At 31.9% G+C, this 137903-nt stretch overlaps 14 protein-coding genes, 2 long non-coding RNA genes and 2 pseudogenes across 18 annotated transcripts; 11 read left to right on the forward strand and 7 right to left on the reverse strand.

Moving 5' to 3' along the window:
• Positions 1-1695: 1695 nt before the first annotated feature.
• Positions 1696-5929, forward strand: LOC125820610 (linoleate 13S-lipoxygenase 3-1, chloroplastic-like). Its single transcript, XM_049500021.1, is given in 9 exon segments — positions 1696-2089; positions 2163-2443; positions 3038-3278; positions 3373-3699; positions 3819-4012; positions 4126-4234; positions 4237-4426; positions 4522-4785; positions 4999-5929. Coding segments are annotated over 9 exon segments (2742 nt in total). The 5' UTR covers positions 1696-1710; the 3' UTR covers positions 5756-5929.
• Positions 5930-11622: 5693 nt separating this feature from the next.
• Positions 11623-15058, reverse strand: LOC125820632 (uncharacterized). Its single transcript, XR_007442541.1, has 2 exons — positions 14955-15058; positions 11623-11810 (listed from the first exon to the last, which is right to left on the reverse strand). It is a non-coding gene; the product is annotated as an uncharacterized LOC125820632 (long non-coding RNA).
• LOC125820621 (trimethyltridecatetraene synthase-like) lies at positions 11670-13744 on the forward strand. Its single transcript, XM_049500035.1, has 2 exons — positions 11670-12569; positions 13112-13744. Exons 1-2 carry the CDS (start codon positions 11670-11672, stop codon positions 13739-13741), a joined length of 1530 nt encoding a protein of 509 aa, XP_049355992.1. The 3' UTR covers positions 13742-13744.
• Positions 14814-16850, forward strand: LOC125820622 (trimethyltridecatetraene synthase-like; annotated as a pseudogene).
• Positions 16851-17502: 652 nt separating this feature from the next.
• On the reverse strand, positions 17503-26645 carry LOC125820608 (exportin-T). 2 transcript variants are annotated; one of them, XM_049500019.1, is made up of 16 exons: positions 26430-26645; positions 24544-26285; positions 24334-24423; positions 24151-24240; positions 23861-23965; positions 22899-22958; positions 22385-22447; positions 22202-22297; positions 20622-20786; positions 19544-19717; positions 19373-19438; positions 19194-19292; positions 18603-18749; positions 18184-18366; positions 18041-18086; positions 17503-17952 (listed from the first exon to the last, which is right to left on the reverse strand). In XM_049500019.1, exons 2-14 carry the CDS (start codon positions 26266-26268, stop codon positions 18274-18276), a joined length of 2973 nt encoding a protein of 990 aa, XP_049355976.1. In that variant the 5' UTR covers positions 26269-26285; positions 26430-26645; the 3' UTR covers positions 17503-17952; positions 18041-18086; positions 18184-18273. The 2 variants fall into 2 exon arrangements, with proteins under 2 accessions (XP_049355976.1, XP_049355977.1); XM_049500020.1 differs by having other exon boundaries at positions 18184-18363; positions 24544-26645.
• An 8797-nt stretch (positions 26646-35442) lies between these two features.
• On the forward strand, positions 35443-39255 carry LOC125820615 (probable GTP diphosphokinase RSH2, chloroplastic). The gene is made up of 6 exons (XM_049500029.1): positions 35443-36531; positions 36620-36805; positions 37361-37821; positions 38116-38274; positions 38355-38706; positions 38800-39255. The coding sequence occupies exons 1-6, from the start codon at positions 35827-35829 to the stop codon at positions 39100-39102; spliced, it is 2166 nt and encodes a 721-aa protein (XP_049355986.1). The 5' UTR covers positions 35443-35826; the 3' UTR covers positions 39103-39255.
• A 3112-nt stretch (positions 39256-42367) lies between these two features.
• Positions 42368-44865, forward strand: LOC125820624 (uncharacterized). Its single transcript, XM_049500039.1, has 4 exons — positions 42368-43092; positions 44200-44292; positions 44426-44493; positions 44580-44865. Exons 1-4 carry the CDS (start codon positions 42373-42375, stop codon positions 44710-44712), a joined length of 1014 nt encoding a protein of 337 aa, XP_049355996.1. The 5' UTR covers positions 42368-42372; the 3' UTR covers positions 44713-44865.
• A 53-nt stretch (positions 44866-44918) lies between these two features.
• Positions 44919-46774, reverse strand: LOC125820617 (protein NODULATION SIGNALING PATHWAY 1). The gene has a single exon (XM_049500031.1). It carries the CDS (start codon positions 46662-46664, stop codon positions 44988-44990), a length of 1677 nt encoding a protein of 558 aa, XP_049355988.1. The 5' UTR covers positions 46665-46774; the 3' UTR covers positions 44919-44987.
• Positions 46775-50697: 3923 nt separating this feature from the next.
• On the reverse strand, positions 50698-51402 carry LOC125820625 (auxin-binding protein ABP19a-like). Its single transcript, XM_049500040.1, has one exon. It carries the CDS (start codon positions 51342-51344, stop codon positions 50718-50720), a length of 627 nt encoding a protein of 208 aa, XP_049355997.1. The 5' UTR covers positions 51345-51402; the 3' UTR covers positions 50698-50717.
• A 4394-nt stretch (positions 51403-55796) lies between these two features.
• On the reverse strand, positions 55797-57035 carry LOC125820630 (mulatexin-like). The gene has a single exon (XM_049500043.1). It carries the CDS (start codon positions 56643-56645, stop codon positions 56172-56174), a length of 474 nt encoding a protein of 157 aa, XP_049356000.1. The 5' UTR covers positions 56646-57035; the 3' UTR covers positions 55797-56171.
• Positions 57036-64830: 7795 nt separating this feature from the next.
• LOC125820619 (AP2-like ethylene-responsive transcription factor AIL1) lies at positions 64831-69265 on the reverse strand. Its single transcript, XM_049500033.1, has 9 exons — positions 68997-69265; positions 68353-68902; positions 68174-68256; positions 67963-67971; positions 67729-67817; positions 67012-67085; positions 66805-66855; positions 66480-66556; positions 64831-65578 (listed from the first exon to the last, which is right to left on the reverse strand). The coding sequence occupies exons 1-9, from the start codon at positions 69178-69180 to the stop codon at positions 65031-65033; spliced, it is 1665 nt and encodes a 554-aa protein (XP_049355990.1). The 5' UTR covers positions 69181-69265; the 3' UTR covers positions 64831-65030.
• A 2889-nt stretch (positions 69266-72154) lies between these two features.
• Positions 72155-81943, reverse strand: LOC125820841 (uncharacterized). The gene is made up of 20 exons (XM_049500278.1): positions 81805-81943; positions 81414-81551; positions 79775-80509; positions 78562-79644; positions 78122-78478; positions 77948-78038; positions 77375-77870; positions 76262-76341; positions 76080-76164; positions 75892-75983; positions 75744-75812; positions 75596-75632; positions 75429-75511; positions 74748-75236; positions 74579-74615; positions 74413-74503; positions 74267-74328; positions 74116-74181; positions 73905-74019; positions 72155-72261 (listed from the first exon to the last, which is right to left on the reverse strand). Exons 2-20 carry the CDS (start codon positions 81547-81549, stop codon positions 72155-72157), a joined length of 4311 nt encoding a protein of 1436 aa, XP_049356235.1. The 5' UTR covers positions 81550-81551; positions 81805-81943.
• A 7402-nt stretch (positions 81944-89345) lies between these two features.
• On the forward strand, positions 89346-90639 carry LOC125820628 (FCS-Like Zinc finger 17-like). Its single transcript, XM_049500042.1, has 2 exons — positions 89346-89651; positions 90322-90639. The coding sequence occupies exons 1-2, from the start codon at positions 89407-89409 to the stop codon at positions 90551-90553; spliced, it is 477 nt and encodes a 158-aa protein (XP_049355999.1). The 5' UTR covers positions 89346-89406; the 3' UTR covers positions 90554-90639.
• A 3124-nt stretch (positions 90640-93763) lies between these two features.
• On the forward strand, positions 93764-95074 carry LOC125820633 (uncharacterized). The gene is made up of 2 exons (XR_007442542.1): positions 93764-93924; positions 94599-95074. It is a non-coding gene; the product is annotated as an uncharacterized LOC125820633 (long non-coding RNA).
• Positions 95075-96410: 1336 nt separating this feature from the next.
• Positions 96411-97337, forward strand: LOC125820842 (E3 ubiquitin-protein ligase RSL1-like). The gene is made up of 2 exons (XM_049500279.1): positions 96411-97144; positions 97310-97337. The coding sequence occupies exons 1-2, from the start codon at positions 96411-96413 to the stop codon at positions 97335-97337; spliced, it is 762 nt and encodes a 253-aa protein (XP_049356236.1).
• A 4346-nt stretch (positions 97338-101683) lies between these two features.
• On the forward strand, positions 101684-104346 carry LOC125820612 (subtilisin-like protease SBT1.5). The gene has a single exon (XM_049500023.1). The coding sequence runs from the start codon at positions 101743-101745 to the stop codon at positions 104098-104100; it is 2358 nt and encodes a 785-aa protein (XP_049355980.1). The 5' UTR covers positions 101684-101742; the 3' UTR covers positions 104101-104346.
• An 18186-nt stretch (positions 104347-122532) lies between these two features.
• LOC125820623 (ethylene-responsive transcription factor RAP2-12-like) lies at positions 122533-125576 on the forward strand. Of its 2 annotated transcripts, none has more exons than XM_049500038.1 (3): positions 122533-122881; positions 124000-124924; positions 125008-125576. In XM_049500038.1, the coding sequence occupies exons 1-2, from the start codon at positions 122623-122625 to the stop codon at positions 124887-124889; spliced, it is 1149 nt and encodes a 382-aa protein (XP_049355995.1). In that variant the 5' UTR covers positions 122533-122622; the 3' UTR covers positions 124890-124924; positions 125008-125576. The 2 variants fall into 2 exon arrangements, with proteins under 2 accessions (XP_049355995.1, XP_049355994.1); XM_049500037.1 differs by having other exon boundaries at positions 124000-124878.
• Positions 125577-129949: 4373 nt separating this feature from the next.
• LOC125820843 (GDSL esterase/lipase 5-like) lies at positions 129950-132173 on the forward strand (annotated as a pseudogene).
• Positions 132174-137903: the final 5730 nt, after the last annotated feature.

A 137903-nucleotide genomic window follows, 5' to 3' on the forward strand; every position in this document is an offset into this window, starting at 1 on the left:
TTCAAAGAAAAAAATAATTATATTATCTAATATTTCTTCTAATAGGTTTACATTCCTAGTAAATACACACGTACAAATTATTTTTATCCTATTGCTACAAAATATAATTTAATAATCATTATTTTTATTCTATTGCCACAAATTATAACTTCCGAATTTATATGTGCAAGACTAGAATAATGGAAATTGTTCATCCACAATCTAAAAGACTAAAATACCCCTCTAATCACGTGGACAACTTTTCACCCTTGGAATCAATTTTTTTTTAGTAATCTTATTATGTCCTTCTCGATAAGATAGCAGATCTATTAGCTTTTTTGAATACTATAATTATACTACTCTATTATATAGTGGATGGACCCGAAATACAATAAAGTAATAGACTATTCAAAATCTCAATGAATGACTAACAGACAACCATGTCATAAAAACCACATTCACCAAGATAAAAATCTTTGGGACAAACGTTGGTGCAGCATTTTTTTAATCACCAATACTTGACTGTCATTTTGAAGAAAGAAATATACTGAGAAATAGTCCCCCAAAAAGAAAAATAATTAATTTTTTAATTAAATAAAAAGGATCAAATTTGTTCATGTTTTACAGAAATGGAGCTACTTTTCTCTTAGTTGACTTTTTGATGTAGAATTATTCCAATCTTTAGAAGAAGAAAAAGGAAAAATTCTTTTGGTCAAAATGATATTTTACTTATGTTTTTTTTTTTTTTTGAACATTTTATCATTTTAATTTTAATATGTTTTAACTAAAAAATGGAAAAAAAAATCAGTTTATTTTAAAATAAAAAAAATATTATAATTTTTTTAAATTTCTGGCCATTTAGCACTATCCAAAATTTTTTTTTTTTTTTTTTTGCATTTGACTCTTAACAAATCTTCAACATGGATTTTATCGATTCATGTATTGCAATCTGAAGTTAATATATAATAATAATTGATGAATGGACAGTCATATTGATATACAACAATAATTGAGTAGACAATTAAATATTGATAAATATTTAATAAAATTCTCAACAAATTTTCAAAGTTTGTGAAAAAATATTTAATATATGTAAATCTAAAATTGAAATAGAAGTATTAATTGACAAAGAATATACAAAGGGAGACAAAATAAAATACTGTACTTAATTTACAAACTCATAAATTTTGGATATTTTCAAAAACAATAGTGGAGGAAAGAGAAATTATGTTTCTTCCCGCTTTCTCATTGGCTTCAAGTAGCGGCGAGCGCGTCTTTTCCTGTGAAACTCACAACTCGGTCTGACTAAATTCCACCATGTGTAAAGTTTGCACTAAAATGAAACCCACTTTACATTATTATTGTTAAGACCGGACCCCAGCGAAAAAATAAATAAATGAAGAAGGTGACATCAAGGATTAAATCCGAAACAGCTAATTATATAAAAATAACTGACTGGATCATATTTTTCGATGGTCAAGCACTTACTATTCATGTGAAGGAAATCAAAAACGTGTGGACGGTGAATCATAAATTTTTAATCAACTTATACCTCTTTCTATATATACCATCTCATTCATTTCACTATGCTCAAAAAATAAACATATTCATTTCTAACTAATAAATCCTTCATTTTTTTCCTCTCTCCCAATTCATTTGTAAGAGAAAGGGAAAAAAAACCCAGAAGAAGCACCATATATTGCAACGTAAATTAAAGAAAGAAAATTATTAATGGCACTTGCTAAAGAAATTATGGGTATTTCCCTGCTGGAGAAATCATCATCATTTATGAACTCATCATCAATGGCACTTTTTAATCCCAATAATTATCACAAAGAAAATCATCTTTGGTTCAACCAGCAGTTTCAAGGAAGGAGGAATTTAAGTAGAAGAAAAGCGTTCAGACAGAGTACTATGGCAGCTATAAGTGAAAATTTGATCAAAGTTGTGCCTGAAAAAGCAGTGAAATTCAAAGTGAGAGCTGTAGTTACAGTGAGGAACAAGAACAAGGAAGATCTGAAGGAGACAATTGTGAAGCATCTTGATGCTTTCACCGACAAAATCGGGAGGAATGTCACGTTAGAGCTCATTAGCACTGACATGGATCCAAGTAAGTCAAGGTCTTAACTAATGATCCGAAAGGCCTCTTATTAAAATTTAATTTCTGACTCTATTTTCTTCAGATACAAAAGGACCGAAGAAGAGCAACCAAGCAGTGTTAAAGGACTGGTCTAAGAAATCGAACTTGAAAACAGAGCGAGTAAATTACACAGCAGAATTCATTGTGGACTCGAATTTCGGAAATCCAGGCGCGATCACAGTGACGAACAAGCACCAGCAAGAGTTCTTTCTGGAGAGTATTACTATTGAGGGCTTTGCATGTGGTCCAGTTCATTTCCCCTGTAATTCATGGGTTCAACCCAAAAAAGATCATCCTGGAAAAAGAATATTCTTCTCTAATCAGGTATACTTCCTTATTTTCTTTTACTACTTTAATTTTTAAATAAAATTATCATCATATTAATCATCTGATATGACTTGTCCAGTTGTAATTAATTTATTCATTTTATTCAATTCAATGTTTGAATTTTTAGTTTCGTTGACATAATACTTTCCGTGTGGAAAATAGGAAAGTAGTCTTAGTTTGAATTACTACCGTATTTGAAATTTGAATTGATCAAAAAGAATTTTTTAAATATTAGATTTTACCAACATAATACGGTAACTAACAACTTTATGACTATTTTAGTAAAATAAATTTGATTATTCTAAACTGGTTATATAGTTTAATTAATAAAAGGAGCAAAGAGAATATTTAGAAAAAAAAAAAGAAAAAAAAAAGCAACACCATCACGAGTTAAATGCATTATGCACGTAATGTCTTTTTATATGGCCCCCAATGTTGATGTTGCTTATCTTCATGTTTCTATAGATTTAAAGTTTATGAATTATATAACGACTTTAACTTAATATTATACGTAATAATAATTGAATTCATAATTAAATATATATGATGTGAACGAAAACAAACTAAAATTAATATAAATTATTTTTGCAGCCATATCTACCGGATGAAACACCAGCAGGACTCAAATCATTAAGAGAGAGGGAGCTAAGAGATTTAAGAGGCGATGGAAAAGGCGTCAGAAAATTATCTGATAGAATATATGATTATGACATCTATAATGATCTTGGAAATCCAGATAAAGGCATTGATTTTGCTCGTCCTAAACTTGGAGGAGACGACAATGTTCCTTACCCGAGACGTTGTCGTACTGGTCGTGTTCCTACAGACACAGGTTAGCTAATTAGTTACACTGTGAGTGTAGATAATTAGTTAAATTTGTGATTCAGTTAGCTTACGATTGTTGTCTTATGATTAATATTTTGTAGATATAAGTGCGGAGAGTCGTGTGGAGAAGCCAAATCCAACGTATGTTCCGAGAGATGAACAATTTGAGGAGTCTAAAATGAATACATTCTCAACTTCCAGGCTTAAAGCAGTGCTCCATAACTTAATTCCATCTCTAATGGCCAGCATTTCTTCTAACAATCACGATTTCAAAGGATTTTCAGATATCGATAGCCTTTATAGCAAAGGGCTACTTTTGAAGCTTGGTCTTCAGGACGAAGTCTTAAAAAAGCTTCCATTGCCTAAGGTTGTTAGCAGTATCAAAGAAGGAGATCTGCTCAAATACGACACGCCAAAGATACTATCAAGTAATTAGTCCCTAACCTGTTGCTAAATAGGATTAATGACTGATTAAAACCTATTGTGCAATTCTTTTAACTAGTGATGAATGCTTAATTAACAAATGTCAATATTGTGTACATTGCAGAAGACAAATTTGCCTGGTTACGAGATGATGAATTTGCTCGACAAGCAATAGCAGGAGTGAACCCGGTATCCATCGAAAAACTTCAGGTTTTTCCACCAGTAAGCAAGCTTGATCCTGAAATCTATGGCCCTCAAGAATCCGCCCTCAAGGAGGAGCACATTCTTGGTCATCTCAATGGCATGACTGTTCAAGAGGTAATTAAACACAATTGGATTTCACTTATACGAACGATAAATTATTTTACATTATCAGTGTATTTTAACTTACTGTCTTACTAATTAAAAATGTTCATCTCCTAATGTGACAGGCTTTGGATGCAAATAAGCTTTTCATTGTGGATCATCATGATGTATACCTTCCATTTCTCGATCGGATTAATGCACTTGATGGCCGCAAAGCATATGCAACACGCACCATTTTTTCTTGTCTGATGTTGGCACACTTAAGCCCATTGCCATTGAACTTAGCCTCCCCCAAACTGGTCCAAGTTCGCGATCCAAACGTGTTGTCACACCACCTGTTTGTGCCACTGGTAACTGGACGTGGCAGATCGCTAAAGCACACGTCTGTGCTAATGATGCTGGAGTTCACCAACTCGTCAACCACTGGTAAGTAATTAACCTGAAAAATGAGTTGATGCAGAAAAACAGAATTTTACCTTTATTTAATACTTATAGTTTTGTGGATGATTTTGGTCATGTAGGTTGCGTACACATGCAAGCTTGGAACCATTTATATTGGCAGCACACAGGCAATTAAGCGCGATGCATCCAATTTATAAGCTTTTGGATCCACATATGAGATACACTCTAGAAATTAACGGTTTGGCTCGCCAGAGCTTGATCAATGCTGATGGTGTCATCGAGGCTTGCTTTACTCCTGGTCGCTACTGCATGGAGATCAGTGCTGCTGCCTACAAGAATTGGCGCTTTGATTTAGAAGGCCTTCCAGCTGACCTTATCCGAAGGTACAATTTCTTCTATAGTCAATTAGGAGTTAAGTTATATACACTGACATTGGAAAAAATTATATCGTCACTGTGTCACTGTAATTTAACGGATTCCAGCATATTAATTACCTATTAACCTTCAAATTATAATATTTTTTTGTATGTAGTCTTTATTATTGTGGGTAAAAAGTGGAAAATCTAAATAAATTTTGGTCTTATTTCAAAATGCAGAGGGATGGCAGTACCGGACTCAACACAACCTCATGGGCTGAAACTTCTAATTGAGGACTATCCCTATGCTGCAGATGGGCTTATGATATGGGGCGCAATCGAGAGCTGGGTTCGCGATTACGTAAACCACTACTACCCATCCTCGGCCCAAGTTTGCAGTGACAGGGAGCTGCAAGCTTGGTATGCCGAGACTATTAATGTGGGCCACGTTGACCTTCGCAATGAGGAATGGTGGCCCACGTTAGCTACTCCAGAGGACCTCATTTCCATCCTCACCACCCTCATCTGGCTGGCTTCAGCGCAACACGCTGCACTGAATTTTGGGCAGTACCCTTACGGTGGCTACGTCCCAAACCGGCCACCACTCATGCGTCGATTAATCCCTGACGAGAACGATCCCGAGTACGCGGTGTTCCTAGCTGATCCACAAAAATATTTCTTCTCAGCTTTACCAAGTTTGTTACAAGCAACAAAGTTCATGGCCGTGGTTGACACATTATCGACACATTCTCCGGACGAAGAATACTTGGGGGAAAGACATCAACCGTCTACTTGGACCGGAGATGCAGAGATTGTTGAAGCGTTCTACAAATTTTCCGCGGAAATAGGGAGAATTGAGAAGGAGATAGATGAAAGAAATGCCGATACGAAACTAAAAAATAGGTGTGGTGCTGGTGTGTTACCATATGAACTATTGGCACCAAGTTCAGGCCCTGGAGTAACATGTAGAGGTGTTCCAAATAGTGTATCAATATGAGTAATTATAAGTACATATATATAACCAATGTTTATGAAGTCCATAAATAGGGTGGACTAGTGAGTCTTCTCTGCATATATGTAATATCAAGATGTATGTTTGTATCTACAGCTAGATTTTTGTAAGAACATTAATTAAATTAAATAATTAGCTACTAATACTAGCTTAAGTCCATCTACCACATACTCAAAAATTTTTTTAAGACCGTACCTTTCGTGCCCACTAGTGCAGTAAATGCAACATCCAACTGTGTTCACGGTCCAGATGTGCGGTTCAAAGCGTGTGGGAATGTTACAATATCTCACATTCACCTTTTATGATATTGAACTATACGCATCTCATGAGTTAACTTTTGAAGTCGAGTTAGTTTCATGATCTAATTTACGTAATAAATAATGGTGTCTTACTGATCTGTGATCGTAGTGACGTTAATCTAGAAGTCATCATTATAGCACTTGGACTAAAACCAATACTACTACAATCTATCATGACTTCCCACAATAATGTTTGTCAGCATCATCTACTTTTTTTGCCACTACATTTCCCATTAAAACAATTTTTACTTTTTAGAAATTGCAGTTGATTTTACAGAGCTATAGTCCCCTTCAATTTTCTTTTAATAATTCTGAAGTCCTAGAAGCATACTCAATAATTCCACCAGATATAAGTTAATTAGCTCCCACCAGTAAAGGTACCAAATAACGTATGCCTCCCATCAACTCAAATTTTGGATAATATAATCTATCAAGGCTTAGATCGATAAGAAGAAAGCTTTTCTCCCAAATTAAGATTGTGATCTTCAAGTTTATACCTACTTCTTTAGCCACTAGATTACGCTTTTAGATGCTTGGACAGCTTGGCCCCAAATTGTCTTGTTATTAATTAACGTGTACTGGTTGTTTGAAATTCACATATAAGAATAGAACGTAAGGTAGCCTAACTTGTGAAATTGAACCATCAATAAGAAGTATATATGTATTTGTGTTGTGCCCACATTAGTTGTTTAAAGAATTAGAGTTTGTTTGACATTATTGTTGGAAGTCCAAAAACACTTATTTTGATTTTAAAAAATTATATTTTTTTTCAAAAAATTAGGTATTTGTCAAATCTATAAAATTATTTTTAAATGGAAATAATCGTTTTTCTGTTGTTGCAAAGAAGCTAAAAATTTCTGCTTCTTAAAAAAAAAAATATTATTTTTTTCAAGACTAAAATATCACTTTCATATATGTATATTTACCAATATATCTTTTATTAATTAATTAACATATCTCATATTTTGGAATAAGTATCATTTAGTAAAAAAAAAATTATTTTTATATAATAATTATTTTTTTATTTTACATTTATGTATTATTATTTTACTTATTATTTTTAGAATTATACAAAAAAATAACAACAATATTTTTGCAAGATTAGAAACAAGAAAAAAAATAATTAAAGATTTTAACCCTCCAAAAAAATGTATAATATTGATTGAAAATTTGAATATGAATATTTTAATTTAATAAAAATAAAAATTTAATTTAATTTTTGTAATAGATGTTTAAACTAGTTTCTCTCTATAAAATAATCTTAATACTAAAAATACATTAATACTTGCCCTCGTAATTTGACTCTCAAAAGCATTTTTAAAAAAAGATTAGTGAAACACAATTTGCTTATAAAAAACACTTTTCAAATGAATTAGCCAAACACAAATTGTATTTTTTTTTCCAAAGCACTGAAAAGCTATTTTTAAAAAAGTACTTATGAAAATAAGCAATTTTCAACGGCAATGCCAAACAAGCTCTTAATCAGAATCAATTGCGAAATTAAGTTATATTAATTTAATTAATATTTTGAAAGCACTGTATTATTATTTTTTTCCTTTTTCTTTTTTTTTCACAGTTGGATGGTTGTTAGAGCAGTCCCACTATATTGAGAGTGGTTAAGGCTCAAATTGCAAGGAACTTTCTTTGTTTATTAAAGGAAAAATGAATATTAAAGTGGTACGGTCTGAAATGAAGATTAAAAAAAAGGCCTTTATTATTAGATTCATTTTTATATTTCATTATTGGGTTGTTACAGTCTGAAATGGAACATGTTGCAAAACAGACAAAAATAGTGTGATCTTATCAAAAACTGTTGGTCTTTAATTTTTACAATTTTTTATTTTTTTTAGAGCTTTAAATGATTAAAAATTAGCTGAAAATTCCCCTAACGAAAAATTGCAAGACGAAACAAAATTTGCAAGGAATAAGTTTAGTTAAAAACATGTCCCAGACATAAGTTTTGTAACAAAAATTATGCCGAAAACAGAGGAATTTAATTATGCTCAAGTTAATATATCAAAAACTCATTCAATTTAGATCTTTATATCAATAAAATTACTTAATCAAATTTATCACAAAAAAATTAATATATCAAAATAAATTATATTTTATGCTAGGTAAATATAAAATTCATAAATAAATAAAATTAAAGAAAACTCAACAAAAGAATTTTAGGGGTAAATTATAAAATTTTCACAGTCATCGAAAATATTTATATATTTGAAAAATTAGAATTGATATTCATGTGTAAGAAATTAAAATGTGAAAAAGAATTTAGGAGAATTCATAAATAAATGCACATGTTTTTTAGCATCAATACTTTGTTTGGGCAATATTCAATCGAAAAAAACACTTGGTACTCTAAAAGATATTGTTACAATATTGAATTTGATATATACTCATTAAGGTACGGTTCAAATTTCATAATTTCGCCAGTTTTCTTTACTCCACTTTCTTGGCTATCTGAATTTTAGACCATAATATAGTTTTCACTAAGCGAAAATTTTATAATTGACATATATAAGATTAATTATTACTAGTTATGACATATTTTTCGATTCCAAATTTTCAAATATACTGAAAAATTGATTGAGGAGATGAAATGAATGGTGTTAGGGTTTTTTTAATAATAAATTAAGTTGAGTGTTTTAATGATATAAAAATCTAAATTGAGTGATTTTATTGATATAAAAATAAAATTTAATGAATTTCGTAGACAAAATTTCATAATTGACTGACATTTTGATACCCAAAACATAAAGTGTAGTGCGTACAATAACTTGAATCAGAAATATATAACTCGATTATAGTGCTATTATTTTCTTTTTCTGAAAAAAAAAAAGGGTCTGGTTGTTAGAAATAGGGGTGCGCATCGGTCGGTTCGGTTCGGTTTTAGGTGTTATTGGTTCGGTTTATCGGTTTTCGGTTTGTAAATACTTCAAACCGATAACCAAACCAATAACATATTTCTTATCGATTTTTGGTTAATCGGTTTATGGTACTTAACGGTTCGGTTTTCGGTTTAATCAATAAGAAAATACCATATGATTTTTCCAACATTTGGCAGGAAAGTAATAATCATAAAAGTAACAATCATTTTTCTTGTAAGTTTAGACACTAGACACATTCAAAGGAAAAAGTGTGAAAGTAGCAATCGTTTAACCATTAACAAAAAGTGTGAAAGTAACAATAGTTTAACCATTAACAATAAGACTAGTAAATTTAGTATAGTCTTATTGGGTTATCAGTTTAACCATTAACAAAAATTATAAAACCGGAAATCGAACCAATAACCCAATAAAAAATTTTGCAAAACCGTTTAAAAACCGTTAGCCCAATAACCCAATATCAATAAACCAATAGTGTTTTTTTTGGTTTGATTTATTGGTTAAATCGGTTTTTTCACACCCCTAATTAGAAACAGAAACAATTGTTAATTTTAAAATCACCGTTCCTATTTTGTGTATTATTTAGAACTAAGATTCACGTCAATAATTATATTTAAAGAATGAAGGGTCACTAGTCAAAGTCAAGTTAAATTTCATTCCAAGTCTCATAGAATTTAGCAGAAGGTGCATCACGTACAAAACTTTGCAAACTAGTGACCTTCCGTTACACATTTCTATTCCAAGTCAAAATATAGAAATTTACAACTCATTACTTATTCATTTCCTGGTTCATTACTCTTTTCGATTTATTTTATGTGATTATGCTTGATTAAGCGATAAAATAGAAAGAAAAAAAAAGACTTAAAATTTACTTCCTCCTCAATTTATGAGATATTTTTTGGATTTTGAGATTCAAACAAGTTTATCTTTGATCGTAATTTTTTTTTTATATATTTTGAATTGTCAATTATTGTAACTTATAATAACTTTTACGTAATTTACAAATATATAATTTTCATTTCAAAAAATTAAAGATTACATGCGCATATTTTCGGTCAAACTTAAATGGTTTAACTCTCAAAAAACGTAAAGTGACACATAAATTGAAATAAAGAGGGAATATGATTTTTTTAAAATATGACATAACATTTATGTTATCACTTCACAAATTTATTTTCTTAAACATTTATAAAATATAACATTTATGTGATTATTTCACTCAGAGTGCCTCATAAAGCAACTATCACAACTAAAAAAAATTGCCTTTATTTGAATAGATTTGTCCAACATCCATCTATACTTTTTTCCAATGAATTTCAAATTAGTGGACTGTGGGGTACCTTTTGTTTTGTTTTGTATTTTTGGAAAAAGGGGCCATTCACACAAATATTCTCTATTTCAGGTGGTGTTTAGTTTTCCTCTTTGAAATATCTGATCTTTAATTCTTATTTTTCTATATTTTAAATAACAAATAAATTGAATAACAAATAAATTTTTGCGGAGCATGAGGTTATATTTTCATTATATGATATCGTACATCATATTCTCATTCCACAAAAAGCTTAGTTTGAGAACCTACAAACTATATCATAAATGTATAACTTAATTACTATAAAACTTATTCCGAACAAATTAGGTTATATAATTCTATGCAACTTATGCCACATAACTTAAGTCCTATAAAACTTATGTAGAGTGAGATAAAAATTTTCTAAATGTATGTCGAGTAAATAAGGTTATATAGAAGAATATTTTGATCTATAAATTTTCATCAAAAGAGGTCAAAATCTGAAAACCATCATAATTGAAAGTAAAAATAAAAAATCACCATATTCAAAAGTAAAAATTAAAAATTATACCAAAATAAGAAAGCCAAAACATTTTTTTTGTTTTTTTTTTTAAAAAAAATTGGAAATAGGAAAAGGGATTACAATATGAAGAATTGAACCCTCAGTAGCTATTAAATATTCCGCCCAAAAAAATATTTAGTCCTATCTCTTTTTTTATTTTGTGGGCTAACTTATGTTATTATTCCAAGTTGTTTCACATCCTGTTGGAAGGTAGTAAGGAAGAAATAAGAAATTTGTTGGAAGACCAAAGGCAACTGAAACATAGTTTCCAGGAAATTATTAGACATTTTTTCAACTACAGAAGTCCACTCTCCCCATTAATAAATTGGGCAAATTACAGAAATTACATACTTTTAAGGCAAAATTACAATATATTCCTAAAAGTTTATAATTACAGAAATCCCTCAAACGGATACAATAATATAAGCGCTGATACATTAATTGTTAAGTAAGATACATTACATTTTATACATGATATACTAATCTGATGTACACTCTATACATGACACACTAATCTGATGCGCGAGATACACTAATCTGATGCGCGAAAATGAGAAATTTTGGAGATTTGTAAAATTTATAGGGGATAATAGTAATAAGTAAACTAAAATGTGAAATTTCTGTAATTTTTTCCTAATAAGTAACAGGAAATGATCGATCACAGATAATAAAGTACATAAAATGACTACTAAATTTATATTGACTCGCTAAATTATTCACGTAGTAACGACCATCTCTCTCGCAATTGCTATAAATACAGCTTTCGTTAAGCCATAAACTCCACAATAAAAAACAATTAACCTTACAATCACTATCACTCTTCTTCCAACCAAAATCAACTACCAAAAGTACAATCAACACAATGGAAGGTACTACCTGGACTGCATATGCTGCAATATTTCTTGCTACTCTGTTTCTTTTGCTTCTCTCCAAATTTCTTCGGCAGAGGAAACTCAACTTACCTCCAGGCCCAAAACCATGGCCGATCATCGGAAATTTAAACCTTATTGGCAGCCTTGCTCACCGATCCATCCACGATCTCTCCGTCAAGTACGGACCCATTATGCAACTACAATTCGGGTCTTTTCCCGTCGTAGTTGGCTCCTCTGTAGAAATGGCCAAAATTTTCCTCAAAACCATGGATATCAACTTTGTCGGCAGGCCTAAAACCGCTGCCGGAAAGTACACTACTTATAACTATTCAGATATTACATGGTCCCCGTACGGATCCTATTGGCGTCAGGCACGTAGAATGTGCCTGATGGAATTGTTCAGTGCAAAACGGCTCGATTCATACGAGTATATTCGGGATCAGGAACTTCATTCTATTCTTCATCATTTGAACAAATTATCGGGGAAACCGATTCTGCTGAAAGATTATTTGACGACTCTGAGTTTAAATGTTATTAGCAGAATGGTATTGGGGAAAAGTTATTTGAACGAATCCGAAAACTCGATTGTGACTCCTGATGAATTTAAAAAGATGTTGGATGAATTGTTCTTACTTAATGGAGTCCTCAATATTGGAGATTCAATTCCATGGCTTGATTTCATGGACTTGCAAGGTTATGTTAAGAGGATGAAAGTTGTAAGCAAGAAATTCGACAAATTTCTCGAGCATGTACTTGATGAGCATAACGTGAGAAGGAACGCAGTGGAAAACTACGTTGCTAAGGACATGGTGGATGTTCTATTGCAGCTTGCTGATGATCCAACTCTGGATGTTAAGCTGGAGAGACATGGAGTCAAAGCATTCACTCAGGTATTCACTTTATTTTTATATAAAACTCAAAAAAATAATTGGAGTAACGTTTGTATAAGATAAAAGGGTACAATGGGTAATTTTCTCATTAACCTTGCACTGAATGAATCCCTACTGCTCTGCTCTGCTCCACTTGGGGTGAATTCCTTCACTCTATTGATATGGATGGAGACAAGATATTGTGGAAATTTTTGATGGACCCAAAATTTGGTTATCACTTTTCAACAAGAAAATGAATATACTCGTAATATTTGAACTGTATCAATGATAGTGTTATATAAATGATATCACACCAAACGCATAATTTAAGATGGTCCATTTGTAGCTATTTTAGAAATAGAAAGTGACTACTAAAAGAATATAAATAAATTTTGTAGCTAAATAACAAAATACGGCTGTAATTCTATTTAGCACCACATTATAAGAAAAATTGTAAGCTATTAACTATGTAGCAATAGATTAGCGCATAGCTAGTTAGGTTATTTGTTTCTTATGCATGATTAAAGTTGATGACACGAGCAAAATGTGTATTGTACAATCAGGACTTGTTGGCTGGTGGAACTGAGAGTTCAGCAGTGACAGTAGAATGGGCAATTTCAGAGTTGTTGAAGAAGCCAGAGATTTTCAAAAAAGCTACAGAGGAATTGGATCGAGTAATAGGCCAAAACAGATGGGTACAAGAAAAAGACATCCCGAATCTTCCTTACATAGAGGCCATTGCGAAAGAGACTATGCGTCTGCACCCAGTGGCACCAATGTTGGTGCCACGTGAGTGCCGGGAAGACTGCAAGGTAGCTGGCTACGATGTTCAAAAAGGAACCAGGGTCCTCGTGAGCGTGTGGACTATCGGAAGGGATCCAACATTGTGGGACGAGCCTGACGCTTTCAAACCCGAGAGGTTCCTCGAGAAGTCCATCGATGTCAAAGGACATGATTTTGAGCTTTTGCCATTTGGAGCTGGGAGAAGGATGTGCCCTGGATACAGCTTGGGTCTTAAGGTGATTCAAGCTAGTTTAGCTAATCTTCTTCATGGATTTAATTGGTCATTGCCTGATAATATGACTCCTGAGGAACTCAACATGGAGGAAATTTTTGGGCTCTCAACACCCAAAAAGTTCCCACTTTCTGCTGTGATTGAGCCAAGACTTTCATCAAAACTTTACTCTGTTTGATTCAGCACTGTTTGTTTGTTTGAATTGATGCTCTGTTTTAAGTCTTTTTTTAATTTTGTATCCTTTTCTTTGCTTGGAAGTGGTTTGTAGTGAACTTCACTCAAAAGTATGTATGTCATAATAATGCAGATAATATTTCAGAATTATTTATGTTAGAGCAGAGCTTATGTTGTAAGTTGGAACAATTTCAGATCTCCTTAGGGAAACTTTTTATTCATGAATGTTCATCACGTCAGGTCATTAAAAATTATTTAAGGATTAAAACAAAGAGTCATTAGGCAAAGTCGAGGTAAACGTCAGGTCAATTCTTTACAAAATTAGGTGGAAGGTGCATCACGTACCAAATTGGAAGACTTGACCTTTTTGAACACGTGATTTCTAATTTAAAGTGAAATGTACAAACTTACAACTTGTCATTCTCTTATTACTATGATCGCTTCGCTATTTTGATAGATTTATTTCTGTGCAAATATAAATTAATTGGGTAACTAAATTTTGAATAACAAATGTTAACTAAACCATTCGTCACGTTTTTCCCTTCTGATTCATTTGTGATTTTTCGCACACAATATATAAACAGTAGATTTATATGAGTAAAACCAACATAAAGTAAGTACTTATTAAATTCTAGTTGTTTAACACACTGTTGTTGAAGGCAAGAAGGAAATAAGAAAAAGTTTGTTGGAAGACCAAAGGCAACTGAAACAAAGGTTCCTATTAGACTTTTTTTCTCTACAGTCCACTCCCATCCGGGTGTCCGATATTTACATTTGAAGCCGTACTAAATTCGGATTAGTGCGAAGTTCCACATTAGGGTAAAACGCTTCCTAAGGCGATTTTGTACTAGGAAGACTTAAACTTACGATCTCTCCTTAAGGATGAAGGAATAGTTATCACTCCACCAATATATGTGTTATTGACTATTATTCATATAAGTAACAGTATTAGACCATCTCTCAATTACTGCTATAAATACAGCTTTGGTGAAGCCATAAACTACATACTCCAAACAATTAACACTTACAATCACTATCAGTCCTCTTCCACTACCAAAAGTAGTACAAACAACTCAATGGAAGCTACTTCCTGGACTGCATATGCTGCAGTATTTCTTGCTACTTTGTTTCTTTTGCTTCTCTCCAAATATCTTCTGCAGAGGAAACTCAACTTACCTCCAGGACCAAAACCATGGCCGATCATCGGAAATTTAAACCTTATTGGCAGCCTTCCTCACCGATCCATCCACGATCTCTCCGTCAAGTATGGACCCATTATGCAACTACAATTCGGGTCTTTTCCCGTCGTAGTTGGCTCCTCCGTCGAAATGGCCAAAGTATTCCTTAAAACCATGGATATCATCTTTGTCGGCAGGCCTAAAACCGCAGCCGGAAAGTACACTACCTATAACTATTCCGATATCACTTGGTCCCCGTACGGATCTTATTGGCGTCAGGCACGTAGAATGTGCCTGATGGAATTGTTCAGCGCGAAACGGGTCGATTCATATGAGTATATTCGGGCTGAGGAACTTCATTCTATTCTTCATAATTTGACCAAAATATCAGGAAAACCGATTCTGCTGAAAGATTATTTGACTACTCTGAGTTTAACTGTTATTAGCAGAATGGTAATGGGAAAAAGGTACTTGGACGAATCCGAAAACTCCATTGTAACACCTGACGAATTTTAAAAGATGTTGGATGAATTGTTCTTACTTAATGGTGTCCTTAATATTGGAGATTCAATTCCCTGGATTGATTTCATGGACTTGCAAGGTTATGTTAAGAGGATGAAAGCTGTGAGCAAGAAATTCGACAAGTTTTTGGAACATGTACTTCATGAGTGTAACGCAAAGAGGAACGCAGTGGAAAATTACGTTGCTAAGGACATGGTGGATGTTCTATTGCAGCTTGCTGATGATCCAACTCTCGAGATCAAGCTGGAGAGACATGGAGTCAAAGCATTCACTCAGGTATTCACTTTATTTTTATAATGACCATATATATAACTTAAAACTCAAGAAAATACTAATTAGATTATGAGTAATTTTCATTAATCAATCACTGAATTCTTAGTGCTCTGCTCCACTCGAGGTGATGGTATACTATTCCTCCACTCTGTTGATATTGTGTTGACCCAAAACTCAGCTATCATTTTCCAACAAGAAAAATAATAGTATACTCGTAATAATTGAACTGTATCAATGATTATGTTCATAGAAATGATATCCCTTCCACTTTCTGTCTTGGTAAAACGGACAAAGAAACTATTAAAAGAACAGAAATAATATTTTTAGCTAAATAACAAAATCTGTCTCTAATTCTATTTAGCCACACATTATTAATAAAAAGTGTAAGCTACAAACTATTTAGCAATAGTCAGGTTATTTGTATTTGTTTCTTGTGTTTGGTTATAGTTGATGACATGAGTAAAATGTGTATTGTGCTATCAGGACATGTTGGCTGGTGGAACTGAGAGTTCAGCAGTAACAGTGGAATGGGCAATTTCGGAGCTGTTAAAGAAGCCAAAGATTTTCAAAAAAGCTACAGAGGAATTGGATCGAGTAATAAGCCAAAACAGATGGGTACAAGAAAAAGACATCCCGAGTCTTCCTTACGTAGAGGCAATTGCGAAAGAGACTATGCGTCTGCACCCCGTGGCACCGATGTTGGTGCCACGTTTGTGTCTGGAAGACTGCAAGGTAGCCGGCTATGACATTCCAAAAGGAACCAGGGTGCTGGTGAGCGTATGGACTATCGGAAGGGACCCTACATTGTGGGACGAGCTTGAGGCTTTCAAGCCCGAGAGGTTCCTCGAGAAGTCCATCGATGTCAAAGGACATGATTTCGAGCTTTGGCCATTTAGAGCTGGGAGAAGGATGTGTCCAGGCTACAGCTTGGGGCTTAAGGTGATTCAAGCTAGTTTAGCTAATCTTCTACATGGATTTAAATGGTCATTGCCTGATAATATGACTCCTGAGGAACTCAACATGGAGGAAATTTTTGGGCTTTCAACACCCAAAAAGTTTCCACTTTCTACTGTGGTTGAGCCAAGGCTTCCATCTAAACTTTACTCTGTTTAATTCAGCACTGGTTGTTTGTTTGAATTGATGCTCTGTTTAAGTCTTTTGTAATCTTGTATCCTTCTCTTTGCTTGGAGGTGGTTTGTAGTGAACTTCACTCAAAAGTATGTATGTCATAATGATGCAGATAATATTTCAGAATTATTCATGTTAGAGCAGAGCTTATGTGGTAAGTTGGAACAAGTGCAGATCTCCTTATGGAAACTTTTATCCATGAATGATATATTTCTCCTCAGGTATTTTTGAGAGTCAAACAAGGTATATGATATTTGTAGATCTACAACTTGAACCGGGGAGAAGCACATTAGAGGTTAAAAATGACCACAATTACCAGATGAAACAAGTAGCACATACTGAGAAATGTGACATGAGATCAACCTATGGATGCACTAGTTTGTAGGTGTGAAACCATGCTAACTGAAGGTGTCAAAAGAGAATACATTAAACTTATGGAGTAGCAATGGGTTGATATAAAAAATAAACTGGGTTAGCTAAAGGCACCTATATATATTCAACGTATTTTCTCTTTTAATGTTATTTATTATGACCGATGATATGATATGAGATTAACTGACAAAAGGAAAATTCGAATAACCAAACCCACCTTACATAAAATCGAACCATTCAACATTTCAATGAATGACTAACAGACAACCATGTCAAAACACACAGGACTTGGGAAAACCTGATCTTTATTTGACAATGTACAAAACAACAAAACTAACTTCCAAGTGCCTAATTCTTCCCCACTTTTGAACAAATAAAATTATAGCCAAAATACAATCAAAATGCACTACTTCATGCAAACACTACCACAGAAAAAACTGTATCTCAGTAGATCTAAACTCAAGATACTAAAACGATGACATTGGGAACCACCCACCCTCTGTAAAAGTCCCAACCCACTTGCATATTGAAGGCACATAGAATTAACTGAAAATCCTTTCAATGTTAAAAGAAGACGGGACCAGAAAGCAACTCAAAGGCGCTGTAAAAAAAATCCCTTAAGGCGTTGTAAAAATAAATACATTTACACAAAAACGCCTTCAGCAGCCTTCACCGTTGTGAGCAGCAAAATTGTGATAAATTAACATTTTCATATCAAGAAACTGCTTCCGCAAATTTACACCTACCAAACAAGAGCATAAAACAGATTACAACATAGAATATGAATAGGAGTTCCGAGTTCACCAATGTAAGCATTCTATTTGCCATACCTCGCTGTCCATGAGACTTGACGAATAATATGTACAGAAAAGAACCCTGTAAAATCAAAAATAACAATATTATAAAAGAGAGTCATGCAGAAGAAAAGTATGATGCTATTAAATAAGTATAGCATATACATTGGGACACGTACCTGTTGACAAAACTATTTAACCAGGACAACTGGTTACAACAAGAAGCAAATAGGCAACAATAAAGTGATTGATCTCATCGTAAGGAAATGCTATCTAAACACCAAGCTTCCATTCTGTTGACGTCTCAAATTTTCAATAAGTAACTGGTAAAATGATTTCAGCACTTTAATATCACTACCCTGCTAATAAAAGCCAAAACAATACAAGGAAAAGTCAGTAAAAGCAGATTATCCATTCTGTTTGCTTGTAGATACTAATGGAGGTTTTATTCATAACCCCGCCCTTCAAAAAACAGGAGGATTCCGACACTGTGTTCTCTACTTTCTCCAGTTCTTCAAACAGTGCTTTCTGAACAGATGGTTCTGTCACCATCCTTGCTAAAATTTAATTCAGCATGTCAAAAAAAAAAGTAGAATACCTGCAATTTCTGACAATACTGCTCAGCCAAATCTTGAGGACAATGAGCACTTTGCAAGCTTTTTGATACAAAATGAACAAGAAAATCATTCCCAAATTTCTCAAACATGACCTTCTGAACCAATACAATCTCGCCGAAAAGAACAAGCTGCCATGGTAATTATTAAAAAAATGAAAAGGGAGATCAGCTATGCAACCCAGGAATATCAGATTCTTGCAATCATATTACTATATAGCAAACATCAAGTATCATTTTGCAGATCTAGAACATGAGGCAATCAGAGAGAGCAAGTAAATTGCTGCAGCAGGAAGAAACAGGAGGACATATTCAATTTGTCCACCAAATGCTAGTTCCAGAAGGGAAAGGCCACAAATATGCCGAAATAATATCAGCCACATGAGAATGAACTAATTCACAGTAACAGCAACATATTCATATCAAAGCACTGTGTGCTGACATTGTTGTGCCACAACTGATAACAGACAGGGTTGATAAGTTAGTTAGACTAGTCAATGCACCAACTTAGTTGTGCCATAACTGATAACAGACAGGGTTGATAAGTTAGTTAGACTAGTTAATGCACCAACTTACCGTATTTGCATCACGGAACTCGAAGGATTTGTCAAGGACACTGTACAGACAACAGTTTGTTGCAAAGGCCTCCATCACAAAACTTCGGAAACCAGGCACCTGGAACAGAGTAGACATTTTACATGCTAATAGACACAATTGATCTTTATTGCTGCAGTGAAGCTCAAAGACAGTTTTACCTTTTCTTCACCATAAGGACTCACACACCAGTCTTTGATTAGTCTTATAAATATCTGTACACATGCCTGAATAAGAAGGGTAAGGAATGAAGTTCCAATAAGTGGGATATAACATATTTTTGTGAAGCTCCTGAACACTAAATAGCACAAGTAGACTAATGCTAAACTAACCTTACGAACAAGGATATCCTTGTGATTACAGGATGCATGTAAGATCAGCTGCATCATCGGATCCAAGTAAGCCCTACTTTTGGAGGAAAGAAAAACTGATGATAGATCATGCGTAGCAATCACGTGAAGGAAAGTGTAAAACGTCCTCTGAAGTTCCTGTAGCTCACGGATTTCCTGAGATGACATACAACTATCATGAAAGGACAGTAAAGAAAACTATAAAAAGAAGCATCCTCAGTTCCAAATGCAAATACAAAATCCAGGATATGCATTAGATGGTAATAACCCAACCAGGATTATGGTCTGCATAATTCAAGCCTTTAAGATATTTTCTATACACCAGTCTTATCCTTCTACAAAAATGAGTGCATATGCTGACCAATCTAATCTGAATGAAGGAACAATAACAATGCAACTGGCAAGATATCACAGATGAGGAATCCCAACGAATCTGATAATGCTCAATCGCACCAACAGTCATCCGTAGTAATAGAAATGGAAGCGAGACAAATAAGGAAGATTCCAGAGGATAACCATGAACGTAAGGTAGCAACGGATTGCTAGGAGTTGAAGATAGATGAGAGCCCGGAAAATAGGGACATGCAAGGGTAAAACAATCAGTACATAGGAAATAGGGACATAACGGCAGAACAATTGGTACTAACACTCGTGGAAAATCAGCATGAACCAAAATTTATGAATATCAAATGAGCTGGGAACTGGCTGGACTATGCATGTGGGAGTTCTCGGTTGACAGCCGGATATGTTAACTTTGGTCTTGGACATGGTCATGTAATGTTTGTAAAAATCATCTCTTAAGGTCCATCTGCTAGAAAATAACTGCAGCTTAGATGGTTCTCATGGATAGCAATTAACTAGCCTTAGTATCTTGGGAAAACAAAACTTGCTAATGGATATCACCCTCCCTCTCCCTCTTCTCCACTTGCAAGCCATAGAAAAGAGTGCAGTCCATATACAATAGGGCAAGGATGGGCTGAGCTACTAAAGAGTAGCCACAGCTTACTCTCTAGGTATTTATGATGGCAATTCTCTACATACAAAGGATGGGTTCACATACCTCTGTATTGCTTCCAGGACCTGTAGGGAAAGCATCTCTCGGGAGGATATTAAATACTCGGCTAGCAATAGCAGGGTAAACTTCCTCCAGAATGTCTTGAACTCCAGTGTTGAATTTGCAGATAAGCTGATTAAGCAATAGCAAAAAGCCTGCTAGTTCTTTCGGCTGCATTGAGAAACAAAAGAAAGTTATTCTCATGAAGACATCAATCATTGATGTGAAATGAACACCACTCATATGCTCTCTGAACAAAGTTACCTTTCCATTTTACAGTCTGTCGCAATCTCTTAAATACCACTATATCAAACATGTTAACATAGTTTAGTTTTACATCAATATATCAAAATCTTTTATATAACATCTGTAACAATACATTTGTTGGAACTTGGAAGTTTTTGCCAACATAGTTCTTCATTGTTTCCAAAATTAATACTGTTGATTTTTATCAATTTCATCTGTATGCATCTCAATAATGTTGTACTCGTTGATAAATACCATGCTAACCATTTATAAGATTTTACACTTCCCAACATTTCCTAAGTTTGCCTCTGATTTAGATTGAGAAATTCGGTAAAGAGTTGTTGACCATAACCAAGAAATTATGCAATTCTACCAAATAAAAACCTTGCATTATCTTAAAATGCTTGCAATCTATCTAGCTAGGAAATTAATGAAAACTTTATACATAAAATAATGAAGGATCTACACATGATGCACATTAACCTAGAAAAAGTGTGCAATGAAGTGCTACAAAAAGTCCTGTGCAGGAGAATGGAAACGTATTAAATATTTAAAAATCATTAAAGATAAATATAAATTAGCAGTTACTATGAGGGAACAGTATCAGGAGATACAAAGGATTTCAGTAAAAGTCTATAACAGTGAGTTTACACCGTGAATCTACCTCGGTCATGCTTTTTTTTTTTAAAAACCGACCTCAGGTGTACTTGTTTACACTAATCGTGAATGAGGTTTCATGGCGTATGCTATATGTAGATGATGGGTGTGTTTGTTAAGGAAAATGATTTCCTTGAAAGTGTTTTCTTGGAGATTAATTGATTTCTTACTTATTGAGGTAAAACTGAATGGGACTGTGATATATGCTCCCCACTGCTTTCCCATTAGTTGTCATGTTTTTCCTAAGTGCCATTTTTTCTTTCCATTACAACTTTGATTAGCTTCACTTGAGCCGATGGTCTTCCGGAAATAAGTCTTTCTACCTCCAAAAGGTAAGGTGAAGTCTTCGTACACACTACCCTCCCCAAACCACTTTTGTGGGATTCACTGGGTATGTTGTTGTTGTAATGTAGTTTAGAACATTCTACAACTTCGCCTAAAATACATACATCAGAAGAAAAATGCATTGCATTTGTCAACATTATTTTTTCTCAAAGGAAAATGCAAAGCATCGGCCAATGGTTTGCTTCTCAAACTATGAGCCACAAGACACAGAATTAAGATTGTTATGGCCGATATCAAAGTTAATCTTACAACACAGATCCAAATAGTGAGATATGATATTGCAGTACACTTTCCAAAATATGATTTGACTTTGGTTAAATGTATACTAATGACTTCACCTCACTTTCGGCTAGCAATTGCTCCAGTGCCTTTGGTAGATATGGAAATACAGATGATCCTAGTATGTCCACCATGCGGTGAATGAATGATGTGACCTAGAGGAGTTAACATCGTCAGGAAAGGAAATGCATCACCAAAGGTGCATCAAATAGAACAAAAATAACAAGAAATTAAACACATACCTTGCACCGCAGGGGTTCTATCTTTGGATATATGACAAGAATACGTAGAAGGACATCCAATGTCTGGATGAAAAGAAATCAACATGATAAGAATTGATGGAGAAAAGTAATACTTGGATTAGGGCATTATTTAACCACAAAAATTTAAAATCTGTCTCCCTACAACAGGTGCACCAGAAAAACAAATAGTGCAAAAAAAGAAAGGGGAATAACAACACACTTTGTCATTCACTTATTTCTGAGAACAAAGTCAACAACCAAAAATCCATTGAAGTATAAAGACAGCCAATCCAGATACCAACCTCCTTAAATAGTGACACTACTGAAAGGAGAATATTCAGGATTGCTTTGAATTGTAACAACATACGAAATAATTGACATGCATATTGATAATCAAGCGTGCCACAATGTATGGTTACCAGTAGTTGGTAAGCACAGACAGATTAAAACATGAGGTGGAGTTTAGAACTAATCTAGAAGAGCAAGAGAAAAACTCAAGCACCAATCAACCAACCTGTTTGAACATGAGACCAATTGCAGGACGACTGGCAGTTACAAGACGCTCGCTAAAACCCTGGCATGCAAAAACATTGTGGTGAGGTTAGGAGGAATAGGCAACAAATGCCGAATCAATCACCAGTGCTAGAAACATGAAATGGCAGTACGCTCAGCAAGAAGACAGAAATCCCAAGAAAAAAAATTGCTTAAAGACAGCTATCATATTGCTGAAAATATATTGAGACAATCCAGTACTTTTAATTTTTAATTTTATTTGGTATAATGTTGTGGATTCATATAGCCAATCCAAACTTATCAAGGACCGAGGTGTAGGTATTGCTCTGCATAATGTTCACTGAGATGAATTTAAATGTAGAAATATGTTAAGTGAGGAATCTGAGGCATAATTGTTGTTATCAGGTATGGTATTACTTAGATAATTCATAAAATGCTGGATTGGGAGGAGTGAAGAATTGCATCTTAACGGCATACATTATAAAGAGAGGTGAATTATTATGAGTTTGGAGAGGACATTAACCACATTTTGCATTGCAGCTTTAAATCAAATATAGAACTTGGATTTCTCTTTGTTCAACATTTCACTGGCTTTTCAAAATCTGATGGTGAAGCACTGTCGAGTAGCATGCTATATAAGATTGGCACAGAAAGAAGGTCAGCTTGAAACGCAACAATATGTATTTTTGTGGGTTATTTGGTATAAAAGAAATAGAGATGCCCATAGTAATGAAATATATGTAACCAGTACTAGAAGATCTTTTTGTTGTTGTTTTATGTCCATACTTTAAAGGATAATTCCAAATATTTGGGCTACCTTGAAAGACAATTGTGATTGAACTGCAAACCAACTTCTTACATACTTTTGACACCGCATTTTTGTGTTATTGATAAAATAATTTGATGTACAAGGATAAGAAAATTATAAGAAAATGTAGAGAGTTTGATAGCACTAGTACAAACCTTGCTCAGAGCATTAATGGCCATAATTATCTGCTGGATATTTGTGATCTTTGCTGGAGACTCTTCAGGATTCTGGGCTTTGGCATTTAAGAGCAAAGCCTCAACCTGTTAAAAGTATCTAAAGTCAGTTCATCTAATTAACGGAAGCAAGTGTCCAGAAATACTCGTATTCCACATTAAACATGCAACCATACAATGTAAGCACCATTTGAATGCATATATGCATCAATCAAGCTAATCAAAACATCCAAAGAAAATTCAATTTACAGTCCTTTGGCTAATGAAATGACCTGCTGACAAAGAGGAGTAAGCAAGGCAGTCAGGTACTCTGATTGCTTTTCAAGGGGTACATCTTCCATTCCAATTAATAAGCCAATCGCCTACAACATGACATGAATGTGAGTTAGGAAGTAGGCCAGCAAGTCGAAAAAATCTCTCATGCACATGTCCTAAGACCATGTCTGCAGATGTACCTCAAAAATGTGACTACCATCTTCACAACCTGAGAGCTCCTTGGAGACAGCATAAATTGTTGTGAATTGAGCAACTGTATCTTGCAAACTCTGAATGAACATATCAAGTGAGGAATTCAGAAATAGAATCCAAAGAAAAGAAAATGAGATCTTTCCCATATACAGAAACTTGGGAGATGAAATGGGGGCAATGGGGTGGGAAAATCATACCTGCAGAATAGTCTCTATGTAGGGTACAAGTTTTGCTTTGAGCAGCTTCACAATCCTCATGAAAAGATAACTTGCCCTTCGACTCACATTCCTATTTGGATGATGTATGCCTCTTTCATCGAGAAAGGCACTCAAAACCAAAGGTATGTATTGTGTATTCTCCTGAAAAAACTTCATATACCTCGTTACTGTTTCCAAGTAGATAAGTGCAACAAGCCTGTTGTTGTGGCAAGGAAACTTTGTCGACAAAAGCATTGGTATTAGTTCTCCCAAGAGACCATTTCCTGTTTTCATGGTTTCATCACTAAGTGATTCCCCAAAGGCATATAGGAGAGAGAGTGCAGCCTCTATCTCCTCGACATTCACATCCCCATTAGATGCAACAGCACTAGCTAAGGAGTTCCTGATGAAAAGCTGAGTTGCATCAGGTGCTACACGACCCACACTCCGAAGTAGAACAAACAAATCCTTCCTAAACTCAGCCATCCGATCTTCCTCTTCCTTTCCTGTTTTGTCCAACATATCGAGGTTATTGCGATATGCTGGGTCAAATCGGATCTGGGACCGAATAACATCCAGTATCTGACCTACATGAAGTGATTGTGTCTCGGTCAATGGAGCCAGACTCTTCAATGTGCCAACATACCCAGAGAGGAACTGCACAATACTGAAGGTTTCATCAATTTCACAATTTTGCATTACATAGAAAACAGAGGGCAAAACCTCATTCAATAGTTCAGTTGAGACAGCTTTCCCATCCTCAGAGTTCAAACGCTTTGAACACTCCAAAACCTCAGTTGAATATCCAGTAAGCAAAGAAGAAACACTTGATACCAACTCAGAGTCATTATCCTCTGCTACCAAACCAAAAACCTTTCTAATTTGAAGGCTCTGCAAAAGAGTGAGTTTTGCTTTCGGATCCATGCGCTTAGCAGCAACAGCGTGGATGCAACCAGCAGCAGCACCTCTGAGTTGATCAGGAAAACCACTCACCAACATCAACTCAAATAACAACCCGACAAATGCATCATTTGCTATCAAACCTATGTCGATCCACGAAACATACCTCCTCATAGAATCTAACACACTGCAACATAAATCCGGATCCGAATTCCTGTACATTAAAAGGATATCATACCAAGCCCTAACAACCTGAGAAATACACTGCTGCCTCATTGCATCCTTAATTTGCCCAGCGATAGCCACCTCCTCTTGGCTTCTCGGATAGTCCAAGCTAATAAATTCTTCATCCAATGCATTGAGAACCCGACAAAACATATCAATAACCACTACACCTTTACTAAGATTTGATAAAAAATCAACAAATACTGAAGGCCATATCATGGGATACTCGAAACAAATTAAAGTAACCATAACCTGAGCAAGCTTATTCTTTATGAAAGCTGGACCATCCAAAACTCTTACCAAATTCTTATCATCAATGCTCTCATAACAAGCCAATGAAAACACAGATTTCCGGATAAAGGACTTCTCCTCTGGACCCATTGATGAATACCGAACCCGAAGAACCTCGTGCAGACATTGTAAGCACCAGAACTGAACTTGAACCAGTTTAGAGAAACATAAACGCTCAATACATATACTACAAATTGATGGGGTTTCTTTAATTTGTTGGCAATAGCCAACTGCTTGTGCTTTAAGAGCAGAATCAACTGCCCCAGATTCATCAAAACTTATAAGTATTGCCTTTTCAAGATCATCCATAACTGTTCCTTAAACCCCTAAACCCTAATAAAACCTCAACAATGATCAGATTTTTGAATGAAAAATACCCAAAACTCTTCCTGATGAATCTGAATAAAAACTTAATAATGAATTTGATTAGATACTTAAGCGTTTATTAACATAGATCTTTTGGGGCTTACCTCAAAATGCTTGCGGAAAATTTAATGGTGGGCAATCACAAGATTAAAGAACTAGGGTTTTGTATTGAACAATGGAGTAAAACTTACGGCCCAGAATTAGGGTTTCTTAATCAAAATCACTGAAAGCTTTTTCTGATTTTTTAAAAAATTATATAAAAATAAAACTGCAAAGGAGCAGAGACTGTGTAGACTTGGTTAAAGAGGTCAAGGAAGAAGGAGAAGACGGAGGCTTTTGTGAGATCTCTCTTTATATACTTCCTTCACTTTGCCTATCAACTCTTTTTCTCTTACCTCTTCTATTTTTCCTAAACAATGTGCTTTTGGTTTTAAAATTTCACGTATGTTTTAAAATTATATTCCTTTTGTTTCTCAATCGAGGTTTGATTCTCTTATTAGGGAGCACTCAAATTTGAATTCGCGCGAAGAAAGTCTCAAGTTGATGTTTGACTAAATCTGAGGGCCAAATTTAAATTAAAGTCACGTAAAAGTATTTTGTGTTATCGTTTGACTAAGTTCAAATTTGCACCGAAAAAGTTTCATATTAGGGCTAGAGACTTCTTTACAAAATTGACTTCATAAACCGACTTGAATTTGAAGAATTTAAAATCTAAGGTTAAGAATTAGAGTACTTATCACTTCTTTACAACACTATTAGTTAATGAAAAAGTAGTTTTCGCCTTTGTTGTTGAAAACTTAGACCCATTAAAAATTTATTCTAGACTTGTCTATCGATCCTAAATCTACCTTATCAATTTCTTTGATTTGTTCTATGGATTGATGAACATGAAGTAGAATGAATGTAAAATTACTGATTCAACCTCCGAATAAAACGACATATCATATTTATATTTTATCTCTTCAACAAGATCTTAGTGATGCATATAACAACTTGATTTCTATATCCTACATGTAGGGGTGTATAAAATCAAATCGAAAACCGAATCAAATCACAAACCAAGTCAAACCGGAAAAAAAAAACCGACTAGTGGTTGATTTGACTTGGTTTGGTGTTGAAAAAGAAAAACCCGACTATATTTGGGTTGGTTTGATTTTAACTAAAAAAAACCAACCCGAGACCAAACCAATTCGACATTGTATATATAATTTTAAAATTTTATTTTATACATAAAAAAAATTACTTTGATAGAATTTTTAAATATTTCTTATACTTTTTCATAGTTTTTATCGTTTAATATATTATTTCAAGTTTGAAACTTATATTTTTGAATGGTTCCATAAAGATTATAGTTCATAGATGTTGGTAATTATAATAAAACTTAAATCAAAATCAAATTAATACTAATGCCAAAAGAAAATCAATTTAACATTAAAAATGACAATAATATTGAATATTTATTCTTTGGTTTTACATTGGTTTAGACAATTAAAGTACATAATCTAATTTTAATTTCCTTTAATATTTAGTCATGTAACTAATACTTATTAAACTTATTTTAGCATGATTTAGTACTTTTAAATTATGATCAATTTTATTATGACTTGTTAATTTGCAATATTTGTTTTACGTGATTTCATTATTATTATTATTATTATTGGATATTTTAGTGTCATTGATCATATCATTGTTTGTGTTGTATTTTTAAGAAACATCATAGATAGTTGTATTTTGGTAGGACTGAAGAAATATTTGAAGTACAAGTAAATTATATGTTTGTATGAATACTTTAACGGAAAACCCGAAAATCCGAAAAAATCCAAAAAAACCCAAGGTTGAAAAACCCGAGTTTTATTGATTTAGTTTGATTTATAAATTTAAAAATCCGACACAAAGGATTTGGTTTGATATTTGAAAAACTCGAACCAACCCGACCATGTACACCCCTACCTACATGTAAAAGAGGAATAATTCAATATTCCTTATACTTATCATTTATCTTATTTTATGAGCTTCCAAAAGTACATTGATAAATTACAACTATTACCCTTTCAATGAAATTTCTTCTTCACTCTTGTCTTAATAGGATCTTGACTATAAATGAAAAGAATATTAATATTACAAATTACGTGTTCTCCAAGCAAAATCTTATCGTGCAAAATGTTTCCTAAATACTTGCAAAAATGACAAATTTATATAGTACTTAATTTGATTTTTAAAAATGTCTCCTTTTTTTTCAGATCAAAGCATTTATATTAGAATAATGAAAAAATAAAAAAATAAAAAATATATATATTAAAATTAAGATTTTTTCATTTAAATATGCATTTAATTTTAAGATATTGTGTTAAAATTTAAATAAATAATAATTAATCTCAATATTATATTTATAAAATTTTAAATAAATTTACATAGTAGTTAAAGGTTGTAATGGCGAGCTAATATCAATGGTTGCGAGTGTTGATTATTGTTGTTGTTAAGTGATAGTTACAAATGGTAACTAATCGTGATAATGTCTGATAATAATGGTCAATCGTGATTGTTAGTGATGATATCTAATTGACAATATATAGAGGAGGTTGTTGGTTTATAGTGACTATGATGATAAAGATATGGCGAGTAGAGATGATAACTATTTCTAAAGGTGGTTTGTGGTAGTATAGTTGATAGTAGAGGCAAGGTAGCTTTAGCAATAAAAGTGGATGGAGTTGTTAAGCAAAATTTTCTTTTAAATGAGAAGTATCTTAAAAATAAGAATTTACTCTCTTAGTCATTTTCACAGGGAAATTTTAGATAATGGGCCTTGTTCATTTTGACTTTGGAAATTAACTGAAAGCCCAATTCAACACATGAATTATGATGGGCCGAACTTTGAGTTTAAAGCAGCAGAAATTCAGTACATGACTTAGGTGCTTGATGAGTATATTATATTTTGGAGATGCGATTTGAAATCAGATTTCATATTCTCCGTGTGATGAGATTTTTTTTTCACCCTCCCCTAGGAGCTCTCACCCCTTTTGCTCCCTTGGTCGGATTGGAAGTGAGGGGTACTTACCATCCAAACAATGTGTGATGAGATTATTAATACCCGTGAAAAGATTATATTAATGAATAACTAGCTATTATTATTATTATTATAGACTTGTGCCTGTGAATCTTTATTAAAATTATATGTATGTAAAAGTTTGTTATCACAAACATTTTATAAAGGAAACACAGAAATATGCAATTTATAAATGCAAAGCATTAGCATAGTTCGATAGCTTAAATAAACAATTGTTTGCTCATTTGTTAAGATTGTACAAGAATTGAAGAAATTTTGATGGTTTTCACAAGTTGCGGATTTTTCATGTTTAGGAGAAAAATAAAACTTTAAATATTTAAATTGTATGTTCAAATAAAACGTCAGCTTCATATCAATCTAATTACAGATTACATGCATGTCCAAGCAAGCTTTTAATTAAACTCTATTAATTTAATCCATGAATAATATGAACATTAATGATATTTATAATCTATCTCGTAGTAAGTCAATATTGTGGTACATCGTTCTATCTCTCTCTCTAAAACTAGAAGTAACCGTCCTACCATTTCATTGCCATTCTTGGTCACCATTACTAGGATGTGAAAATGACCCCTCCCCCCCCCCCCCGCCCTCCCCCTCCCACCCATATCTAATAGTAGTAGTTAACTAATTAATATATATATTTAACAATATATAAGATGTAATTTTATGAGTAAAACTTTTTCAAACTCTTACATAGAAAATATATTATCAATTAGTTATACTTCTGGTTTCAATTAAATCTGATTTTGATTCCCATGATATATGATCAAAGCTTATATAACATTAAATATTAGACGTGTTTTGCCAATTATCACAATGATAAAATTACGATTTTATCAATATACATGGAAAAACAAAAATACTATTATTTTTATATTATATTTAAATTAAAATTATTTTTAAATTATATATATTTTTCCTTCAAATATGAGATACCAATATAATCTTTTCGTTTGTGCTAAATCAATAAAAATTATTAATAATTCTGAAAATTTATGAATATTATTTATTTGAGGAATCATATGCTTAGCTTGCACGTTTAACACAAGAGAGTTCCTACGCCACTACTATTCACACAGAGTTACTATTATAATTCCACACGCAAACCCATTCCATCCACTTTCCTTGTGTGCAAATTGTCTTCTGCCTCTTCCCATTTTCATACTTCTATAATATACTTTTTTTCAATAAATAATTAATGGACGCAACAATTGACAATCGTTGATTGCTTTTCCTAATTGTTAGTCCGTATTTGAATTAACTTATTTTAAATAGGTTTTTTGTTTAATATTTTTTATTTATTTTTAAAAGTGTTTCTGTAACAACTTCAATTTAAAACATTCAATTATTATAATCACTAAACTCGAAGTTACAACGGAAAATAGAACTAACAAAGAAAACTATTGTAGAAGATAACCAGAAGGGAGATGAGAAACATAGACTCAAAGAAATGGGATGAGAGGACTAGACATTTTTCTCAATAATTTGCATAATCTCTAAATCACATATCACTACCCTTTTTGAAGGAACGTTTCAAACCCACTCCTCAATTCGGATCCCAAATTAACCTGACCTTATTGCTTGTTCTCGGCCCAATAACTCTTGTCAGCCCAATAACAATTTGTATGACATTAGTATCTACATTGGGTTGAACTTGATTCATAACAATTTCAGAGATGCAAAAGTGATTGAGCGTTGGTTTTGATTGACTTATTTCAATAAGCGTTGGTTTTGATTGACTTATTTCAAGTGCTTTTAGTCAAATAGTTTTAAAATACTTTTGGAGTGTTTGAGTAAATTAAAAAAAGTGTTTATAAACACTTAATTTTAAACTAGAATGATAAAATAAGTTAAAATTAAAAGTTTATGCAAACAAATCTAAAAAAGTACTAAAAAAATAAAAAAAAAAATCTAAATTGTGTCTAGCCAAGAATTTAAAAGTGTTGTTGAAAAAAAAAAACTTTGCTACGACGTAACAATAATTAGTTTTCATCCTAAAAACTTAGCCAAGTACCTCAACTTTAAAAAATAAATATAATATATTTTTTCATAAAAAATAAATAATATAATTATTATTTTCATAGAAAACAATATATATATATATATATATATATATTATTTTTTTTAAAATTATTTTATTTATTTATATATATATTTTTTAAAAGCACTTTCGAATTTCTAAAAAACTGGCCAGACATATTAGGATACTTTGTGTATGTTCCATCTAATAAGTTGTTGTAAACTCAAGCATATGATGCTACTTTCTTACCGCACATTTGGAATTTTGGATATTTTGTGAAACTAATTGTCTCAATTTCTTCAGCATCATCATCAGAATATCCCTTCTATCGTCGGCAAGGATAGAAGTATTTTAATTGTACGAGTTGAATTAAACTTATAATACTTTATGCAAAGCATACATTATATATAATAGTTTATTTAATGCTAAAAATCGTAAAAGTTTAGATTTTCAATTTGTTTCTAAATAATTGAATCTCTTATTTTAGTTGAGTTTGATAATATAATTACTACAATTAAAGTAAGATATATTTAAAGTATGACATTTATGTGCTAGCTATAATAATTGATATACTTGCTTAAGCTTCTTTACTTTCAGTACTCAATTATTTTTCGTCATTGATAGTACTTAAATATTATACCTAACAGCATCTTTTTCTCACCGCTGAATGGGTATAAAACGTACATACGAAGGCAAACTTTTGGATTATTTTCTTTTTAAAAAAAGTTTCCAATATATACTTGGAAGACCACTTTGGTAACAAATATGACAAACGGATCATAAATAACAATACATAAAGAATTAATATCGATAGACTTTATGAATAAAATAAGAACCATTAACATAATAGGATCATAAATCTTAGATAATAACTTGAATGATATGCTCAACAAGCAGCATAGTCATACAGTATAAAACCCAAGCTGACATAATTTTTATCAAATATCAAAATAAAAATGTCAGTCAATAGCTGTCAAATATAAAACCAAACTAATATATATCACTTGTTAGTTTAGAAAAATAAAGAAAAAAGCTAAGTGGATGGCAGCCAAACTTATATGATTTAAACGTATAATTACAAATAAATCATAGCATAACAAAAAAAAAGTACTTCAATTACAGAGGCATATTCTATATTTAAATTTTTATGAATTTGGTATTAAATCAATATATTTTAAAGTTAATATTTAATATTTTAATAATTTTAATAAATTTGTATATATAAATTTATAGAAATTTGATAGAATGCCATTTTACTGATGTATCTGAATTTGACTATAATTAATTTCATGCGTGCTTTATTGCATTGTTATAACGTGTCATCAAATTAGGTGAAGTTGTCGTACTTTGCAAATAATTGTCATGTATAACAGACCAATAAAGTTTTTAGTCACATCAATAGCAAAGTTTAATTTGATCGAGTTTAAATAACCGAGTTAACATAAATTCTTATTAAATTTTGATTCATTTATACATTTTCTTATGATTCATTTAAATTATTGAACAAAATTGATAAATCAAAATTAACTGAATTTATAAATAAACAAGTTATTAATTTACCTAAACTCGAATGAGTCGAACTAATCATGTTTTTAGATACTGATTTTTCTCGTAAATATGCATGTCCACTATTTTCAGCTTGGTTTAATTGGCTGTGGCAATTGACAAATTAAATAGATGTATTAGCTTAAAAAATAATAACGTATCTAGTGTAATTTTATAAGTAAAATCTATCAAAGGTAGTATAGACACAAACACCGCCACTTCCGGTGGGTTAGGAAAAGTCCGATATTTAGCAGAGTTGACTAGTTAATTGTTTATCACGTGTAGAAACTAGAAAGAAGTAATTCCCTGGAGATTGGAACTAAAGTCCAAGAAAAGAAAAAAGTTGATGACCCGTATTTTGACCCGTTGCAGCCGAACAACTTGGTGCTGTTACAATCCAAGAAAATACTAGCTACTGCCTGTGTCCCTATTTATTTGTTTCTTTTGCTTTTTATAGTTATCCCTAATTATTTGTTCATTTTGATAAATTAAAAAAGAATAATTTTTTTTACCTATTATATCCTCAATTAAATGATTAGTTACTTTAAAAAATGTAAAACTTTTCATCAATTTCATAATTAATAGGGGTAAAATATAAACTCATCATGTCATTAATTGTTTTCTTAATAAGTGTATCAATTCAAAAGTGAACAAGTAATTAGAGACAGAGGGAGTAACTAATGAGATAATAATTGTTCAAGGGCCATACTTATTACATAAGCATACAATAATTCATTGAGATATTTAGCCAAAGTGGAAAAGAGAAAGGCAAACGAATAACTATTAAATATTTGATTTTAGTTTTTGCAATTTACCTAATGTTTTCACGAACAATTTAATGAACCACTGTATATGGGTGTTTTAATTATTTGCGTTTTTATGGATTCCCTATTTTTATGAACAATCAATCTAAACATATTATTCAATCAACATGACTTAGCCACAACAATCACTACGTACTACTTATTTGAATTTGAACGTATTTAGCAAGTTGACTACTTATGCAAAATCATCAAAATAATGTAATCTTTTTCAACTAGTACTATATTATTGAATTATACTGATTATATTACTATCATAGAGGAAGTTGGACACGTGGAGTGTTGATGGAGTTGAGAATCCACCATTGGCATTCAATAGTCATTGGCCGCCAAAGTATCGTCCAAGTGTTACGCTGCCACTGCTGACCACGTGTTTGTCCGTGCCACTTCTTCACACGACACGTTACTATTCTCTCAATAAAACCGGTTTTATTTTCCGGGTCGGGTAAATTAACCCGTCCTTATCGCCTTCCTACACCTAACACTCGTTCTAGAAGCAAAACTGAGATAGGGACTGAGAGACGAGCCGGATTCGTTGAATCGTTATTTTTGCAAAACCATATTTACGTATGTACCCTTGCATTTTCCTTCAAATTACATACTTTTGCGCGGGACCCGCTATTCTTTCCCGCATCTAATGGGTGGAAATTGACGGTCAGGATTTCTCGTGATATGTCCCCACTAAAGATCATATCCTCTAAAATTAGGATTTAGAGATTCATCAGTGGAATCCTGTATACCGGCCCCATTCAGAATTAGGAAAAAAATAAATATCTAAACACACTTATCTAAAACACAAGCAGGTCAAGAAGAAAACAAACAAATAAAAAGTAAATAGAACAAATTAGCATTTTGCAAGAAATGAGAAATAAAAACTACATAAATCCCCAATTTTAAGAGATACAGAGTGCAATAACCTTTTTTTTTATATAAAAAGAGAGAGGTAAATAACCATAAATAAACAAGGGAATCACAGTACATATATAAAGTATAATAATAATTGAAAAGAAAAGAAAGAAGGAAAAGGGTTTTTCCTTAAATGTATTGGATGAAGTCATTCCATCACAATTATTGAGTTAAATATTTCACTTATTAGAGCCACAGAAGATGGATTAAAATAATAACATATCTGGTTCCTTTTTTTTTTTTTTAATTAGGTAAATGATTAATTGTCAAAGAAAAAAATATTATAATTGTACATTAAAAAAAATTAGGTTTAATACTCCTAATCTAGTCAGTGTTGACATTGACCTTGTCTTCCGAGTGATTAAATTAGCAGAAGAAGGAACTAGATACAAGGTTCTAATTTTCATATTAATGCATCATTAAATTAAATTAAAAAGGAGAAATGAGGCACTGACACACTAAATACAGTTCCAATCTTATCTCAACACTAATTTTCATTAATTTAATGTTATCTTATTGTTGTAATCCATTAGTACAATCCTTGGCATTAAAATAATAGGGTATTTTATAGTTTTAAAAATACATTGAAAAAGATGTTACCAATAATTTAATTAAAAAACTGTAAACCGGAGAAACAAAAGGAGGAAATTTCCCGTTATTTGAGAGACATCTCGAGGCTATTCCGGTCATTATACTTTGCGTATTCCTGGCCCCTAAGCAACCATAAAGAGGAGCATGAATGTATAGAATATCAACGCAAATAGTATTTTGATATTCAGATTGAAGAAAGAGTAATTGGAGAAGAAACAAGAACAATTCCAGTAAAAATATCAGCCCACTCTCTCTTCCAACAATTTTTACGAGTTTCTTTTTTTGTTTAAATTCTTGTTCAAGTTTCATTTTTTTCTCATTTTCCCCATTTTTTTGGGAAAAAAATCACTCAGATCTTCTCATATTTGTTGTAAATACCCAACTTATCTTGAAAAATCTGTGAATTTATAGGTTTCCACACATTTATTCAGGTTGAGGTTGATTATTTCTGAATTGATTGTAAACAATTTAGGAATTAGGGTTTCGAATTGCTGTAAAATTTGGATCTTTGGTGGTAATATTCAGAATTTCAGCTTCTAGATTGGTGGGTTATGGCGGTTCCGACGATAGCACTGTACGCAAGTCCGCCGAGTAGTGTGTGTTCTACACCATATCAATGCCACTCTCACGCGTCTTATGATTTCGATTTGAACGGCAGATCATCGTCGTCTTCCTCATCGACATCCTCTTCGTCCCAGAAATCCATTGTCGGTGGCCTGTCGTCTCTGTTCTCTTCGCCAACCGTGAAGGCCAGCTATTCAACTGGAACCGAGGATTTGGGGTCTCTGTGGCATGATAGAGGCGACGAATTGAGCAGCTCTTTTCGTTGTTCATCCCTCAGCTCGTCATTGAAAAGGGATCATCAGAGTCCAGTTTCTGTGTTTCAAGGGCCTGTTTCATGTAGCACTAGTAGTAGTGGAATTGGATCATATTCCAGAAGTCCTCCGAAGAGAATTGCTGGGGATGTCTGTTCCATTCGTTCTGGGACTGGTGGATTGTTCAATGGTTTTGTTAGGCACGCCTTGGGATCCTGTGTTGATCACGATCCGGTGGCTTTTCAGGTCCTGGATGTTGATTCCCGTTCATCAGGGCTATTGGATGAACTCACCTTTAACATGGAAGAGGGTTTCTTAGAGTCCAATTCAGAACCTTATGCTAAAACTTTACTGTTGGGTGCACAGGCAAGGCATAAAATCTTTTATGATGATTTTGTGGTGAAGGCATTTTATGAAGCTGAGAAAGCCCATAGAGGACAGGTGATTGTTTCTGCCTAACTTTTACTAATTCCCACTGCTATTAGCAAAAGTTTTAGTTTTGACTTATTGTATTGTATTGGTTTTTTAGGTGCGAGCTACTGGTGATCCTTATCTACAGCATTGCGTTGAGACTGCAGTTTTACTCGCAACGATTGGGGCTAACTCGACTGTTGTTGCTGCTGGACTTTTGCACGACACACTTGATGACACATTCATGACTTATGACTATATATTCCGGACGCTAGGAGCTGGTGTTGCTGATCTGGTTGAAGGGGTATGGAGATTGACTTGTTTTCTTATCTGAAGCTCCCTGTTGTTAACACTCTCTTTCATAACTTTGGGCATTTAAACATTTTGTTAATGGTCTTTTTTCCATATGCAAAGGGTGTTGCATTTAATTTTCAAATGTAGATTAAATTTGGTTTTTGTTTAGGATTTGTTTTAGTAGGCATTTGGACAATGCATAGGTTAAAGTTAAAACAAGAGTATTGTGTTGAAGTTGAGAAAGAACCTTTTGAAACTTAAGTTATTTTTGGGTAGTCATTTCACTCTGAAAAAAAGTTGTAGATTTGTCATTGCAATACATTGTTCATTTGAAGTATTATGCACACCAAGTTTTGAATGTTTAAACAGTATCCAAAATGTGTTTGCAATCACTCATGGCCAAATCACTATTTGCCAAAAACTGACTTTAATATTGGGTATGAGTATGTCTTTGATTAGTGAAGGTTAAAGAAATCATGCAAGCATCTGCTGTCTTCTATGTTTAATAATGATAATCCCAACTCCCAAGTGTTAAACTTGTTTTAACTTCAATCATTTTGTCTAGGTGTCAAAGCTTAGTCAATTGAGCAAGCTTGCACGAGACTTCGATACAGCCAGTAAAACTGTTGAGGCAGATCGATTACACATCATGTTCCTTGCTATGACAGATGCAAGGGCTGTTCTCATAAAACTAGCTGATCGTTTGCATAATATGACTACTTTGGATGCATTACCATCTACAAAGCAGCAAAGATTTGCAAAGGAAACTTTGGAAATTTTTGCTCCTCTTGCTAATCGCCTAGGCATCTCAACCTGGAAAGAGCAGCTGGAGAACCAATGCTTTAAACATCTTAACCCGGATCAGCACAATGAACTCTCATCAAAACTCATGGATTCTTTTGACGAGGCTATGATTACCTCTGCCGTGGAGAAATTGGAGCAAGCGTTAAGTGATGGATCTGTTTCTTATCACGTACTTTCAGGGCGTCACAAAAGCTTGTACAGCATTTACTGCAAGATGCTAAAGTAATTTCTCTGCCCATTTAATACACTTTTAAAAGTTGCACCAGTGGATTTGGCTGATCAGCCAATTATTTAGTGCCTGTAGTTTATAGACAAGACATACATGTTATGTAGGGCTGTACTGTGTAGGAATCGTTTTTCTGCAGATTATTCAATATGATGATAATTACTTGCCATTGTCATTACACAGTTAGAAACTTTTGGATGCCTTGTGCATTCTGTGCAATGCTACTTTCTTACTAATGTTGCCTTTGTGAATTGTGACAGTTGAGCTAACAGTATTTTCATATTCTACAGGAAGAAGCTTAATATGGATGAAGTCCATGACATTCATGGGTTGAGGTTGATTGTTGAAAATGAAGAGGACTGCTATAAAGCACTTCAAGTTGTTCACCAGCTATGGCGTGAGGTACCTGGGAGGTACAAGGACTACATAGAAAAACCCAAATGCAATGGGTAAGCAGCATGAAAGTTTTGATTCTGCCGCTCTCTTTTCTTTCAAGTTTTTGCCCCTAATATGGATGTGTAATTTTTAGGTACCAATCTCTTCACACAGTTGTTCTCGGGGAAGGCATGGCGCCTCTTGAAGTTCAGATCCGAACAAAAGAGATGCACTTGCAAGCTGAATATGGCTTTGCAGCTCATTGGAGATACAAAGAAAATGACTGCAAGCACTCCTCTTTTGTTCTTCAGATGGTAGAGTGGGCTCGTTGGGTTGTAACCTGGCAGTGCGAGACAATGAGCAGAGACCAGTCATCTGTTGGCAACACTGAATCGATTCAGCCACCTTGCAAATTCCCAGCTCATTCTGAAGATTGTCCCTTTTCTTGCAAACCTGATTGTGGAACTGATGGGCCTGTCTTTATCATTATGATTGAGAACGATAAGGTCTCTATCTACCTGTGAATCCTGAAAGTTACAGAATTGATAATCATGGTGTCAACTATCAGGAATGTGTTTTGACACTGTTTTTCTTTGCAGATGTCTGTGCAAGAATTCGCAGCAAACTCAACTGTGAAGGATCTGTTGGAGAGAGCTGGCCGTGGCAGCTCTAGATGGACACCCTATGGATTTCCTCTGAAGGAAGAGCTAAGGCCAAGGTTGAACCATGAACCAGTTAGTGATCCCAACTGCAAGCTAAGAATGGGAGATGTTATAGAATTAACTCCAGCCATACCACATAAATCATTGACAGAGTACAGGGAGGAGATTCAGCGAATGTATGATCGAGGTGTAAGCCCTCTTCCTGCCGCTGCCAATACAGTAGTTGGTCTGAGGAGTTGACAGTTGATGTTTTTCCTTCTCCTAGATTAGGGTCCTCCTTTAATCTTGTACATAATTACAAATGATAAGCATTTGTACAGAACAGCCATGGTTCTGTTTATAAAAAGATAAATTAGGTGACTGATTTATTCAAGTCTTGACTTGCATTTGTTACTTTTGGAAATGCAGACTGCTTTTCCATTTTCCCTTATATTTATACCATGGTGTATCTCTCTTTCACCTTTTTTGATTTTTCTTTTAAAGCTGGATTGCAACATGAAGGTTTTACTTGTCCTGTGCTCGGTAGCAAGGATAATTTCCTTGTATGTTAATGTATCTGCTTTGATACCTGATTTCTCTTTTGGATCACCAGTTAGATTGTATTCGAACGAGTGAAGGGAAGATTCGTGTTTATTGTCTACTTATATACTGTTCAATTCTGCAATTAAATAAGTAGTTGAAACATAACAATCATCACATTATAAAGAAGCTATACATGAAAAAACAGGAGAGTTTCAAATATAGCAATACAATATTATTGGTTTTAGAGGAGAGAGAATACATTAAGATTAAGGCCAAGTGAACACTGAACCATGAGAGAGGAGTAGTTAATTTCCTTTGTATCCGATTCCAGTGATAATTCTTGACTCCAAATTTCGTTTCTCTGATTAATAATACTGATGACGAAATTAAATTCTGAGGTAACTAACATCTATTTCCACAAATATTGTCTCTGCCAGGAAAGCACACATAAGAGCATAACCAAAACACCAGCAAGACCCCAAGAGGAACTCCCAATTCTAAGCACAGCCGAAGGTTCTGGAGAAGCGAAAATGGAAGATGTACTTGCTCTTCCTCGTACTGATGATGAAGAAGTGCTTTTAATTGCAACAATTAATCCAGCCAGTAGAACAGGCAATACCATTCCCCCACAACTCCATCTCGTCTCGTAATAACTGCTCTCTTTCTTTCCTCGATCCACATATAATGGCGATAGAACAACAGCGGAAACAAGGGCTAGAACCATTGCTACTCCTCTATGCGAAGAATATTGGTATGAACTTGATGCATAATTCTCCATATTGATCAAAAGGTCGTTTGAATCAAACCTTCAATTGTATCGATGATAGTGGAGCATTATATAATATATATAGAGAGAGAGAGAGAGGGACAAGATGAGCTATCAAAGGAATGTAGGTGTAAAGTGATGATAAAAGTGACCGAAAAATTAAAGCCGTCCAAAAAGCAGCAAAAGAAGAAGATTAATTATTTAAAAATAAGACTTGGGCAAGAAGAAAAGGCAAAATGTGAAGGAAAATGGTGAAGTAAGGTATATAGAAGTGGATCTTTTTTTACTTTTTTCTTGAAAAAGATGTTCACAATTGACAGCAAAAGTTGAATTTCTGGTTTACTTAAACAGTGTAATGGAGAAACATCTGGCACTGAATATTCATTTTTTTTGCTATTATTATGAACTGGGGACTACATTGGGGAGGAAAATAAATGAAGCTCTTTTCACTTTCTTTCTGAATTTTGATTACTTCATTCAAACAGACAGGCATGGTTCGTCAAATATATTTTTCTTTATATCAATGATTGAAGAAAATGTGTTATATTTGATTGTGAATCATATCTCTCTTTATTACATGATGGGTTTGCACATTGTTGCCACTTGCCCCCTTACAGGTGAAACAGAAGGTGCTGGATCAACACCAACCACATGAAATTTTATTGAAAATGTAATTCATTTGATTAATTTAAATTCGTATTATGGGATCACATTTTGAAAGTAAAGACGACTTCATATAATTTGAAATTTCTACTTATGAATACTCGTAAATATTTGAGGGTCCACGATAATTGCATAAATTGATTATGAAGAGGAAGGAAAACCTACCAAAAGCTCATAACTCAAAGTCCTAAGAGGCCCTACTCCAACCCGTTTAATGTGCCTTTGTCGTCTCATATATATTCACTTCACTTAATTAATCTACTCATATTATTCACGCAAGGACAAAGGAGTCATGGTCCTATTTTTATGATTTTCTTTTATTATCACCTTGTTTTTTTACTACTCATTTGGAATATCTGATATAAGTTCACAGTTTAGCCAAATTCTGATGTCTTATATTGCAAATTGCAATTTATTTTTTATTTCTTCCATAAGGTTCCTAAGTCACAATTCACTCATAATGGGCCGCTGGATCGTACACCCGTCACTCCATGAAGTATAAACTACTCTCCCGCTTTAATTTTATTAAATTCGGTTTAAAAAAAAAAGACTATATCTTTCTTTTTATGGCAATGTAACTTTATAGTTTCAACTTTCTACATGACTTATACATTTAAATACATACTATATATTGAACAGTACAAAATCAAAATCGTTTTTACTATCTTAAACTTCATGTAAAATAAAAATCAATTAAAACGGAGAGAACAAGAGATTCTCCAGTGATCTTTGATCAAAATGGCTACAATTGTTACACGTCTGGATCGCTCTGAGAACAAAAACTACCCATTAATTTCAGTGTCCAAAAGGAATCTTGTTTACTCATACAGTGTCTAACAACACAGATATCAATCTGATGAAATAGTGCCATGTCACCATGTCCACAAGAATCAATAGACTTTGCCGAGTTAAAAAACTTTTTTGGAGTATTTATATTGACTTAATAGTGATGCAGTCCATTTATAGGAAAAAGTACGAACTTGTTCTAGATTAAGTTAATCCCAAAGTGTAAAATTTTAATTGTGATACAAATATCGTAAAATCTAATTACGATAAGAAAAATGTTGTGCATACAACTCTATTATAAATTGGCAGATACAATATGTAACTCTATAATTAAAAAGAAAGTTAAATGTCACATTGTCGAGGTCGATCTACAGCCATATAAGAAATCAGTAATTGGGGGTGCTATAGCACCAAGTTATTTTCAAAAAATGAATTAAACGTGATGAAAAAAAATTCTCTTATTTAATGTTAGCACCACACGAGAAAATAAGTCTCATATTAGTCAACTCCAAAAAAAGGTCTATTTTTATATTTCAAAATTTAGCTTCAGACCATAAAATTTGAAGTATACCTTTAATTTAAGATTATGAAATTAAAAAAAAAGTTCTTTTATTTTTACTATATATATATATATATATATATATATATATATATATATATAATTAAATTATAACGAGAGGATCAAAATTTAATGGGGAAAAGAAATAGTATAGAAGTCCTATATATTATATTAGTAAGAGGTAGGCTAGGTAGATCAAATCCGTTAGGCAGTGATGGAGAGTCTGCGCCTCTGCTTCCATAATTTCTTATCCTACCATCTCTCCATCATTGTTAAAATTTTCCGGTGGTTATTCTCCCCTTTACCTACCATCAAACGCTTCCCTCTCTTCGTCCCTTTCATCGACGCATATATATCCCTCTTATTCCGATTTTCCAACTTATCACCATGCACCCTCGATCTAGACGACCAAACCACCATCCATTTCTGGGCTCCCAATCACCGCCGTTACGACAAACCAAATCTCGTCCTCATCCACGGTTACGGTGGTGATGCCAAATGGCAATTTATGTACCAAGTCAAATCACTGGCTCAATCGTTCAACCTCTACATTCCGGATCTATTATTCTTCGGTAAATCGTATACGACTCGGAAGGAACGGACGGAGGAGTTTCAGGCGAAATGCGTGGTGCAAGGGTTAAAGGAATTGGGAGTGAGAAATTGTTCGATGTTTGCGATTAGTTATGGGGGATTTGTTGGGTATCGAATGGCGGAGATGAATCCGGAAATGGTGGAGAAAGTAGTGATTTTGAGTAGTGGAGTGGGATGCTCGAAAGATCAGAAGGAAGAGCAGTTGAAAAAAATTGGAAGAGATCCGGTTGAATTGCTAATACCGGCGAAACCAGAGGATCTGCATGTGCTCGTAAACTTGTCAATTTACAAGTATAATCCTTTCAAGTGGGCCCCTGATTACTTTCTCCAAGAATTCATTGATGTGAGTACCTGGCCTCCTCATCATTCTTCACTAAAATTTACATTTGGTTCCACACAATTTAAGAAAGTGCCAAAGATTTATAAACCGCATTTCAAAATATTCAATTCACAAGCAAATTGACAAGAGTGGAAATACTAATTAATTGACATTATTGAGTGATATACTACTATTTTAAGATAAATTACGTGCTTCAATGATTGGTTTTGACTTTTGCTACCATACTTCTGGTAATGGAAGTGTATTTTTGTTATTTTGTTGTTGCATGCAAACGGAGATATATATTTATATGTATTTGATGTTTAAATTAAATAATTTCCACTCATCATAATTAACCTATTAGTATTAATTAAGTTTATGATAATTAATTATGATTGAAATTTATACTCAAGGTGTGGGTATATACTTACATACCTGGAATATTCCTTATTTTTAAAGGACTGTTTTTTAAGCACAGAGTTTTGTAAGGTAGGTTTAAAATGAAAGAAAATGTTTTCACTAAAAGTGCTTTTCTGAAAATAAGTGACTATTTTGCTTGTTTTTTGGTGTTTGCTAGAGTAATAAGTACTAGTATAAACCGAGGCGGATTCACGTGCACCCGTTAATTTCGAAAAAAATAATTGATAGAAATTAAGATATAATTAACAGTGCACCCATGAAAAGCACATGAGTGTCATTGTCCTACTAGTACAAGCTAAAGGATTCACCCGTGAGACTGGGTTCAAATCCAGCCATAGCGTTTATTTCACTGTTTTTATTTTAAGTTTATCTTAGTGCTCATGTTTGAGCTAAGGTAATATAAGTGCACCCAAAGTTTTCAAATCTTGGATCCGCCTATGAGTATAAAAGATATTGCTCCAGGGAATTTATATACTCCACATACCTTTATGTATATAATTAAGCAAATACTATCAGAGTGGGGTTGGATGGGATGTTGAGAGGTAATGAGTGAAGTACAATTATTAATTATACTTTTTGTACTTCGGAATCATTTTCTTTATTTTCAAGGAATTTACAAACACACTCCGAGTTCACTGATAATTATAACAAATAAAGATTACAGAGATGTAAAAAGTGGCTCTCTTGATGCTCTTCCTGTATTGTTTGAAGATGATAAGTAGGACTTACCTGAAGGAGAAGCAAGAGCTGGTGCACCACTTGATGTCCAATCATACAGATTGCAGATTGCCCATCCTAAATCAGGTCAAACTTCTCCCCATATTCTTTAACAAATCAACACATTACAGCAAAAACTTCATGGATGTGAAATCATTCTGTTGACTATATGTATAATCATAAAAATAACTTGTTTTTTGTTGCTTGATTTGGTGTACAGGAAACTCTGCTTATTTGGGGTGACAAGGACAGAGTCTTCCCTCTTATGTTCGGCTACCAGTTGCAAAGGTACTTTTAATCCTGATTTATATGACTTACTTTTCTTTTTTAGTGGACTACTAGATTCCTCATGCTGAATTTGTATTAACTTGTAGGCATTTGGGGCCAAGAGCAAAGTTGGAAATAATAAAAAACACAGGACATGCAGCAAACATTGAGTCTCCTGATTCTGTCAATGCTTTGATTAAAGCCTTTATCTTGCCGCAAAGCAAAGACTTAAATGGTTGAAACTGGAGTTAATCTTGATACTGCTAGGCTTAGCTGGGGGTTCTTGCTCCCTATGTTACATATCTCTATTACGTACGGTACTGTTTGTAAATAATGGGACTTTGAAGTATTACGAAGTCTCCTAGATGATATAAAACAAGTTAATTTAATGTACGTTTGATGAATAGCATCAACCTGAATGGAATCAGCTTAGTTTTTGACTTGTTGCCTCTACAAATACACTTATGAAACACGTCTAACGTGGTAGTAAGGAAGTACAATTTGACTCAAAATAGCTAAATCTTCCATAATGAGCAGAATGAAATTGGCAGCCCTTTCCACCATAGATCCACACAGCCATCTTTCTCCTCCACCCTCATCTCCCAATTGCTGTCATACTTCCTCAGCAAAGCCCGAGCTCCGTCAATGGCATCTTCACCAAACACCTCTTTTACAAAACCAACGCTCCTCATTCTTTCACACCATTTCTCCTTCCTTTCATTCATTTCTCCCATGTTCGTCAACGCCTTTGCTGCTTCTCCTTCCATCATCCTCCTTTCTTCGCTCTCCCGCCCTTTGTAGGCCACACTCGTGGAATCCAAAAACCTCCATAAGTACTCCACTCGCCTTGAGAACGTTGTCGTAAAGTCCCCACAGCTGTTGCAGCTACACTCTGTGTTGTTCTCGCTGAGAACTAAGCCTTTCGGGTCCAAACTCTTCAATATCTTCAACAAATCTGTTCGATCATCCGGGATAGTATGATTCAAGTTATGCAGTCTAAATTGAGCACAGATGACTAAGGTTTCATCAGATGTAGAATTTATGATTTGGGAATTGAGATTTTGAAGAGGAAAATTGTCCAGTCTGTTGATCTGTAGATTAATGTTGATAGCCTTAGCATAGGCTAGTAGTTGCGAGGAAAAATCGTAACCAGGTGGCCCGATCACAAATGGATTGCCTCTCAATTCTCCGTTTTCTGTGGTGGGTGTAATAACGGTCAGGCGAACCAGTGGTGGCGGTCCACCTGACCGCCTAGTCAATTCTTCAAGAAGAGTTGGCCATTGAAAACCATGAGAAACTCCAATATCAAGGATATGAAGGTTCTTTAGCCGATCCTGTTCTCCAATTATTTGGAGAACAGATGAATTCGCAATGTTATTGGGGATTCGGAACCAGGGACTAATGTCGATGAAATTGATCAATGAGTCCCTGAAGAATTTATGATTCGCAGAAGAGAAATTAGTAACTCCAATAGTTCCAGAGGATGCTGATGATGAGCCAGGGGAAGACAAATGATGTGTCAAGGCGCGGAGTCCATGAGCAGCTAGCCTGTGGTTGGCGTCACCTGTGAAAGACGCCAACTCATGGAGAACGTACAGCAGATGTTGCACACGGTTCATGTTACCGACAGTGATTGCAGCAGCACAAGGGTTGAGCAAATGTTCTGCCCATCTTCCTTCTTTGTTGTTACTGTTATTTCCGGTTGATTTTGTTGTTACTCTCTTTGGTCTTCTTACTTGCACTCCTCCTTGATCACCTATAATATGAGCATTTTCTGCCTCATTAATCTGACGGTTATGATTTTTCTTTGACGTCTTCGGATTTTGATCAGATATTTTCCTTTTCTTAGACAGATCCACCGGCTGTGGATGATCCAAAATGATGGGCTCCAAAGGGATATTGCTAATAGCTGTGTTGACTGGGGAGCTAATGTTGAATGAGTTACAAGTATTGTCGATGATGATGTTGTGATTAACGATCTGATCATCTTGATCAGGAACCCACCATGAGTCCGCATAGAAATTTAAATCATCGGTGTAACTGTAAGGTTCATTGAGGAAGGATGGAACATCGGATAAAGTACTAGCTAGCCACTCTGATATGGGATCAGAGTTGGAATTAGGCTCAGGTTCTTCAATGGCCATTGTATCACAAAAATTGTGATGAGAAAGGATGTTTTGGTGTTTGGTCATTGACTATGCAAATAGAGAAGAGTTTATGATGTGAATTTGTTGTGTGGAATTGAAATAAGTGATGTAAAACAAATGGTAACAATAATTTTTTTTTGAGGAACAAGACAGGATGGGGCATTTTTTAGAGGCAAAATTGCTGTTATTTTGGAAGTTATGCTGTTCTATTCTGATATTATTTGTTTAATTTAAGCTGGTAATCTTGTCTCTGATTCGTGCTGTTATTTGACTTATTTTCTGGCGTGTCACGATTGTTCACAGTGTTATCAACAACACAGTTGGAGGCACTAAACTAATACTCCCTCCCTCTAAAAATATTTTTTTTCTAAAGTTCAAGACGAAATTAATAAAAAGGAATTCCATTTAATTTATCTTTAGTTGTAGTTGTTTTGAAGGCTACAAATACTGACACACAGAAGGCTCCTAATTAATATTCAACATGTAAATAAAAAACACGACAAGTATTTTGAGACGGAAGGAGTATTGTTTATCTGAGTTTCCTGGATAGTGACAGGTTTTTGTGTTAGAAATTTCAGAGGACGGCAATCTCTTCATCACCGTGATTATTTTAATGGTGTTTTTGTTTGATATTGCTTTCTCCTAGGCTATTGGCTGATGCACTTTTGGCATCTTTCCCCAAATTAACATTGACCTCTAAACAACTCATAATACTAGTCTTTTCCAAGAAAATAATTGTTTTTTTGATCTACCAAAGATCCTATTATTAACACACCATTTTCAATCTTTATTGCAACTTCTTTACAAAATCAACAGAATACATAATATGTAACTGCGTTAAGATATTCTTGTTTTCCCAGTGTTAAATAAGTTGTGAGAGTTAGTTGGTATATATTTACTCACACTCGGGTCGTTTGGTTTGAATACTAATTATGCTGTGATTAGTTATGTTGGGATAAGTTATACTGGGATAAGTTATGCTGGGATTAGTTTTTATTGCTTATTTAGTTTGTCATATTCAAACTAATATTCATTGTATAATTTTTGAGAATAAGTTGTTTGTTTACAAAAATACCCTCACCTTATTTAGTTTTTTTTTTTTTACATTTTCTTTGCAAAGCTTTAGTTATTCATTCTTAAAAATAAATTTTCCATCTTATTTAGCTTAAATATTTTTGTGTGTGCATTTCCATGATTGTGTCGTATGTTTTGCCGTATGTTTTAAAATTTAAACGTTCGTCTTATTTAACTTAAAAATTAAACTTTCATCTTATCTAGCTTAAAAATAAAATGTTCATCTTATTTAGCTTAAAAATAAAACTTTCATTTTAAGTTTATTAAAGTAAAATAAAATTTATTATTAAAGTTATCTACATTTTAATTATAGATAAAATATAATTATTAAGTGAGTAATAAACATAATAATCACACAAATAAATTCAACTTATAATATATTCATAAATAAAAATTGTATTTATAAATGTAAATTTTTAATAGAAAAATATATTTATCATAAAAACAACAAATAATTAAGGTTGTGAATGTTATTATGTTGTTAAAAATTATGTTAATATGTATGAATGTAAAAGTGGTGTATAAAAGAGAGTTTAAGGGGGGTATTTTTGTTAATTTACACAGGATTACTATACCACCCCCGGTGAGGGATAACTTATCCCAGGACTAATTGTTAATCCCGGGATAAGTTATCCCTACCTTTGTAGCCAAACAATGAATTAAAGGCCACTAAAAAGTTGTCCCATGATTAATTTATCTTATTCATCACACCAAACGACCCAAAAGTTATGTCAGTATTTATGTCTAACTTTGCAATGACATGAGATTTTAATAATTAAACGTTAAAATGAGAACAAGTTTGCGATAAATATGGGGATAAGGCAAAAGTACCCTCTTCAACTATAGACGAAATTTCAGCGACACACCTTAACTATACATGAGTCCTATTGCCCCCTGAATTATTTTTAAGTGTAATAAACACACCCTAAAACCTCTATAATCACTCACATGAAGGGAGGTATCTTACATTCGCCTCCACATCATGTCAGCGCCACATCATCAATTTGTTAGATATTTATAATTTTTTTAAAAATTCATGTTATTTTATTCATTCTTCTTCATTACTATCCCTACACCCACCATAACCACTAAAACACTCTATTTCCACCATTAAAACTCATAGCAATCACTATGAAAATTGTAACCCACCATCAAATTCATTCCTTCTCCACCACCAGATTCAATGTCTACTATCAAATTCATTTTTTTTTACCGCCAACTGTTTCTCACTCAAATATTATTTGGGCAAGATGAAGTAAAGGACAATCGAAGAAGATGGTGTATTATTACAACAGAGAATCGAAGCGGAACTAAAGTGGGTTGGGTGCTATATTGACAGAAAACTGAAGCGGGGAGGGTTTCTATATCGATGGGCGGAGAGATGAAGTAGGCGGTGGAGTGATATATCTACGAACGGAGAACTGAAATTGGGTGGGGGAATTGGGATATGACATCGATAACTGAGGAGGAGAGGATAATTAAATTTTATTTTTTTAAAAAAGAAAGTTTTAATTTAAATTGTTCTCATGATATGTAGCTTATTTTAAATCTCTAATATACAAAATTGTTTTCCTCATTAGTGAATTTCATGTCAAGTATTTGAGTAAAAAATTAAAAGAAAAAGAAAAAGAAAAAGTCTTTCGATATTATACAAATTGATGAAAAATACTGAAAAAATCCACCAACAATTTAAGTATGTTGTGAAAAATTTAATTGTATTTCTAAAAATGATAAAATTTGACTCTATTTCACAATAAAAAATAGAAATTTAATTAAAAAGATGTCAACTTAAATCTTAATGTTAATTCATTATGTGTACTAATTAATTGTGAAAATGTGCAATTGAAAATGGACCCATGTCCATAGTAGTTCGATTTTAATACTTTTTTTTTGTCTCTCACATGCCTCCAAGAGAGTGAGCACACTCTACGTGCCACCTTAGCGTCGAAGGATATATTTATTACACTTTAAAACAATTCAAGAGGTAATAGGACCCATATATAATTAAGGTGTGTCGCTGAAATTTCATCCATAGTTGAAGAGGGTACTTATGTCTTATCCCATAAATATGTGTGTGCAATTAAACTGTACATATATATTCATTTGATATAAACAAACAATTTTTATCATGCCACACATAGTTTGGACAAAAAAAAAAGAGATAAACATAGTCAGTCGGATAGAGTTTTCTCAGTGCATTTGTAGTACCCGCATCCTTTTTTCAATATCGACCAAGTTATAGCTGGCCCATTTAGTTTGTGGATCCTAATGATCAGGAGGATCAATAGGTGTTTTTTTTACTTGATAAGATTATTGAGCTATTATGCTTTCTTCACAAATGGATGTCTGCTTACGGATTGTCATTGCTCAATCACTTTCTTTTTCACTAAATGATTGCTTTTAGTTGAACGAAAGAAAGGTGTTGTGAGGTTGATGATGGTTGTTTTATTAAAGAAGAAGATAAAGGTAACAAAACATATATGGAAAATCATTTTTTGCCAGTTTTTTTTTTTTATCTAAACTGTATATTAAGTATTTGTATTTTTTTATTTGAACTATTGCGAACTACTTCTGTCATGTGGACGAAAGTATATATGCAAATTATGTTATCATACTGGCGATACTTGGTATAGTCGTGATAGTTTAGGAAAAGAAAAACCCAAGCAAAAAGTGATACATTTTCTTTATCTCATTAAAGAAATCAGTACTGTCATTAGCGGCTAAACCTTAATTACTGTTATATAAATTTGGGATCTTACTCGTTCTACCCATCCTTACAAATAAACTCATAATTTGAATTCCTCTTGTCTCATGTAGTCATGCGCAGTATAATTTCACATAATAGTCATACTCGGGAAAAAAAATGTGTTCATTTCCAAACAAACAGAACTTTAAAGAAACAAAACAACCTTAGAGAAAAAAAATACAACAGACCCAATTTGTCAACAAGAAGAAGACAAGGAAAATACCCAAAAACAGAATGAAAAAAAGAAAGATTAACAGCTAACACAATGCAATTGTTGCTTAATTAGTGCCTCCAAGCACACCCTTAAGTTTCTTAATTGTTGCTTCATCAAGGAATGTTGTTGCCCCAACCAACTTGGTTGGCAAATCATTAGCAAATAATGCAAAATCAGTAATCTGAAGTCCAGGATTAGAGCTGCTAAAAAATACATAACCCACAGAAGTATATCCAGCATCACTTACTTGAAAATGCAATAATCCTTGTGGAAAAACCATTAAATCACCTTTTTTAAGTGTTTTTAAATAAACAGAATTTGCTGATGAAACAAATCCAGCAGTAATTGATCCTTGCACCACAAGTAAGATTTCAGAAGCACCAGGGTGAGTGTGAAATGGGATCACCCCCTCTGCGGCCAAATCTAAACGGGCCGCAGAAATCCCAAGCCCATTAACACCTGGAAATTGGGCCGCAAATGCTGGGGTGACTGCGGCCTTGATAATGCTTGCTGTGTTTCCAGCAGCACTAAGCCCAGAAAACACGAAATCGTCAACTGTTACATTTGTAACACTTTTGCAAGAATAGCCAGAAGGTGATTCGGGTGCTTTTAAGTCTGCCACGCAGAAATCTTGAACAGCGGCATCGCTGCTCAAGATTAAGATAGCCAAGAGAAAGAGGAATTTAAACATTTTTTTTTAAAAAAAAAATCTTGGCTAGGATTAGTAAAAATTTGTTATGTGAAGTTTGTGAGCAAGGAAGGTTAGTTTGTATGTGTGTATATATAGAGAGGGAAATGAGTGAGAATTTTGGATATTGAAGTGCAAAAAGGGCAAATTAAATGCCACTTGAATTTCTAAAGGGAATGGTAACCACAAGTTGTGTGATAGGGCTATCGTGAGTGTGTTTTGTCATCTCCTTGGAAATTACGTTCACTAGCCACTTTTTGTTCCTATTTTTGAAAAATAATTAATGTTATCGTAAAGATATGACATACGGGCCTAATTTAATCTCCAGAATTTAGCTCTTGAGAGCAAGATTGTCCGAATTCAAATAAGTAAACCACCAGTTTATTCCCTAATTAAAGTAGGACTGTAATCCACTCTAACAAGCTTATTAGGAAATTCACTATGTGCTACTCACATTAATAGAATATTTATAGCAATCTAACTTTTATTTGTGGTTGTGTCTTCAAACTATCTTTAATTGGTAAAACTTCTCGACATTATGGGCAAAGTCAGTCCCCAAATACAATTATGTGATGATATTGTTCGTTTTTTGTTAAACCAACACAGTATTAAGAGTAGCCCTACACCTTATACGTAGTTTTTTCTTCGTTTTTTTTTTCAGCTCTCACTACATCACAACCAACATTTTCAGTTGAAGAAATAGACAAAATAGGGAAAAAGAATAGAAACAAGGAGTATCTTTTTGGTGTTATATACATTACTTATTAGATTATTAAGAGGTGATGTGATTTTGGGATATTTTGATTTCCAATTTGAAAGGTCCGACTTCAATCATCGAAAAATCATTTCAAAGAGTAATGATCGCTTAGTGCATTGTTTTATCATGGCTACATGTTTCTCTTCTATATTTTTCTCACAATACAAATGATATACAAAGTTCAATGGGGGCATCATATGGCCTTTCTTTAGGCCACTTTTCTAATTCTAAAATTAATTCAATGGGGTTTAGTTTCGCCTTTAAAGATTGTTTGTATAATTTATTTATTTATTTATTTATTTATGTAAATAAATTTAACCAAGTGAACTAATACAGACATATATAATTTAAACAACAAACTCAACAAAGGTAAGTATTCTTGAGCTGAATGTCAATCAGAAATATCATTTACTATCATCTTTTGTGGAATACACCGACTATGTTATTGTTGTAAAAAAAAAAGAAAAAGGCAAGTACTGCAAATGCCCATAAGATGAGGGAGTTGATTTATTGAAAGTGGTCCTAATTTAGGGCACATGGTGAGAAAAAGTAAGGAAAAGGAGAAGTCTATAAGAAGACATATGCTGACAGCTCGAATCCAGAAAGGCATCAAAGAGATAGTTGTAAGATATATGTATGCATAATAATGCAATATTGTAACTTCCTTATTAGCTAGAAAAGGAATTATGTGGACAATAGCAATTGTCTTTCCACTAAAGAATATCGATCACCATTGAAGTCATATACACAAGAGGACAAACTAAGCAGAAAATTTTAACATTGATTAACGTCTGATATGGTGCAATGCTACCTTGTAACCAGGGGGGAGTTGGAAATTTGAGTTTAGGGATTTTTTAAACACAAATATATTTAGTTTGAAATTTGGATCAAAACTATTGAATTATGTTGATCTATTAACAGAATTGTAGCACATAATATGTTCTGCTGTTATTCAAATTATTTCTATAGCACATAATCCTCAACCATCTTTTAGGACCGGTTTCTTGTTGGTTAGCTAGGAAGATAATTATTCATGAATTGAAAATAACATAGTTAATAACATGTTTGATAGTCATTTAGTACATCGCTTTGTATAAAATTTACATACTAGGTACGGTCTTTGATTATCATTTTACAATCCCACATAATTAAAATATCTGTAAGTATGAATCAATTGATGTATTATTTTACAAAGGGTACGGTACATAGAAGATGGGAAATAACTACTACATTGCAAAATTTCTTACATTACTAGTATCTACCTAAATCTAATAAGATTCTATGGAATAGTATTCTCAACAAACATTGACCCTCTTCCAAAAGTTATAAGTATGCAAGGAAAGATAAATGGGAGTTACAAATCAAAAATATTTTGAATTTTGCGCACAAACGTACAAATGTAATAGGAGTATCTAATAATAATAACGTTGCTCTAATGTACTGGCGCACCTTGTGAAAAGCCATAACAGATTTAGAATCACATGAAATTTGATTTTTGTTTTGTCCAACATAAAAATATGTTCAAATGTGGTTTGGGCTAAATAACATGATACTGGATCAATGGCGCTAAAAGCCTAAAAATAGCTTGTGGATTTCGACAGTATAGGTAAGGCAAACCAAGCATAACAACTTAAGGCACAATTGCACAGATAGCCAATTTTAGGACACCTATTTAAAGCAAAATTCACAACAACAAAATACTAGTGATAGAGTGTACAGTATTCACAGTAAATCACTGGATGTACTTCATATCCAATCAGTAATATACTTAAGAGTTTCGTGTGTATGAGAAAGAAGAAGACCAGCAGTGCTTTTATCTAAAGTTTGTCAAAACTGGCTATAAGTTAAATGAATTGAAAAAATTGGATATAGCTTAAATAGCAGGTGGGAATCTGGTTATCAGATGCAATTCCTACATAACTTAATTAGAGACAATTTGGGCTACACCCATCACAACAAGACTACCTGCCAAAGTACAACCTTTTTGTTGAAACTCAATAGACCATCAAGCTATAGAATTATAGAAAAGGCCATTCGCATAATGTCCTTATTTTGGGGTTTCAAATTTGTGATTTTTAATTTTTGTATAAAAAGAATGACCCAGATATACCCTGACATAGAAAAAACAAAAAACAAAATCGTAAGACATGTTTTTATTTTCATATTATAATATAACACAAGTGCTGTCACTTTGTTTCTACATAACATGAGTTGAAAGAGACATAAGTTCAATTATAGAACCCACAATAAGAGGCATAAACTTATCCTACAGAATTTATGTCAGACCTAATGTCCAAGATAACTTCATTCCTACAAAGTTTGTGCTGAACAAGGCAAAAGTTCTCTAAACCTTGTGACATTCTCTTAGGTCAAGAAAATCATACAACCCATAAAACTCATGCCACAATGCATAAAGGAAAAAAAGGATCGACACTTATTCACATTATTACAAAAAGAAACATAATTCAGATTAAATAATAAAGATAACCTGTATTTAGTGATGTTTATAACTGTTCAAGTCAGATACATTCTATATATATATATAACAATATTATAGTTATAAATAACTGGTTTTCTTGGTGTTCAATCTCTATGGTACAAATCATCATTGCAGCTCGACAATGAAAAGTCATGCCTCTAACAACAAGTATCCTTGCCTCCCTACAAGCTACAAGGTCCACATCTTACCAAACAGAAAATAGGTAAATCTTTAATGTCCTTCAAAACAAATCCAGGCAACTTCCTTACAAATGATAAATGAGGCAACTTGTCATCTTAAAAATTTCCTTTATCACCTACAATATCAAAGATTAATAGTCAAGAATCCCCATTTTGTAGACACACACTACTGTAATCAAGAAATATTACTTACTAACAAATCCAATTTAAGTTGGTTGGAGTTAATGTCAAACTAAGTTCTACTACAAATTACACACCCCTCATTCATGGAAGCAAGCATCATGTTCTTCTGAAGTAAAAAGAGGATTACTTCAGTTTCAGACTCCACATCTTAATCCATTTCTCCAATACCCTTTTCTCCCGGAGTGTTCATCTTCTCCCATACCTTTAACTAGTTAGTTGCAGTAGACAGATTAGGAATTCGACAATGATCCTTCGAAATTTCAGTAAACTGATAAACATACTACTCTATTGTTTAGATGTCCAACAAAACTTTACAAGTGAGGTTTCTAAAACAAATCCACCATCTTTATTCTCTTGTAAACAAGACTTTTATTTTTGCGATATAAATATTCTAAGTTATGCTACAAAGGTACACAACAAGCAACCAAAATATGTTCAATCAAGTATGACCTAGATAGGCAGTAAAAAGAAGGGCAATGGCAAATGAATATTAAAAATCACAGTGGATTTTGCAAGATGCTTTGTGCACCGGGCTGCCCCTTTTACAGTAGATTTTGCGAAATTGCAGAACACAAGCCTCTGTGTACTACATTCTACCCTCCCCAGACCTCACTTGTGGGATTTCACTAGGTATGTTGTTGTTGTTGCAGAACACAAGCCTCATGACAATATATAGAGAAATATTCCACAAAAAGGAAGCAATGATGCACAGCACATGTAACTTTGAAGCATATCTATATTCAATAACTTTAGATCACTGGTGGAGTCAATCATTACTTTAGGCCCTCGTTAAACGAAAACTTCACCCAAAGTAACAGCTTTAATACAAGGAGGTAAACTACCAAATAATGGCACAGAATAGAAAACATCAATTAGCCGTAGATCATTCACAGAATCATAAGGAAAACTGTAATATTCACAATAAAATGTCAGAAGGAAAATGGACAAAATCACCCCAAAAGGAAAATTGCTAATAATGCCACAATCAAGAATTACCAATTTACAAGAGCAAAAACAGAAATGTCGACACCAATCTTCTGCTGAATCCTTAATTTTTGTAATCCATGGAGTGCCATATTCGTTACCAAATCCGCTGTTCAAAGAATCTCAATCTGTATAACTCTAGCTATATAAAAACATGCTCCACCAGCTATTAATAATTAGTCAAAGAAATTGAAGTAACAACAGATTCATCAAATGGAAATGTGTCTTCAAAATCCAGAATGCGCTTTCAACAATTGCCTTCTCTTGATTATTATAAACGCCACCACACAGATCTGCAAGATCGCGGCAATACCCACAAACATTAACCCAAGTCTCTTCCCCCAATTTAGCTTCGTTTCCTTTTGTGGTGGGCTTAATTTAACATTAGACTTACGGTGGTCTTGAGGGTGGTGTGAATGTTCCTTTTCTGAGGATTTAATCTTGGGAGGAGGTGGCGGAGGGGCGCTTTGATTGGGTGGAGGAGGTGGAGGAGCCAATGGTGAAGGTGGGGGAGGGGGAGGCGGAGGTGGAGGGGGAGGTGGTGGGGGTGGGGGTGGAGGCGGCGATTTCTCAGACTCCGGCGGCGGCGGCGGTTGTAAATTAGGGGAATTCACATTTCCCTGCGACTGCACAGGAAGACTAAATAAACAGAAGAAGACCCCCAATATGAAGATTACCCAAGTCGACAATGACGGATCCATACATGGGCAATCAAATCTCAACAAAAATTAACTCCTCCCAACCCTCATGTCATCTGGGTCGGACTCAAATCCCCCAATATTTTCCCCAAATCGAAAGAACTAGGGTTTACAATCGTTTCCCCCAGATAAATTTTTTCCCTGATCTTGAAAACAACAACTAAATGTTCTGAAACAATATGCTGACAATTCAAGAATCTGACTACTTGCGAGATTGACTAAGCGTGGAAAAGGAAGATATTTTTTTACCTCAAAGATTCACAAATATGATATTATCTAAATGCGGCAAATATCTTCTTCTTGTTGTTGACAAATTTCTTCCCAAAAATGGTCGTGATCCCCCTGTTATTCTTGAGAAATGAGGAAGATGAGAAATGGGGGACAACGAAGGGAAGAAAGAGAAAGAGAGAGAGAAATGGTAAATGCAGGCGGGGATTCAACGGTTGGTCTATTTTGGGAAATCAATTCACGATTTCATCGTCTGCAATTGTTAACTATTTTAACACCGTTATTCCGAGCGTTTATATCAAAGGAAAACGAATAAGTTATACTATATAAGAGAAAATTACTTATATACACATATTTACTTACCTTAATATCCACTTATTCCTACCTTTTTTTAAAATTTCAAAAATCCCTTAATATCCCCAATTCATAAAATCTTCCGGATACATAAATATTTCACTCCTATTTTCAGCCTACACCCACGTTTCCCACTCCCCATTTCGCTGCTCCATTTTATTCCTAAATTCTCTCCACTTCTTTAGCAGTTACAAATTTCAAATTCATTTTGATTTTCAGAAGGTCTCTCTCTCAAGTTTATCAATTAATCTATTTTTTGAATTTCAAATCTTTTCTATTTCCAATTAATGATTTCAAATTATTCAAGAGGTAGATTTCTTTCCATCACTTCAATTTTCGATTTCTTTTATTATTATTTTTTAATCTTTTCATCTTAAAAAATAAAAATAAAATTACCTCCTCCCCCTGCCCTCATTGAAATCTTATTGAACCTTTGCAATTTTAGTTAATCATATTGTCGTTGAAAATTTATCTTGAAAAATATTTATTTTCTTTTAATGTTTCTACTATTGAAAAACGTCCAAAAAAAAAAGAAGAAAAAAGTTGGATCTGCCATAGCACGGTCATCACTATCAAAGATACAAATTTTTAATGTATCTCGTTTATTTTGAGTCTTAAATTAGTCTTTGTTAGTGTTATCATTGATCTGATACACTGCTACAACAACCTTTGTTTTATGCAATGTATAATGTTCATAATTAAGGTATTGATACATATATAACTCTAATGTTGTTGAATCTTTGATTAGTGTTTATCATGTTCAATATAAATGTACTTGATACATAAAATTTGTGTTATTTATCACAAAAAAAGAAGAAGCTATTTTGGAACAATTACATGTATAATGTATTTTTTTTATTTTAAAATATAGTATTTCTCAAACAAAATAAGATACATAAATAATAATGTATCATACACTAATTTTTTAGTTATGATACGAAATTCAAATTTATACTAATGTATCTGATACATAACAATTACCAAACAATAATGTATCGATCTCAAACTTAAAATCTTATGGACAACACTTTCTTTTTTAATGTATCTAGTAGAAATACAACATTTATCAATTTAAATTGAAAGGATCTTCATGATCTCAAATAAAATAAGATACATAAATAATAATGTATCATGCAATAAGATTTATTTAATTTTTATAAATTAAATTGATTTAGGAATATGTTTCTGTTCCTAATAGAATGATTGAACGTGAAATTGAATAGTTAGTGCATTAGGTTTTTGACGAACTTTTTAATTTAGAATTTTAATTTTAAGAATTCATTTGATCAAACTAACGAAATAAAAGGGTAATGCTTAACAATACGAACAAATAATGGTTCTTTAAAGTATAACTATATTTAACTCATATTATAATCATTGTTAGAGGACGCAATTAAACTTGTCAAAATGTTTGTAAAGAATTTGAGTCATGAAAATGAAAAAAAAAATCATATCTAAAGTTTTATCTTGCAATGTGAGAATTTAAATTTTGTTGGATTGTGATGGGACAATGAAACCTCTACTCCTAACCAAAAGGTTTAAAGTTCGAGTACTCGAATACCAAGTAATAATTTTTTATTTTTTTAAGAAAAAAAAGAGAACATGGCACGCAAATGGGACTACCATATTCAAATCTCCATGTTTTGTCTACGACACAACAAACAAATCACAATATACTAAAAGAGATTCCTTTATAGTTTTTGTCATAGAAAAACACTCCATCTGATAATTGATAGTAAATAGTACAATGAGTAATATTTAATCAAATTGTGCCAGAAAAATGTAAATGAAGTATGAACCATTGAATCCTCTTGATTTAACATGCACTACATAAAAAATGATCTTTAGCGGTAATTAATTAACGATAATAGTTTAATTACCGTTAAATATGTATTTTTAGCAGCAATTAACACTCTTTGTACATATCCCTAAAGCCTTTAACAACATGGAATCTAATGACACTTAACTAGTGTCGATAAAAACTTTAACACTCATTATTAATGTGCCTATTTATTGCCGCTAAAGGATGTTTTTGTTGTAGTGATGATAGCTAATTGGTTAATGAAATTGGTATAAAATTATGAAGCGTCAAGTTCAATTTTCATTATAGACAAAAAAATTATAGGTGATTTTTTCAAATATGTTCAAATTTCAATGACAGAGTTAGTTGAAATATGCGTAAACTATTTGCGAACACCTCGATTATTAAAAAAAACTACAAAATGTTTAAATGTTCTTCTAAGATCAAGGATGGCTCTATCTTAGAAAACCATGTTTTAGGATTGGTGCATCTCACTCACCAGATCTCTAGTGAATTAAATAAACAAAGTATAATTTTAGTAAATCTGAATTGTGCAGTACCATAACGTCTGCCAGGGAATCCAATATTTCCAGCCCTACATACTACTTATAGTTATTTTACTTCACATATTTTATATTACTATATTTCTTATCTTAACCTACTTATTATTCTATCTGTATTTTCTTTTTCACCATTCGACCATAATGATCTAAAATCAGTATCTAATTTTAAAATAAAAAAAGGTAGCTGTCTAAAAGGTACACCAACATTGCAAAGAATAATTGCACACACTTAACATTCAATTATTCAGGGTCCATTATTTTGCAAGTCTGATTTGTTGTATATAGCTTTTTCTACAAATCAGACAGCCTAAAAATCTACTAGGACTATACACTTTTTTTGCAATAAAAAAGTCTCATTACCAAAAGAACTAAGCAAAAGATAAGTTAAATTATGAAGTATTAATAATTTAATCTCAATTTTCCTCTATTAAGTTTGTCAACTCCATGATAATCAGATCTATTCAGAAGAGAAAAAAAAAGTAACAAAAATTGTGTGTGCTGTTCGACAGGTATATATGAAAACAGTTTTGGCCTGATCATATAAAGAGAGAAAAAAAATTGTATAAAAAAGTCCTACCTGCAGAGGATGAAAATGTTCCATTCATAATAATCAAAATAGCTTTATTGACATAGTTTTGAAACAAAAATTCTTGCAAAGGGTCCTACTTTATTCTATGAATTGTTTTTACTATTTTTGATAGATTGGTTAGAACCTCTAACTAAGCATAAGATCATATTTAACACCCCCATATATTGTAGGAGCATTTTGTTTGAATTTCAATTATATGTGATATCATACGTTACATTTTTGAAGTTATTCCAAAATAGGTAGACGTGATGTGCAACATTTAAAAATAGTGGATTCGTGTTAAATAACATGTCCAAATTAAATAGGATACCTTGTGCAATTTCTAATATTTTTAATGAGGTTAGGTCCTTTCTTAAAAACTTGACATTTTATTGTGAACATATTTTTATTAGTGAAAAAGAATTTCCGTTACTCGAGATAAATGTTTTCTTTTAAAATATATTTTATTTTATGTTAGTAAGAAAAAGAAAATGATTGGATGGAGGAACTGGGCCGAAAACCGAAGAATGGTTTGCAAGATTGAGCCCAAACAAACACTTCGTGAGGCCTGGCCTTTGTTGGGCTCATATGCCACTGTTAGATGACCTTCCCGTCATTCCAAAATAAGTGGATTTTTTTTCCGGAAAGTAGACTTGAGAAGGAGGATAAGACAAATAAATTGATCATTGTTTGGAGGAAGTATTAAGTTTGTTTAGATAATTCTTCAATCATATCATTAGGTTCGTGAAATGTTGTTTTAAATGAATTATTTGTAATATAACTACAAAATTTATATTAAAACTATAAAGATATGCCTAATCGCAAGAGCAAATAAGGAATTCAAATTTACACAAAGTTTAAATTTTTCACCCCTTTAAAGAAACATGAAAAATGTTGGAATTGAAGAGACAGAAGAGACTTTTGTAGAAATTGTACAGTATGATGTGGGCCATGGGATATGGGAAATTGTGGGCCCACTTTTATAGGGTCCATGGCATGTGGGTATCTTTCATAACCTACAATACACCAAAAATGCATTGGGAATTGTTGCTTCTCGAATCATGACCCAAAATGTAAACAATTTCTCCTTCGATAGATATTTACCTGGTAAATTTTGTTGCCAAATTATCTCTACTGATTTAAAGTTTTAGGGTTTGTTATGATTTCAAATTTTGTAGTGCCTACAAAGTTTAAAAATTATTAAAATTTATCAAATTCTTGTATATTTTACCAAATGTATAAATTATAATTTATAAATAAGATATTAAAATATTTTAGGATGTTTTTATTGAAAAATAGCATATTTTCATGATGTCCCTTTTATAAATAAATATTTGTGTTACAAAATTTTAAATACACATAATTTTATAAAGATCTACTGATCAATAATAGTAATAACTAATTATTCTTTAATATATTTTTTTCGCATAGTACAAATAATATTTTCATGTACGAGTGAGTTTTTTGTTGTAAAGTTTAAATTGATGTTATTGCTCTTTTACAGAATTATATATTGATGGATCAAGTTTAATACTATTTTTTTTAAAAAAAAAATTAAAAATTTCAAATCATGTTTTTTAAAGAATTTAAGATTCAATTTAATATTGCATGTCCTAATACAAACGTGTTTAAAGTTACCTTTTTCGTCTCATATTAGTTGATCACTTTCCTTTTTACATGCATATTAAAAAAACATAAATAAGTAAATAATTTTACTAATTCATCCCTTTAACACTTTCAAATAGAATTAATTGCAAGGTTAATATAAGAAAATTTTAACTAGTGTTTTTTATTTATTTAATAAGATAAACAACTACTCCATTTTTAGTAAGTAATAGTAACTAATATGAGACGGGGAGTATATATAATTTTATTTTTACTTTTTGGATTTTTGCTACATTATCTGATGTTTGCTTTATTTAAATGTGGATACCCAACCTTTTGTCAAATAGAGAGGGAAAAGTCGAAGGGTCGCAGAAAAATCCAAAGCTCAACACCCAAAATTGTGAAAGGCTCAAACAGAAGAAAAAGAAAAAGAAAAAATAGTGTTGGCGTCACTCACGTAAGTCTGAATATAAATATAAAGATGGATGCATGGGGATGCTGCACCACCAGCTGGGAACAAAAATAGAAAAGTTTTCATTTTTTGTGTAAATAACTGGATGATCAGATTGAGCTAAATTTAAATTCAGTATATTCAAAATTATCTCTTGAAGATATCTACGCGGTGAAAATAAAGGGGTACTTCATCTTTCGATTTCCAACGATGTCATAACCAATTTAAATTTGAATGACTTAGATAAATTATTTTCATAAGCTAATTTTACACAGTTACTATTGATATTTGATAAGCCGAGAGATTTGTTCAGCTAGATTCTCTTCGCTTGCTTTTTGGTACATTCAGAAAACTCAGTAATCGAATCTATATATTCTCTTCTTCAATTCATTTGTCTTCTTCCTTATTTTATTCTCTCCTTTACACTAGGTAGATGGGAATTTAACTTTTAAGTATATGGAGACTCATTATGTGACTTAGAGTACAATGCTTTTCTATTTAAATTAGTTTTTGAATTGAGCTACATTCAAATGTTGTAGCTTTACATTATATTTGAGTTTGATTTATTGATTCGATATGGATCGTTTGGGGGTTATGATTATGCTTTTGATTGTACACGTTTCAATTAAGGCAGTTTTTAGATGTGAGGAGTGGATGAAAATGATTTCACATTCGTTTGAAACGAGATTACATGACTGCTTATATGACTTAGATAATTTTTTAAAAGAAAATAATTTTTGAAATTGAATTAGATCAAAATTTGATATGTTTGTCGTATGTATAGTGAAGGCCAAATATATATATATATAGTAGGGTGCATATATAGACTAACGATTGAAATAAATGTGGGGGAATAAAATCAGTATAGGAAAAAGTAGAACAAACTCCATGCAGTTGTCACAGGAAAAAGAAAACTAGAGGGAGACTTGACATGAAGGCACGCATATTAAGGTAAAAAGTCTTACTTCATTTCTTTTCTAAAATATCATTTTGAAGAAAAGATAATGTGAAAGTATCTGATTTTAGTACTTGCAAATAGCAATACCAGAAGTATGAATTAGGCCTCCATATTTACTCCCTCCGTCCCTTTTTAGTTGTCCACTTTAGAAATGGCACACAGATTAAGGCAACAATGATTAACACAGTGAAGTTACAATTTTACCCTTATGACAACTTTTCACTTCAAAATTACAACCACTTATTTGAATTAAAGTGAAATAAATTGGAGGGAAACAACATACACTTTTACAATTTTCAAGAAGTGTAAATAAGGGTATAATAGGAAAAAAATTGTTGTCCTTTCTTGATTTGTCAAAATGAACAACTAAATAGGGACAACTAAAAAAGGAAATATGGACAAGTAAATAGGGACGGAGGGAGTATTTAATTACGAGCGTAATAATTAAAATGAACTATATATTTGATGACAATTTCAATTCATAATTTATAAACTCTTGTATTATTCTCTTGGTCTCAACGTATGTACTACAAATTAAATTATAAAAAAATAAAATTCTTTTGATTATTAATTCAAACTTAAAATTTTAAAACTATTTTAAATAATTTTTTAAATTTGAATATTACATAATAAGAACTATCATAAATTACAATAATTAATAATTTAAAATATTTAAGAGATATAAAAAAATCACAGTCAAAGAAAAAAAGACATTTGACTCTCAAAAACCAAAAGGTACCATATAAATTAATCGGAAGGAGTATTGTGATATAATAACTCCTTTCGTTTCAATTTGTTTGTCTTTTTAGTCAATTTGAAAAATTGTCAACTCTATATTCTAACTATCCAAATGATATGTTTAAGATAACAAATTAAAGAATATTTTAGTATATTTTAAATTTAAAATTACATAAAAAAATATTTTTTTTATAATTTTGTGTCAAGTTAAAATCAGATAAATAAATTAAAAGCAAGAGAGTAATGTAGATGTATTCATTCATTTACCTCTTTCTAAATGTGGATACAATTGAAACAATTTCTTCATTTACCTTTCTAAATGTGGATACAATTGAAACAATTTCTGGGTGAGCCACAAATTAACCGGACATCTAATTTGACTTTTGTTATACAAAAGTTTGGATGATTTTGTGTTATTTTTTTCTCTATATTTAGAGGACTGGAATTTGGCAGTATCTATGGGGGGCCGTCTGTTTATAACACTGCTCTTTCACATCAAAATTGACTTCTACCATCGCCGGATTCCCTAACCCCAACCATCGCATCACTCCTTAATCATATTTCTAATTTGATCTAAATGAATTCACAATTTGAAATTGTTGTATTTTCAATTCTAACGCGGCATAGGTAAGATAGAGTTAAAAAGATTTTGAGTTTGTCGTTTTTAAAATACAAAAAAATAAATATATATTATTGAATTCTTAATAAATTATTTATGAGCGAATTTTTTACACAAATTAAAAGTGTTATGTCAAAGCTAATGAATTATGTCAAACTAAGCTCAAACTATTTTTTTTATACCACAAGAAGTTGTTTACATAAAATTAAAATCCTGGTTCTAAATTAATAGGAGTATAGATTAAACTAATTTTAAAAATAAATATAAAATTTAGATCAAAGCTATTGAATTGGATGATCTAATATATCAATCTTTGATTTCATTGCCATCACACATTAACATCCAAAAACATATTTAAGATTCATAATTTGAAGGCATTTTAGAACCCAAGATTTGAATATTCCTTTGGCTCAAGGAAAGGAGGATTAGGACTAGTGAGCTAGCAAAACTAATCTCTAGAAATGTATCATCATTAATCACTAGAGGATTTGTCAATCTGTTTTTCATTGGTTCCATAATGCAAACATGGGAGCGGGATGAACAAGGTCCATATTCCCAATTTGGCCTGAGCTCGAAGAATTATCATCATTCCCCTTGCTACCATCTTCAAACTTGTGATCTTGAACCTGTACGGATGAATAATATCCCTGGGGATATTCTAATCCGACCCCAAAATCACAACTCATTTCACCAGAGCCAGAGCATTTGGGACTTGGGGCATTAGAAGAACTCCTGCTGCTTGATCTTGCAGCACCCATCAACGGTGCCATGTCCATGAATGAATCTACGGGCTGCTGCAATTGCTCCCCATTTGTTATGGCAAAAATGGGCTGAGGTGAAGTTGTGCGTGAACTATAGTCCTCATAGGAAGACGGGCAGACGACAGAATCTTTTGATGGGGAGCGCTTGGCAAGGTCTCCAGCTATTAAAGTCGAGCTTGAGCAAATCCTTTTGACATCGTACCTACTGATATCAAAATTCGTAACAGCGCTTGTCCCCCTGAACTTAATTGCAGCAATATCATAGGCTTCCGCTGCTTCCTCCTGCGTACCTGAAATAAGAAACATGGCCAAATATTAAGGTTATCTACAATCTGTCAGTTTTAAGTAGAGAATATTCAGTACAAATTCCTATTGAGTTGAGATTTTTGAAGATACACGAGCTGATTCAAAATGGCATGTTCTCAAAAACTGAAGTAAAAATAATTTGAGTTTGTATTGCTATATCCTAATTATACTCAAAATTTAATTATTATAATCTTTTAGTTGCTGGCTCCATTTGTCCCACCGGATATAGTGGTGCACTTTTGATTAACATTTTGTGGAATGAGAGTATGGGTCACATGAATTACATTCTCCCAACTAAGGATGGAGCCAACTTGGGCCTGGGAGATGGGAGGTTCATCTGAATCCCCTTCAATTGAAAAATTATACTATTTATATATGATTAAAGTTAATTTTTATGTATATATAAAATAGATATTGAACCTCATTCAGCTAGTACATGTGCTTACTTCTTCATATTTTGAGCTCTTTAGTGAAAATATTGGCTCCATCATTTGGTTTCAATAATCCATAATTATATTACAAACAGAATATACATCACAATCTGAGTTTTCAAAACTTCTCATTGGGGTAGTTGCAACAAAATTATGATTAGAACTTGTATTATAAGTTTTCTGTAGCTATAAGATCATTGCATGTTTTTGGCTCAGCGCAATAAAAAATAACTACTGCTACTGTACTACTATTATTCTAGTAAATAGAGAATTCAGAAGCAGCAAAAAAGTCGCATGTTTAAAGACGTAGCATTTCTTTTTCAAAAAAATTGTATCAGAGTGAAGAGAATAAAAAAAAAAATACCCTATTAGGAAAATGAGGAAGACAGCTACAACGAATAGAATTCTAAATGAATAAAGCAGAGTAAAACAATGAGTGAATCAAATTACTTACTGAAGGTGCCAAGGTACAAGTCTTTGTTGCCTGCAACTCTTCCAATTCTGGCTTGCCACCTCCCATGCTGATGATGCCTGCCCAATTTCCCAAAGTTTTAATCAATGGGGTTGCTATAGTACTAGATTTTCATAGGTATGGTTTATTGGTTTTTGCATATGATTGCACATGCATAATAAAGTTTGCCTGTGCCCCTATTATTGAACATGGATAATTGCATTCAAAGAAAGCTGCAAATTTTGCAGCAATAAAATAGTGAATGTGGTAAACAACTTTAATCGATAAAAAAGGTTGGTTGCCCTTTTGGTTTAATGCTACTACGAACCTTGTTACTCCTCTGTACATTGATGCCCCTCTTGAAAACCCACTGCTTTTCCTGTTTTAACATAAAAATGGGATACCATACTAGGTCAATTTTAGCAAATAGTATTGCAAGTATGTTCCTTCTTTTTCAGTGTAACAGGCAATCAAACAGAAGAAAGAAAAAGAGGACTAGTGAAGAAAATAAAAGGGACATTACTCCCCTATGTACCTTCTCAAGTGTGCTACAAACTCTTGCCTATTCATGTTTTTCATCTCCTCCAATTCCTTTTCGTAAGTGTTTAGCTGACATTATACATGAAAGATAACACAATTAATTAGAGAAGTAGAATAATATTATTTAATAGAAAAATTACCTAAATACACATCTTATTTTACCATAATCTCTAAAATTCCCTACCATAATCTTATAAGAAATGTGTGGAGAGGGTGGAGTGTGTGAACAAGACCTCACCCTAACCTCATAGAGATGGAAAGAATGTTTATGTAAGGACCCTTGACTCGAGTAACACACATCAAAACAGTTTAAAGAAAAAATATAGAGGACATATTATTAGAAGCAGGCCATAGCATTCAGTAATCAAGGAGCAATAACAATAATCAAATAATGCAACAATCAAAACACAAGAAAAAAGGGTATAATTAAATAAATGTAAATGTGTTTTCTCTAACAATAACTTAAACTTTTGGATGAAATAGTCAATTCCAACATGGATGCATAATGGTGCAACATTTTCATTTGAAACAAATTTCTTTTTACGCACGTAAATTTAAAATATGCATATGAAAAACCCACTAAAATTTCGACAAATATCATATCTCAAACCCAAATTTATGAAAATGCAAAGGCTCAATCGTGGGATTATTAGGCATAGGGCTCATCCAATTTAAATTACAAATTTGTAATAAAAATCATAAGTGTACTTACGGGGGAATTAATATGCGTGTTAGGACCCCAGTATTTTAAAGCAGCTAAATCATATGCTCTAGCTGCCTTTTCCTCCGTGTCATAACCACCTGTAGTATTGAAAAGTTCAAGAATTAAATTAATCACAAACATTAGTCCAAAATACATAATACATTCACATTATTTTCCTTTTTCAAATGTCAACAATATATTTTAGGCCCAAAAGTCAATATAGAGATGGAGAACGTCAATTACCTAGATAGACTGATTGATCCGAATATTGGAGGAAGCAAAGATTAGAGAAGAAAACAAGATAAAAGTTAATCAGTATATTCATGAAGAAAAAAAATTACGAGAGTAAAATGCTTAAATTAAATTCAAGTGTAATTTTTTTTCATTGAACATCAACTGAGCTACTGATATTATTATTCTAAACGCAGTGAGAGCACGAAGCAGTACTACACACCTTGTCTGCCTTTCCTAGTTTGCCCTTCCTTTCTGCAACTGTTATCCCACAAATGCGCCTCGTATCTTCCAGTCCACCGATGTCTAATTTGGTCAAATTCCATTTCATTAAATAAAGATTATTCAAAATGATTTAGAATTAATATCGTTAACATTTTTTAAAAGAGTTAGAATTAGTACCTTGTGACTCCGCGGTACTGCGAAGTTCTTTGCCCAAAAGTATCAATGGATTTGCGCGGAACTGATTCCTTTGAACCACTAACATTTTTAACTGCAACCGGCCGTTTTTTCGGAGCGGCGGCAAGCGACAGCGCCTGGCAATTGCTAGGATTTACAATTTCTTCAGCTGACGACATTAATGGTGCAGCAGCAGAAGCCTGGCGTAACCACGATTTGAATCCAGAAACAGAAGTAGCTCCATCAAATGGCAGATGATAGACACTATCAGTAGAGTTCACAAACTCATGATGAGAGCTCTGAAATTGACTATTTTGAATCATCATCTGTGGAGACGGAATCAATTTCATGTTCGCTCCAATTTCTAACTGGTGTTGTTCGTGATCAGATTGATTTATGCTGGGTGGAATATTAACGTTGATTTCAGCAATTTGTTGTTCTTCATTAGGAAGAGAATTTGAGTAACAGCATCCAAGGAAATCCTCAAGTTTCGGACCCTCTTCTTCTGGATTATTAGCAGTACTCATTTCATGATTCTCATACCTCCAACAAACTATTTTTGAATAACCAAAAAAAAAATTACAGTATCAACTTCGCTTTAACAAATGAATTAGCAGTGGGAAAACGGAGCAAATCAGTAGGAATACCTTCAGTGGGTTCACAGCGTGGGAAAGGATCCATCATACATAGAGAACCATTAGAGCTTAAAGGCATGACCGACAAAGGAGTATTTTCAGCAGCTTCGTTCCGCCTTTCGTAATTTTTTACTTCTTCATCATCATCATCGATTCTGAAATCGGGAGTAAGAGAGAACCCCAACCAATTACTCATTATAACTATGAAGCAATTTGAACTCGATTACTCTCTCTCTCTCTCTCTCTAGAACTCCGTGAGCGTTTTTTGTGTGGAGTTGGAGCTCATACTTTGAAGATCCCAGTGAAAGGAGACTGGCGACATTATATATATATTCTTCCGGTACCCAGTAAATGTCTTATTTTCGCTAGTGGACTAGTGGAACATATAAAGATGAGAACAACAATTTCATTTTTTCTTGTATTCACATGCCCATGAGTATACATGAGACATTCGATATACTAATTTAGGAGAGAATTTTAAAATACTTGTGATACAGCAAATTCTTTGTAACAATTATAATTTGGAAATTTATGCAAATTTCATAGTATCAAAAGTTAATTATATTATATTTTTATTATTTTTTAAATTATAAAAAATACTTAAATTTGATAGAATTTGAATATATTTTAAAACGTCTCGATTTATCGCGTCTCAATTTTTGATATATTCCTCTACGTCCTGATATATCACGTCTCAATTTTGAATATATCACTGAACGTCTCGATACATCACGTAATCATAATCTGAAAATAGGGATAGAGATTTTTATAATTTTTTCAAATAGTACAAAATTTTAAAGAATATAATAAAATAGTTTTGAAGAGTATAAATAAAAAAATAAAAAATGGGTGAGTTTTGTCGGATAAGTTAGAAAATTGGGTGTTGGATTTATCTAATTGGAGTAAGAGTTTTAATTGATCCTATAATAAAATGTCAGGTGAATTTTTTAAATAATTATTCAGTGTTCACTATTAATCAAAGGGCATAAGCATAAGTGAGCCAAACATATATTCTATCCGTCTTATTTTATGTGACACTTTTTAAATTTTAAGATTTAAATAAGTCTATTTTTTATCGTAAATTTTTCATAGATCTTTTAAATATTTTGAATTATCAATTATTATGATTTATAGTACTTTTTACGTAGTTTATAAATATATAAATTGCATTTTTAAAAAATTGAAGATTTCATGCGTAAATTTTCGATCAAACTTAAACTGTTTGACTCTCAAAAAATGAAAAATATCACATAAATTGAGACAGAGAAAGTAATTAAGTGATATTTTTAACAAAGTAGATGTGTAGATGAATGAAAGACATAATATTTAGATGTTTTGTAATAGTCTAACAGTATTTTTGACTTTTTTCTGTTTTATTTAGAAAAAATGTAGCAGTGATTTCTATTTTCTTTGACCGTATAAAGTACATTTTGTGTATAACAAATTCATGTGTTGAAGTCTGTTTGGGATATTCATAAGAAAAACAGTACTCCTACTTAGTTACTAATCCGTATAGCAGAATCTATAAATTATTACTCCCTCCGTTTCAAAAAAATAACCTAGTTTTTTTTATTCTGTTTCAAAAGAATGATCTCTTCCCTTTTTTGATAATACTTCAACTTTAATTTTTCACGTGACATGTTTAATACCACAAAATTAAAAAGCATTTTAATACATTTGACATTACTTTAGTTTAAAACCACATAATTATAATATTTTTTTTCTTTTCTTAAATTTCGTTTCAAGTTAAACTAAATTATATTTTTTTTAAACGGAGGGAGTATAAAAGAGTCTGAGAAGTAGGCAGAGGTGTAGGCTGTGGTTCTTTATAGAGGTGCCTCGATTTTCGTTCCGCCCCTCTCCTTTCATTTCGTTTCTCAGTTTTGTGGCAGTGCAACTGGCACCAGCAGCGTCAGCTGTGGACATGAGAGAGAGAAACAAACGCTTCACCTCATACATAAACATTTTTTCTTTCTTTTTCCGCCATTTCACCCATTAATTTAAATTTGTATTAAGAAATCACAGCCTTACACATCTTTAGTTTTTTTCTCAGATTTAAGATTGTCAATGTAAATTAAGAGAATTGTCAATCTCAAGCGAGTTGAGATCAATCTGCTTCATTTAGCTACTTCTTATATTATAGCAACTCAATAACTAAGGTTTTTGACTTCTAAGAGTCAAATTGCATAATGTAAATGTTACTACTATTACTATCCATATGTTTGATCTAACTAAACTCCACCTACGTGAGTTTAAAAGGTGCTTCTTGTAGAAACTAATGGGCTCCAAGTTTAGAACATAGCCATTATGTGCAATGTATTTATATTTTAGTCATTCGGCTCCTCTTACTGCTTAAAGCATAGCCATTATTTGCATTGTATTTAAATTTTAGTCATTCGGCTCCTCTTACTGCAACCAGCGATTACTAAAAAAAACAACAATTTTCTTATAGACAGAACTTGTTTGTGGAGAGGCATATTGGAAATAACTTTGACTACATTTTAACAAGTTTTTATGAGGACTCTCCTGTTTCAGAGGTGTACATGCGAGACATAAGCCGTGAGGTGTACATGCGAGACTACATTTTAACAAGTTTTTATAACTTTAGTACTAATAAATAACCTATAATATATAGAAAAAAATATTATGATTTTTATTTGTGAAAGATATTAATAATCAATAATGAAGAAAAAAAGTATTAAAATTACTATTTGAAAAAATTCATTACACCAATAATAAAAAATACATTTTAAAGCAAAAAAAGTTTAAAAAAACGCCCAAGGCGTACATTTTTATGCTAGGAGCTTACGTCCCCAAATTCTAGGACTTACCCCAAAAAACATTTATGAAAACACTAGTTGCAACCTTAATCACTAAACCTATGTCTTGCAAAATTACTTTGAACTTCCAATACTAACATGGAAATCAATTGGAAGTACGCATTCGATCACTCAAAATTTTAGGCACCTATGGCCTACTTGAACAACAATGAATATGCGACTATACAAACAGCTGTGACTTGACAGGGTAAATCTCATTCATGAAATTAGACTATTAACCAAATGAACAATGATTCGAACAAGAAAACCCTGTCTTGTAATCTAAATAGTTAAAGAATGAAAAAATTATGAACAACTATGATGAATTTTGCATCGATGGCAATTCTTGCACTAATTTTCATCATCAAAGTTTACTATATTTCCTTTTGTATGAAATCGAACATGAAGAGGTCTGGGAGCCCTCTGTTTTCTGTCATATCCCCTTACCACCATGAAACCTGTAAGGAGAATTAAAGTGAAAATTCATAAAGACTACGAGTAATTTTTTTCTTCAGCAAGGAAAATATTTCTTGTCACATTTATCCAGCTATACACATAAATGCAACTGTGAATTACGGTTGTGATATTTGACTTGACCTTTTTAGGAAACATTAACATCATCAAATCCAACACTAAAGGTGAACACTACGAAAATGCCTTTTCATGGTCATTGGAGTAATAATACTTGGCCCTAAGTTTACACCAAAACACATGATATTGTACTAGTTCCAACATTTCCATCACCTAGTTCGTGTTAAGGTTTGCCATTATTTTCTTACCTTATATGAATTTTCTTTATATGGAAAGAAGCACAAAACATTTAACGTAATTGACTAATCCTTATCTTGAAGGATAAGACCTTGAACTTGAGGATCTTTCTTCTCACTTTACAATATCCCCCATATAGTTCTTTAGGGGTATAGAGTCATGTTCCAGGGGAGCCACAATGTAGGCCTTTAGGGTTGGAGAGTCATGTTTTGGGGAGTACTTATTCTTTCGATATTTTTGTAGTCTTTTATTCAATTGTTCATCTCCTTTCATATGGATGTAGATAAACTGACCAAACCACTTTATAATATTATCTAATGATATATTTCTCTTTTGTTTCTGATTTTATCATAGTTTAGGATTTCCTTTGCTAGATTCCGTATGACACCTTCAATTCGAACAGTTTGTAGAATGTGCAAAGGTAGGGGGTAAGATTAACGTACATCCTACACTAGGTTTGTTGTTGATCATATATAATGTGCAATCTGTTTTAGCCAAGACTTACTTTCATTTTTTTCACTAGACTTCTGACCATTCTTCATAGTTCTATCTAGTATTAGAGGTGTAAAAACTGAGCCCAATTATAGGTAACCCGCCCAGAATTTTAAGGGTTGAGCTCAAGATAATTTGAATTTGGTTCAATCTCAACTCATTCAAGCCTTAGCCCATTTAAAAGAATCCGTAATTGAGCCCAATTTAATCTCCAATTTCAACCCGTTTTAAGACTCTTTATTTGCATTGATGTAATGCATGTTCTTATATTAGATGTATGAATTACTATCTATTTTATATCTTTTATAATTTATCTATCCATGTGTAACTTCTCTTTTAAAATTTTCATGAGGTGAAATTCAAATTGTGGTTATAAAACTTAAATAAGAATATATTAAAATTATTGAGATTTAGCGGGTCAAATTGGACGGGTCAAGACCCAACCCATTTTTAAGCCCATTTGAGCCCAAAGTAAACTTGAGCGGGTTAGGAACCAAACCAATTTCTATTTCAACCCATTTTAATATCTCCAATTTCAACCCAACCCGTTCATTAAATTTGACACTCCTAATCTAGTATATTAAGTTCAGAATATGAAGGTATAGACATTCCTAAGAAAAAAGATATGTGAAGGTATAAAATCTCATAAAATGAAAATATTTTCTTTCAATTTTGTATATTACAAAAGAGACTATCCATACCTTTCCAGAAACAATTCTGAATGTCCTTTGTTGACATGCCTGGTTTGATATTATGAGTAATATCAGTATATATGAAGTCAAATCTGATAAAACATTATTATATAAAAGTAAAATATAACGAGCAACAATATAATTTTTACCTTTAACAATGGACGAAACTGAAGTTCCGCAATATAAAGTTGTCACACTCAAATTCCATATGGAGGCCCTTGCAACAGGAATTGGATTTAGGCTCGACTCATGATCAGCGAAAACCTGGTATACAAAAATTTTAATTTGTGAGTTGACTGTAACACAACAAACTAGTTACCCAGACTACTTTATGGGGAGACAATCACACGATCTGATTACCTCGTTGATCTGGAAATAAGTCCCATTCAGTGGAAAACTTCCCCTATTTGCCGTTCGACACGGAATCTGTAAATTCATGGTTATATGTATCTATCCAAATAAAGAATCTCTTAGGAAACAACATGAAATAAAACTCTCATGATTCACTTACCAAAATCGTGCCATAGATTATTTGATCATTTGGGGAGTAATTTGTACTGTCCGAGCATTTGTCTGAAGTTACAAAATAATTGTTACTTCAAACTGTGTATGGCCAGAAACATTATTAAAAGAGAATTTTTATAGAAACATTTATACTAAGCATCCACAAATGACAAATACTTTTTTTACCTGTTTGGCTGATGGCAAGAAGGTAAGGGCAATCGTCATCAGGCTCCCGTTTCTCAAACTGTAAAGTAATAAACATTAATGAATATAGTTGCATTGAAGAAAATTTGATAGAATAGGATGTATAAGAGATTACCCCACTCAAAATAGGATGATCATCTGGAAGCTCATACCTGCAATAGACCAATTGTGTGGGTTCAATATACATGTGGGTCATACTATTTACTTATGTATAAGCATATAATTCAGTAACTTGAGATATTTGATGTACACAGAAAGACGGATTAAGTATTACTATTACTTACACTAAGTGCTCAGTCCTAAGTCGAGTCTCCGTCTTCAGTTTACGAGCAGGACGTGCAGCAGATTTTGGATTTAAAAGAACCAAGGCTTTGGACACTTCTTCATCACTATGCAATTTACTGATCTCATCAACAAAGCTCAACACAATTTCTTTGAAGTCTTTATTGGACTTGTCAATGAAGTTCAAAATATTTTCTCCAAACACTTTAGTGTTGAGTTTGATGGTAGGAATCTCCTGCTCATGCTCCGCCTCATAAGAGAAGTCTTCAATGTCTTGCTCCAGTAATTCTAGAGGTCTGTGCTCTGGAGATTCTGGCATTTCTATGATAGGCTCACACTGTTCAGTCTGGAAGCTGGACTGCGAGAAGCTTTCGCTAGAATGGGGTAAATTTGGTAACGACACACACATGTTTGGGACGTCATCAACTCTATCAGGTTGCTTAGAGGCAGCCTCTCCTTTCTGTTGTGATCCTGGGAGGCGAAGCCTAGTACTGCATATTGCAAAATTTATAAATATTGTAATGCACAAGGATGAATTTGTCTTTTTCTTGGAATATTGAGTATTCAATGTCGAAAAAATCAAGCGTCTTATGGGAATGTCAGATTATTGTGAGGCCTAGATATCAATTTAATTGAAAAAAAATATATTATTTTATTTTTATGAGCAGTAATCTGATGCAAACCTTGCATATGCACTAGCAAAGTGCCTGCATTCAGCTCTCATTGGGCAGGCATCACAGTTTGGCTTTTTCTTTGTACAGAAGACCTGTGTGATATTGAAGAAAATTCTTATGGTTATAATAAAACTAATCAAATTATGGTATCATTGACTATTGAGTGCAAATCTGACCTTTCCGAATGTGATCATGTGATAATGCAATTCATATCTGCCAAGCATACCAACTTAATGAGCAGAAGAATTTCCAGAACAATTTTTCAGTTACTTCGGATCAAAGGTTACAACAAATCCATTGAACAAGAAAGCTCTAAATGCTTACAGTGTTGACATATCAAGTTCGCATAGACGTGGCCAAAGGTACTTTTGTATGGAACTCTCCAGGGGGAACCTAATTGAAAATAAAATCAACACTTAATATATATTAGATCAAACATAGTAACACTAAATAGAATTTATTCGATACATACTTTTCCAAAAGATGCATTTGGAGCCCATCAGGTAATGGTTGCAAAGGGACCCATCCTAGACGTACTACTATCCGAGCAACATTTATGTCAACCTTCAACCAAAAGTATAGTTAAATAAGAAAAATCCAGTATGTCGAGATTCCAAAGGCCCAACGAAAGTGGATAACCACTATATGCTGAAAACTTACAGGAAAGGAATGATGTCGAAGTGACAAAAGTCTAATGCAATCCGTGCTCTTCGGCCCAAGCCCAGGAATACTCAACAAATATTCTCTGAACAGAAGCAACGCAATAAGAGAATGCTCTATGATATCTTAGCTTTTAAATATCATGATGACCATAACTTTGACTAAATAATTTATATTCTTACTTCACATCCTCCTTCGGGACATCTCTTAACCACTCAAGGTCAACGCTTCCATGATGTTCAAACGATCGATTAAGAAAATTCTGCAAAGTGCGCCAACTAATTGGTTAAGAGACCTTACTCCCAATATGGTACACACTCATTACATATTAAGAAATATATTATATATCCATAAATATTTGAATTTGAACCTAGTATTATTATATTACCTAGTTCAGGTTATTATAGGAACCTATACATTTCAAATATTGGATCCAGGGCTCAATACAATCAATGGCCTCTACCAAAACATAATAATAAATCACAAATATCTTTAATAAAATTCATGTGTTTTATTTGAAATTCACTCTTTTAATATGTTTGGATGCAAAGCTATAAAGTTACTCTTTTAAGGATTCATTCATTCAATATTTCTTTTCATAGACAAAAGAAAATAATTGATTTAGAAAAGTTGAGTTTAAAATAGTATATAACACCGTCATAAATAGAAAACAAAATAAAAACATGTATGGGAACAAGAAAAAATAAAACGTGGTAGGTTTATTAATTAATGAGAATTTTGACAACCTAAACTAAAACTAAAAAATGGAAAAACTATATTTATGATCATTTTTTTTTTGTATATTATATAAAATTACATACCATTTTCAAGTCTTTAAAAAAATTATAATTTTCTTTTATAATGTGACACAGGAATGCACTAACTTTTTTTCAATATTATCAAATTTTATTTTAAAATCTGAAGTTATAATTAATTTTATTTGTTCAGCAAGAGTCCTCTTATTATTACAAAGTTACAACTGATATTTAGAAATTTTATTATTTCTTTATACATTTTGACATTAGGAATGTAGTAATTTTTCTTTTCAAATTTTAATTGTTCGTTGTTATTTTTGTTTTTATTTTCAAAAGAATTAAAATAGGGAAACAAAAAGCAAAAACTATCAGGGATAATGGGATATAATATTTTTATCAATTATTGTAGACATATTAATGTAACATCTTTCTTTTTGCTTATGTTTCTTTTCTGGGTAAGGTAAAGAGATCAATTAATCAACTCTATGGTACATCATAAGTAAAATCATAAATAAAATGAGAGAAGTCAAACCAGTGTACCTTAATTTTTGCAGCAAGAACATTACCCTGTCCTCGACATTTTATTGGTTCAAAAATCATTTTAACATCAGCATGTCTAACAGCTTCCCAATTAACAGAATCCCTATTACTTTCAGTGGAACCAGTATATGTTCCAGTAGAATAGGCTTTCCTCAATCTATCCCAATCAATTTCTCTTTTTGGCAATTTATTTTTCTCTTTCGACATCTCGTCGGGCAAATTACCTGTTTCATTTACTAAATCGCAACTCTTAGCAAAGGTTATCACTTCTGGGCCAGAATTGGCTGAAGACTGACTTCCACATGTACATTCATTTCCAATAATTTCTTCTTGCATACATTCTGACGTATTTCTAGAAGATGATTCATATGTATTAACAAAAATTTCATCTGAATCTGGCAGTACATGTGTAATCGCTAGAGCTTGTTCTTGTTGTGTAGTCATTTCTTGACTATTTTGAAGTGGGAACGCTGAAGCAAGAAGCATGAAGGCATTGCTGCATAGGGATACAACAAGATTGTTTACACTCTACCGAATGAGAAAAAAATGAGGATATAACACTATAAAGTTTACCTCGAAAGATAATCTGACACGTTTTGTGTTAGGTAAACGCCAACCACAGAGTCTACCACTGACCCTTTCCATGGGGAAAAAGTCCTTTTCCCTGTAAATTTTTAGCATAATAAAAATTTAGCATAAGAATAGAAGTATTGAATTACTTTTAAAAGAGAAATGCTTGAGTTGTACCTAAGACAAGACGCATGCGGGCAATGAATGAGGCTGCCCTTCCTTTAAATACTTCTCTTTGCTCCTTCCACCATATATTCTTCTTTTCATCCGGGTCCTCATCAATTCCACCATTTTCTATGAGTTGTTCCCACACTCGCTCTGACTCCTCATCAAGATCAACCTTGGGCAGTTCTTTGGCTTTGTGCTTTTGAACAATCATTGAACCATCAGGATTCCGCAAGACAAGCTGGCCATCATTGCTGCTGGTTATTTTCTTATGGGTTGTTGTTTTCTTTTTATAAGTTCTTGTATCACAAATTTTTATTTTTTTAAAAATCTGAATAAGTCCTGCAACTGTGGTTATCTTTGTTGAACCTGCAAAATTTCATTCAAGGTTATATAGTACAAACATTATGATAAGTACAAAAAGGATAAAATGCATGTCTCAAGTAGATTACGCTTTGTTTTAGGCCGCAGATTCTCATGTTGTGTGTATTCCTGAATTTCACTGCAAGTTGATTTATTTGTTCTAGGCAATAAATCTTCATGTTGGGGGCACTCTTCAATATCATCACAAGCTGATTTATCTGTTTGGGGCCACAAACCTTCATGTTGCGAGCATTCCTGAATTTCATTGCAAGCACTTATTTGAGACCACTTATCTACAAAAGATTCAAACCCATTGATTGCACTTATATTTGACTTAAGGCAGAGAGGATCTAGAATAGCAGTTGATCTTTTGCAATTCTTAGATCTCCTTCTTTTGGACGTGACTAGTGGAGACAAAGTCAAGGCGTTCATGGGAAGACTTGGTCCTAGTTCTGTATTTTCTTCCCTGCGAGCAGACAAAGTTAATGGTTCTAGTTCTGCATTTTCTTCCCTGTGAGCAGACTTGGTCCTCTTAGGATGGATTAATCTCCTCCTCCGAGACTTAACCATAGGGGACAAGCTGAACACACACTCAAAAGATTCTGGATCAGCCATTGCAGCTGCAATTTGATTTTTGTTAGGTAGGACCTTTACAACAAAATGTGATCTAAATTTTCCTTTCTGCCCTGATTTCATACTTGAAAAACATGTATTTTTAGCACCATTGACAATTTCAAAATCTCTCCTGGTAACCCTCTTGCAAATTGTAAAAGAGCTCTTTGAAGTCACTTTGCTCTTTGTATTAGTATCCAATGCATTCCAGCCTTTGTCTGCATAATCAGCAGTACCGATGTTATTTGATGTCTTGTAATTTTCCAGAAAATCAAGCCGAGAACCACCTTTTTCTTGGGATTTATGGTCATTCTGGGAGGTTGTTTCATTTCCTGCCAAAGGCACGGCACCAATGTTTCCTTTTGTCCTCCTTTTATAAACTTTCACAGAATGATCCCGACAACTACTTGGGCTGATTGTTCCATGATTGTTCTGGTAGACGTGAGCTTCATTTCCTGCCAAGGGCATCAAATCTATTTGAGTTTTCCTCCTTACATATACTTTCAGAAAATGATGCTGACAGGCTCTCTGGTCATCCTGGTAGATACTAGGATCATTTCCTGTCACAGATATGGTGCCAATGTTAATTTTCTGAATAGAAAGATAAATTCCAAAAATTCTTTGAGAACTAAAAGATTTTCAGCAAAAAAGAAAAGAAGAAGACATTAAATGCAAATGAAAGTCGGTTACCTTGGTTGGGTTGGGACTCTGCCTCTAAATTAACTTCTAAGCCAATGGAGCTATTTGTATCAACTGCCTGCTCATTAAAACCGTCCAATGGATTTGTCAAGAATTTGTAGTAACTTTGAGTTACATGATTTCTAATCACCTCTACTGCTCCTATGGATAAAACATCATCCTCATTTTCCAAGTTGAAAGGGAGAGATCGTTTACATGACTTCGAAACATGTCCAAGATCTGTAAGAATATCGTGCTCAAGATCAGGTGGACTTATTGCTGGGATAGCATGCTCAAGAATTTCTAGTTGAGGAGTTGAAACCTGTAGGACCAGAGATCCGGGAATAGTTTCTGGAATCTTACTATTAGGTGTTTGCATATAAGCATCTCCTGATAAATCATCTGAAACTTTGTCGCAGTCCTTTTCTATTTTCTTCTTTGTCTTGGCACTTGCCTTAGATTTACCTGATTTTGGAATTGAAGGCCTTATCTTAGGCTTTGGAGTTTTTTTGGGCTTACTTTCATCAAAGATTTTGGGTGTATGTTTTCTCATTCTTGGTTTCTTCAGTGGTATTTCATTCATGTCTACGCTACCACACTGTTTCTTCCGTGGGTTGTTACCCTTCGTCATAGGAGTTGAAGGAGCCATCGTCGCAGATTTAGAACCACCATCCAAATGTCGACTTAGAAATTCGCTCTTCCCTCCGATAGCACCAGAAACCTCCTCATCCTTTTTTTGGCGGTTATCTGCAAAAATGTTTGTAAGAAGTTAAGTGGACTTGAATTTAATGCAGATCTGGACATTAGAAAATTGTTAGTGGTTTAGTTGGTGTCTAATTACGTCAATTATTTTTTAAGTACATCAGATATGGTTAGTTCGTGATTCCAATATTAGAAATACAGGGGGAAAAGAAAATGATCAAGAAGGAAGGCACGAGTAGCATTATTTAAGTAAGTAAAATCAAGCAACCAAGTGCAGCATTACCGTTAGTTCTACCATTGCAATACTACTCTTCCAGTGGTTATTGTAGTAAATGGTACCATGAGGTTCGGCAGTATTATCTTACAGAGATTCCATTGTTATTTGCAGTATCACTCCTGTTAGATAGTACACCGTTATGCTTTTACTTATTCTGTTAGACTGAGCATCGTAAATGCGTGACTTGGTTGAAATACTATTCCTTATTCTTACTGATTTCCTCCCTTTCTCACTTCATATCTTTATTTTGGATTAGGTTCAATTGTAGTAATTGCTACAGTTATATACTCATATTCAACTATGATCACTAAGCTCAACTAAATTCTTTTGAATCTGAAAAACTACTCCTTAGTGTTGCTACACTAGATACTGCACGTACTTAACAAACATTAGATGGAATTTTACAGGACTGCTCAACAAATTACTTCATTGTTAATTACATGAAATTACTAAAAACGCCAATAAAACATGAAAAATCCATCATACTGAAACCATGATATTAAAATTAACTTATGCATTGACCATATAAAAGAATATTTACACAATTAGGTTACAATTTATAGGTCAGTTTCTAAGATAACCATCCATTGATAACCTGATAAAAACGATTACTACAACAGTTATAACAGGTCAAATAGTAAAAATATTTACACTGCCAATGTATTAACTTACATGAACTATTTGTGGACCAAAAATTGTTCAAGCCAGAGTTAAATTCTGTTGCTGCTGGCATGCACTTGAAGGGTGTTATTGGTGTAAAAAAAACTGTTTTTTCCAACTCTTCCTGGTCTGCATTGCCCAGTTCCATCTCTATTTCAGTAACACAAAAACCCAGCAAAAATCATAAGAATTAAACCCCAAAAAACAAATTAGTCATTCAAATAAAAGAAAGTCAAAATTAAACCAATTTTTCGTCTCTACAACAATTCAATTTGCTTTTTTGGCCAAAAAGATTGAAATTTGTTGCTACTTAAAGATAAACCAATTCATGAAATTCTATCTAATTCTAGCAAGAATTTATGGAAAGAGAAAAAGAAAAATTGCAGAATTAGCAAAAACATACCTGATTTTCCACAGCAAAGAATGGAGGTGGATGTGAATGGCGCAGTAAAAGATATAGGGTTAAAAGAATTTAACTTCTATCAGGAGAGTACAAGTTATGTCCAACGACTAACTTTTTAACCGTACGGCCTGAAATTAAGTACTCTAAACAAACTACAAGCTTTGTTTATTCTGGTTTTCTATCTCTGCTATTCAATATATATATAGGTTTTATTGAATATGTTATCGTTGTTATCATTATTGGTATGTTTTATTAGCTTTACTGGGTATGTTATTATTATTATTCGGTAAAATCTAATCGTCATTATTAATATGTTTTATTTGAACTGAGAGTCTATTAAACTTTACTGGTATAAAACACTTTCTAACAGAGACAACAACAACAACCATTATTATAATCATGTAAAATCTAACCGTCACTATTGGTATGTTTTAATTGAACTGGGAGTCTATTAAACTTTATTGGATATAAAACACTTTCTAACAAAAATGATGACAATAACTAGGTTAAATTGTTATTATCGGATAAAACACTTTCTAACGGAGACGATGACAACTATTATTTTAAAAGCTTAACGTATCTTTATAAATAAATATATTAAAATCAATAATTGCAAGCATATATTATTATTAGGTGATATATATATATATATATATGATAAATTAAAGTCGTTTAATTTGATGTGAACCGTTGATATGATAGGTAGCTTTCCCCAATTTTTCTTCATTTATTTTATATCCAATTCTACATTACTAAACTGTTTTCCCCGTAAGGAAATATATCATTCCAGAATTTAGTTAGTTTAAATAAGTACTTAACATGATTATGATAAAACATTATTTTTGGGCTTATTTTAAATATGGATATATAATAAATTAATTAGTTTATAATAAAAATATAATTATATATTTATTTACCTAAAAATTAGTCAAAAGTTATAGAAATATACACTAATTATACAATATATACATCATGATACACTCAAAAAGCTGAATATAATTTAATTATATATGAAATATATATTGACTACACATGAAGTATATACGGACTATACATGAAGTATACACTAATGAATTTAATCTCCATCAACTCAAAATCGCCTCTAAACAATTTTAAAATTTAGATATGAAATTCACTTGATGTTTTGAGTCTTTTGATATGTAATTCGCTCAAAACTATTCAAATTTTCAATATGTTGAATTTTATTTTATTTTATTTTTTAAAAAAAGACGAAGGAGAAGAAAAAGAATGAAGAAGCAGCAGCAGCAGCAACAATCATTAATGGCAAAATTGAAATGAGGAAGAAGAAGCAATAACATTCATTAATGACCAACAATGATTGTGGTGGAATGGTAAGTACTCCTTCATCCTTAAGCAAAAGGTCTCGGGTTTGAGCCCCTTGGGTACGGAGTCACCTTGAGCGCTTTATGTGGGACTTCCCGACGCGAATTCGAATTTAGTCGGGCTCCAATGAAGTTGATACCCCTTCGTCAGAAAATTACATTGTGTAGCTAGACTAAAAATATTTTTTTATGTATATATATTACATATTGACACTCTTGACTTCTACGTGATTTTACTTCTTTATATTTTGACACCCCTCTATCAAAGTTTTGGCTCCGCCATTGAATGTGGGTATCGGACATCGGGTGAGAAATAAAAAAAATAACATTAATTAATGACGAAATTGAAAGGAGAAAGAAGAAACAGAAAATCCATTAATGGCGAAATCAAAAGGAAGAAAAAGAAGAGTAATCATTAATAGTGAAATTGAAAGGAAGAAGAAGAAGCAGAGCAACCAGAAAGAAGAACCTCTTTAATTTGGTATGTATTTATAAAATGAAAAAAGTTCTTGGATAAGTGCTTTTTAATAAAGAACTATTGATTTTAGCAATGTTTTTTATCTATTATTATATATAGTAATATTATGATAAATTTTTATTAAGTATTAAAAGTGAATTATGAATGCAATATAAATGTATAATAAGTGTTTTGAAAAATATATTATGCTTATTTGGTAAAAAAAAATTGACACAATATATTATAAGTGTATTAAAATGTGTGATAAATGTATTATTCATCCGTAAAATTTATATTATATGTGTTATATAATTGTTCTTTGTAATATATATAAGAAAAAAGACATAAAGTGACACCTGAAGTTGTTCGAATTTTTCAAAAATACACTTTAACTATGCTTCTAAGTGTTTGTATCCCATCGGTGGATAATTGAAATTTGGGGCAGATATAGTTAATTTGGGATTTAATTAGTAATAGGTGGATATTAGGTGCGTTTGTAAATTAGATTAAGTAATTAAATTCTAACTAATAGATGATCGTCACATATTTTTAAAAAATATTTAAATTATATAATTGGCAATCCATCAAAAAAGTGATCAATATTGAATTCAAAAATGGACGACAGGAGTATTTGAAAGTCAACTAGTGGATAAGAAGTATGGGTCAGGCGGTCAGCTAACGTGGTGGGGGGTGGGGGGTGAGGGGGGGGGTGAGAGAGGAAATGAAATTTAAGGTGAATTCAAAATTAAAGTAGAAAAAAAAGTAATCAAAACCTAAGAGAACCAAAAAATAAAGAAAGAAAAGGATATAAAGAAAAACTTAAAACGAAAAAAAATAAAATTAACACATGTCACATAATGATTAATGCATGATAACATTTGTTTTTAAGAATTTGGCATTGATCAGTTCAAAATTATTTGGGGGAGTAATAAGAAGTCCTCATAGTTAAGGTGTCTTTTTGAAAATTTGGGACAAATTCATGTGTTATTTTATCTTTTCTCTATATAGTAAAGTTGTATTATAAGTGTCCAAGTGAATTTTTTTATTGCTATAAATGGTAAGTATTTTCTTAATATAGCATATTTATACAAGTTTCCCTTGTAAGATTAAAAAAGGAACCTTAAAAAATGATTATAATTTGGATTTAATTAGATATTTATAGCTCTAATTTGTTTAATTATGATTCATAGCTACACGTTAGAAGAAGGAAAAAGACGAGCGAGATTGAGGGAGGGAGGAGAGAGGCGAGAGAGATACTATTGACTTGTATATTTGATTAATAATTACATCACGGTACAATTAATGCAATTGATTGTATAAAAAAAGCTAGCTACCGGAAGGAGAAAAGGTGAGAGGAAGGAGAGAGGCGAGCGAAATCTAGAGAGAGAGTGGATAGAGGAGAAAGTGATACAATTGATTTATATATCTGATCGATAATGTATCACAAATACAATTGATCTATACCAAGTGTAATAACACATACAATTGTATCAATATTTTATTTCGTAACCAGTTGTACTTATACTCACTTGTTACTTTGTTATTATATTTATGTGTTACAATGTGTGTTTAATTTATATTTGTATTTATATCATTAACTGTTACCATTTGTATATATATATTGCAGAGAGAAGAGGAGGCGACCGAGAGAGAGAGCGAGCAAGGAAATAAAAATTTGCGATAACATCTTAATTGTATCTATGAACATGTATTTTTTAAAAAAAATTACAATACTATATCTGTTAAAGAATGACAAAAAGTCTCACATCGATAGGGCTGGGCGTTTGGTCGATTCGGTTCGGTTTGTAAATTTCGGTTTGGTTTTTTGATTTTCGGTATGGCAAAATGTGAAACCAAACCAAATTGAAATAAATTCGGTTTGGTTCGATTATTACAATTTCGGTTCGATTTATTTCGATTTAACCAAATTTAATAATCAGTGGTACATTTTCAAAATTCAATCACTTTTGTACAATTTCTTCAACCTCTCAATTACCATTGCCTTGTCAACTACTTTCTCATTTTTGTTTGTTGATTGGTATAATAAGTTTGGAACTGTGTTAGATTGCCTATTTGTTATCCCAAATGTTTTTCTTCAAATCAGACGTAGTATACAACAAGCTGGGAGGCGGGAGCAAGTAAAATAATGGTCGTCTTGGGTATGAAAGAAAATGGTTTTCTAGAAAATATTTTTTTATGAAAAATAAGTGATTTTCGTACTTATTTCATGGTATTTGATTAGTAAAAAGAAAATATCGTCCTAAGAGTATTTATAAATAATCTGGATAAGCATGGCAATGGGCGGAAGGAGCAAAAACTTTGACATTGCACATTAAAATTTACAAATTTTTTATCCTCTCTATGTGAAGGCAGATCAATATTTGTGATGATATTTATACAGCCTGATATATGGGGCACGAAGGATACTTATACAAATCATTTCCTTTTGCTGGTCTCAAAAGAATTTGATGGAAACTAAATTTGACTCTAGATAGAGCAAATCACAATACTAAAGCAAAAAAAGGAACGCAACTATATAAGTATTTAGAAACCGACAAGATACTGTAAATAGTAATATTTCTTGACAAAGATGATTGATTACTGATGAGAGAGTGAGAAGACTGAACAGTCGAAGATTGTTGATGGACGACAGTGCAATGACAAGTTGACAAGACGAGAGTTGTAAGCCTGTGAGTTGCGACAGCCGAAGTCTGTGAGGATTGCGACTTGCGACAAGCCTGTGGGCTGTGAGGGTAGTAAAGAGCCTCAAAATAGAGGATTTCTTTCTGGTGACAAGTTGACGAGATGAGCCTGTGAGGGTTGCGACAGCCGACGGTGGTCGCCGCCTCGCCGATCTGTTAAGGTGTGGTCGTGTGAAGTTTAGGGATTTTGGTCGAGGAGTCACTGGTCTTAGGAGTTAGGACTTAGGTCTCTGAAGTTTAGGATTCAAATTGGGCCAGAAAATTTGGGACTTATACAGACTACAGTTATAACTTATAAATTTAAGTAGTATATAAATATTTTGGTTTTTCGGTTAACCGAATTAAAATAACTAAAAACCAAAAACCGAAAAACTATTTTTTTAGGATTTCAAACCGAAACCGACCAAACAAACCGAAAAACCGAAACTGAAATTAAAATTTTTTCGGTTCGGTCGGTTTTTTCGGTTTGAACCGTATTATGCCCAGGCCTACACATTGGTGGTTAATGAGATGGGTGGACTCCTTATAAGGCTTGGGCAATCCTCCTCCCTTTTAGCTAGCTTTTGGGGTGTGAATTAGGCCTAAGACCTAATCTAACATAGTATCAGAGCAGGACCCGTCTCACCCGATGTTGGGGCTCCCAAAATCAAAATTGTCCACGCATCAGATGCTAAGCACTGGGCGTGATGTGGGGTGTTAAAGAATGACAAAAAGTCCCACATCGGTGGTTAATGAGATGGGTGGACTCCTTATAAGGCTTTGACAATCCTCTTCCCTTTGAGCTAGCTTTTGGGGTGTGAGTTCGGCCTAAGACCTAATTTAACAATATCATAAAGATATATCACATATTTATCTTACTAGGTGATTTTCCTTAAACGAAAGGATTAAAATGTAGAGTTAGAAACATAACTCATTGAAGGCTGATGTTTCCGAATAGTGTATTTTTGTGTTAGCTTGGTGAAAGTATTATATATATATGACTTTGATGGGAAATAAATCACAATTATAATGTGATTATTTACTTTATGAAATAGGATGCTATAAATTTATATCATTTGGATTACTAGTTTATCAACATAATTGAAATTAGGAAAGATAACAGAATGGATACAGAACGAGTGAATTTAAAGCTATGCAGAGTGTAGTGAATTATAATTTATTTGAGTAAAAGGTAATTGAATCGACCAATTGCGTCCCTTTCAAACATTTTTGATCATATAATTTTTATAAAATATATTATTCAAGTTTAGTTGGATGCTCGTCAAATTTCAGAATTTTCATTTTCAAATTACTCGTATATTATTTAACATTTCCTACAATTATATTTGGAAATATACATTGGCAGCAAAATTCAGTATGCACCCCAAATATATATTAAATTAGAGGGTTGTTGCTAATCAAGAATATAAAAGAGATAATATCAACTTAAAAAATGAGAAAAAAAATAAGAGAGTATTTTCAGTGATTGATAACAAATATTTTTGCCAGGCGAGGCTGGTTGGAGCCTTCGCGAATTTACCCCTGCAATCAGTTTGGTTCGCATTCTTTGTCATTCCTAATTGAGATATACGCAATATATACACTATCACTGTATATGTTGTGTATAAATATGTATATCATATATAAAATATATTTATTTTCTTTATATATATAAATTTTATAAACTATTTTATTTATATATATAAATTTTATGAACTAGATAATCGAATGATTTAGGACCGTAACTATCCCTTTTTTCTTTTTTTTTTGTAAAGGTGGGTTTGGATATAAATTTTCCCCATTTATGGATATTTTATTGTTATTTTAAGCACTTGTAGTGTATTGATGATTTTCCCCACGATTTTAGTGCCGTTAGTCCTATTAACTATTTGTGCATTTAGTTGTATTTTTCGTAATACTTATTTCATATTATTGTCAAAGAACTCGTGAAGACAAATTGTTATTTGTTCATGTTATGATTGTTGGACTGAGAATTGAGATGGCTGGATTTTTTTTATTATAAAGAATTAATTAATTTCCCTTAAGTGTGGTGCTGGATCGGCTTAAGTACTTTTAGATTCTCTAATCAAGTTCAATTGTTAAGAAAAACTAGACTTTATTTCTTAGATGGACATTTTCAATCATTTTTTGATCTATCATTCACTAAATTAATTATATTCGTGTTTTATCAAAAATACCTAGTAAAAAATAATTAAGAAATCATCATAAATCTTTATTTCTTTTATTATGCTATTTTTAATTATTTTTTTACCAGTATTTCAATATTGAAGTCTATTGTTTTTCAAGTACTCGGGATGGGTCTATCTAATTTCCGAAAATAATAAACTTTAACATCCTTTTAGAGCTTTATGTTAATTAATAAAGTTTTTTATAGCAATAACAATATTCATTATAGTCTGTGAATGAAATATATATGAAGAAGTTAGAATAAATGTAATTTTATGAGGTATAGATTATTTCCAACATTTAACGACAAACAAAAAAAGAATTGAGAAAAATTAAATATGTACCAAACAAATGACGACAAATTAACCACGCTTGGTTATTCGATGATATATTATTTTGCAGTTACAACCACAATTTCCACGTTTACCCACTGTTTACAAGGGACAAGGTCAAAACATTTCTTTAACTTATTTTATTATTAATTATATACATTAGATATAATATAGTATGTCTCTTTTTAATTTTCACCCATTTTTTAATTTAGAAATTCTAAGTTGTTTAAGATTTATTATTTAATATTTATTTATTTAAATTATGTTAGTGAAATACAATAATTTTTTATTTATTAAATAAATTTCGAATCTTTCAACATATATTATTATTATTTATTACTTTTATCTCCTTTATTACTTACGTGGGATCCAGGTGATATAGACAAACACGATAACATGGACCATTTCCATTATAGCACGTTTATCTATCTTATTATTAAAATAAAATAAAAATATTTATAAATTGACTTGTTTGTCCCTACTTTTTAGTCGATATATACCCTCCACTTTATCTACCTTCATATCAAACACCTTTCAGTGCTTACTAGCTCATTTCCCCAATTTCTGCCTTATTGTTTTTGTGCTTATCCTAAAAAATTAAAATGGGTCAAAAATCAGTTGCTGTTGGGCTAAAGATTCTAATTAATCAGAAGAAGATTTGTGAAAGCAAGGCAATTGCTCCTAATAATGTTTTAATTATGTATAGTTCAAGATTCACCAAAGTCAAACCCATCTTCCACACAAATCCTACTCAATCTATCAGTATTGAACATAATTGTTGCTTCCTCAAATATTGTTTCCTTTGCAACAAGACTTTGAGACTCGACAAAGAAGTTTATATGTACAAGTATGTATATTATACTTTATCCGTTTCAATTTATTTGTTATACTTTCATTTTTTTTTAAATGTGTTTTTTTACTTTTCTTATTATACGATATATTCGCCATAAATTTCTCTTGAAAGTAAAAGGAGGAAGTAAAGCCTATTGATTCACAGTTTACTAACTTACTTGTCAGCTACTCAGACTCGGTATTAAAAAAAAAGGGCTTTGGACTTAAAATCACTCATTTTTAAAAGTTTGGGTGGGGCACCTAAATTCGTTATTTCTTTACTTCTAACTTTGCACATGATATTCTTTTTTTTTATAAAAAAAATGCCCTTTTTGAACCATGTATCAAGTCAAAATGAGACAAACTATACAAATTGATACACAAAACCAATCAACAAACTTAATTTCATCGATTTTCTTTATTTTGTTCGTATATCAAATTTTATTAGTGTATCAAAAGTTAGGCCCCATCCCAATTATGTTTACCTAATGTTGGGCCTTCACCTTATATTGTTTACACTCTAACTGGCAAATTTTGGACGTGTGGGGGTGTTAGTGACCCATACCGTATGGGATTAAACAATGTGCTTAGTCAAAATCCTGACTTAGTTTTTAAGATTGAATTTAGCATGGTTCATTTCTTTATCACGAAACGTTAATTAATAATGTTTATATTAATTAATGCAGGGGTGATCTTGGATTCTGCAGTGTGGAGTGTAGAAACAGGCAGATTTATTTGGATGAAATAAAAGAACTTGAGACTTGTACTAAAAATATGTTACGATCTTTTCGCCGATGTGGAGACGATAACCGCCGGCGGTGTAGTGAGGCTTCGGCTCTACTGGAGGAATATAATCAACGGCGAAATCCCCTAGCATATTCTAAGAAAAATACTCGACCTATATTTACATTATCATAATTCGAATTCGTTTTGCTTTATTCTCAAATTCTTTTATTGGTTACAATAAAATTATTGAAAGAATATAGTGCAAGTATTATTGATCTGACTATTCCATATATGTTTTGGATAAGAAATCTTTGATTAAAAACGAAAGGATTTTTGTTATTTTACGGTACTAGCTATTTAGTGATTTTGTTTTCGAAAATGAGTTGACAAGCATATATTCGAGAAAAGTTATAATTAAAAGTGACAATATGAGCTGTCGAAGATGTTGATGTGGGTGCATAAGTCCATTAAAATCTCCTACGTGACAGCAATTGATGACCAGGATGATTTTAACCCATACTTCTATATATCATTATCCAATTTCTATTTCGAACTTTATGTTATTGTATTTTACTTTCTTCGTGTTAATTTGTTTGGTGTAGTTGATTGGTCGTAAAGGTTTAAAAAGAACAACAAATTAATCTTCAAATTTTATAAATTATTACTTGTGATTTCGTGATATATGTTGAAAGGGCGATATGAGATAAAAGACTTTTAATCTAGTGATTAGTTTCCGCCAAATGAAAGTCCATTTTATATACTAAAATCGTTTAGTATATAAAAATATGTCATTTTATATACGGATCAATACATAAATAATATTAAATAACGAACGGACCTGGAAAGAAACCAATCATCTTTCTTTGAGATAAATCAAACTAATATCCATTAATACAATGAATATGATGGATCCGAATAGGCGGTATGTTTCGTCTCTAATTAAGTGACATGAATATATCAAATGATCTTTACCAAAATATCTAAATTGGTAGTTGGAAATATGTGGTTAATTTATATCAAGTTTTCTTAGTCAATAGATACTTTGAAATTTTAAGAGTATGATCATGCATATAGAAATCAATAAAGAAGTAATACATGAGTCAAACATTGAAGCAGTATGTGAATCAAATATAATGTATTCATTTATGTTAATCTACCCAATTTGGCCTATATTTATAATTGATTTAATATGTGGCCCAAATTAATTCAAATTAAATATATTATATGTTATATAAAGAGATAGAATAGTATATATTTTAAAGATAATTATTCAGTAATTAGTAAAAAAAATTGGGAAGAATTGAACAGATTACCTTATGATATATTTTTTAGTCCATTTTGAAGCTGTCCATTTCAAACAAAGTAAATATTAATTAGGGGGGTTAATGATTTTTCATTTATTAATTTGACCTATTTTAATTTGGTTAAATTCAATTAAAGATCTCCATTTGACACCCCAACAAAGACCTAATAATATTTCTTAGTTCTAATGTGGCCGGTGTTGAAAAAACTTTTGATATATATAGTATATGATGCAATAATTAGTAACGTGAGGCATGCTTATTGTTATTCCATCACATGAGCAGTGGGTAGTGCTTTTGCTCTGTGAGATCATAAAAAATGATAGAATATGAATTAAGTCAATATATTCATCACCACGTTTGAGTAGTTATAGAATTTTATTATTTTAACTATTTATGAGTTTACACTTACAAGCACACAATTTTCACGTTCAGACAATATTACAAAAAGGGGACCCAGAAATATTTCTGCAGCTTGTAATTTATTATATTATGACCCACTGGAAAAGTTGAGGAATTCTCCTAACTGTTCTATTTTTATCGAACGTGGGAAGTAGGTTTAAATATTACAGAAATATGGATATTTTTCTACTATATTAAAAATGTGAGTAGAAAGTGAGGCAGTTTTTTGTCCTTAAAATTGTATTTGAGGGCAGTTTAGACACTTGACAATATGCAATGTGGCTCTACCCTCAAAGTGATCTGACACGTACATTTAATCGCTTCACTTTTATATTTTCATCTTCTTCATTTCCGCTACCTATCTCATATTTCCTCTTTCTAAACCCTTCTCTTCTACTAACAAAAATAATAATTACTTTCTCCGTTTAAAAAAGAATTAATTTTTTTTTGAATCTATTTTTTTTAAAAAAAAAGAATTTTTTCTTTTTTTATAATATTTTAATTTCAGCTTTACATGTAGCATGTTTAAGGTCACACGATTAAAAGATAATTTTATATATTTGACATAATTTTAATTTAGGATGTAAGATTCAAAAATTTCTTTATTTTCTTAATCTCGGTGCCAAAGGTATTCATTCCACCAGTACGTCATGCACCTACAGGTGCGGCGATGCCACCGACCGTCGGTCCTCATCCGCCGCTGTGAAAGTGGAGTGAGGCATCAGATCTCTCAGCCAATCAATGGTACCTGCCGTTTGCTTCTCTGAGGCTACCGTTGGTTAATCTTGAGGATTACCACTGACTTTCTAGCTGATGTAATTAAGTTTTTTTATTATGATGAACTTACTTGTCTGGAGTAATTGGGTTAACTTTTCTGATTTTATCTCCTCTCATTGATTGTTTTGTTTATTTGTTTACTCTGTATTGAAGTTATGTATTACTCATATCTAATTCTATGTCAGTATAAGTTTTTGACAATCACACTGGTTGACGTTGATTCCAATTAGTTTATCTATCAAGATTCGGTAGAATCCATCCTGGTATAGTTGTTAGTTATAAGAGATTTCGAAAATTCATATATTTCTATTCAAATTGCCCGAGTTTTCTTCACCTCTTCTTTTAGTTCTCTTAATACTAATTGTGACAATACATCTTTTATTGTATCTCAAATAATGAAAACTTCTCGATTAGAAACATATGTTGTTTATGGAGTTGACACTGTGATTTTTGTGAATTGCTAACTTTCTACTTTTGATGATTTTTCCCTTTTTAAGTATTTTGAACTTGTCTACTTTCATTTGTCGATTTGGTACGACTATCTCAGATATTGGATTCAGCTATTTCTTCTTCTACAAATGGGTCGAGCGTGAGCTCTCCGGGCTATTTTGGTTACTACTTTTTCCCGTCTCACTCTACTCATGGATTATACGTTTAAATATTGAATTGAATTCTAATCGGATGGTTTGACTTGGAGGAAAAACACTATTATTTTGGATTTTAGGTTTTAAAAATATTCTTCCTTGTGGAGTAACCTTTTTATAACATAAGAACCATATAGTTCCAAATTCATCATTTTACTTCTAATTGTTTACCATGGTTTGCTGCTTAACGCAACATAAAAGAAGTATTAATTGGTCTTGGCCATGTAGTCAATCAATTGATTTAGTTTGCTATAAACATATATTTAAGCTATATTGATCATGTGCAGGTCTGGATAGCCAAAAGAAAAGCTCTTCCCTTACTACATGTCGGTCTATAATTTTGATTGCAAGTGATTCAAAAGAAAGCTTATATTTGGGATCTTTGGAAGATATAGCTATATGGGTGATATTACCAACTTGAACCAGTAGTTTACATAAGGTATTTTTCCTGCTTCTTTATTTGAGCTTTTAATATATTTTCCTTAAATATATTGAGGTTGTTGGTGAAGTTGATTCTTTCAACAAAAAACACCTACTTTCTACCATCGAATTGCTTCCATTTTGTTTATATATGCATCAGTTCATGTGTACTTCGAGCATATTATATGTATAGATGATTCAAGAGTTTGTATTTTGCGTCAAATAATCTTTTCAAAAGCTGAATTGTAAACGTGAATGATTATTCTGAGTTACAGAGTTGCACTTCCTCTATGTAGATGAGGAGTTTATGATACCCAATATTTGTTCTTACGTTATAGCATGGTGAAAACTAAGCAGTACTATCATGTTTCTCTATAGTGCTTAGTTCAAGGCCTAAATATGTGTATGTAGTGAATGGGCAATCAACTTGCTCATCTGTAAACTTCCTCTGTGAAAGCTGTTCATTTTTTTATGACAATAGAATCTGTAGTTGTTCCAGTCTAACAGCCCGCACAACACAAAGGAAAGTTTACACACTAAGGAAGTTCAGTACTTAAATATTTCTGATTTAGTTGGGATGGGAATATGGATGCTATTGTTGGAATTTTACTGTAAGAATAATTCCTTCCAATACAGTTATCTGTTGGGATTTGCAACTAAACAAATTAAATAGGATATTTTTATTTTTTCCAGTGAGCATAATATACCAGAAAACAGTTGCTTTCTTGCTTCATAATAAGCAACACCAATAAATGGATGAGGCAAACAGTACTTGTGGGGAAATAGAAGAGATTATAGACTATATTGAGCAGAGGTTTAAGCAGATCAAGCAGTTTGACATACTTGACTACTATCCGTCTGATCACCACTTCTTCAAATATGACAAAAATTATAAGAACATGACATCGGAAAGTGCCTTTTGCCAAAGGATTGAAAAAGAGTGTCTTTTGTTGGAGAAGAACCCCTGGCCCTGATCAATGGAGTTGCAACTAGATGAGAAAGGGGTACTTTGTTCTTTAATTTAAGTGCAGATTATAGTTTTGGTTTACCATTAATTAATTGTCTTAATTGTATATTCCAAAGAAATTATATTGTTCCTAATTTTTCAAATACTATAGCCCATCACTTCTTGTAGTAGACCCTGTTGGAGAGAAGGAAATGAATTCTTAGAAAACTAGAAGGTGCAAATTCCTAGTGCTCTCTTGTGGGAACTATTAAATATCATAGATTTTTCACCTTACGCTTTGTGTTATTATTCATTTACAATTTTTAAGAAATTTTTTTGCTCCCTCTGAAGAATCTACCAAATATTTTGAAGGATATTACCTTCAACCAGTCTTTTTTTTATCAGGACATAACAAGTAATGAATTAGATGAAGTCTAAGTCGAGCTTACTGTTTACTTTCTTCTGCATAAGAGAAAAGCTTTGAGGACTACTATGTGAATACGTATGCTGAGGGCAGAATATAACACTCGTGGGTAGAGAAGGAATATAAACCAAAAGTCATCTTTTACTAATGGAAGAGATCATGAATGTTAAATATTGCATATGCTGAAGGTAATCTAGGATGTACGTAGAGGTAGTTGTGCTTTTTCCCAAATATTTATGTTGATGTCATTTGAAAGTCTGAATTTGGCGTGTCGGTAGAATGCAGAGTCTAAAGATCATCTCTTTGATGACATTGAAGTAATAGCTACTTTCTGCGACTCATTCGTGTATGGATTTCATGTATACTCAGCTAGGTACAGCGCAATAGTTTGCTTTATAAAAATTATCAAGTCTAAATTATCATCCTACCAAAAATAAACAGCATCTAAATTGTTGTGCTATCTAGTTTTCCATTAAAAACGCCTTCTTTTATTTTTTGCCTCTTTAAGTTTTTATTGTTTTCATTTTTGAGACACACACTATGGCATTGCTAATTACTGAAAATGCAGGGAGTGATCTGGGTTTCTACGGTGATGAGTATAAGGTTAATACACACATTTATTACTTAACATAAACATTTTCACTTGAATTCTTAAACTTAATGGTTAACTAAATTGTTTAATTCGGTATAAATACGAGTGCAAATAAGTACCTCACTTGACAGTAGATGTTAACTTATGATCTAGCGTGCGATATGGATCTATCTATACATACATAGAATTTTTTTATGGTTAGCCATAGCCATCGGCAACAACTAGGTCCATATAGCTGTTGAGTTTGCCGCCACCATCTTATATGAAAAAACTCCATAAAATGTATCTAGTCTAGTCAGTACTAATGGAAGTTGTTTCGATATACAAATGTGAATCCTCATTGAAGTCAGATTTATGGATAGGATCTAACAGTCATTGAATGAATTAAGTTGCATTTGTAAAGTTGAAGTCCTTTTAGGTTATCAAAAAACCAGCATTGGGAATTGTATACCTTTTCAGATTCCCAATATAATAATCTCTCTATAATATGCTGGCTGGAGAACAAACACCAGTAATCACTTAAAAGAAAATCGGATTCAGCAGATGGCGGAATTAGACCGTGTGGACGAATTCTATTTCTCAGCATTATTTGATCACGAAGAACAATTGTTCCCAATTTCAGATGAAATGTATGCTGAGGAATTGCAATTGCAAGAGGCCTTATATTCCGCAGCCACAATTTCAGTATACAATAAGTTTAAAAGAGTCAAGAAAGAACCCGGAGAATCTTCCGGTACATTCTGCAGTATCTGTACAAATAACAAACTCGCAAACGAAATGTTTGCGACTGGAAATTGTTCACATTCTTTCTGTGTTAATTGCGTCACCAAATATGTTACTAGAAAAATAGTACAAGAAAATGTTAGCGTTATCAAGTGTCCAGATATTGCTTGTAAGGCCATAATTAAACCGAAGTTCTGGAGAGAAATTGTTCCTAAGCAAGTGTTGGATCAATTGGAAAATAATGCTCTGTTTTCGGGTTCGATGAAATTGTACTGTCCTTATAAGGACTGTTCAGCTATGTTGGTTTATGATGGGAGTGAGAATGTGATTGACTCTGAGTGTCCTAATTGTCGTCGATTGTACTGTGCTCAGTGTAATGTCTCGTGGCACGAGGGATTAGAGTGCAAGGAATTTCAGCGTTTGGGCAGATCAAACGATAGAGGGAAGGGAGATGTGATGCTGATGGGAATTGCTAAGAACAAGAAATGGAGGAAATGTCCAAAGTGCAAGTGTTATGTTGAAAAGGGTGATGGCTGCGTGCAACTAACTTGCAGGTATTTTTCTCAATCGTTAATCTCTCTCTCATTCAAGAGTCGTTTGTAATAATTTGTTTTAAGTTGTCGCAATAATAAAATAAGTTTTAAGTTGTTGCAATAATAAAATAAAATTAGGATCGAAGATTTGAAGCTTTTATATTTATTAACCGTTAATATTTATAGATATGTAATGGAGTACATTGGCCAATAGGCCTAACTTCTTCTCAACACTACAAGGCCTACAATTCAGACCAACAAACAGTGAAAACATATGGAAAATAGCTTGAATCTTCTCATCTTTTTCTCAAATTCTTATTACATAGAGACCAAACTGACTGGATAATTGGTGCGGTAAACAATGAAAAATGTATATGTTTTTCTCTTAATGTATGTTAAAAAGTGTATATTTATCATTTTACATAGAGGTAGGGAGTAATTGGCTCATAACATGTCTCCACATGATAACTTGAAAGTAAAGTAATAACTATAGTTGGAATGTCAAATTGCTCTTTTTGTGTAACAATATAATGAAGATAGTAACAAAGAATTGATACTCCAATTGAGTTGTGCAAATGGTTTTGGGAAATAAGGCAAGAAACAATATACACATTGAACTAACAATATACATAGTATTTATTGAATATACAGTTGAGAAAATTTTGAATCTATGGCAGGTGTGGACATGATTTTTGCTATCGCTGTGGAATGGACCACAAATCTCAACATATTTGTCCTTCAACTTAACTAAAACTCCATTATGGTCGCTTAAGTTTTCTTTCATGCATGCATCTTGTGCTTTCGATGATCGATTTCAAGGCTTCACATATACTGCAAGTTCAAATTATTATTATTCCTTTTAAGGTTTATTTACTTCTTAGAAGTTCGTATTTTTCTCTTAAATTAAAATGATTATTCAAGTGATCATTATTAAGTTTCCTTTGCTTATAAATTTGTAGCATAACTCCTTTTCTGTTCACTTCATTATTTTTCTTTTTTTCTCGATATATTTTTCATCTATTTTTCTAACAAGGCATATGGAAGTTGTGGTTTTGTTTTACATTTCCTTTTTCTATTGGGAACGTTCATTTCTCAACTCAATGGAGTTGCTTAAAAAGAGTATGAGAACATAATAGTCTTCATACTTGGCGAAAAAGGAATGAGCGGTAGACAGTAAAGTTCATATCAAGTAAATAATAAGAATGAGAAATATTTATGGTATTGTATTTAAGAATAATTGGTGTTAGAGTCTCTAGTAGATCTCTTATCCTTCTCTTCGAATATAAATTTAAGGATATTTGTGTTTGATTTTGAATTTATGTTGGATTTGAACCTTATTCATCAAAAATACTTTGATGGACAAAAATAAATGAATTTGATCTTTTAACACCCTGGTATTTGATTTGCATTCATTAGATTTGTTTTGAATGCCTAGATATTTAGTTTGCCTTCCTTCTTGATCTTCATAGAGAACTTATAACATTTAATCCACGAGAATTTTTTGCCTTGTTTATTTATGAAAATCCTTATTATAGTTGTAGGTTGGAAGAATTGTGAAAAAGACAACTATTTTAACCATACTAAAGTCGACATGAAAATATTGATTGGCTCAAGCATGTCAATTGTGTCAAGATGGAAGAGATGACAAACTCTTCTCGACCAATCAAATTGGAACTCTCATGACTATATTTGATTAACTAGAATATGCCACCTCTGCTTGGGTGGAACATATATGATCAGGATAATTTTTAGTGTATGTCTGCTTGCAAGTCGTGAAATTCTCATTTGAAGTTTCTGGTGACTAATTATGTGTCATTTGAAGTCAAAGAGTAACTTAACTCTTCAATTGGTATACTATTTAGTCATCTTTATCTTTGTAGAATTCAATTTTCTTCAATACCAACTACAATTATTTTGGAGTCTAATGGTTCCAACTATATGTGTTTTCCTTCATATAAACTCAATTTATCAATTTCATCCAAAACACACATTTTTTCTCAACCAATTGTCACACACTAATTTCTACACAATTGCAACATTTCACTCTCTACCACATTAAACTTTTAAATCACCAAATTCTTTAGCAATTAGATTTTTTCCCAAGAGACCAAAGTCACTTTCCTCTGTTGGTCAGTATTGCCCCATAAGCTAGAAGGTATAGGGATTATTTATGGGGAAATTTTATTGCATCATCAAATGTGTTGAGTTTCACTTTGGTGAGGATTATGCAAAGACAATATTGTTGTCTATTTTTTTCTGGTCATGATCAGAGTACACTACATTCAATTCTTTTCTCACTCGATGTTAGGTTCCTATATTATTTTATACACATTTTAATTGTCAGACCTATACATACTGAGACGTTACCGTCTACATCAGTAGGTGACATGACAATTTATTTCATTATGCATATGATTTTGAAATTTTTTAACTTTCAAGCTAGTTTTTTTGGTTAAATTATACGTATGATATCATTTTCTTATCAATGTCAGCCACCATATAGCCACTATATTTGAGCAAAAGATGCATAAAGATGAAAGAAGCTTCTCCACAAAACTCAAAAATTGAACCTCTACTTTATTGAGCGCTTTAATTTTGAATGAAGAGTTGATCAATACTCATTGTGAAAGGCTAAAAGATAAGAACATTCAAAATCGTAAAGTTAGATCCTATTAAAACAAAATAAAGTTGATGTTTGAAACCATTCTATATGTCAATAATCCACATAGTGATGTTGATGATGATGTTTGTTCTTAAATAATTGCATTCAAAACTCTATGAGGGCCCTTACTTGACTCTTTATTTCTTTTCAGTTTAAAGAAACAATTTCATTTAATTGATAAAGTTATCTCTGTATTATTAAAAAGTCTCTTGTGATTCAACTTTTCACATGCCCTATATACAGTATAAGCTTAATGCACCAGACTGTCCTTTTTACTCTCTGGTGAAACCAAAAAAAATAAAATTCAACATTTTCCACTTGATTCAACATTTCAATCCTAACAATATTCTTCTCTTGAAGTCCTTTAATTATTACTACTTCATTTTTAATAAAAAAAAAACCTCTATTAATTTAGAAGATTTCTTTTTCTAATATCATCTTTACTACTCCAAGAAGGTACATAATTACTACTAATTACTCTTTCAAAGAAAAGATTATGGGTAATTTGGTTAAGTAGTCCCTATGATTAATGGTATTAAACTGTTTTTCAATTGATGTGTCCAACTATATAGGGAAAAAGACAGTGGTACAAGATCTCTGTTGGTATCTATCTATATATATATATTTCTTTTTTCTTCTTATTTAAATGGAAATGAGACCTGGCCGACCATGTCTCATTGTCACAGTATACACCTCACGTGCTTTCTCTGACTTTGAGTTAATATAAAAATAAAATGTCATTCCCTAATTGAGAATTGATCTAATATTACATAAATTAAATTATTTACCTAATGAGTGAAAATTAAATTATTTACCTAAAGAAATAAGAATTAATTTCCACTTAAAGTATTTTTATTATTCTTTGTCCAAGTAAATTAAACTTTTTTCGTTTCAATTTATTTGATCTAATTTTCTTTTTAGTTTGTTTTTAAAAAATTATCTTTTTCTTTTTAGCATTTTTTTACCATAAAGATTGATATATTTAATCATTCCATTTAAAAGATTTATTTACTATCTTAATTTTTTTGTCAAGTTAAAATAGGTCACTTAATTTAAAACTAAGTGTGTAATATCAAAGTAAGTTTTTGAAAAGAAAAGAAAGTAACTTACAGCTTGTGTCATAAAAAAAGATACACGTCAATAAATTTCAAAGTTAATACTGACTTCTCTTATTCTTTGTAAAGGTCGGGGACACTTGTTGTCTCTTTGAAATAAAGAAAAATGCAAAGGTATTATGGGTTCCACATAATTCAACACCAACAAAAAATTCCCTATCAACACAAGAGAAATGAGAGGCTGTTAAAGTCCAAGCAAAACACCAGGCCCCCGCTGTTGCAAATCTCAAGAATTCATATTAAAAATACTACTATATAGAATCCCAAATAAGTTAAAATCACTAACTTTTTAATGTAAATTATTGTGTATTATATTGTCCTCATCTCCTCCTACCAAATAAAATAGAAGTGAAAAAGTAAATTAAATATAAATAATAATAGTTAGAAGATTTGTAATAAAGTTTTTAACTTCATTAGTTCATTTACAATCAAAGAATAAGATATAATGAATAAAATTGTTTCTCTCTTAACCATAAATTACCTTATACAACATGAATCTAAATCAGTTGATATAGGTATAAATCATTGAATAGAAACCCTTAAAAAAAAAAAAGCTTCGATTGTATAGTTAATTATGATTATAATCAAAATATATTTTAAAATGTTAATACAAATTCTAATAATTTGAATACGAAGAAGTATAAGATATGAGTATTTTAAAATGATGAGTTAAGTTGGGTCCAATATATCCATCCACTCATTTTCTCCAGCTCAGTCGTGTGTGTACTAAAACTACCACACTACCCTTTCTTTCACTATAACCACTTGCACTTTCACTCTTCTTCTTCTTATGAAACTTCACTCCATTGCCGCCTATTTTCTGCTCAATTGACACCTCTTTCATGGCGTTTTCTTCATTTCTTTTCTTTTGTCTTTCGTTTTTAGTATTCACTGGCTCAGTTTCATCAACTGCAAATGACCCAATTAGAACTTTCATAGTTCACGTCCAACATGATGCTAAACCTTCCATATTTCCGACCCATGAGAACTGGTACGAGTCCGCTCTAAGATCTCTTTCTGCGGATACCCAATCGTTAGAAATTGGTGAAGCTGCTGCTAATCGCATTATTCACACTTATAGTAATGTATTTCATGGGTTTTCTGTTAAATTGTCGACTTTCGATGCTCAGAAGCTTGAGGATTTTAATGGGGTTTTGGCTGTTATTCCTGAACAAGTTAGGCATGTTCAAACAACGAGATCCCCTGAATTTCTTGGATTGAGTAGTGCAGACAGTGCTGGGTTGCTCAAGGAATCAGATTATGGGTCCGACCTTGTTATTGGAGTAATTGATACTGGGATCTGGCCTGAGAGGAAGAGCTTCCATGATCGTGATCTTGGTCCAGTTCCGGCAAAATGGAAAGGGGAGTGTGTGGCTGGCAGAGACTTTCCGGTGACTTCATGCAATCGGAAATTGATTGGAGCGAGATATTTTTCCAGTGGGTATGAGGCGACAAATGGGAAAATGAATGAAACTAAGGAGTTTCGATCTCCCAGAGACTCGGATGGTCATGGAACTCATACAGCTTCAATTGCGGCAGGGAGGTACGTATTTCCGGCGTCTACTCTTGGTTACGCTCGTGGTGTTGCTGCTGGGATGGCTCCAAAGGCTCGTCTAGCTGCTTACAAAGTTTGCTGGTCTTCAGGCTGCTACGACGCTGACATCCTGGCTGCATTTGACGCCGCCGTTGCTGATGGTGTCCATGTCATATCCCTTAGCGTTGGCGGAGTTGTTGTTCCCTATAACCTCGACGCAATCGCCATTGCCGCCTTTGCTGCAACCGATGCCGGAATCTTCGTCTCTGCTTCCGCCGGAAACGGTGGACCTGGAGGCCTCACAGTAACCAATGTCGCTCCTTGGGTCACCAATGTTGGTGCCGGAACAATTGACCGTGATTTTCCTGCTGACGTCAAACTTGGAAATGGTAAGATAATTCCTGGAGTGAGCATATATGGTGGCCCGGCGTTAACTCCCCACCGACTTTACCACTTAATTTACGCCGGAAGTGAAGGTAGCGATGGGTATTCGTCTTCACTGTGTTTAGAAGGTTCATTAAACCCAAATTATGTACAGGGAAAAATCGTATTGTGTGACAGAGGCGTCAATTCGAGAGCTGCAAAAGGCTTAGTGGTGAAGAAAGCTGGTGGAATGGGGATGATAATAGCCAATGGAGTATTCGATGGTGAAGGTTTAATAGCTGATTGCCACGTGTTACCAGCGACGGCAGTTGGGGCTTCTGCCGGTGATGCGATAAGGAAGTACATATCGGTAGCATCAAAGTCCAAGTCACCGCCAACGGCGACCATTTTATTCAGAGGTACTCTTCTAAATGTGCGGCCAGCACCAGTAGTGGCATCATTTTCAGCCCGAGGACCGAACCCAGAGTCACCCGAAATTCTGAAGCCCGACGTGATTGCACCTGGAGTGAACATCCTTGCAGCTTGGCCCGATGGTGTTGCACCCAGTGGGCTTCCATGGGATACGCGTCGAACAGAGTTCAACATTTTATCAGGAACCTCCATGGCTTGCCCACATGTATCTGGACTAGGAGCATTGTTGAAAGCAGCTCATCCGGGATGGAGCCCAGCAGCTATAAGATCAGCATTGATGACAACTGCCTATACAGTGGATAATAGGGGACAAATTATGATGGATGAATCAACTCAAAATTCGTCGACTGTGATGGATTTTGGAGCAGGACATGTGCACCCTCAAAAGGCAATGGACCCTGGTTTGATTTACGACCTAACTTCCTATGACTACGTCGATTTCCTCTGCAATTCCAATTACACAACCAAGAATATTCAAGTAGTTACAAGGAAGTATTCAGATTGTAGCAAGGCAAAAAGAGCAGGCCATGTGGGGAATTTGAATTACCCTTCTCTTTCAGCAGTGTTCCAACAATATGGAAAGCACAAGTTGTCCACACATTTCATTAGGACTGTGACAAACGTCGGAGATCCCAATTCAGTGTACCACGTGATTGTGAAACCACCGAGGGGTATGGTGGTGACGGTGGAGCCAGAGAAGCTGACGTTTAGAAGAGTTGGACAGAAGCTTAATTTTCTGGTGAGAGTACAAGCAGAGGCACTAAAGCTATCACCAGGGAGTTCCATAGTGAAAAGTGGCTCAATAGTTTGGTCAGATGGGAAGCATGAAGTGAGAAGTCCAATAGTTGTAACAATGCAGGAGCCTCTTTGATGAAGAAACGCTTGGGAATTAAGTGTTCTTCGTGCTACCGAATCTCGATAACAGTATATGTATAACAATATATATGTGGATCTATCTCTGTTGATAAGCAACTACAATGTTTAATATGTATGTTGACAAGGATGATTGTAAAGGTGAAGAAGAGTTGGGAGTTGGTTGTTTGCTTTCAGCCATGAAGTTTTGGCTGCGTTTGTCTAGAGTTTTGATGAAGCATATATCATATCTTATGTTTGGTTTCTTTATAGCAATATATTGATGACGTTGAAAAAACCTTTGTACAAATGTTGGATGTTGCATTATGTTGAGGGTGAGAGTTGAATTTGAATATATAACCTAACGAGTTGCAATATAAAATTGGGGCTATGTTCTTCTTGCTTCATAATATAGGTTTCGGGTTTGAGCAGAGAGAGAGGGCACAAAAGATCAAGAGAGCTAGACCGAGTACATTAGTATTAGGTCCATCATGTGCACACCATTATTTACGTTTAACTACTTTTCGAGACATTTGTGGATGACCCTTGAATCAGAGGCGTATCTAGAGGGGGTGCCGTGGGATCACGTGAACCCATGCTCCCCTCTCTAGATCATATATAGTAGTGTTATATTTTTAAAAAAATATTTAAATATAAATGTGTGAACCCATGTTCAAAGTATCATATAAAAATTTGATGATGATTGGGTTCACTTCTTTAAGTGAGAGATAGAAATTTAAATCTTATATCTATCTTGACTCTTTGAATAACACTTTTCTAAGTGGTTATCAGTTACTTTTTCTTTTGTTTTTTTCCTTTATTCTTTTAAATTTTTCAAGTGTGTTACATTGAGAATTGCTAAAAAATTAGCATTGTAAATTTTTTATATAATTAAATCAAATGTGTATATTAAAATTTAAAACTAGTAGTATTATATATTTTGAACCTATAATTTTTAAACCTTAATGGTTCATATTACGAACTAAAAGTCAAATTGATCAAATTTATATTAGAGATACATTATTTTGTAATCGTGCACCCATCTAGCTGAAATCATGGATACGCCTCTGCCTTGAATAATAGCAATGTCAATTGCCTCGAAGAATTAAAATTCGGATTTCGCTTTTAGTTTCTTAAAAGATACTTAAAAAGAATAGGCAGGAAAGAAAGTGGATGGGGGTGATTCATTTTGACTGCTTTTTTGGGTGCATGGAATAGATTGAGAGTAAAAGCATATTAAAGAGATTTTGGTCAAAGCAAAGTTGGGTTAGGTGATGTGTGAGTGCTTTTGCACTGTTGCAAAGTAAAAAAATAGTATAAGATGAGCTTTTAGAAGAAAACAAAGACATTGGCATGGGCAAAATAGGACAATGCTTAGGACAAAAAAATAATCATGTACTACTTTGGCAAAACTCTCAGTCGTGCAAGCAAATTATGTTCAAAAGCGACAAAACCATAGTCATTAGAGTGGTCTCTTTGATGTTCGTCCATTACTAAGGGACCACTTGATTGGTGAGATCAAAATGATTATTTAACTCTCAAATGATGAAATTAACCATCCCATATAAAAGACTATAAATACTTTCATAGAAGATTATGATATTCTTGTTTGTTCCATTTCACCAATCAAATGACTCCGAGTTGTTTATTAATCCAGCTATAATAGCACATTTTTAAATTAATTAGATATTTCTTTTGGGACAAATATCACCCACCATTCATAATAATTTGTTTAGGTGAGTTAGCGTTGATATGTCATAGGCCGTATAATTACCTTGTGTTACAAAGTTGGATGGGAAATGATTCATTACTCTATTTGTTTCTAAACTTTATATGCCGACAAATCAAAAAGGAGTAGTCGTATCGATCTACGCTGTCAAGACTATTTTAAAATGTTGCTGGATAGGTGTTGAATCATTTCATAGTAGTGTGCATTTTTGGAGATCTGATACAGATACAACAACATTTTTGAAGAGTCGAGTAAATTATTAAGTAGAATTTTTATGCAACAGGCCTAACTTCAGCAAAGAAATGTGGAAGGCCACAACGGTGAACTAACAGTCCAATTGGAGTAGGCCGATTATTCTGTAAACTCAGGCCCACATGAATAACTAACATGGGAAGCACGACTAAATCCGTTATCGCCCAAGCCCAGATAAAATGGGGATTAAATTTGAATATAATGTTACTCATTAATTTCTCCCCAATCCATGATAAATAGATAATTACAGAAATTGTTGTTAGTGTCACAAATGTTTAGTAAATAACTGATTTTATTTTCTTACAACATATGAACTTTTTAAACCACGAATGTTTAGTAAATAACTGATTTTATTTTCTTACAACATATGAACTTTTTAAACCACGGTTTAGAGATCATTTTTTATGAATTGAAAATATATCTTATGACAAAATGTTAAATCGAAGTGTGAAATCTATAAGTTACTACAAAGTTAGATGATATCCTAATATAAATCAGTTAAATATTAGACACGAGTTTAATTTTATCGGTAAGAAAATAGGAACCAAATCTAAATAAAGATATAAAAATGTTAAGTCCTTAAATTTATGACATGTCAAAACTAAAATCCGAATTATCATGTTCATCAGTTCATATGGACAAATAAATTATTGTAAGTGGTCCATGAAGAGTACAAAAGAACAGTGAAATTTCCAAATATTTTAATAGGTAAATATCTCCATCATATATCTTTATGAAATCGAAGTATTATTATAGTTTCTACTAGGGCAACAACTTGATGTTTTTTCCTCCTTTTTATCTTGGAAGGGGCCAAAGGAGTAAAGAATATAATGTGAAAGATACACTACGAAATAAATGGCAATCACTTTCACTTTATTTCTTAAAAAACTTTTAAAATAAACATTGTATCTACACTATAAGATTTGTGTTAAGAATAAAAAATAAACATTGTATCTACATTGTGTAAGATTCACGTTATATAGGATCGAAAGTGAATAAAATGTTTTAAATATATTCCATTGGACAAGTGGTAATTTAGAGAAATTGATCATCTACCAAACAAGAAAAGTTTAGTTAATTTCCCAACTTGCACCATTAACAACTAATTAATTCTTAAATTTCACTTATCCAAAAAATAATATATATGCATGATATGCTTCTGAAATCATAGGGTTGACAATAAGGTAGGGTAAATGGTGGTCAAAATCTTACCGGGTTAAAATAGTCCAGCCCAAACCACGTCTCGCCCAATTTACATTTCAATGAAATCAAACTCTTACTAATAAAGTTAAATTCAGATAATCAATTAATAACGTTGTTAAAATTCTCTTAGAAATATATACAGAAATCAGTTGGCCACTTGTCTTTTAACCTTATTGCCACTAATTTGACCTTGTTAATTTTGTTTCAGATATATGTCCAATATAGTCCTGCTACATTTATTATTGGTCCTTTGAACATTTCATCACTGCATGTGTATTTTAGTTTAGAGGTAAAAGTTTTTTGTTGGGTAAAGGGGACAATATAAATTGGGGCAATTATTTCTCTCCAACAAATAACAAATTAATAAATATTGTTAGGAAAAAATGTATGTCACTGCCTAGCCACCTTCCACTTGGGGACACATGCATATTCATTAAAATACGGACAATCAATTTGATGATAAATAATGTTTTCTAAATTTTAATACTTGTATATTGTTGGCAATAACAATAATAATAATGAGCAACATATTTAGTGGAATCTAATATATTTATTTTTCTACCTCATAAGACTATGAATGATGTTTCCGAAGAAAAAACTAGGAAGTTGTAGACCCAATATTAACATGGCAACTCATAAAAAATAACACTCTCTTCGTAATGAGGCACTTTTTATATTTTGAAATTTAAATAAATTTATTTTTCTATCGTATATTTTTTATATAATCTTTTAAATAAATAAATTTGTCAATTATTATGACTTATAGTACATTTTACATTATTTATAAATATATAAATTTTATTTCAAAAAAATTAAATTCCAAATTAAATTTTCAATTATTTGACTCTCAAAAATTGAAAATTATGGTATAAATTAGGATGAATGAAGTAATTAAAATTTGGATAATAACGCTTTTGTGTACACAACGTGACTTGTTTTTAGCGGCCCTCTCAGACACGATCAAAAGAATAGTTTGGTGACTGATACAACAATAAAAAGAAAAAAATTCCATTACCTTACGTGTGTAATGATTTTTCAAGAATTGGTGTGCATAGTACAGAAACAACTTGCTATATTGTTTTTGTTTTTTATAACTATAAGTAACAATCATGTCTGCCAAAATTATGCCTAGATGCATTGAACAAATTCATATATTATTAATTAACTGATTTTTTTTTATCACTGGCGAATATGAAATTGTCCTCTTATGTTGATCGACATATTTTCGTTCAAGAATCTTCCCTTCCTTTGGTTCATTCTACCGTTAGCGGGGAAGCTAGAATTTTATTCTGATAAAAGGTTTGACAAAACTCAATAATTTTGGTACTCATTAATTTAGTAGAGCCTAGTAAGCTATATTTTTCGAATCAAGAACGTAAAAACTTTAAAATTTTAAATTTCAGCTTATTGTGCTAGATTGCTTTTTCTTTTTATATTCTAGATATATAATATAAATACATATAAAACTAATTTTCTGACCTCATATTGGAAGTAAAAGGTATGTTAGCTTATGCAAAATATAACAAAATTTAGCAACAAACTGTACGTCTGTGTACCAAATACGAACAGGCTGTACGTTTTTCTAATGTAATATGTACCAATAATTCACATTAATTATGGTTACTTCTTGTTCTCTAACGTCCCATCTTATATATTCATGCTGACATATTTTGTCGTATAAGAAATGTAATTTTGTATATATGAATCTTCTTTTATAGTTTTTCACTATTTTTTCAAGGTGATTTAAGATGTTAAATCTTGTAGAGTTGAAAAAATAACAGTAATACGATAAGATCTAGAGAAGAAGAAAAAAAACAGTAAAGGCCACATATATAGTTGAATATATTATTATATTGTGTTTCAAGAAGCAGCTAAAGTTAATTGTGTGATAATTTTATTATTTTACAAATCATTAAATTTAAATATTCTAATACCTTTGCGTCTAAAAACTTTGAATCGGCTGAACAAGCATTCAACACAAGAATTGAAGACGATTGCTTACAAGTTACGTGTATGTTGATATGGATATGATTCATTATTAGTGTTGTTGGCCTTGATCTTCTAAATAGATATAAGTCAACTATGTTATTTTAAGAAATTAATGCCCATCTATTATTTGGCTTATGGTTCTCTTCAACTTAGATTCACTAGATTTAATACTAGGATAAATCCTTTTATTTTTGCTTTGTTATAATTTTCTATTCACTATCACGTGTTTTTACTAATTTATTACTTTCTTCATCGCATATTAGTTGTTCATTTTTTTCTTTACATGCTTCGAAAAATTATAAAAATAAAAAGAATAGTTTTATCAATTTACCCCTAAAAAACTTCTTTTAAACTTACAAACTTGTTTCATTTTTTTTAAAAAAAAATAGTAAGGAAAGGGAGAACTTAATTAATTCTAACTTGATTTTATAAATTGATAAATAATTTGAAACAACTATTTTTAAAAATATGAATAACTAACATGTAAGGGAGAGAATAATTCACTATCATCTTATTCATTTTATTTAATCATATGCTAACTAACTATAAATATGAGCCTTTAATCCTCATCTTTGTGCACACTAACAACTACAATGTGCATATAATTAAAAGAAGGTTGGCATTGTATAAAAGAGAGTATTAGATTGTTAAGGGAAGCTCATATAATGGTGAAGCTTAATTTAGATTTAATAATTACTGTATAGTTTTTTCTGGGGATTAGTATGGAAATTTGCAGAAAACTTATTTTCCTGCAAATTTTCATACTAATTCCTAGGAAAACCTCCATGTTTTCTTGTAGTTTGTTCTAGTCATACAATATTAGTGATCCGTTATTTTCTAGATAAAATATGTCAAGAGTAAATACTAAATTTTGTTGGAGCGGACTTGAACTCTAATACTTTCTTTTTTTTATATATAATAATATACTTTTCATATTATCTATGCCTCTTTCTTCTAAATTTTAAGCTTCTTATCATTTTAGAAATACATTGAACCATTATGTAGTGTTACGTTTGTTGAACAAACAAAGACGAAAAGCCTGCAGAGTGCAGAGTAGGTGGAAATTAAGCAGGGTGGCGTCTTGTGCATAAAGTAGTGTACAAACAGACAATGCAAGACGCACTCATCAACCAGGCGCCCATAAATTGAAGAGTGACATCCATTTTACTTATCATCCTCATGAAGTATATATAATTCAAAATAATATATAAATAACTTTTCTTTTCTTTTTTATCTTTATTTACAAATATAGTACTCAAATTATACTTTATTTAATATTTTTTCAGTACAAAATAAAATATGATAAAAAAATAATTCATTGGGATTGATTTATGAACCGTCTCAACGGCTGAAGATGAGGCATGAAATGTAAAGTCATTTAACATAGCTCGTGTTTCGGGTCATCAAGAAAGGTGTGCACTTTCCTTTATATCTCCTTTTTTGTTGATATAGTACCTTCCTTCTTCTTTTTTTTGTCACATCCTCATTTTAATTTCCATTTTAATATTTAAATGTATGATATACTAAAAGGAATAAACGTAATAAATATGTTATTATCCTACGATAATTAATCTATAATTTCCATATTTATCTCATCAAATTATTAATTTGGCACTAATTGAGCTAAATCATCCCAAAAATATCTTTCTCATTTTCAACTATTTAACTTGAGACTGTTTCCCCTGCCTAAAATGAAAACTTACAAATATGGCAATAATACAACTTTAAATGATTATAATTTCAACCAAAATAGAATAGTATAAGGTAAATAGTTTTATCGTATACATAAGTTCTTTTCCGCGTTTACAGAAGATGCTCCCCCCTTACCCCTTTCTTTCCTGACTTGTTTTTATATGTATGTCAGCCAATGCACGACCAATATTTTCAACCCCAAGACTCAAATACTACGTACTTATTCGTTTATTTTTATTTTTATTTGTTTATTATATTAAAATTAATATTTTTTATATCTATATAATTAGAAAAATTATTTTTAAATATCACTAAGTTATTTTCGATACTGCATATATTAAATTTAAAAAGTGATATAATTAAATGATCATCATATTCATTACTTCTTAATAAATGTGTCAAGCTAATATATAATAAATAAAAATGAACAGAAGTAATACTCTCCACTTTTACTTTCTTCCAAAAAAAAAAAAAAACCTTCTGCATTCGGTCGTACCACACCTACAAGTATTATAGAGTTAGTTTATTAAATAATTGAATATTCATATAAATGGTTGGTAAAGAAAATAATGTTCCCCTTTGAATGAATAATGTTCAATAAAAACATGATCAAACTAGTACTAGAGCTGACGAAGGGGGAGATTCTAGAACGCGAAAAGAATAAACAAGGACCGTACGAGGAAAAAGGATCAGACAAATTACTACTATTTCATTTTCTTATGGTAAAGAGGGCATATATATTTAGATCGGTTTTAAAAGTTCAAGGCTATTAATTTCACTTTAAATAAGTATATAAGGTTAAAGAATTATTCGCAAAATTTAAGTGGGTAAGAATTTCTTTCAAAAGAAGTTTAAGGGTAATTTTGTGTATTGTATTATTTGAATAAAAAGTCTTTTTATAAGTCAGGTTAATTAAAATTTTCTATAATTATTTTTAATTGAAGAGGGTTTGAAAAAATTCAGACGTTGCGCAATATAATCCACGTCATGTACGTGCATGACACAGGCACATATTCGTAAATAGTATTACTGTACTAAATACAATTGACCATTTAGTACTTGATGACAACTTGACAATACGATACATTTCAACACGTGCTTCTTCATGGCATTAACAAGTGGGAATAATCAAGCTACATTTACAATTTACCCAAAGTAAAACAAACATACATTTATAGGAATAAGTTATTTTTAAGATCTAATTACAATTATTTAGAATACTTACACTTAATTGCAAGATATAGCAATACATCATCATTATAATTAAATAATAGGAAAAAAAATGAGAGATGGGTTTTGCGAAATTTTGAATTGAAACTCAAAGAAAAACATAAACAATAAGTTGTTTTTATTTTGTATGTCGAATATATATTATTTTTATGTCCAATACATACAGTGACATACCCACAACGTACAAAATATATACAAGCAACATATAAAATACGTACAACATAAATGTATATTGTTTTATTTGTTTTTAGCAAATTATATATTATTACCAAAAAAATTTAAAAAAAGGGAAGAATTAGTGTTGCTTTTTAAAAATAAAATAGATTATTCCGCTAATTAAGGTAAATTTATCCTTAATTTTTGTATATGTAAGTAAAAGCTGGCCGTCCATCCTTGAAATGGCAAATCTATTTCAGAGTCCAATCACCGATACGGTAAAAGCTATGAATAAGTTTAGGTAATTGAAGAAAAGTAGATGTTGGTTCATTCGGTCAAATTTGGTTATATTCTATGTATCTACTCCACAAGTTGGTAATATTGCTAAAAAAAGAAAGTTGTAACGTTAACCTACCACGGTGGAAAAGTCTTAATCAAGTCTTGTGCCCAACATGATCCCTCTTTTGATGATTTTTTTTTTTCATTCGGTGTTTAGTATTTATATTAAAGTTTGATTAAATTTAAATTTACGTCGAAAAGTCGCTTCATAATAAATATAACTCTCCAATGAGATAAAACATTCGATTAAGGATGAAAAAACATTCATCACTCCACCACAACCCTCTTTTCATGGTTAGTGTACCCATTGTTGAATGTCTTGGCTACTCTAAAACATTCTAATATTATTGATGTAATGACACTCTACCATCTAGAACATTTACACACCAACTTTCATGTTCTATTTAAATGAGTTGTAATATTATAGGCATAATACATAAACATAACCCTTAACTTGGCTTTAACGGACAACTATGTCTTCTAACTTTGAGTGTGCATAAGTTGACACTTAAACTTGTATAAAATTGAACAAGTAGACACACTTATTCTACACGGTATATTACATATAGGACGCCACGTAGGACACAAAATTGTCATATAGGGTGTCATGTAGGACAAATATGTCTATTTGTTCAATTTTATACAAGTTTAAATGCTTACCTGTGCACATCCAAAGTTAAAGGTCATAATTGTCAATTGACGTCAAGTTAAGGTTTTATGTATCGTAATAATGTTCGATAAATATATATTTTAATATATCAAATGTAATACTCTACATAAAATTAAGTGTTTTTATATGTAATTAATACGTGTTATTTGTATATTGATCGATGATTGTAATTATTAGTGAAAATTTCATATATAACATATATTAAATTATTATTTTCGAGCTATAGCAGTAGAGTTTCAGTTTCAAGTTATAGTATTTACAATTTCAGGTTTTAACAAATTCACCAAAAAGAGAAATGTTTTATTAATTGGAAAAAAATTGTAAAAAAAATAAATAAACAAAATTGTTTTTTTAAAAACGGAATTAAAAAACAATAAATTAAAAGACTGAATTTGTGGGCTGTTATTTAATTTGAAATTATTATAGATAATTAATGATTAGCACTAAATAAGGAATCCAAACAAATTAACATTATTTTTTATCCTTAATTAACTCAATTCCGTTAAAATTAAATCTAATCAGATCATTTCCTTCATTCTTCATCCAAAAAAAAAATCTCAGGAACGAATAGTTGAATATTTTTTTCATTGAAAAAATTGATTTTATTGATATGGACAATTGCGTATCAATTTTAATTAAACACGGTGGAAGATGAGATCATTCGGGTAAGTATTTAGTATTGTTTATTGTTTGTTTTTAAGTTGAGTTGAAACGAAAAATTGTTTTGTTTAACTGAAAATGTTGTAATATGTATAATATTAGTGATTTTAAGTTTTTGTGATTGTTTTGTGTATTTTTTCTTAAATTATAAAGTGATTGTATATTTGCGAATGGATTTAATAGAATTTTTGGAAAGAAATCTGTAAGAAAAATGTGTTAAGTTATATGTAAACAAAATTATTTGGATTTTTTGACAAATTGTATGACAAGTGATTTTAGTTGGTATTAAATTCTAAATTTTACTGAATCATATTAGATGTTGTCATCGCTGAAGAAATTAGTGAGTTAGAATTTAATTATCTGGTACGATTAAAAAAATGTATTTGTAATGAGTGAGTTATTTTGTTGTATGAAATGTGTATTAAGTGTGTTTGAATGTTGGTATGATATAAGTTGTCTTTGCGACATGTGTATGAAATGTATATTAAGAAAGTATGAATTTCGTTTGTAGTCGTGTCTGACAAAATGTATGAAAAGTTTTTTTCATGTTGTATTGATGGTGAAATTTTATGTAGACATTTGTGTATAAAGTTTTTTGTTATTAAATAAGTATTTGATGTATGATTTATGTATTATAGTAGTATGAAAGTGCTTGGAATGTACTATTTGAATGATATTTGTAAGAATTGTTTGTTTAATTAAATATAAAAAATGTTTTGTAATATTCTGTCTGTCTGAATGATATTTGTAGTTCGAATTGTTTGTTTATAATATGATACCTTTTTTTTTTAACGAAACAGGGCATTATGTGAATTTTCAAATGGAAGGGGTTTTATATGATTCTTCTAGTCTTTATAGTGGTCTATTAAGCGTGATAACATCGCAACTTATGATAGATACTAATATAAATGATTTAGAGATAAAATATTTAGTAGATGATCGATGCCCGCCTGTTAGAATACACAATGATGTTGGTGTGCGTGTTTTCTTAGATCAAAAGAAAGTTAATTTGGATTTCTTTACTAAATATTCATTGTGCATAACTTAGTTTTTCAGTAATCATACATAATGCATACTCTAGTAAATTTAATTTTTTTATATGTGTTTCAATTTATACAAGATTCATTCATTCAATACACAAAATTCATAAAGTTGTTAATAAAAATTGTTCCCAATTAAATGTATTGTATATATTAGTAATACTTATAAAAAGTTAATTATGTAATTAATTCAAACACTATTTTTATGGCTTAATCCATTGTTTTTTGATATGTGTTTCAATTTATTCAAGATTCATTTATTAAGTACACAAATTTCATACAGTTGTTACTAAAATTTGTTCCAGATTTAATGTATTGTATATATTAGGACTACTTATAAAAAGTTATTATGTAGTTAATTCAAACACTATTTTTATGGTTGGGCATACATATATTAAGCATATTTATGTAATTCAAACACTAATTTTAGGGGTGATAAATGTATTGTAAATATTAGTAGTACTTATAAAAATTTAATTATGTAATTAATTCAAACACTATTTTTATGGTTTAATCACTGGTTTTTTTATATGTGTTTCAATTTATTCAAGATTCATTCATTAAGTACACAAATTTCATACAGTTGTTTCTAAAATTTGTTCCAGATTTAAATGTATTGTATATATTTGGACTACTTATAAAAAGTTAATTATGTAGTTAATTCAAACACTTGTTTTATGGTTGGTCATACATATATTAAGCATATTTAATTCATGAGAAAATAAGACAGACGCATACACTGATCATTGATTAATCATACATAATGCATATTGTAAGAATTTTTTATTTATACACTATTCTATAATACCAAATCTGTCGAATTGTTTATATTTAAAATTGTCTCATATTTAAGATATTGTATATATTAGTGACTAATTTAAGATGTGGTCATACACATAATAATTACTTTTAATTCAAACTAAAATAAGAAAACAATGAAAACACAATTCACGTTTTTAATAGTAAATTCATAATCATGTTGATATAACTAGTATTTCATACCTGTTTCATACATTCAGTATACACATTACTGCTTAAAAGATAGTGTATCCGAACTATATGAATTATGCATAGTAATTTTGTCCTGAACTTATGAAACCCAAACATTATAAAAAAAAAATTCACACCAGACACTATGTGCACAGTGTTAACTATTTTATAACACTCAAACAAGAATAAAAAGGTGCAATCAATTGTTTTGATAACATATTGTAGTATATATCATCAAATACTTAAACGGTAAAGAATTATCCAAAAGTTAAACATGAAAAAATTATCAAAAAGTTAAACAGAAAAAAATTATCCAATCAACTATTTCGACTTTTTAATCGGTGGTATTGGTGTAGGATAATCGATTGTATCCGGAACGTGTTCTTTTGCTATCCGAGGTCCACCATATTTGCTAGCAACTGTCCTCGTAACTTCACTTTCTCTGATCGCGCCATCTTCAGACAGTATGTTAAAAGGATGGAGCATGAGCATCATCGATTAAGGTTTCATCAAATATGGGGCTCTTTCTTGGAGTTTCCATCGATTTCTTAGACATGATTAATCAGTTTGATTTTGGAGTGTCGGTAGGTTTTGGCGGTTTGATTTTGGAGAAGATGAGAAACAATGGAGAGAGAATGATAGTGGGTGGTGGGTTGAGGTGTGTGTGAGTGAAGAAACGTGTAGGGGTGGGGGTGGGGTGTACGATTGGTGAGGGTAACGGTAAACAAGGAAAAGATATTGAGTAAATCCCTAAATTTGGGTAACTGACATTTTCTTTTTAAAAAAGAAAGTAAAAAACAAATTAATTACCTATTATTAATTAATATTAAAAACCTATAAATATATTAATGATTTATTAAATAAATATAATTTAAATTTAAAATAAAAATAATTTTAATTGATATGTCATAACCAGTAAATATTCTGTTATAATCAAGAAATTTTTAAAAGTAGGTTTAAAACTCGTAATGTTTACTCTTAAATATGTATATGGGGTGATTTTTCCTAATTATTATTAGCCGGCTAACACATTACACATATAACCTTTTTTTGTCAAATTACTAAAATCAATTTATTTCTATAAGATTTTTTTAAAGGATTTGACGGAAAATTATTGTGAAAGAATAGCAGTTCATGTTTGGTTGAGTCATCAAATATGTGTTTTTGCTAATATTTTAAACGGAAAAGGGTCAAAAATATCCCTAAAGTACAAGAAAAGATTTAAAAATACCCTCCATCCATCTTTTGGTCTAAAAATATCCTTCTACTCATCTTTTTGGTGTAAAATTATCCTTCCATCCACCTTTTTGCTCACTTATACCCTTACAACTAACAATCCTCTCTCTTTTTTTTTAAATACTTATTATGTATCATTTTCTTATTGAATGAAATAAAAATACATCTCTATTAAATTTTTTTCCATAATTTATCCAAATCAAAACAATATATCTTTTCAAGATCCAAAAAATATATTTTTTTAAATCTAGTAATTTCTATTTTCTACAGCTTTTTTCCAAAAAAAAATTGTTTTAGATAATTAAAATATTTTTAAAAATACTAGTCATGCCACAATTACAGGGGCATAATATATTAATATAAATCCTAAAAAAATGTCTATCTTCTTTTTTTAAATAAAAAAGATCATTTAATTTTTTTGACTAATAATCTTGTTGTCCGCGTCATTAGTGATCAAATCTTGGACTGGTGCACCAATTGGAACAACTTTTTTTTAGGATTTATATTAATATATTATGTCTTTGTAATTGTGGCATGACTAATATTTTTTAAAATATTTTAATTATCTAAAACAATTTTATTTTTTTTGGAAAAAAGCTATAGAAAATAGAAATTACTAGATTTTAAAAAATATTTTCTTTGGATCTTGAAAAGATATATTGTTTTGATTTGGATAAATTATGGGGGAAAATTAATAGAGGTGGATTTTTATTTCATTCAATAAGAAAATGACACATAATTAGTAATTAAAAAAAAGAGAGAGGGTTGTTAGTTGTAAGGGTATAAGTGAGCAAAAAGGTGGATGGAAGGGTAATTTTAGACCAAAAAAATGAGTAGAAGGTATTTTTAAACCAAAAGATGGATGAAGGGTGTTTTTAGACCTTTTCTTGTACTTCAGGGATATTTTTGGCCCTTTTCCGTATTTTAAAAGAATACATGTGAGTGTTAAATTATGAAAGAAAATAACTACTTATTTTAATTTGTTATATATGAATTTTTAATTGGACAATTTTGTCCTAAAAATGAAAGTATTTTGTTTTTGGGAGAAACTATTTTTTTCAGCTTGTGCTTGAAAGTAGGGGTGTGCACTATTCGGATTAAACCGAATAACCAAATCAAATCATACCGGAATTTTTTTTGGATTGATTTTTTGGTTTTTCGGATTGGTTTTGGATTAATAAATTACTTTGTTTGGTTTTTTGGTTTGGTTTCAAATTTTAATTAAATGTTTAGGCTTAGAATTAAGTTAGAGTTAACCACTTTTGTCCCTTTTTGGTTATTGCCTTTCATGATGATTACATTTATATTTTATGTTTGAATTACATCTATAATAGATATACTTATAAGTATTGTATTTTAAGATTTACTTATGATTTATATTAGAAAGTATATTTAAGGGATTAAATATTATTACTTTGATTATATATGTTATTAATTATTGACATAACCGAATAATCAAACCGAAAAAGCCGAACCGAATAGAGGAAAACCAAAAACCGAAAATTCAAACCTAATAATGTAAAACCAAATCGAAAAACTGAATGCACACTCCTACTTGAAAGACGAAAAACAAACGAATTACTGCTACTATTCAAAAATAGTTAGCTCTTGTATTTAACACATAATTTTGAAGTTTAAACTCGAACGATTGTGTCTCTCAAGTCAAAGTTTTTGAAAATACATTTTATTTGAATTTTTATTTTTTTAAAATTTTGAAAATTAAATTAAATTTTATAATCAAACAAATATTTAAAGAAGTTTTTTCAAAATATCTCATAATATATGACCAAACGTCAACTTATTTATCAAAAACTTAGTCAAACATATTCATTCACTAAAATAATTATTTTTTTTTGCTTAAAAAAATAAACACGTTCAACAATTGGGAAGCAAGTTAAATCAGACAATAAGTCCAACCGTTGAAATAAGTAGTATTTTATTCTCGTAAATTGAGCAAATATACCAACTTTCAATTTTGTCTTTACAGCATAGTATACTAGTATGATATACTTGGCATTTGCGTAAATATGTACAAAACTCAAATAGTAACGCTATAAGTTACGATGTCTGACCTGTAGTTTGTTTTGATGCGAAGAAGGCTACTATTTATAGAAACTGTATATTTTGTAAAAGTATTTTACAGTAAAAGAATTTTTCTTTGTAGTGTTCGATAAAAGAATACATTTACGATAAATGGTACTCTCTCTGTCCCTAATTATTTGTCCATTTTTCCTTTTATAGTTGTCCCTAATTACTTGTTCATTTTGACAAATCAAGAAAGAACAGTTTTTTTACCTATTATACGCTCAATTAAATGACTAATTACTTTGAAAAATGTAGAACTTTTCATCCACTTCATAATTAATAGGGGTAAAATGGTAAACTCGCTATGTCATTAATTGTTTTCTTAATAGGTGGCGTCAATTCAAAAATGGACAAGTAATTAGGGACAGAGGGAGTAAATCTTAAAGGCATATAGCAAAGTGTGACACTGTTTTTTGAAGTCCGAAGCAAAAAGGGCAACTTTTTTTTTTTTCAAAAAACAAAAACGGCACATCAAAAAAAATAATTTAACCGAAGGTAAAATCGCTCCTGACGGAGCGATTTTGTTCTGACAAAGAAATAAAAATCGCTGCCTTCGCAACGATTTTCTCAAAAATAAAAATTTCTTTAAAATCGCTGCTATAGCAGCGTTTTCATATATAAAAAAAAGTAAAATTGTTTAAGAAATTAAAAAAAAAAGTTTTGAAGTTATATCGCTGCTATAGCAGCGATTTTGTTTAAGAAATTATTTTTTTAAAAAAATAAAAAATTCTACCCTTGCAGAGAATTTAATTAAAAAAAATTAAAACTGAAGGCAGCGATTTTCACAAAAAGCTTTTTTAAAAAAAATCTTTATCCTTTCAGAGATTTTAATGAAAATTAAAAAAAATAAATTAAAACTGTTTAAAAAACTTGTTTTTTTTAAATGGTTGCCGCCGATAATTTATGTAATTTAAAACTTGTTCTTTATGGTTTTTTTTTAATTCCTTAAAACTTGTTTTTTAATTTTTTTTATATATAAAAACGCTGCTATAACAACGATTTTAAAGAAATAATGATTATTTTTTTTGTGAAAATCGTTGCTAAGGCAGTGATTTTTATTTCTTTTAACGGTCAATTTTTGTCAGAAGAAAATCGCTCCATCAGGAGCAATTTAGCCCTTTTGTTTACTATTTTTTGATGTGCCGTTTTTGTTTTTTGAAGGAAAAAAATGACCATTTTGACTTCGGACTACTTTTTTTTGTCTTTACTCATTAAAAAATTTAAATAGACAAGTGCTGGAATCAGTTAAAAGCACACCAATAAAGGTTATGGTAAAATGAATATGATTATTCTATTCTTGATTAAAAATCTTAAATTTAAATTTTGAATATGAAAAAAAATCGTGATAGGAAAATTTTCCCTTGATCGGATCTTAATATATTTATGTAAATTTGAATTAATAAAAAATTCAATATAAATCAAAACTGAAATAAGAAACGAAAAAAATGTGAAATGACTTGAAAGTTAAAATATTACTCCTAGGTAAAGGGAAATAACTTCTGAACAAGAGAAGTTAGAAATACTTTTCTAAACGAAATGGTTTTACTATTCACAATTTGAATGGAGTAATTAAACAATGAAACTGTAACGCAATTAAAAATAATCAAACCCAAGAAAATTTCTATCAATTGAAAATTTTCTATCATTTAATGACCGTGATCGGCTTACAAGTTTCATATTATTTGTCATGTTATCAAAAATAAATATTTTAATTCATTATCTATTTTTAAAATAGAATAAAAATTATTACTATCATTAAATACATTGTCAGTAGTCAACTGTAAATTTTTAAAACATAACTAATAAAATAATTTTTTTAAGTAAGTGTCATTTAAAATAGGGAAAAGGGTAAAAAATGTCCTCAATCTATTAGAAATTGTTTAAAAATGCCCTTCTTCCAACTATTGAATTAAAAATGTTCTTAACCTTTTTTTTGGTTAAAAAATGCTCTTTAATTAACTAATAGAAATATAACATGGAGTTTAACTAAACAAATGACCAATTTTCATTGGTCCATCTAATTTTTTATCAAATAAAAAAAACCCACCCATCCATCCCAATACCCAAACCCATTTTCACCATCAGTTTTAAGCCTTTCTCTGCTCTTTCTTCTTCCTCTGTTTTCATTCTTTAAAAAAATAACATTCAATTTCAAATACAACAGTAAATTGCAGAACTTAACTAGCTAAAAACCAAGTAAATTGCACTATTTAACAAAATAACATTTAAAATATGCATTTTAACAGCTAAATTGCAGCAACTATGATAAATAAAATGTGGATTTTAAGCCAAAAACAGCAACTTTCAACCCAACAAACAAAAATTAAAATGAAAGCTTGAAACCAAAAAATAACATCTAAATGTAGATTCAAATCCACTAAAATTACATAGTAGATTTCTTATCCATTTCTTGACCAAAATAAGTTTAGAACTGTATTAACAAGTCTCGTATTATATTGTTGAAATTTTAAATTGTTAGTTACTGATGCCGCAAGGTGGGAATTTATATATCCGCGTCCACATCATGAAATAATTTGCAATCAATCTTCACTAGCGATTACATGATTAGCCTTGATTATGAGAAGCAAATAAATTTTTAAACATTGGATTTGAAGGAAGGAAACAAAAATTAAATTAAGTTAAAATGGCAGATGGGAGAAAGGGGAAGGAGAAGAAAGAATGAAGAGAGAAAACAGTTAGGTTAGACTTACTAGAAATGGGTTTGGGTGTTGGAATGCGTGGATGAGTTTTATTTAATTTAATAAAAAAAATTAGGTGGACCAATGAAAATTGATCATTTATTAAGTTAAATTTCATGTCATATTTTTGTTAATTAAAGGACATTTTTGAACCTAAAAAAAGTTAAAAGCATTTTTAAACTAATAGGTGGAAGGAGAATATTTTTAAATCATTTCTGATAGATAGAGGACATTTTTAACCCTTTTCCCTTTAAAATAAAACAGAAATAGTAGTTTCCATTATAATACAAGCACACCATAAAAATAACAACATACAGGCACTTGAAATATTTGTAATGACATTGTTAACCCTGTGGACAGAAAGTGGCAATTTCGGTAAGTAGTGCACCATTGGGAGGGGCATCAACGTAAAAACAAGTGCCGGCTCTCCGCAACGTTTTCGGCCCTTTATAAAACAGAGTTGGCATCTTTTGGAACGCAACCAATTAGCTTACAATTATACATTTTCCGTCAAAACCAAAGAAAACCTCATTTTCTTGTTCTTGTGGCGAGAGAAACTCAAACATAAATCATGTGTGGTGGTTCTATAATCTCCGATTACGTAGACCCTAGCCGGACTTCTCGCCGGCTCACCGCCGAGTTGCTATGGGGTCGTTTCGATCTCAGTAAGAAGCAAAAAAATCCCAACAATTATCGCTCTAAGCATTTGCGATCTGAAGTTGTTGATGACTTTGAGGCCGATTTTCAGGACTTCAAAGAGTTATCTGATGATGAGGATGTTGAAGTCGATGTCAAGCCATTTGCCTTCTCTACTTCCAAACACTCTACTGGTATTAATTACTTGATTTCTATGGACTCTTCTAGTTTTTTTTTCTGGCTTGAATTGAGAATTTGTGTCTGCTAGTGAAGTTATTGTTGTATTATTTTGAATTTATTCAACTGGACAAAATGGTTAACTTTGGAAATGAGGGATCCAAGATGCTATTTTATTTTACTTAATTAGCTAAAAAGAACAGAAAAATTAAACTAAATATCCTTTCACCTAGCTGATTAAAATAAAAATAGCCCGCAGATGTATAATCTATGTATATTGCCTAAAAAAGTAAATAGAAAATTTGTGTGAAGATTCCTGAAGAAAAATGTGTGGCATCTAAAAGGAGGAAGGTGACAAGATGCCATTTTTTTTTACTTGATTAGCTGAAATAGTGATAAGTGCAGAAAAGGCATTCATGTTTTGAGAAGCCTTAAATCTACCTTTATTATTTAAGTTTCGTGAACTTTCATGTATCAAATTTGACATAGTTTTGATGAATTTTGGTTGCTAACTTTATGAAATGCCTTTAAGACAATAGAAGAAGGTCATGTAAAATCGATCACAAATGTTGTTGTGTTGTTTGTTTGGATCAATATTTCCTGTCTAGATCCAATTTGATTGTTAAATGGTTACTTTGGGAACAAGTTCTATCGATGAACTCTCTTCCCTAAGAAACTGTTTCATCATGCTTACATAATAAAGTCCATCACTTTGATGATGATTTTTGGTAATAAGCTTAGATCTAGGCTACTCAGTTCTGTAGTTTTTAATTTGGGGAGGTAGGCTTTAACATATGGGTTGAAACCTGGTATTTATAGCTCAAACCCTGTATATGTGAGAAATTCAATTACCAACACTTGAGACCTTTTTCCTAGAATTCAGAATCTATAAAGTTCAAATCTCTTTTATCATCATACCAAGAGAGATTTTGGAAGGCTTGATTTTGTGTAAGTTGTTGCCTTTAGCAATCTAGCACTAGTGTTATCAGCGAACATGTTCTGCGTGGTTGATTTGTAATTAAGCTTCTTATGTTTTATGGTTATTTATATAGCATGCTATTTGGTGGATTTATGTATCAATGAAAATTTATGATGGATGAATGAAAAACTTAATAATTCATTTTATTTTCTGAAGGTTCCAAATCTTCGAAAACTGTTGATTCAGACAAGGATGCTGCTGATAAATCTTCTAAGAGAAAGAGGAAGAATCAGTATAGGGGGATCAGACAGAGACCTTGGGGCAAGTGGGCAGCTGAAATACGTGACCCCAGGAAAGGGGTTCGGGTCTGGCTGGGAACCTTCAATACTGCAGAAGAAGCTGCCAGAGCTTATGATATTGAGGCTAGGAAGATCAGAGGCAAGAAAGCTAAGGTAAATTTTCCCGATGAAGCTCCAGCACCTGCATCAAGACACACTGTTAAGGTGAATCCTCAAAAGGTCCTTCCTGAGGAGAGCCTGGATTCACTTCAATCCGACTCAGCAATCATGAACAGCGTGGAGGATGACCATTATGATTCTTTCGGATTTTTTGAAGAGAAACCCATGACAAAGCAGTATGGATATGAGAATGGGAGCAGTGCTTCTGCAGATACGGGATTTGGCTCATTCGTCCCTTCAGTTGGTGGTGATATCTACTTCAACTCTGATGTAGGAAGCAACTCTTTTGAGTGCTCTGATTTTGGTTGGGGAGAGCCATGCTCCAGGACTCCGGAGATATCATCTGTTCTGTCAGCTGCTGTTGATAGTAATGAAGCTCAATTTGCTGAAGATGCCAATCCCCAGAAAAAGCTGAAATCATGCACCAACAATCCCGTAGCTGATGATGGAAACACCGTTAACATGCTATCTGAAGAGCTTCCTGCTTTTGCACCCCAGATGAATTTCTTTCATCTCCCATATATGGAGGGAAATTGGGATGCATCAGTTGGTAACTTCCTCAACACAAGTGCAACTCAAAATGGTGAAAATGCTATGGACCTGTGGTCCTTTGATGATGTTCCTTCTTTAATGGGAGGTATCTTTTAAGTCAACATGCCTAAGTTTTGTAAATAAGGCTTCATGTGAGTGGATTTTGCTGTTGTATAATGTACTTAGTGCAAATATTTGATATGTTAATTTGATCTCCGTTAACTTGTTCTTTTAGGTGTGTCTGGTGGTGGAAGAAGAATGATCCACAGAGAAACATGATTAAGCCATGGATTATGCACTCAATAGAGCAGTGCATAGGTAATTAGGTTTAATTAACTACTTACTAGAGATGTTAAATTTCAAGTTTTTCTTAAAAACAATTGGGCTGTATGGATTATGACAATTGATGAGACCTCGATGCTTGCTACAACGTTGCTTTTGGTGTTTACAAGTTGCTTCATTCACATGGAACTATTCTTTCAATTCACTCATTTGCATGTGCAGACACCAATAAATAAATAATGCAACTTGGCAGACCTGAACTTATACGATGAGTACATTGGTGAATAAGCGTTGCCATTTTCTATGTCCGTCTATAGAGGATTCATCAATGTCTGTTGGAGCTCAATTTTCGAGATATTCCTTAATGTTTTTGCCCCACCTCTCATTGTTTGAATAAACTCTTATCTTCATTAGCCAAGTGTTTTGGGGTGTAGATATTGTTCTTGTTAATATTAGTAATTGATTTTTGTAAAAATGTATTGTGCATTTTGTGGAAAAATGGATCTGGAACACGTTTATAGATGATTTCGATTTGTAAGTTAAAAGTGTGAATGTACATGCTGCAGTGTAATTTCTTTACCGGTGTGTAAACGTTATGTCTTTGTTATCAGTTTTTTGAGAAGTGAAGGTGAGTTCAGAAATCATGTTAAAAGAGCCCCTATCGACCTGCGTGAATTCAAATTAGTTGAAAAACCGGAAAGAAAAAGGTTAGTCGGCATGGTAAGAAAAGAAGGTATAGGTTAGGTAAAGACATGACTGGTGTGGGGGAGAGCTATTGGTGGGTAGGTGACATGGTTGTTGAGGTGAAAGCATTGGAAATGTGGGGAGCCTTAAAATTATGCAATTTCCTAATTATTTATTTTAACTATCTAGAATGGAAATAAATTAATTCAAATTTATATCACGCTTAATTCATCAAAGAATATTTTCTATCGAAAACTCAATTTCTTTATTGAAAATATAAATATTGCAGTATTGTACTTGGTGGTTTAATGATAAACGTGAAAGAAAAAGTTGTGGTGGTATGTCATTGTGTCAGGCAGATAGTTTTGGAGTTACATATGTGTCTGTCCGTGATCATATGAAAGTAGTACAATAATTAGGAGTAAGCACGAGAGCCGGAGGTTCGTTTGTTATATGGACAAATATAAATAGTTATGGAACAAAAATTATTACTTATTATTTTATCTTTTATTTGGTTAATAATTCTTGAATAAACTATACCAAAATTAATAATTAGTATCAAAATAAGTTATTATTTATGATGGGAAATAATAATAGTAGTGGAATTAATTATCATGAGATAAAATAATGAAAATGACAACAAAAAAAAAACGTTGAAGTCACTCGAGCCATTTTTCCTACTAAATAAGGTGAAAGATATTTTTATAACCAAATAATGGTTATTTATAATATAATAAGTCAAACAGTCCATAAATGTATTTTGTAGGGGTTCCTACCATCTTACATACTTTAAGAAAAGGATAATTGGTGGATATTCATGTTTAATGATGGATAATATGAGTTAATCCATATTTGACCTATTTAAATGATTGGATAACCAATCCATTTAACATGAGTTAGATCGAGCGATAACCATACATTTTACCCATTCTATCATACCTGCTCGCCTCCATGTGCGCAAATATTTGCACCGATTTCTAACGAGTCATTTGCTTTTTTCCCTATTTTGTGGTGGTCTTTAATTTATGTCCCAAATAACAAATAAATTTTAGTCAAAACATAAATTTACATTTTCTTATCATAATATTCTCTTCTATTATAATGTTCTTACATGACTTTAGTTTCTAAAGAGCTTCGATCATTCGAAGCACAAATGTGTAATTTTATGAATTCTAACATTAGCCCAGGTAAACCCAATTCAAGTGTATCTCAACCTGGCCCAACTCATTACCTTAGCTTAAGAACAAAGGTGGCGGAGAAAGTTTTACTTTGAGGAGAAAGTCCAAATAAAGAATTCAGAGCAAAAAAAAGAGAAGAAGAAAGCAATTATTTAATTTTAAGTTGAAGAAAGGAATAGGATCAGAAAGACAGTGGTAGAAAGAAAAACATCACATTCCTCCTTACAATTGAAGGCTTCACTTATATTATAAACACAAATTAAATACAAAACCACATTTAAGAGCTATTAAACTAATTAAACCCATACCAAAATTCCAAATATGATTTGCTTCATTTCATGTCATGGATTATATTTCATATTATTATCAAGCATTTTCTTTCAAAAAATGCCTCTTCTTTCTTTTCACCTTCATATTCTTGATAGCCCTTTTGGTTGTGATTATTCCTTCCATCCTTTACTTAATCTTGAAGCCCCAAAATCCTAATTTCACTCTTCAAACATTAAAGGTACAATCTTACAACTTGAACGTCTCGAATTCAGGCTCTGACCCCTTATTTTCATCCGTGATAGGTCTGACACTGCTTGCGCAAAATCCTAATAAGGTTGGCATAAGATATAAACCGACGCGTTTTCACGTGTTTAATGAAGGAGTAGTGATTGGAATGATTCAAGTTCCTGCCTTTTATCAACCTCCTCGTAGTAATAACTTAACGTTGGAGACTCGAGCAATATTTTACTGCGTGAACGTTACACAAATTTTGTCTAATATTTCATTGCAACAAAATAGTTCCACAAAAAGTGTTACATTAGCAAGCATATTGGGTGATGTTAAAGCTCAAGTCAAACTTTTCAATGTCAACTTGCCTAAGGTGAAGGTTTGTACTTTTTCATTTGTCAAGTTAGTTCTTTCTTTCTTAGACAATACGATTTTATGTAATTATCTTTTAGCTGATCTGATAGAAGTTAGATATAGAAGTTGAATTTTTATATTACTTGTGATTTCTAGTACTTATAATTGTATTTCCTGTTGCAATTTTGTGAAGCTGGCGGTGGAATGCGCCATAAATATTGACCAGAACTATATTAAACTCAGTGACCAAATGACCTACAACTTGAAAGCAGGAAAATCTAATACGGTATGGACGATTATTATATAGTTAATACTTTAAATTGATATTACGCATTGTTCATAATGTTAACACTTTATTTTTTTTTTTCAATTTTCCAGATATCTCTTCCAATGAACAATATCAGGGGAAGTTTCTCCAATAAGTGCACTGCATCTATTTACATCTAAGGAACTGATACTTTGTACTCTAATACCTTTATTTTGTGTAAATGCAGTTTTGGATATTCTTAATTATTTGTTACGTACCAAGTAGTCCATTACGAGATTTAGAAAAGTAGATATGTATAATTTGCTAGTAAAACGTGAGATTTTTAATAACATGTGAGAGATGTTTGAATTATAAGTCTGAATTCGACAGTCAAATTAAATGGTAGTTTCATGTCGTCGTCGGTGTTTTTTTGAAACCAAACCAAAAAGTGTAAATAAGTAGTAAAGTTTATTTACAAGGAATGAGTATATTGTATGTCGACATCAATTAATTAGTCGTCAATCTACGCGGCTATTTCATCTATATATGTTGTTAAAATTTGTACGTTCTTAGTCCACTTTAATTTCTCAAAACATCTTTTTCCGGTCGTCATTACTTATTTTTAAAAATTATTGAGAAGGTTGAAAGATAAAGCAAAGTGGTGTTTAAACAAATATCAACGTGAATGAATTATTTCCTAAACAATGAATTGGCTAGGACCACCCACTCATAAGTCATATGTACGTTATAACCATGTAATTGTTTCGTTATTTATGAGCACTACATTATTGTAGAATGAATGAAATACTTCTACCCTTAATTAGTGACTTGAAAGATTTCCCTTTAAATGAGGTCTATGCAGCTAGCTCATGAGATTTAACCGAGCTGTAGTGAATTTCGTGTTGGTGTGACCATTTTAATATTATACAAATTGTTACATATTCACATTGCCACTGCCACACTAAGTCTTTGCTGAAATGTATGACATTTGTGCCTAATTACTCATGGTCAATTAATGACCAGAGGCATAAGGCATATTGCTTTCTGAACGTTGGCATCTGCACGTTAGTGCATTTGTTGCCCTCAACTTTATTTCATTCTTTACTCCTCCATTATTCTTGTAACCTATGTAACTCCTAAGACCATTATCTTCACTATTTACTACACCATTATCTTTCTATTCATTGCTAGGAAGACTTCTTCTAGTATAAATAGTGGTGGTCTTCATTTGGTTTGTTACACACAATACAACAAGAAAATATAGTGCGCATAAGGTTTGTCAAAAAGAGAGTTCTTATTAGTTGAAGGGAGGTGTTTCTTTTGTGGAGCTTTCGATTCAACTCTTGTCCAGAGTTGTTGAGTTATACTTTGTGAAGGTTGTTGTATCCTGAAGGGGACAAGTCAAGAGGACTACTGTTGGACCAGTGAAAAACATTTGTTGCAGTGGACTTGAATCTCCTTAAAAAGAGCGAGATATCCGCTCATCAGCCTGAAGAGATTTATTTCTTCATTTTTATTTTCAATTGTAATCTTGTATTTTTTGTTATCTTGTAAGTTTTTCACTAACATTTCGAACACGTGATGGTAAAACAAAAAAAATGGTCTCAGAACTCAAAAGTTGTAACCGACCTGGCATTGCTGCATCAACAATAGATAAGAATATATATTGTGACAAAGCTTAAATAAATGTGAACAACACTAAATTGGAAGTTTGGTGGTTAATGTCAATCAAATAGTAGCATGCGTAGGTAAGTAATCATAGGAGAGCAGAAAAAAATGCACGCATACTTGTTTCTTCTCGTATATATAGGCAGCGCGCTAGCTACTTGTTTTAGTAATTACTCATTCTTCTGTTTCCCTAATAAGGGGCTATTTTACCATATTCACTATGGTGCACTATTAATATTGGGTGCAACATGCAGCAGCCTCCGTGAATGCAAAAAGGCAGAAAATGGATGGAGCTGCTCTCTTCATATTTTGATGTGGGAAACAACAATTACATAAATACATCAACCCTTGACCAAGCCAATTTCTGGCTTCAACTCCCCTACCGGAAGATTTTCTGACGGTCGATCGTTTGATTTCTGATTTGATTGGTAACCATCATTTTTTTGGTGTTTCATAGTCATAAATTATTTAGACATTCAACTTTATATTACTAGTACATATTTTAACTAACATCACTAAGACAATTCTCCTATGGTCATTTTGTGACAGCTGAATATGGAAATTAGGTTCCAATACCAGCGGCCATTATGCAGCCAAGGAATGAAGAGGAACATTACATTAATGGAGCAAACTTTGCATCGGCAGGAGCTGGCTCTCTTGTCCAGACATTCCAGGGTGCATTAACTTCTTTTTACTCCAAGCATGGGCATGGCTAATAAAATTATAAAATTGAATTATATAAATTTTACATTATTTATTTTAATTTGTTATATGATCGATGATAATTAAATAGTTATGTATGTATGAAGTACTTACTAAATATTAGCGTGGTCTAAAAGAGACAGCTATCAAAACAAGCTAATTAGCAAGCAAGAACGCATCACAAGAATATTCTACTTTTAATTTGTAACCAGAAAAGTAAAAGAACTTTAGAGAAGATCGTTGATTGCGTTGAAATATTCTAATTCTTAAAACTTCTCATGTTATTGAATTATCACTCACCATCTGTTAGTACTACTTTTAACTAGCGGACAACTGTCAGAATTGAAAACCTGTTCCATGATTTCTCTAAAAAATTAAGGGCAGCTGGTCACAAGGCATTTGCATAGATTTTTTTTTTTTTTTAACCAAGATAACTTGCGGCCGCTACAACCTCAATCTTTTGTGTGAGCACTTTGGGTAAATCCCTATGTGTAATAGTCTGCAGAAAATGTATTAACCACACTGGAGCATTGAGGGAGGATCGATCCTTCAAATAAGCTAATCCATCCCGAAGAACTTTCCCATAGATCTTTTCCAACGCCACTTTTAAAACTTTGTACCTCAATTATCCAGAGAGCTAAACAATGATAGTATTTCAAGAATGACCGGAAAAAAAAGTTAATACAATGCAAATAATAATAGTAAAATAACTAGGGTTATGAAATTACAAACTTCATAGGGAAAACTCTAGGACATTATTATGGAATTGTACGTATATAATTTGATAATATGTTGAAGTTTCATTCACCTATAAAATTTTAAACTCTAAATAAATAAATAATGTGATTAATATTTTTCAAAGATTGGGCCAAAAAGTGGTTAGTGGTGCTGTTTCTACCAACATTAGGCTGCATACAACATGGCCCAAAAACGAAACATTATGGCCCCTACCCGCCTTGAATGCTACAAGTAGAATTTTGTCTTTTTGTGTAGAAGTTATAATTAATACATGTGCAGAAAGAAGTTGTTTTGTTTTTAACTCTTCAGGTGATTGATTTGAAGACGCAATTGAATAACTTGAAATTTTGGGTGAGAAACAAGTTTGGGTATAGTAGATCGGACAAAATATTGACAAGTGCTGTTTATTTTATAAGTATTGGGACGAATGACTACTTAAGTCCCTTTTTGACCAATTCAACACTACTTCTCCTCCACAATACGTACAAATGGTCATTGGCAACTTGACCACTGTGGTCCAAGTAAGTACTAACTGTTCATTACTTAAAATGTCATTTAACAAATAGAAATTGAGTTCTTTTAGTCACTATGTTTTGTTATTTCATAATATAGAACAATCACCTCAAAAATTCACCCAGGAGATGTACAAGAACAGAGGAAGGAAATTTGGGATGTTTACCAGGCCTAAGAATGCTTAATCCTCATACCAAAAATGGGTGTTTGGAAGAAGCTTCAAAATTGCATAATGTTGAGCTTCGCAATCTTCTCTTAGGAATGCAAAAGGGGTTCACTTTATGACTTCTTTGAGACAGAGGATGAGTCATCCCTCTAGATATGGTATACATTAATAAGTTTTATTATCTTCCTATATATAAATTAAAATCATAAATTGTGAACATTTTTTATTTGATCATAGGTTTCAAGGAAGGGAAAAGAGCCTGTTGTGGAACAGGAAGATATAGTTGTGGAGGAAAGAGGCCAGTTAAGCAATTTAAGGTTTGTAAAAGCCCATGTCTTTTAACTCAAAACTATTTACCAGCAAATGGCTGATGAAATGTGGAATGGGCCCCACACGGTCTTCTACTCTTTCAATGTCTCTAATAATTTAATGCGCAGAAAGAGCAAAGTACAAATTCATCAACTTCTGTTGGCAAACACATGCATTATTAATACTTCTTCATATGGTCCACTATCTTGGAAATGTCAATTTACAATTTACAATTTTTAGTTGATTTTGTGCTTTTGTAAAGATAATTGTTTCTTTTTTTTTAGTCTGTTACAAGAAATGTGACACTTGTTTATATTTAAAAATAAAAATTATATACTTTAGGAGGTTTGATTACACAGTATTGGAGGTTTTCAATATCAAATATGGATTAAACTTATCCAACTTGTCCAGCATTTGATTGTCGGTATTCATTATATTGAAATCATGGGATTATCTATTTCAGACAGAAGGTGTGATAATCTATCCGAATTATGCTCCTAGAGAACAATCCTTTGAACTAAATGATCCCTAAAAATATTAAAAATAAAATGAGAAGTTTTCAATTTTTTAAAAAATGTTCTTCTAGAACACCATGTGGTGCGTGCCTTGAAGTTTTATTTGACCAAATATCTTGCTTAGGGGTATAATATGTGAGATTAGTACTATGATCAAATAAGCTGCTACTACTGCAGCTTCAACCAATTTTAATTTTTCTAGTAGAAAAGGTATATATGTGCATGCCCCAATACAAGTGACTTTCTATTTTTGAATATATATATATATATATATTTTACCTTCCCTCTCTAGGAGTTTTCACATTTTTTATTCTCTGATGACTTGTAATTTTAGAATTAAAAATGAAAGATGCTTACCAAATAATCCCTCAATGTTGAATTTTGCTATAAATTATTTTGGACCTTAATAATTCGAGTAGTTCGGGATTTTCAAATATCAAACCAAGCCATTTGTGTTGGATTTTTAAATTTATAAATCAAACCAAACTAATAAAACTCGGGTTTTTCAACCTCGGGTTTTTCAGGTTTTTCGGGTTGTTTCGGGTTATTCCCGGTAACGTATTCATACAAACATATAATTTACTTGTACTTCAAATATTTCTTTAGTCCTACCAAAATACAACTATCTAAGATATTTCTTAAAAATATAACACAATATGATATGATTAATGACACTAAAATATCCAACAAAAATAATAATAATGAAATCGCGTAAAACAACTATTGCAAATTAACAAGTCCTAATGAAAATGATCATAATTTAAAAGTACTAAATCATGCTAAAATTAAGTTTAATAAGTATTAGTTACATGACTAAATATTAAAGGAAATTAAAATTAGATTATGTATTTTAATTGTCTAAATAAATGTAAAACTAAAGAACAAATATTCAATATTATTGTCATTCTTAGTGTTGAATTGATTTTCTTTTTGTATTAGTATTAATTTGATTTTGATTTAAGCTTTATTATAATTACCAACATTTGTGGACTATCTTTATTGGGTCATTCATAATTCTAAGTTTCAAACTTGAAATAATATATTAAAAGATAAAAACTATGAAAAAGTATAAGAAATATTTTAAAATTATATCAAAGTAAATATATTTATGTATAAAATAAAATTTTAAAAATTATATATATAATGTCGGGTTTATTTGGTCTCGGGTTGTTTTTTTTTAGTTAAAACCAAACCAACCCAAATATAGTCGATTTTTTTTTTCCAAAATCAAACCAAGTCAAACCAAATCACTAATCAGGTTTTTTTTCCGAGTTGACTCAATTTACGATTTAATTTAATTTTTGGTTCGATTTTGTACCCCTAATTGCGAGTAAGGTAGAATTGGAGTGTTGGTGTTATCCAAAAAGGAGGACAAAATATTAATTGTAATGGGTCCAATTAATGAAATAGGGCCGACATGACAAGAAAGAGGATGCTGACAACCTTATATTAACTCCAGAAATTAACATGTTATAGTAAGACTGTTGCCAAACGACGTGGCATTAATTCCTGATGCTAACATTATTCACAACCCTACCTCCCTCTTTTGCTCTTACAACTTACATATGAATGAAGAAGACAACGTGCTACTCCGCATATTTTGCTATCAACTTCTATACATAAACATTAATTTATTGTTTTGATAAGACTACTAAATTATTGGTTTGCAAGTAATTCAGTAAGTGGTTAGGATTTACTATATTAATATTTGGAGTAATTTCTCTAGATAGTCACCCATGTTTGAAAAATTATCTAGTAATATCACTTATGTTGTTTTAGGACTACAGTATCACCCAACTTTATCTATTTTCCTCAAAATATATTTGACACAAAATAAAAAAACATTACCTCTCTCCTAATAGGATGCCATGTCACATTTTTTTAAATTTATTAATAATATATTTTTAAATCCTTCAAGTGTTTGTGCCCCTGCTTTTCGATATTATTTATACAATGTGTAGACATTTTTTTTATTTATTTGTTTGTACTTCTCTTATTTGAAAAAATGATTTTGTTTCTTCTATTTTAACTTAATTAGTGTATAATTTTTCTGAAATTATGAAATCCGTTTTAGCTATATAACAAAATTTTGTGTAACCGAAGGTTAGCTCCACTCTAAATTTCTTGTGAGAATCAACATGATTTTATCTTTGCAATTAACAAGAAGATTTTTTGTGTGAAGAAAATCACGCACATAATAAATATCACACGTATACTAATTAATTACTTTTATAACATATTATTTTTCAAGTTAGTAATAAAAAATACTTAATTAAATATTATTTTCCACCAATTTCGATTTTAATTATCTATTATTTCCTTTATCTATCTAAATTGTTATTTTCTTTGTATTAAAATAAACCTCAATTTATAATGGTGGTCAAGTGTTTGAAATAAATAGACATGCAACACGGGCACAAACACTTCAATTCCTAATATAGGCATTCCACAACTAAACTACTTAGTATTAGGAAGCCTACAGACATTTAAAGAATTAAAAAAAATATTATTAATAAATTAAAAAAAATGTGACATGGCATTTCATTAGGAGAGAATTTTTTTTTTTTTTGTGTCAAGTATATTTTGAGGAAAATAGGTAAAATGAATGATATTATAGTCCTAAAATAAACATAAGTGATATTACTAGGTAATTTCTCAAACTTGGATGATTATCTAGAAATTACTCTTAATATTTGCTATGAACAACTGATTTCTATTCTCTGTAATGAAGGAAATTATCTCCTTAAGTAACAAATATATTATACATAAAACACTAAATATGAGAGTATATATATATAGATATTCGACAAATGAAAAAGAATTATTAGCCATTGTTAGAGGAATCAGAAAATTTTCTGCTTTTCTCTTGCCAAAACAATTCATTATTAGAACTGATAATACTCAAGTTTCAGGGCTAATATTCAATAAACTACCTTCCGAACCGCAATACAGAAGATTGCACAGATGGCAGGTGTTATTATCTTTCTATTCATTTTCAATTGAATATATTAAAGGAAATGATAATTTTCTTGCAGATTTCATTTCAAGAAACGTCCAATATGGACAATCATACAAAAATCCTGATGAATAGGATATATGATGGAATGAAGAAAGTGGATGAATCCATTGATGAAAAAAGCCAAAAGCTTTTTAAAATAAGAGACGAACTATCAAAGTTGTCTGAACAATCTCGGATAATACAATCCGAATTAAATCAGCTCAGTACCGCTCAAGCTGAAAACATGAGAGAATTTCTACTCTTATGTGAGCATCTGGACTCAAAATTGATAGAATAGATATTGATTCTGATCTAGAGTCAATAAAATCTATAGAAAGTGAAGATTTCTATGATGAAATTTATGAAGAATATTCAAGCAGTTCAGAAGAATCTGACTAAATGAATAAAGAAATAAAAGAAAGTGACAATTCTGTTCAAATTCTAGAAACAGAAGAAGATCATCGAGGTTACGCTTTAAAAGCAACCTTTGATGGAGAAACATTTAAAAGAATCCTTATATATATATAATTAAAGAAAATCGTATACTAATATTATGTAATCAACTATAATTAAAGGAAATTGATGATGATTAATAATTACATAATTTTAATCAACGTTTTTTAATTGGGCGGACCCAGTGAGACCCGCCGCTATCAGTTTGTGGCATTTTGTGTACCAATAATTGTTTGTCCAGACGAACCAGCAGTGTTAAGGCACGTGCTTATTCTTTGTCACCTCCAACCAATCTTCCCACATCATACACCATTGTATTGCATTGCCGCCTTATTAATATTTTTTCCACTCTTTTTCTCTCTTTTTTTTTTTTTGTTTTGTTTTTATATTTTAAATTTGATTTATAATATTTTTTATGTAGTTTTTAAATATCTAAAATAAAAATAAAATTTTCTTTATTCAAATCATATTCAAAATTTAAAAATCTAAACTTTAAAATTTTAATTACATCATATAAATCAGGATGGATGAAAATTGATATGAGATCAAATCTATAAAAAAGATACAAATAGTGATAAATTATCTGATTGATCCCAACCCATTTAATTAGGACTGATTTCAACTAATATGTAGCGGAGAAAGTAAAACAAAGTTTTGTATAATTGACTAGCGGAAAAAAGGGAAAACCCCAAATTCTGCTTTTTGGCTGTAAAATAGTGAATAGAATCAATTATTGGACGGCATATGTATAAGTATATTCCATTTGACAATTTGACATTATTTTGATAGTGGGGGGGCCATAATTTGTGTATACATTATATTATACCTGAGATACCACTCTCAAGTTGTTATATATATACTCCAAAGACTTTCTCTAGAAATTGTTATTAAAGTGATCATAGGTCAATTTTTTCTCCATATGGAATCAATCCCATTTCCAAATGTCTTACGATCATGTTGTCCACAATCATTTTTTTAGCATGTCTATGTTACTTGTTTCCTCGATTCTGATTACTCTAGTTAATTATACCAATCTTCGTATTTTTTTTTAGCAAATTACTTTAATTTATTATTTCTAATTGTTACATAAGATATTGAAAGTTAAACTTTAGAATTGATCAATATTGGTAAGAGGCTAAATTTAGACACCTCTTTGTTAATGTATTTACTTTATGTTGAGGGTACTTTTGGAATTTAAATATTTTCATCAATGTATCTATTTTATGCTGAATGTATTTTTGAAATTTCGATGTTTATGCTTTAAAGGTGCTTTATAAATGTTTTTTCAACTGATAGATTAGTTTTGTGTCAATAATTATTCTTTTGTCAAATAAGTAAAATTCAATATAGGTAAAATGTTGATAACATCATTTAAGATTTGTCAAACAAGAAAATGTACCTTGACTTTTGTTAAAGTTGGTTAAAAAAATATTGTCACACAAATTAAACAAAAAAAGCACCTACAACCACTTTTAATATAATTTGTTCATTTGTAACGAGACTTTGCATCTAGTATATAAAAAATTGACATTGCAAGATAACTTTTGCTAGACCCAAATGCAATGTTTTGATCTACGGAAAAACAACTCCTACTCCCCCCCCCAAATAGAATTCTTAAAATACTGATTAGAATAAAATGTAAATATAATTTCAGAATTATAAGAATATAGAGACAATAATTTTCATACAATAAAAAAAATAATATAAAGCATATACTCCTTATAGAATTGTCATTATGTTTAAAATCACATTTATTAAAGACTATTTTGGTATGTTTAATTTTTAAAGTTCATTTTCAATCAAGAAACATGCTATAAAATATAAAA

Source organism: Solanum verrucosum, unplaced genomic scaffold, assembly GCF_900185275.1.
Source record: "Solanum verrucosum unplaced genomic scaffold, falcon-dt-bn FXZP01000117.1, whole genome shotgun sequence".
Taxonomy (NCBI): domain Eukaryota; kingdom Viridiplantae; phylum Streptophyta; class Magnoliopsida; order Solanales; family Solanaceae; genus Solanum; species Solanum verrucosum.

Excerpts from the sequence above, each read along its gene's own strand:
- LOC125820621 (XM_049500035.1), top strand. The coding sequence starts at position 11,670 with ATGGAAGGTACTACCTGGACTGCATATGCTGCAATATTTCTTGCTACT. Across the intron at positions 12,570-13,111 it reads GAGTCAAAGCATTCACTCAG|GACTTGTTGGCTGGTGGAAC; the intron begins GTATTCACTTTA and ends TTGTACAATCAG.
- LOC125820612 (XM_049500023.1), top strand. The coding sequence starts at position 101,743 with ATGGCGTTTTCTTCATTTCTTTTCTTTTGTCTTTCGTTTTTAGTATTC.
- LOC125820841 (XM_049500278.1), bottom strand. The coding sequence starts at position 81,549 with ATGGAACTGGGCAATGCAGACCAGGAAGAGTTGGAAAAAACAGTTTTT. Across the intron at positions 77,871-77,947 it reads GTGTCAGATTATCTTTCGAG|CAATGCCTTCATGCTTCTTG; the intron begins GTAAACTTTATA and ends ATCCCTATGCAG. Across the intron at positions 75,633-75,743 it reads GAACTTGATATGTCAACACT|ATATGAATTGCATTATCACA; the intron begins GTAAGCATTTAG and ends TATGCTTGGCAG.
- LOC125820842 (XM_049500279.1), top strand. The coding sequence starts at position 96,411 with ATGGCGGAATTAGACCGTGTGGACGAATTCTATTTCTCAGCATTATTT. Across the intron at positions 97,145-97,309 it reads TGCGTGCAACTAACTTGCAG|ATATGTAATGGAGTACATTG; the intron begins GTATTTTTCTCA and ends TAATATTTATAG.
- LOC125820615 (XM_049500029.1), top strand. The coding sequence starts at position 35,827 with ATGGCGGTTCCGACGATAGCACTGTACGCAAGTCCGCCGAGTAGTGTG. Across the intron at positions 36,532-36,619 it reads AGAAAGCCCATAGAGGACAG|GTGCGAGCTACTGGTGATCC; the intron begins GTGATTGTTTCT and ends TTGGTTTTTTAG. Across the intron at positions 36,806-37,360 it reads TTGCTGATCTGGTTGAAGGG|GTGTCAAAGCTTAGTCAATT; the intron begins GTATGGAGATTG and ends CATTTTGTCTAG.
- LOC125820623 (XM_049500037.1), top strand. The coding sequence starts at position 122,623 with ATGTGTGGTGGTTCTATAATCTCCGATTACGTAGACCCTAGCCGGACT. Across the intron at positions 122,882-123,999 it reads TACTTCCAAACACTCTACTG|GTTCCAAATCTTCGAAAACT; the intron begins GTATTAATTACT and ends TATTTTCTGAAG. Across the intron at positions 124,879-125,007 it reads TGTTCCTTCTTTAATGGGAG|GTGTGTCTGGTGGTGGAAGA; the intron begins GTATCTTTTAAG and ends TTGTTCTTTTAG.
- LOC125820628 (XM_049500042.1), top strand. The coding sequence starts at position 89,407 with ATGGGTCAAAAATCAGTTGCTGTTGGGCTAAAGATTCTAATTAATCAG. Across the intron at positions 89,652-90,321 it reads AAAGAAGTTTATATGTACAA|GGGTGATCTTGGATTCTGCA; the intron begins GTATGTATATTA and ends TAATTAATGCAG.
- LOC125820630 (XM_049500043.1), bottom strand. The coding sequence starts at position 56,645 with ATGGATCCGTCATTGTCGACTTGGGTAATCTTCATATTGGGGGTCTTC.
- LOC125820608 (XM_049500019.1), bottom strand. The coding sequence starts at position 26,268 with ATGGATGATCTTGAAAAGGCAATACTTATAAGTTTTGATGAATCTGGG. Across the intron at positions 22,448-22,898 it reads TTGGTCTCATGTTCAAACAG|ACATTGGATGTCCTTCTACG; the intron begins GTTGGTTGATTG and ends CTTTTCATCCAG. Across the intron at positions 18,750-19,193 it reads AGTTCCGTGATGCAAATACG|CTTGTTCTTTTCGGCGAGAT; the intron begins GTAAGTTGGTGC and ends TTACCATGGCAG.
- LOC125820619 (XM_049500033.1), bottom strand. The coding sequence starts at position 69,180 with ATGAGTAATTGGTTGGGGTTCTCTCTTACTCCCGATTTCAGAATCGAT. Across the intron at positions 67,086-67,728 it reads ACACGCATATTAATTCCCCC|CTAAACACTTACGAAAAGGA; the intron begins GTAAGTACACTT and ends GTATAATGTCAG. Across the intron at positions 66,856-67,011 it reads TTTGTAGCACACTTGAGAAG|GAAAAGCAGTGGGTTTTCAA; the intron begins GTACATAGGGGA and ends ATGTTAAAACAG.
- LOC125820617 (XM_049500031.1), bottom strand. The coding sequence starts at position 46,664 with ATGACCAAACACCAAAACATCCTTTCTCATCACAATTTTTGTGATACA.
- LOC125820624 (XM_049500039.1), top strand. The coding sequence starts at position 42,373 with ATGGAGAGTCTGCGCCTCTGCTTCCATAATTTCTTATCCTACCATCTC. Across the intron at positions 43,093-44,199 it reads TTCTCCAAGAATTCATTGAT|ATGATAAGTAGGACTTACCT; the intron begins GTGAGTACCTGG and ends TATTGTTTGAAG. Across the intron at positions 44,494-44,579 it reads TTCGGCTACCAGTTGCAAAG|GCATTTGGGGCCAAGAGCAA; the intron begins GTACTTTTAATC and ends ATTAACTTGTAG.
- LOC125820625 (XM_049500040.1), bottom strand. The coding sequence starts at position 51,344 with ATGTTTAAATTCCTCTTTCTCTTGGCTATCTTAATCTTGAGCAGCGAT.